Genomic DNA, 144179 nt, shown 5'->3' with positions numbered 1-144179 from the left:
TACATTAGATAACTAGAACAGGATTCTAATATAAGATATCACAGGCTGCAAGTACAGAAGGAATCTCAACTCTACACCAGCATTAAAAAAAAGAAAGAACTCTCTAGCTGATACTGGGCAGAATAATAAAATGGAGGAGATGAATTTTAGACTTCAGTTTTATTGTTTTTTTAACTTTAAATTGCAAGGACAAGATAATTTTAGATTTTAATTTTCTAGAATTTGATAAAAAGATTTTAATTCTCTAACTTGCAATAGATTTTGATTTTTGAACTCTACTTTTTTGAATGCATATCTGTATTGGGAAGCAGTTTATATTCAAACTGGAAACATCATAATATGGACATTTTTAAAACCTTAGCTGTGCTATGTCAGACAACATGGCTGGGCATAATTTGGGAAGAGAAACTATAGGAAATGAAACTTCAGCCATAACCCTAAATTACCTATTTCAGAATCATCTGGGAACAAAAATCTAAGCTGCCCACCACGGCTGGTTTTTTTTCTTTCTTTTTTTTTTTACAGAGTGTAAAATAACATTTTATTTATTTTTTTATTTTTTTTAATCTTCATTTTATTGAGATATATTCACATACCACGCAGTCATACAAAACAAATTGTACTTTCGATTGTTTACAGTACCATTACATAGTGGTACATTCATCACCCAAATCAATCACTGACACCTTCATTAGCACACACACAAAAATAACAAGAATAATAATTAGAGTGAAAAAGAGCAATTGAAGTAAAAAGGAACACTGGGTACCTTTGTCTGTTTGTTTCCTTCCCCTATTTTTCTACTCATCCATCCATAAACTAGACAAAGTGGAGTATGGTCCTTATGGCTTTCCCAATCCCCTTGTCACCCCTCATAAGCTACATTTTTATACAACTGTCTTCGAGATTCATGGGTTCTGGGTTGTAGTTTGATAGTTTCAGGTATCCACCACCAGCTACCCCAATTCTTTAGAACCTAAAAAGGGTTGTCTAAAGTGTGCATAAGAGTGCCCACCAGAGTGACCTCTCGGCTCCTTTTGGAATCTCTCTGCCACTGAAGCTTATTTCATTTCCTTTCACATCCCCCTTTTGGTCAAGAAGATGTTCTCCGTCCCACGATGCCGGGTCTACATTCCTCCCTGGGAGTCATATTCCACGTTGCCAGGGAGATTCACTCCCCTGGGTGTCTGATCCCACGTAGGGGGGAGTGCAGAGATTTCACCTTTCAAGTTGGCTTAGCTAAAGAGACAGGGCCACATCTGAGCAACAAAGAGGCATTCGGGAGGAGGCTCTTAGGCACAACCATAGGGAGGCCTAGCCTCTCCTTTGCAGCAACCATCTTCCCAAGGGTAAAACCTGTGGTAGAGGGCTCAACCCATCAAACCACCAGTCCCCTATGTCTGTGGTCATGTTAGCAACCATGGAGGTGGGGTAGGCCAATACCCCTGCATTCTCCACAGGCTCCTCAAGGGGGCACTACATCTTTTTTTTTTCCTTGTTTTTCTTTTCTTTTTTTTTTTTTTTAACTTTCCCTTCTTTTTTAAATCAACTGTATGAAAAAAAAAGTTAAAAAGAAAACAAACATACAATAAAAGAACATTTCAAAGAGACCATAACATGGGAGTAAGAAAAAGACAACTAACCTAAGATAACTGCTTAACTTCCAACATGTTCCTACTTTACCCCAAGAAAGTTACCTAATATAGCAACATTTCTGTGAACTTGCTCCTACTATATCCATCAGAAACTAATAGACCATAGTCATTCCTGGGCATCCCCAGAATGTTAAATAGCTTATCTGTTCTTCCTGGATTATTGTTCCCCCTTCCTTAATTGCTCTCTATTGCTAGTTCCCCTACATTCTACATTATAAACCATTTGTTTTACATTTTTCAAAGTTCACATTAGTGGTAGCATATAATATTTCTCTTTTTGTGCCTGGCTTATTTCGCTCAGCATTATGTCTTCAAGTTTCATCCATGTTGTCATATGTTTCACGAGATCGTTCCTTCTTACTGCCGCGTAGTATTCCATCGTGTGTATATACCACATTTTCTTTATCCACTCATCTGTTGAAGGACATTTGGGTTGTTTCCATCTCTTGGCAATTGTGAATAATGCTGCTATGAACACTGGCGTGCAGACATCTGTTCGTGTCACTGCTTTCCGATCTTCCGGGTATATACCGAGAAGTGCAATCGCTGGATCGAATGGTAACTCTATATCTAGTTTTCTAAGGAACTGCCAGACTGACTTCCAGAGTGGCTGAACCATTATACAGTCCCACCAACAATGAATAAGAGTTCCAATTTCCACATCCCCTCCAGCATTTGTAGTTTCCTGTTTGTTTAATGGCAGCCATTCTAACCGGTGTTAGATGGTATTTCATTGTGGTCTTAATTTGCATCTCTCTAATAGCTAGTGAAGCTGAACATTTTTTCATGTGCTTCTTGGCCATTTTTATTTCCTCTTCAGAGAACTGTCTTTTCATATCTTTTGCCCATTTTATAATTGGGCCGACTGTATTACTGTCATTGAGTTGTAGGATTTCTTTATATATGCAAGATATCAGTCTTTTGTCAGATACATGGTTTCCAAAAATTTTTTCCCATTGAGTTGGCTGCCTCTTTACCTTTTTGAGAAATTCCTTTGAGGTGCAGAAACTTCTAAGCTTGAGGAGTTCCCATTTATCTATTTTCTCTTTTGTTGCTTGTGCTTTGGGTGTAAAGTCTAGGAAGTGGCCTCCTAATACAAGGTCTTGAAGATGTTTTCCTACATTATCTTCTAGGAGTTTTATGGTACTTTCTTTTATATTGAGATCTTTGGTCCATTTTGAGTTAATTTTTGTGTAGGGGGTGAGGTAGGGGTCCTCTTTCATTCTTTTGGATATGGATATCCAACTCTCCCAGCCCCATTTGTTGAAAAGACCATTATGGCTCAGTTCAGTGACTTTGGGGGGCCTTATCAAAGATCAGTCGGCCATAGATCTGAGGGTCTATCTCCGAATTCTCAATTCGATTCCATTGATCTATATGTCTATCTTTGTGCCAGTACCATGCTGTTTTGGCAACTGTGGCTTTGTAATAAGCTTCAAAGTCAGGGAGTGTAAGTCCTCCCACTTTGTTTTTCTTTTTTAGAGTGTCTTTAGCAATTCGAGGCATCTTCCCTTTCCAAATAAATTTGATAACTAGCTTTTCCAAGTCTGCAAAGTAGGTTGTTGGAATTTTGATTGGGATTGCATTGAATCTGTAGATGAGTTTGGGTAGAATTGACATCTTAATGACATTTAGTCTTCCTATCCATGAACATGGAATATTTTTCCATCTTTTAAAGTCCCCTTCTATTTCTTTTAGTAGAGTTATGTAGTTTTCTTTGTATAGGTCTTTTACATCTTTGGTTAAGTTTATTCCTAGGTACTTGATTTTTTTAGTTGCTATTGAAAATGGTATCTTTTTCTTGAGTGTCTCTTCAGTTTGTTCATTTCTAGCATATAGAAACATTACTGACTTATGTGCATTAATCTTGTATCCCGCTACTTTGCTAAATTTGTTTATTAGCTCTAGTAGCTGTATCGTCGATTTCTCAGGGTTTTCTAGATATAAGATCATATCATCTGCAAACAATGACAGTTTTACTTCTTCTTTTCCAATTTGGACTGCCTTTTATTTCTTTGTCTTGCCGGATTGCCCTGGCTAGCACTTCCAGCACAATGTTGAATAACAGTGGTGACAGCGGGCATCCTTGTCTTGTTCCTGATCTTAGAGGGAAGGCTTTCAGTCTCTCACCATTGAGTACTATGCTGGCTGTGGGTTTTTCATATATGCTCTTTATCATGTTGAGGAAGTTTCCTTCAATTCCTACCTTTTGAAGTGTTTTTATCAAAAACGGATGTTGGATGTTGTCAAATGCTTTTTCAGCATCTATTGAGATGATCAATTGATTTTTCCCTTTTGACTTGTTAATGTGTTGTAATACATTGATTGATTTTCTTATGTTGAACCATCCTTGCATGCCTGGAATAAACCCCACTTGGTCATGGTGTATGATTTTTTTAATGTGTCTTTGGATTCGATTTGCAAGTATTTTGTTGAGGATTTTTGCATCTATATTCATTAGGGAGATTGGCCGGTAGTTTTCCTTTTTTATAGCATCTTTGACTGGTTTTGGTATTAGATTGATGTTAGCTTCATAAAATGAGTTAGGTAGTGTTCCATTTTCTTCAATGTTTTGAAAGAGTTTGAGTAAGACTGGTGTCAGTTCTTTCTGGAACGTTTGGTAGAATTCCCCTGTGAAGCCATCTGGCCCTGGGCATTTATTTGTGGGAAGATTTTTGATGACTGATTGGATCTCTTTGCTTGTGATGGGTTGGTTGAGGTCTTCTATTTCTTCTCTGGTCAGTCTAGGTTGTTCATATGTTTCCAGGAAATTGTCCATTTCCTCTACATTATCCAGTTTGTTGCCATACAGTTGTTCATAGTATCCTCTTACAATTTTTTTAATTTCTTCAGGATCTGCAGTTATGTCACCTTTCTCATTCATTATTTTGTTTATATGGGTCTTCTCTCTTTTTGATTTTGTCAGTCTACCTAGGGGCTTGTCAATCTGGTTGATCTTCTCAAAGAACCAACTTTTGGTGATATTTATCCTCTCTATTGTTTTTTTGTTCTCTATGTCATTTATTTCTGCTTTAATCCTTGTTATTTCTTTTCTTCTACTTGGTTTAGGATTGGTTTGCTGTTCATTTTCTAGCTTCTTCGGTTGATCCATTAGTTCTTTGATTTTGGCTCTTTCTTCCTTTTTAATATATGCGTTTAGTGCTATAAATTTCCCCCTTAGCACTGCTTTTGCTGCTTCCCATAGGTTTTGGTATGTTGTGTTCTTATTTTCATTCGTCTCTATATATTTAGCAATTTCTCTTGCTATTTCTTCTTTAACCCACTGATTGTTTAGGAGTGTGTTGTTTAACCTCCAGGTATTTGTGAATTTTCTAAGTCTCTGATGGTTATTGACTTCTAATTGTATTCCATTGTGGTCAGAGAATGTGCTTTGAATAATTTCAATCTTTTTAAATTTATTGAGGCTTGTTTTATGTCCCAGCATATGATCTATTCTGGAGAAAGTTCCATGAGCACTAGAAAAGTATGTGTATCCTGGTGATTTGGGATGTAATGTCCTGTATATGTCTGTTAAATCTAATTCATTTATCAGATTGTTTAGGTTTTCAATTTCCTTATTGGTCTTCTGTCTGGTTGATCTATCTATAGGAGAGAGTGATGTGTTGAAGTCTCCCACAATTATTGTGGAAACATCAATTGCTTCCTTTAGTTTTGCCAGTGTTTCTCTCATGTATTTTGTGGCACCTTGATTGGGTGCATAGACATTTACGATTGTTATTTCTTCTTGCTGAATTGCCCCTTTTATTAGTATGTAGTGGCCTTCTTTGTCTCTCAAAACATCCCTGCATTTGAAGTCTATTTTATCTGAGATTAATATTGCTACACCTGCTTTCTTTTGGCTGTAGCTTGCATGAAATATTTTTTTCCATCCTTTCACTTTCAGTTTCTTTGTGTCCCTGTGTCTAAGATGAGTCTCTTGTATGCAACATATTGATGGTTCATTTTTTTTCATCCATTCTGCAAATCTATATCTTTTAATTGGGGAGTTTAATCCATTTACATTCAACATTATAACCGTGAAGGCATTTCTTGAATCAGCCATCTTATCCTTTGGTTTATGTTTGTCATATTTTTCCCCTCTGTCTATTAATATCCTTTATTGTACCCATACCGAATCTCTTTAGTACTGAACCTTTCTCCAAGTCTCTCTGTCCTTTCTTTGTTTCTCTGTCTGTAGGGCTCCCTTGAGTATCTCCAGTAGGGCAGGTCTCTTGTTAGCAAATTCTCTCAGCATTTGTTTGTCTGTGAAAAATTTAAGCTCTCCCTCAAATTTGAAGGAGAGCTTTGCTGGATAAAGTATTCTTGGCTGGAAATTTTTCTCACTCAGAATTTTAAATATATCGTGCCACTGCCTTCTTGCCTCCATGGTGGCTGCTGAGTAGTCACTACTTAGTCTTATGCTGTTTCCTTTGTATGTGGTGAATTGCTTTTCTCTTGCTGCTTTCAGAACTTGCTCCTTCTCTTCTGTGTTTGACAGTGTGATCAGTATATGTCTCGGAGTGGGTTTATTTGGATTTATTCTATTTGGGGTTCGCTGAGCATTTCTGATTTGTGTATTTATGTTGTTTAGAAGATTTGGGAAGTTTTCCCCAACAATTTCTTTGAATACTCTTCCTAGACCTTTACCCTTTTCTTCCCCTTCTGGGACACCAATGAGTCTTATATTTGGACGTTTCATATTATCTATCATATCCCTGAGGTCCATTTCGATTTTTTCAATTTTTTTCCCCATTCTTTCTTTTATGCTTTCATTTTCCATTCTGTCATCTTCAAGGTTACTGATTCATTGTTCAACTTCCTCTAGTCTTGTACTATGAGTGTCCAGAATCTTTTTAATTTGGTCAACAGTTTCTTTAATTTCCATAAGATCATCCATTTTTTTATTTAGTCTTGCAATGTCTTCTTTATGCTCTTCTAGGGTCTTCTTGATTTCCTTTGTCTCCCGTACTATGGTCTCATTGTTCATCTTTAGTTCTTTGAGTAGCTGCTCTAGGTGCTGTGTCTCTTCTGGTCTTTTGATTTGGGTGCTTGGGCTTGGGTTATCCATATCGTCTGGTTTTTTCATATGCTTTATAATTTTCTGTTGTTTTTGGCCTCGTGGCATTTGCTGAACTTGATAGGGTTCTTTTAGGATTTGTAGACCAATTGAAGTCCTTATCTCTTATTTATCAGATCTGCAGCTTCGTGGAGTACACTTTCTCTAACTAACCAGCAGGTGGCGTCCACGAGCCACCTGTTCTCCACAAGCCAGTTCTCCCCTGCTTAGCCTTTTTGGTGAGTGGGGGAGTGAGTCTTGTGGGGTCCAATTGGTGTACCAAGCTTGCGTGTGTAGTTGGTGTTGCCTGCCCTGTATATGGGGCGTGTTTCTAGGCAGTCAGGGAGAGGGGGGTGGCTCTAACAATCAAATCTCCCTGGTGATCCTAGAGTTTTAAAGCTGCTGCAATAGTCTAATCCTTCAGTTCAGTCCTGCCACAGTTTGTCTCTGCCACTGACCCACAAGTCCTTGGTATTGGCGTATGGCTCCTGAGACTTGCAAGTGGGCCCCTCTTCCAGGCCGTGCACCCCGGGTCCTCTGTTGAGGGATGACTGTGCTATGTCACAGGTGAGTGCCGTCCCCCCAGGGCGGTTCTGGGCTGCTGGGCTGTGTAGGGAGGCTCCCAGTCTGCTGAAATGATGGCTGAATGGGGCTTTGTTAATTCACACTGCTCTGCCTTCTCAACTCTGGGACAATCAGCTGAGGTTGCAGGGAAGGTTAATGTCCACGCCCAGTTTTGTGGTGTGTGCCTGTTATTTGAAGCACTTCCGTCACACTGGGTTGTCTGGGGCAGTTCTGGGCTATGGGGCTGGCGATGGGCAGGAGTGTTTCCTGTCCACCAGGATGATGGCTGTGAGCGGACACCCCCCTTTTCTTGGGAAGTTGTGGTGTTTAGTGAATTTTCTCAGCCACTGGATTATTGCGTTTTGTCTCAGAGCTCTCCTAGTTCTGCTCTTGATTTGACCTGCCCAAATTGCAAGTCTTTGAAGCTTTCTTTATTGGGCTTCTTAGAGTAATTGTTTTAGAAAAAGAAAAAAGGATTAAAAAAAAAAAAAAAAAAAAAAAGGGCCCTCCTCAGAGACCTAATGGGTTATTGAAATGCTAAGAGACAAAGCAACCAGGGCCATTAAGGAAAGGTCCACAGGGCAGAGAGATCAGCGTTACTTCAGGATTTACATATGTGCCTCAGGGCCTGAGCTCCGGCCTGAGCTCTGCCCTTCCCCTTTCTATGTCCACCAGAACTCCAAAAATCCTCCGCTTTTATTTTGGAGTTTTTCGTGTTGTTTTTTTTCTATGCCTGTCTCCTCTCTGCTGGGCTGGCTGCTCTCAGATTCTCTGGTGTCTGGTCTCCGTCTATCTATGGTTGGAGTTTGGATCAGCAGAATGAGTTTCCGATAAGGGCTGCCACTGCAGTTCTTCCTTCTCCTTCCCGGAGCTGACAGCCCCTCCTCCCACGGGACTGAGCCTGGCAGGGAGGGGCGCGGGTCCCCTGGCCGCAAAAACTTACAGATTTCGCTGATCTCAGCAGTTCCACGTTTTCATGAGTGTTGTATGAAGTATGCCCAAAGTCAGATTGCTCTGTGGTGTCCAGTCCACGCAGTTCCTGGCTTTCTACCTACTTTCCTGGAGGAGTAACTAAAACATACAGCTCACCAGTCTGCCATCTTGCCCCACCTCCCGTGGCTGGTTTTTAGGGGGAGATACTATGAAGGTAGGAGTGTAAGTGTTCTGCTAGCCTAATGAGCTGTTTCCCTGATGGAGATAGAAACATCCCTGGTTGAACACAGGCTTAAAGACTAAGCCCAACTAGTTAAAAGAATAAGAGGTTGGGGAATATTAGTGGTGGGGGAAGCATCCTTCCCTCCCCTGATGGTTCTTTATGAGGGAAGACTCACTGGTGTGACTCCTTGGGCCTCTTTCTACCTCTTCTTTTGTTCTTTTCCCAAGGAGGAATGGATTACCAGATTTATTAATCTTGGATTGGGAAAGGATGAGACATGGATTGGAATGGGAATGTTCACAGCCCATATGGGGAAGAGAGTCTGGGCAATGAGGGATGACATGGTGTGTTTTTTAATGTAGTAACTGACTAAACAAAGATGAACACTTTAAGATTGTCCCTAATGGTCCAAGAGAACTAGTGAGGGAGAAGCTGTGAATGCAGGGAGTTGGGGTTTGGATGTAATGGAAAGAGTAGTGAATTTCTCATCTTGATCTCATGGAAATCTGGAGCCCTCTTTACCTCCTACTGATGGGAGAGAGGAGGCCAGAGAAGGGGATGTCTTCTTATCATCCAGCTGACCCTTTGGATGGGACCCCAGAATGATCCAGTTCATTGAGGGATTTGGAACTCTGATTAAACCTTCCAAAAATACAGATTTTTATTTAATGTTTTTAGAACATATTGGTGATCCTGATACCACTTAAATATTTGGAGTTAGAAAGCATGAGACTTACAGGCTAAATCTGAATGACAGTCATGACTGAGAATGTGAAGATGTGAAGGGACCATTTTGGTTTCGTAAATGAAATGTAAAGAAATGAAAGGTGTTTGGTGAAACAGCAGCTCTTTTGTAATCTTCCTTGACCTAAGAAGATTAAATTGGTCTTGAAGCATTTTAAGTTACATGGCTAGTGGTAGCTGGAGTATAGATATGTGGAAAGCAGTCCAGGATAGCAGTCTAGGAATACCTATTCAGATAGCCAGCTCAGAGAAAAAACCAAAGCCAATCATAAGCAGTCATGGCTGCACATTGGAGTTTGCTGAATACGCAAATTCTTAGAACAGCTTTAATGTAAATTCTTTACTAAAATGTTTTAAGACCAGGTTATAAACATATCTGTTTATGAATACAGCATATGAGTATATGGGATTTTTTATGGTTAAAATTAAATGAGGGATAAAAATTTTACAGATTATCTCTCAGGGTTAAAGCTCAGTAATTTTCTAGCCATGAGCAGGAAGAGGTGCCAGTGTAGATTTAAGCCTCCCAGCTAATAGATACATTGCAAAAGGACTGAAAAGCAGGTTGATTTGCACAAATGTGTTTAAATTGTTCAGTGAGCAAATGGAAAGATGTTTGAGTCGGTTAATGGAACATGGCAAATAGATCAGTTCTTTCCTCTCCATCTCACTGGGGAAAGGAACTATTTAAAAGCAAATAAAGCCAAACTGATTGCATTAACATTCTGAAAGTTGGGCTTAGGCAAAAATACTGCAGATTGATGAGGTTTGGAGGGGTATGAAAAAATAACCCTTTGCATCTCCACCTGAGTTCTGATGATATAAGACAAAAGAATGGCAGATGGAAGTCAAAACATAGCATTTATTGCCACCAACACTACTTGAGAACAGGATATTATAGCATATGAAATCCAAATGGTTCCCAATTATTGAGCACAAAAATTCAAAAATCTTACTAACCCAACAAGGGTGATGCTGATAAGTTTTATGGCATGGGGGAACAGAAAATACTTATGCCTTGTGGTCAGTTCACCCCCAAAGAGATCAAGGGGAAGGGCAGCACTGTGAATGAACTTTATGGACCTCACAGAAATCTGGAGCCCTCTTTACCTCCTACTGATGGGAGAGAGGAGGCCAGAGAAGGGGATGTCATCTCATCATCCAGCTGTCCCTTCAGATGGGACCCCAAAATGACCCAGTTCATTGAGGGATTTGAAACTCTGATTAAATCTCCTAAAAATATAGATTTTTATTCAATGTTTTTAGAACACATTGGTGATCCGGATACCACTTACATATTTGGAATTAGAGAGCATGAACCTTTCTCCTATGCATTCTAGAACTCACAATCATTTAAGAGCAAAATCCCCTATCCCCTTAATCTGTTTCCTTACCTTCCTGCTCTGACTGAAAACAGCTTCTTTCCAGAGGACTCTGCTTCTCTTTCAGCCCTCTCAAATGGTGGCTGTTTTCTCTTCCACCCCCTCACACTGCTCAGCTTGGAGGATGGGTAATTGTCTCTTTGCTCGACATTGCCACTTCCAGATAATTCTCCTTTCTTCCCCTCATAGGACTATATCACCTGGCATGCCTCCTTCTTACAGCATTTACAGTTCTCTAATTTATTGAAGGTCACTCCATGCTCACTGTCAGTCTTTTTCACTCTATTCCTGCCAAAATTCTTGGTGATTTCAGTGTAAACCTAGATAATCCTACCAAATCTCTGATCTCTTGCTCTCTTACCTTACTCACCTCATATACTCAACTCCCTTGATCATATCTTCGACCTTGCCATTACCCCCAAAAAATGCACCTTCTCCATATTTCTATGGCAAGATTTCCACTCTTGACTGACCATATCCTGGCTTTCCATTAGTGAGGTTGAGCAAGAAAAAAATAGAGATTATTAGAATGATATGAATACATTTTAAATCTTGAGCTAATGCAGGCTAAAGAAACACAAGTTTCATTGTATCACTTCTTTATTCTCTTGTTAGGAATTTGAATAGATTTTCACTATGTAGATAATGCTGTACTAGACATCTTTGTGAAAACTGCTGATTGCTAATGGATTATTCAATAATCTAAGTTTCTAGGAGTTAAGGATTCAGAAAGATGAGTTCTTTTAGTGCTCCTAGTATATTTGCTGAAAGTGGTTCACTTGGTTCAGAGAAGGTAAGATGAGGATTTTAGAGATATAAGAGACTTAGGTTTTCCTTCTATATACTTCTGTATTGTTTAAATTTTAAAATAAAAGCCAGCAATCATGTATCACTTATGTAACTAAAAGCTTTTAATTTTAAAAACAGCAAAAATCATTAGCCAATGATTCACAAGAGAGGAAATACAAATTGCCAATGAATATGTGGGGGAAAAACATCCTGGAAATGAAATCTGAGGTCAATATGTGTATTTGTTTTTTTTTCCTAAGCAACTTATTCTGCCTGGATATTTTTAGGATTTTTCTTCTTACCATTCTGACTAAAAAATATAAGAGTATATTCAAGGTGTGAATTTCTTCTCATTTATAGGATATTTAAGGTGTGAATTTCTTCTCATTGATTTTTGCCTGAAATATGCTCTACTTCTAATTTAACTTTTTTTCTCTCATTGGATACATAAAATCCCTCTTTTTCTCATCATTCTCCCGTTTTATTGCATATTATTCATTTTCATTCCAACTTGTTCTTTCTGGTCTTCCGCTTACATTTCATTACTATTGAAACATCTTGGGTGCTGAGGAAAATAACAAATATTCTCATTCTTCCTGTTTCTTAAAGTAATTTCTCAAATCTGCTCTTTCTCTTAAACTTCAGAATGTTTTCTTTTCTGCTACTTTTTTAATCCATTTTAGTATTCCCTCTTTTGAAAGTTTACTCATTCCTAAATGAGGAGAACTTCCGTCCCTGTATTTACCAAATTACATGTAATGAGGAAACAGTTTATGCCCATTGTCTGCCAACTTGGATGCAAAATTCCTTTCTTGAATCAGAATTCTGTCAGGTGCATATGTGAAGTTCCTGTGCTCTCTTGTTTCCTAGAAGGCTTTCATCTGTTTGGGTCTTGCAGAAATGAGATGATCCCTTTCCTACCATCACTGCCTGGGTTTTAAACATTCTGAACCACTAAAGCATGTGGATCTGTAAAACCCCCAGTGTGCATTGCGACCCCCAGAGGTCCTCCTGACCCCATCTCTGCTTATGATACTTTAATGATGCAAACTTTATCTTGATATAGTAGGCTACCATCACTAGTCTCACTTTCAGGTGTCACCTGGTTTCATCCCACTTGTATTACAAGAATTTGGGTTTCCAATTAAATGTAGAAAAAGTAGAGTTGGAATGTAGGTGTTGGCATCACAAAGTACCATCTGTTAGTGGAGGAATAGCTGTCAAGTCTTCTCATTGATAAAGACCTTCAAATTCTGAAGACAAAATCAATAGCAGAGGATGGAGATAGGATCTCCCTCTCTCCAGCAGCTGGCTTGCTGCTTCCCACAGCAAAGCTATTTGTTTTCTCACTTTGATCAGCCTGGAAATTTGTAGAAAATTTTACCAGATTCAGCAAGTTTACTACCATGGCTCTTGGAAGTCTTTATTTTCTTCTGCCTCTATCGTTGGTTATTTTAGTGGGAAGTTGAGTGAGGCTAATTAGTTATAGTTGTCTTCTTAAAAAGGTAAGAAGTCAGTAATAAATTCTTTTTACTCATGGGCTCTAAAAAGAAAACCATATCAAGCATTTGGAAAACTACCTTATACAAGATTGAAGTTTGTTTTCAAATTATTCTGAAAAAAAAGTTAAGCTATTGATAATTTCTGTAATTTATTTCATATTTTACTAGACAAAGTATTTAAATACATGCTAGGGGCACAATTAAAAAGAAATCATAAAAATCTCATTAATTGTGATGATTTGTATTAATGGCAGCCTTATGTCATGAAAACAAACTCACCTGTTCTGACACTATAGCTTCCAAGTAAGGTATGGATGGTAACTTTGAATCAAGTAGACAGGGTGCTGATTCCCCCTGGTTGAATCCAGGGGTAAAACTTTACCACTCACCTGAAGTGTCATTGCTAGTAATAATTAATGTTTAAATAAGACATGTGTATGATGATAAATAATTTGATTGCAAGGACATTATCTATTCAAATTGATTTGAACTGTTACTTAGAACCTTTTCAGAAAGTACCATGTTCTAATTGTACTAAATTCCATACATAACAGATTCTCTAACATTTCTTCACAAACGAGAATATCTGAAATCTATAACCAATTTATATCAAATACAGGATCATTGATCAGTGATACTTGTACCATTTTTATTCTCAGTTTTTCATATGCAAATTAAGATACAATGATGTATTTCACATGTTAGGGAGAAAGTACCTAAAATGTCCTAGACACCTTGAAAATACTTATTTGATATTATTTTTCCTCTGGATCATTCTAATATGCCACATTTATTTCAAGATTTCAGTTTGTAAATGTGAGAGGGTGCATGGAAATGTACTGATATTCCCTCAGTACAAACACTTAAAAACAAATCTCTGTTCCACAAGAATGTGAAAACTCTCAATACAGCAGCCAAGTTTAATAGCTTTCAATATTAACATAAGAATATGCTATAGCTATGTTCTGTACTCCGTATCTCTGTGCCTGTGTTATTCCACTGATTCAGATAATTGATAAAATTCTCCAATTCAAATTCTCTGTGCAATGATGAATTTTGATATTTTTCACTCTGTAGAAAACATGATTAGGAGAAAGAAAAATACTTCATTTTCTCAAATTGTTTACCTGTGATCTAGCTGGCTGACTGTTTCCCAGTGCTGCTGTAACAAAGTACCGCAAACTGGATAGTTTAAAACAACAGATATTTTTTCCTCATGGTTCTGGAAGCTAGAAGTCTGAAATCTGTGGGGAGAATCCTTCTTTGCCTCTTCCTACCTTATGGTGGTTTGTCAGCAATCCTTGGGCCTCAGTCTCTGCCCTGCCTCTAACACTGCATGGCATTCTCCCCTATGTCTGTTTGTGTCTGCGTCTAAATTTCCTCTTTTTATAAGGACACCCATCATATTGGTTTAAGGGCCCAACCTACAACCTCACTTTAACTTAATTCCATTTGCAATGACTCTATTTCTAAATAAGGTCATGTGCCAGTTTGAGACTGTTGTGTACCCCAGGAAAGACTATGTTCCTTTGATCCATTCTGGTGGGAGCAGACCTATTGTGGGTGGGATATTTTGATTGGGTTGTTTCTGTACGGATGTGACCCACCCCAATTGTGGGTGGGTGGGACCTTTTGACTGGATTATTTCCATGGAGTTGTGACCCCACCCATTCAAGGTGGGTCTTAATAAGTTTACTGGCATTCTTTATGAGAAGATAAAAGGCAGAGACATTTTGAAGAGAGCTCAGAGAGTCGCTTAGAGAGAAAACATCCAGAGACATTTTGGAGACAGCTGTTGAAACCAAAGGTTTGGAGTTGCTAAGCTAAGAGATCAAGCCTAGAGTTTGTCCCAGAGAAGCTGAGTGAAAACCTACAGATAATTAAAGAAAAGGCTACTAGAACCAGAAGCTGACAGCAACGCAACCCGGGAGCGAAGGACCAGCAGATGCCAGCCACGTGCCTTTCCAGTTAACAAAGGTGTTCCGGACACCATTGGCCTTTCCTCAGTGAAGGTATCCTCTTGTTGATACCTTAGTTTGGACACTTTTATGTCCTTAGAACTGTAAATTTGTGAGTCAATAAATCCCCTTTATAAAAGCCAATCCATTTCTGGTATTTTGCATTTCAGCAGCTTTGGCAAGCTGGAAGAGGTCATTTTCACAATTACCAGGGGTTAGGACTGCAACATATCTTTTTGTGGGACACAATTCAATCCATAACACTGGCTTATTTAGATTGTAATGGATAAATTTCTGCAATGTTCTCCAGCAGGGGCAATGAATTAAAATATTCTTAGCAAATTCACGGCAACTGTGTAGGTATCCCAAGGGCACTGACGATACACTAGATCATTGAAATGTTCAACAGAGAACCTTACTATATTCTATGGTTTTCTCTTCGCAAAGAAAACATTAATGTTTGGCTTATCACCATCCCCTCTGCTACTGTGGATATATGAATGTCTAATATACCTTACACAATAATTTTTGCAATGAGCCACAGAAGAAATGAAAGATTATACCCTACACCTGTTTGAGAGGTATACTATTCTAATCTTGCTGCTTTCTGGGAAGATGAATGGCTGTAATGCATATAGAATCATTATCCAAAATCATCATTCCTTCTTAGCCATCTGCTAATTCCAGCCTTAAGAATTATAAGGACATGCTAGAAACTACTTCCAGAGAATGGGTAGCCTCATCTTTAGTTTCAACTACAGGTACTTCCTTTGGTATGTTGTAAATAATATAAAAAATAAAGGATTTGGCCATTAATTCAGTTAATGCTGTGTGGAGGATTTTTTGTCTGAAGTATCAAATTCAGCAGAGAGTAACAACAATTTAACCACATAATAAGCAAAATCAAACTTCACTCTAAAGAAGCTTTAGGCATTGAGTTCCCTAAAAAAGTTACAAAGTCAATGGCACACAGAATCCCCTTGACCTTCTGCTCCTCTCTCATTATCTATTTGCCAAAAATATAGCCTCCATCCTTATCTATTACCTCTGTGAATCATGTCCATGTCCATATTTCTTCACTGAATTCTCTCCTGATTATCAGTCCATTATTCACAAGTGCCTTTTATGTGACTTAACTGCAGATATTTGATGTAATTGATGGTGTTGAGGAAGAGATGGGAAGAAGCCAAGGATATAGCACTGCTTTGAAATTCAAGGGCTCCTCCTTGGGTTTCTCATCAGGCAGGGAACCCCTCCGAGGTGGATGTCAGGTTGAACATGGATAACTTTTTTAAGAAAATGTTTAAGAAAATGTTTTTAATTGTACAAGTGCCTGTATTTGGCTAAGACTTGATCACTGAGAATTAAAGAGGTTATTTTGGCTCAGAGAATTTTATAGTGGATAGTAATAGTTGCCAGCAATATTAAACAAAACAAGACAAAACACACACAACAAAGGTTTCGGTGTGCATCCTTTAAACCTTCTAATTTTAATTACTTCTTCTGTTCCACAAATCAGTGAACAGAAATGTGGTCAGGTAATTGATTTATTGGAAGATATTTTTATTTAATATTGTTCATTGAGGGATCATTTCTTTTCACAGAAGCCATGTTTTGCAAACTATCTGGAAAAATACACAACATCCCTTAATTCCTCAAGAACTTAAATTTAAAAATTAATTTAACTAACAACTATTATGAAAACTGGCTTATGTTATTACATATGAAGTGTTATAAAAAATATAATTTAATCTTAACAGCTGTCAACAGTGTTCTTACTTGGTAGGGAAGTCTTTTTTTAGAAAAACCCCTTCAGCAGCCACTAGAGGGCAGTGATTAGCAGAGGACTAAGAAAATGAAATGCATTAGAGTTGCATAGAAACAAATAGGATTTGCGGTGTGCAAGAGCAAAAGGGGAGAAACTGAGGAAAGTAAAAAGAGGAGCAAGAGAGACTGGACTCTTTGTTGACAGAAAGCATCACAGGACAGTGTTTAATATTCAATTTCAAACCATTTATCTTGCAGCAATATCAACCTAGGTCATCCATCCAGAACCTCAGTTAAGAATGCCATGCCCACAAATGGCCTCTGGGGGTGGTGTGTGTGTGTGTGTGTGTGTGTGCATGTGTACACAGGTATGTGCAAGTATCTATGTGTGTCTTAAAATAAGGAAAGAACAGAGTTCAGTGTTTGAGTCAACGAGGATTGGAACAGGGTTGGTACTAACTCAGTGGAGGCAGGAGTTGGAAAATAAAGATGACTATCAGAATGAAGATGAGTCTGGCTATAGCTATTCTGTGTTTTCCCAGAAATCTTATGGAGTCCTCAAATCTTTCACAGGGCATGGATTTGGGTTTGCTTTTTTTTTTTTTTTAACTAATCCTGCAATATTATGTGACAGGATGACTTCAGCTACATGGAAGATGGTAGATTAAATGCACATACACCTGCACACACACACCCCTAAGTAGTTTAAAAAAAAAAAAAATAGCATAAGGCTTTGTTCTGGTTTGCTAATCCTGCCATTATGCAAAATACCAGAAATGGATTGGCTTTTATCAAGGGGGTTTACAAAGGAGCTACAAAGTTACAGTTCTAAGGCCATAAAAGTGTCCAAACTAAGGCATCAACAAGAAGATACCTACACTGAAGAATGGCTGATGGCATCTGGGTAGGTTCCTGACCCACAGAAACTATATTTGCTGTTTTTATAGCTAAGTTTGGGATTAATTTGTTATGCATAAATAGATAATTTAGGCACTGTCTTAACAAATGGTTTTTCCATCTTTCCAGTTCTCATAATCACATTACATTTACTCCATCTCTAGAGCAACTTCCCTTGCCTGGGCCATTATTATCCCTAACTATTCTCTCTGCTTTTGTCACTGCCTCTTTGCAATCTATTCTCTACATGGTGACCTGTGTGATCCCTCATCTTCTCTACCAAATATCTCAAATGTCACCTTCTAAATGAGGCTTACACTGACCATTCTATTTAATATTGTCACTCCTGCAACTCAGCTATTGCATTCTCTTACTCTGCCATTTTTTTTCACAGCAATCCTCAATTCTTACATATGAGAGTTTTATTTTATGTTATATTTATGATTATCATATTGTCTGTCATTCAAAATAATAATGTAAGCTCCATGAGGGCAGAGATTAATTTACCTGCTTTATTCACAGAAGTGTCCCAAGCTTCTAGATTATGGTCGCCCATAGTAGGAACTTAATATTTGTTGAATGAATAAATAAATGAATGAATGACTGTCAGTATAATTTTACATAGGTTTCTGGTATTGTTTTTCCTTTCATTTAAGATATGTTTATAAAGTTCATTGAGAGATTTAAGCAAGTATTGTCTTATACAATTCCTCTTTATAGAAAGTACTAGCTCCACTTTATGATAAAGAAAATCATAGTTCAGTGACTAAATTACTTATATAAGGTCATAAGTAAGTGGCAGAACAGAGAATCAAACCCAAATCTATTGAAATTTAAGGACCATTTCTTTTATTTCCCCCCTTTTATAATCTTGCTTAATGTTTATGGTATTTTAAGCATAATATATCATCATTGTATGGAATTTTTAAAATAAAGAAAACATGAATAAAAATTAATCCCCATGTGTGTGCATATGTGTGTGTGCATGTGTGTGTGTATGTTTTTATAAAAAGTGAGATAATGGACATAATGCTTTATGGCTTGCTTTTTTTTTTCACTTAACATATATTATAGATATTTTCCCATAATACATAAGCATTTCCATTAAATATTTTCTATACTATTATTCTGACTAGGTATCAAAGTGTTTTTAGGTTATGGCTCTATGAAAATTTACTTGATTAGACCTCTTTCTTTTGGTCGTTCCATAATCTTCCAAAGTTTCTCTGTCATAAATAATGAAAGCATCTTTGTTTACTTCACTGGTGATTTATTTTAAGATTTGTTCTAGCCTGCTGAAGAATGACTTTGATTATTTTTAAGAATTCCGTCACATATCCCTTGAGAAATTTCATACCAAACTACATTCTAAACAAGTTTACAAGACTGCCCATTGCCCCAAATCCTTGCAAAGAGTACTATTATTTTCTAAATTCTTTACTGATTTGCTAGTTGAAAACTATAATTTCATCTTCATTTATAGTTTTTGATTCTTTGTGAGGCTGAACATTATTTCTAATATTGAATGATCTCTCTGTATCTCCCTTTCTGAATAACCTGGTTAAGTCCTCTGCTAATATCTTACTGAATCTTTGACATTTTCTCTTTTAGAACACTCATTTATAAAATTAGAATATAGATAGAATTGGGCTTTATTGGATCAATATATGATAACTATATTCTTCCTCAATTAAAAAAAAAACAATTGAGAGAGACATTCAAGAGTCTGTAGTCAGAGATCAAAATATTAACTTCATGATTAATAAAACTGATGTAGGATGCATCTTATGGGTAAGGATCAAATGGGTTTGTGAACACTGCCTCCATCAAGTGTAGACCTTGGCACAACCAAGCAGAGGGAAAGTTTGGATTTGCAGAGCAGATATGCTTTTCCAGGACTATGGTGTCACTGGAACTCAGGGAAAATGCGGAAGAAGATACAGGCTGAATCCCCAGGACTTCCAACTTTTTATAATGTGTCCAAACAATCAGAAAATGTGGGCTAAAACTTTCTTCACCAGTCTCCTCTGTAGGGTCAAGTGAGTAAGAGGTAGGACAAGAGACAGTGAAGAGTTATTTTTGGAATGTTTGCGGGATGGAGACATGCAGAGAGAAAATAACATATTTCCCTATAACATTTCTAGGCTTTTTGTTCTGTAAACCCACTGAGCATAATCATTAGGTGAATGAGAAATGAGGAACAGGATTTCCTCCTTTGGGGAAGGAGACCAGCCTTCTATCAGAGCAAGCAGCTTCCATTTTTAAAAGCCAATTATCCCAACACCCACCACCACTCTTTTGGATTTCCTCCTAGGCTCCCCAGGAAGCCAGGGAATGGGTCGGAACACTAACGAACCCAAAGATCACTCTACATGTAAGCCAAAACCTCACTCCTTATTCTATTTCCCATTATGTTCAGCCATGATAGCTAATTTAGATCACAAGAAGTGATGTAATGAAGTCAAATAACATAAAAATACTCCAACATTAAAATACATAAATACTTCAGTATAAAATGCCAAAATAAGATACCCCATTTTAAATATAATCCCTTTTGATATCTCCAGGGAGAAAGTGACCAATGACGTTATTCTCCTAATAACCTAAGAAGTTAAAGGAAATTAAAGACCCATAGACTGAAATCAAATCATCTTGCCCTTGTGAGTTAAAATTCTAAAAACTCCCAGAAATGTTTACATTAGAGTCCAAAGAAGTTAAAATATTTCCTAGTTTTGTATTCAGCTCAGTATCAGCCCAAGCAGTTCTCCATGTCTGGGTAGAGTTGATTTTGAGGATTGAATTATGTCCCCCATAAAAGGCATGCTCAAGTCCCACCCCTGGTCCTCTGGGTATGAACTCATTTGTAAATAGAACCTTTGAAGATCTTATTAGTTAAGGTATGCCCAAACTAAGTGAAAGTGGAGCTCAATCCAAAACGGCTGAAATCCTTTTAAGCAAAAGAAATTGGACAAAGAAGAGAGAAACCACTGGGAGCAGCCAGTTCTTGGAAATCAGTGGAACACAGAAGGGAAGAAGAAGACACTGTCGTGCATTGCCATGTGACAGAAAAGCCAAGAAACTCCAAAGATTGTTTGGCCAGCCAGAAGATACTGACCTGGGAGGAAGCAAGCCTTCTAGCCTTGGAAACTGAGAGCTAATAAATTCCTATTGCTAAGCCAACCCGTTGTATGTTTGTTTCAGCCGCTAAGGAACTAAAACAGTTGAGTTTCCTTCAGTGGCTATATTCTAGGCACTGCCTCACAGTCTCTGTGAGTTTTCCATAGGCAATAAAAGCAACTGAAGAACACTCCTATCAAAAGGTCATGATGGCAATATGTTCTATTATATCTAGAAGGAAAAGTGCATCTAGCATCCCATTTCCTCTCTGAGATATAAATGAGATTGCTGCCTTCTTGTAAAATTTAAAGGAGTCCTGTAGTGATACTCCTTGACACCTGGTTTTTAGGGGTACCTTATTTATGAACCCAAAATATTCAGACCTTTATCATTTCAATTTCCCCTTTCAAGCCTGGTTTCTAGTCCTCTAAGTGCACTCTTTCTAGACATTTCATTATGTGTTCTTGTTCCTTGGATGCAGTAACTGCTTCCATTGCCTTTTGCTAGGAAAATGGTTGGGCTCATGCAAACTGCTTCCATGGAAATTCCCCAACTTGCCCCCAGTAGGTTGCTGAACTATAGCTGCTGGTAAGATTTCTGCCCTGGAGGCCTAGTGAAGACCAATGCCTCTGTCAGGTTCCCTGCAAGACAGGCTATCTCAACTTTCAATGTTCTAGATGGTGGGTACATATCTTGCTACTGCCTTTTTTTCTTGCCTATGTGAAATGTACTCAAACTTGTTTTGTTTTCCTAGGGGGAAATAAAAGACTTTGGGATAATGATGGAGTGCAGATAGATTATTTGGGAGGTGATCCCCAGAAGAACAAGTGAGGAAGTGGGGAAAGTATACAGGGATAAGAGACAAGCCAATAAAGTTTGCATTAATGAGGAAGTTACTGCTGTGAGCAACTGAAGTTCAATCCCATGGGGATCCATTAAAATCCAGTGTAGACCATACCTTCACGATCATCTCTCTGGAGAGTAAAGAGGGTAGTACCCTTTCCCTTAGATCTCATCTCCCATCAGCTGAGAGTTACCCTGGGTGAATTTATGACCCTGCTCCATATTTTCCAGGGCTCTGGAGAAGACTTCAGACAGAGAAGGGAGAGACAAGCAGGCCTGGAGGGAGAAAGCTGTGAGCATTCGGGGAATCATCTGCAACTGCTGGTGAACTCAGGTGATCCAAGGGCATATGGGCAGATGAATCCATGGCATGTGCTACATGCCCAAGCCTCGTATGTAATTTCCCTCTGCTATCCTCCTACTGCTTTAAGCTAGACTCAACAGTGGCTGGTGATTTCTAACTATTTAAGCTCCTCAGGATGATTCTTGTCCTTCTCTAACATTGGCTGGACCTCAGTCCTCCTTTTCTTTTAGTTCCTTTTACCTTCTAGCCACTTTTTTTTTTCTTTAAGAGGTCACCCATAGTGTGGTAGATTTTTGAAACATATACAATTAATGCTGCATCTGCTAAAAGCATCCCTTGCTCACACAAAGCTTTTCTACCTGCCCTCCTTGAATTGGATCATTTCACTCAGGAGTTACTCTCTTATCAGTGTAACAACTAATCCAGACCTGACTCTAGTCCAGTATTGTTCTATTCTGATCCTCTTTATGGTAGATTGAATTGTGTACCCCCTCATCAAAGAAATGTTCTTAATCTTAATCCCATTCCTGTGGATGTGAACCCATTATAAATAGGACCTTTTGAAGATGCTAATTTTGGTTAAAGTGTGGCTGATTGAATTAGAGTGGGCCTTCAGCTGTATTACTGGAGCCTTATATAGATATGTTAGAGAAGCCCACAGAAAAAATACAGAAGCTGGAATCCAGCAGAAACCAGAATAACAGTCACAAGGAGAAAGAGATCACTATGTGATGGGAGTCAGAGATGATGCAAGCCAAGAAATCCCAAGGATTGCAGCAAGCCAGGACCAGAACATGTACATTTCAAGGGAGAAAGCATGGCTTTGCCAATGTGTTGATTTTGCACTTATTGCTTCTGAAACCATGTGTACTGGTTTGAAGGAAAAATGTGTTTTTGAATTTAATCCATTCCTGTGGATATAAATGCATTGTAAATTGGAATTTTTGATGAGATTACTTTGGTTAAGGTGTGTCCCACCTCAATCAGGATGTGTCTTAATCCTATTATGGGAGGCATTTATGAGAGAATGAAATTCAGACAGACAGAAAGCCACAGAAGCAAGAAGCTGAAATCACCGAAACCAGCAGAGAAGGGAGAGACCAGCAATTGCTGCCATGTGCCTTTCCAAGAGACAGATGAGCCAAGGATCACCAGCAGCCGGTCTTCAGGGTGAAAGCAATGCCTTGATGATGCCTTGATTGGGACATTTTCATAGCCTCAAACTGTAAGCTGATAAATTCCTATTGTTCAAGCCAAACCATTTCATGGTATATGCTTTGGGCAACTTAGGAAACTAAGATAATTGGGACAATTTACAACTTTTTCCATGCTATAAATGTGCTCTATATATAACCCTTTTTCAAGAATGCTTTTGTTGGGGGAATGAATTGTTAAGAATTTCCCCCAACGTTTCCATAGTTATTGGTCTAGTCTAGCATTCCTTTTCTTCAAGTGTGTTTTAATTGTAATTTTTTTAATTCTACAAAGTTTCCTAAAAATATGTGTTTTTACATGAAATTTATTTATTGATTCAAGTAGAAATACACTTAAAATTTTGAGACATTGCAATATCTACTCATCAGAATATATATACTATTGCTTTACACTTTTGTGTCATAACATTACAATATTAAAATTGCTTTTCAAGTTGAAAAGTTCATGTGAGATTGCTATAATGTTGATAAAAAGTCCAAAATTGATATAACTATAGGTGGTATAGCCTAGGAAGCCTGATTTACTTCATAATTTCAGGGATTTGTGGAAAGATCTCTGATTAGGATTCTCTGGTCTATGCAGTGAAACTCTAAACTTGCTCCCAAGTTTCAAGAAAGAATTTTCTTCAAATTCCTAAAGTTTCTTTCAGAAAAGGGTCCAAAAATCTCATATGTGCTCAATTAAGCCCAATATATTGTTTATTCTCTTCTACTAACTATTTATACATTCAGCAGTGATCCTTGATATAAATTCTGGTACACAAGTAAGAATGGAGAACTACAAAATGGATAATAGGTTGTTAAAAAAATATTGACCGTATTAACAATAATAAATGCACCTTGTAGAGTTAAGGAAAAAATATAATTTTATATATGGCAAAATAATATATAAGTCTGGAGAGGAAACAACATTCTAAGTTCCTCATATTGTCCAGGAGAAGATAAAGGTCTTGATTAACTTCAGACCTCGATTAGTTAGGTATGCATGTTTAATTTCTAAGGTAAATGCCAAGAAAATAAAAACAGTATATAACTTCCAATGGAGTAAAGATGGAAAAAAACAGATGCTAAAAAGAAAGCTCATTCTAAAAGAAAGCAAGAAATGAGAGAAAAAGAAACATACAATAGAAGAAATAGAAAGCACAAAATAAGGTGGTGTATTTAAACCCAAATACAACAATAATAACAAAATATAAAAGCTCTAAATAAATGACATCTTCATACTGGATCAAAAAAAAAGGAGTCCAAATAAATGCTATTTATAAGAAACTAATTAATGGAAAGGGATACTGAAATGTTGAAAATAATAGAATGGAAAATCATATACCATGAAAACATAAAGCAAAAAACAAAAACAAAAAAAAAACCAAAAACCTGGTGTAACTATTAATATTAAGAAATAGAGATTTTAAAACAAACATTATTACATGTGATAAATAGGGGCACTTGAAAATAGTAAAAAATTCAATTCAGTAGTATGAAATAAATTTGAAGTTGTATGCACCTAATACTAAATCTTCAAAAACACAAATCAATCAAACTTCAGAACATGTCATTTTTTAAAGGACATTGAACAAATAGAAAAGCTGACCTTGTACTAATCATAAAGCAAGTTTGTTTTTTTATGTTTTTGTTTTTTGTTTTTAACAATTCAAAGATTTAACTCACATACAGTAGAGGGTGGCAAACTATGAGCCACAGGCCAAATCCAGCCTGCCATCTGCTTTTGTAAACAAAATTTTATTGGCGCACCACCGCAAGCAATCCTTTACTATTGTCCATGGCTGGTTTTGCACTGCAGTGATAGAGCTGAGTAGTTGTGACAGAGACTATACGGTCTTCACTATTTTAGGTTTTGCTAGTTTAGTGATCTTGGTTTTGAAAGACACACAGGGCACACAGTAATAAGATTTCATTAAACTGGAAGTTGAGACTACCACCTGGCCACATAAATCAACAGGCAAAGAAGGGGATAATGACCTGTCTTGGGTGATTAATCCTAACTAGCTAGTGGAAATGGGTTGCTACTACAAAAAGGGTGTAAGAAAAAGGATGTCCAGAAGGTGTGAGTTCCCTGGTTATCTCAGTATTCCATGTCCTATGTGATAAAACTTAATGAAAACCTCCTACATTCCAATACAGACAGGACACTGGTAAAGGCCCAGATGCTTCACAAATGAAGGTTGAGTTACCCACCCAGGCAAGGAATCATCATCCACTGATGTTCTTGCTGAGGACAAAGAAAATACAGAAATGGAAGAAGGAATTTACAAATACTTGTGATAGCCACATGACCAATTGCAGAAACAAGAAATATACTAGTTATGAATATTTTCCTTAGTATATATTAGTACATATAAGAAATTCTTATTTCTTCTCTCCCTGTACTCTATCATATAATGTTATATGTGTTAATAGTATCTAACCCTATATATTGGTATTTAAGGTTTTAAGATTTCAAAGAGGGTGTATGAGTTGCCAGCTAACATAAAAGTGAAACATCTCAAAATTGATGGTCATATGAGACTTCATATCCTATTTGGGGGAGAAGGCTAGCAGGTTTTCAGTTGTACAAAGGATAGTTTGACAAAATTAGGTAAAAGCATGGTTTTCTATTACTTTTAGAAGTCTAGGGATGTTAAAAGAGATGTGTAGGAATGCCAAGTTGTGAAAGGATGGACTGTGAGTGGTTTTGTATTTTTTAACTTAAACTGTCACTATACTCCTCAGAATTTCCTTCCCTTTGTGTTTCCAGGTTAAGATTGGTAACAAGATAATGTGTGAGATTTGGATGGCTGAAGTGAAGCACAGACGTCAGGCTCTGAAGGTTGGTAAAGTGCAACTCATGCATGTTGCTGCTGATCTCCTGGCTGACCTGGCTGGCATGGGCCAGGAGCTGGACCCACACTCGTCCAGCTCTTGCAGGACTCCCCCTGAATCTCTCTGAATCCTGAGCTAGACTCCTGTTCAACTCTATGATCAGAGCTCAAGAGTTTTGGGCAGGTAACTTGTGCTGTTGAGATTGGAGCCAGCATGAAAGGGGTGTGAATTCCAGGTAGCTCTTCAGGGTTCCAGTTTGTGCTTACAGATTCCAGTCTGTCTTCAGCTTTAAGGTCCAGCTTTTCTTCCCAACTATTGGACCTGCTGATCTGTAGTAACTTCAGATCCCCACTACTTATAAGGCAGAACCTTCCAAGATTTTTTTTTAGCACCTCCTGCAATTGCATTAAGTCATACCCCTATAATAAATCCTTTATTCTGTATCACTCAAAGTAGTTCTGCCTCCTGTAACTGATACAGTATAAACGATAGCTTTGTTCCATTAATTGCAGCTGCTTTCCATGAGAAGGAAACATCATCCCATGTTAGGATCTGTGGTTTTATGCTCCAGGTGTGGGATTTTTCCAGAGAATCTCCCATTTTATATATATATAAATATATATTTATATGTTTTGGTTTGCTAAAGCTGCTGAAATGCAGTATACCAGAAATGGGTTCATTTTTTCAATGGGGTTTTATTAGATTACAAATTTACAATTCTAAGGCCATGAAAATGTCCAGATTAAGGCATCAAGAAGAAGTTACCTTCTCTGAGGAAAGGCTGCTGGCATCTGGGGTTTCTCTGTCACATGGGAAGGCAAATGGTGATGTCTGCTGGTCCTTCTCTCCTGATCTGATTTCAATGGCTGTCTCCATATGTCTCTGGGCATTTCTCCCTCAGCTTTCTGGGCTTTTACTGTCTTTTATCCTCTTCAGAAAGGAGTCTAGTAAAGGATTAAGACTCACCTTGAGTGGGCTGGGTCACATCTCAATTGAAATAGCCTAACCAAAAGGTCCCACCCACAATAGGTCTGCACCCACAAGAATGGATTAAAAGAACACTATCGTTTCTGGGATATATAACAAATTCAAACCAGCACAGTACAAATAAATATTTATACATATTAGTTATACACACACACACACACACACACACACACACACACATATATACATGTATATATACACACATATATTTGTGACAAACAGTAAACATTCTCTGTCCCAACTCCACACCCAAGTGACAACCCTCATCACCATTTAGACAAACTATGGGTCATATTTATTTGGGGACAATAATGATAATGGCTAACATTATTGAATATTTACTCTGTACCTAGCCCTCATTTACAGATTTGAAATACTTATATTTTAATTTTCATAAAAATGGGATACCTATCCCATGTGCTCTGGTTTGCTAGAGCTGCCATTATGCAAAGTACCAGAAATGGATTGGCTATTATAAAGGGAGTTTAGTTGGTTACAAATTTACAGTCCTGTGGCCATAAAAATGTCCAAACTAAGGCATCAACAATAAGATACGTTCACTGAAGAACAGCCGATGGTGTCCAGAACACCTCTGTCAGCTGGGAAGGCAGGTGGCTGGTGTCTGCTGGTTCTCGGTTGTGTTTCAAAACAGTGTTCTCCAAAATGTCTCTGGGTTTCTCTTAGCTTAGTATCTCCGAGTATCTGTCTGCAACTCCAAGCATCTCTAAGCATCTCTAAGTGTCAATTCCCAATTGTCTCTCCGAAAGCCTCTCTCAGCTGCTCTAGGGGTGTTATGTCCTCTCTTAGCTTCTCTGGAGCAAACTCTGGGTGAGCATCTCAAAAGCATCAGCAAACAAAACGTCTGGGTCTGGTCCTTTTAAAGGACTCTGGTAAACTAATCAACACCCATACTGCATGGGTGGGGCCATGTCTCTATGGAAGCATTCAATCAAGAGGTCACACCCTAATCAAAAAGATTGATCTGCCCGCAAAAGATTGCACTAAAGAATTTGGCTTTTTCTGGGGACATAAAATATACAAACTGACACACCATGTTTGACTTTTCTACCATAATCATGTTTTCTCTTTATGAAGAGAAAAAAAAGAGACAAATCTTAAAGGAAATGTGTTTTAAAATAGTTTCTTTCCTTGTTATATACTGTAATCATCAATATTGCCAGAAGAGAGCAAAGTAACATATTTTCTCAACCATTATTGTTTGGACTCATTGGAATCAAATTGAGAAAGTAAAGTCACACTGATTGTGAAAGCATGTTTTTCAATACATATATTATATACGGTGCCTAGTGTACACTTTGTACATTCCAGGTATTGTAATATTTGAGAAATAAATAAAAAATTAGAAGGAAGGCAAAAAGAACCTAAAGACTAATATATATATAATTATTATGCAATAATTTTGTATAGTATTTAGTATTAAATATATACATGTCTTGTTTGTAGGTCAACTAATTTTCTTCTAAATTCTAACATGTTCTAATACAATTTCATACAGCATTACGGGAGGTAGTTAGAAGCCTGGGAGAGGGGAACATGGTGAGGGGGAAGCTATTACATAACACAGGTGCTTAAAATAGATAAATCTAGGTCTGAATCCCAAATTCCACTCCTTCCAAGCATGTGACTCCTTACAAGCTCTATGACATCTGGCAAGCTCTCCACGCTCTCATACTCTGCTTCAAAAACACGATTCTTCTCTCTGTACTGAAACTTGCTGTCCCTTCTGCCTGAATAGCATTACTGCAGATACCTTTAGGGATGTATTCCTCTCATCCTCATATGTCATTTCCAACAAGAGGCCTATCGTTACCACCTTTAGTAATATAGACCCTGTCCCTACCCCACTCTTCCAATTCCCCATCTTGTTTTCTGCACCACATGTTATTTATTTGCTTTTCACCTCATCCTGACCTCACAGCCCACCAGACTGCAAGCTTCATGAAAGCAGAGATCTTGTCCTTGGTACACGGATATGTAACTTGTAAGTAGCATATACACCAGGGATATTCAGTAAGTGAATGACTCAGTTATTCCAGTTATTAAAGAGATGATCCATTCATGAGTAGTTGGTCAATATTTGGAAGTAGTAATCATTGGAGAGGAAGTATTTATATTGACCAGGAGAACCTTCAGGAGGTGACAGAGTGGGAAAGTTGGGGAGGCAAAAGTAGAGAGCAGAAGGGAGGGAAGGTTCTTCTAGCTTTTGGCTTATATTACCTGGTCAAAGTACTGACAGCCTCAAGGATGATAGGAACAGAGACACGGAAAGCTACTTGCGCTTCTTACAGGCTTTTAAGTTAGAAGTGATGTAAGTGGCTTTTCTTCCTACATTGGTTTGCTGGAAGGAAGTTTTGCCTGCCCATTTGGTCACAGTGATGGCCAGGACTGGACTATGGGCTTGTCTTCAAATCCTCCATTGGGAATGAATGGCGAGGAGTCTACTCACTCAAGCCCCTTCACTCATGCTCTTTGTTCTGCCAGGCCCTACATTCACGAATGACATCTTAACTTCATACTTATGCTTATCATTGCTAAATCAGTGCCTTTTGTGTCCTTTTCTAGGCAGTTGACAGTGGTGAAATTGTTCTCTCCACATATATCTATTTTCTAACACGTATAATGGTAACGTTCATATATATAAATTCCTATCCCCCAAACAATATTCCTGTAGCAGTTCTGAACCAGGGTAAAAGTCATTATACAGTATTTTTAGTGGAAAATGAAGGCAGGTTTCCAAGGAATTGAGGATACTTTCAACAAATATCCTCTTTATCACAATGCTCATGTCCCAAATCAGAAACTATTTCTAGACTTTTGAACTCAGGTCTATCCACTTCAAAAAGGTTTAATCGCCATAATTTCAGACACACTAACAGTTAATAATATCCTTTTACTGGAAAACACTTACACTAGCAGAAAAGTGTCCTGTAAACACCCTTCTTTTTCCCTTAGCTGAGGAGGATAAACCGATGGTACCTGAGAATCTTTTTAGGTTGGTTTTTATTTTTTCAGTTTGGTTGTTACTTTTTTAGTTGGTTGTTATTTAAAAGTGTCCAGCAGATGGTGCCCAAGTAACATGTATAGTTACAGGCAGCTCCTGCAGGCTGGCCTGTGACTTCTCACTGCCAGCCATCCTTCACTTATAAAAGGGAAGGCTGCATTTGCACTTGTCTTTTAGTGTTGGATGGACAGCCCCCGCCTCTACATAGGAGCTAAATATTATTACTAGTCTTACTTTTGGTATATAGAGAATGAAAATCAAACCAACATTTTATAGCTTTTCAGACCTTTACTGATACAGTTTTTATGAAATCATAAAATAAATATATGCTTGAAATTAAATCAAAGGCGTGGGCATGAAGGCAATAATCTGTAACCATATATCATACTTTTAATTGAAAAGTCATCCTTGAAAAGTACACTCTATTTTTAATCCATACTGTACATCCTGTTTTGTTCTAGGGTTAGCCTTTAATCTTAAGAAAAATTAAGCCTCTTTTGATCTTTTATAGGGAATCCCCTATCAACTGAAATGAATAGTCAGATGTTGTAAAGTGTTTTAATTAAAACTTTCAAAGTTATAGATAATAAAAAAGCACTCGCTAAGCAAAGTTCAAGTAAGGTTTAATATTTAAAGGATTTAATTGTTTTCGGAAAAATGATTGAGAACATAACCTCCAGAGACAAACAACCTGGGTTCAAATACTTGCCCTGTATTTGGAACAAAGTTTTTAGACCTTTTTCCTGTGCTTCAGCTTCCTCAAGTATAAAATCGGAATAATAATACTTTCTACCTCACAGTTTTTCTCTGTAATAACATGAATACAAAAACAGCACCTAGAACTTGCCTGGCATATGGAAAGTGCTATATAAATGCTAATAATAATAATAATTGTCAGTATTATTTAACAAATGTTAAACTGTGAACACGTCTCAAATATTAAAATTTTAATGTGTAATTCGGATCATTCATTTAGGGTAAAATTACCTTTTTTCTTATTTAAATATTTTGTGCAAATCAACTTTCTATAAGCACAGTTATTATCTTCCACTTAAAAAGCATGACACTCAGGTTATATTCAATTAATTTAAATTGGTTTCAATTAAATCAGGACTTAATTCATTAGTCAGACTTAATTTGCTCATTATTTTCTATGAATGATACATTCTCATTCAACATATGAATATTTATATTCTTGATAATTAAAATATACTTGCAAATTTTGTATTTAAATGTAAAAAGTACTTTATAATTTGCACTTTATAGATTTCAAATATGGAATCCACATTAATATATTTCAGTTAGTTCTGTGGCTACAATCAGACACATTTTGTCCTAGTTATGTAAGTTTCAAGAAGACTTTAATAGAAATACTGAAAGGTAATCCTTTCTTAGCAAAGTCTCATTTATAGAAATTTCTTCACCTGTACCATATTGAGAACACTTTAATAAGCATTAAGTTTGACTTTGCTTATATAAAAAAAGATATTAATACCCCAGAAGTTAATATATAGATTTAACATAATCCAGCCAATGAACACTTACTTTGTAACCCAACAAAATGATTCTAAAATTTTCTGGTAAAAATATATTTGCAAGACTATGAAATAATAATGTCAAACAAACAAAAACATGAGTTTAGTTTGGAAAATAGAACCTATCAAACAATGAAACATATTTTGAAACAATAATCATTAAAATGTTATTGTATTGTCATTCAAGTATATAAATATAAACCAGACTAGAAAGTTCAAAAATAGATAAAATTGTATCTAATAATTTAGAATATAATGAAGTACATGTCACTAAATATTGGCAAAAGGGATATTAAACAAGCAATGTTGTGATAAATTATTAACTATTTAGGAAAAAACTAGATGTAAACACTTTGACATTTTCAAAAATAAATTCCAGATAGATTAAAGAGGTATATATTTTGAAAACCAAGTCTTAGGAAAATTAGTCCTCTCAAAAATCTTGCAGGGTTTTTAGTCCTATTTGCTTAATATACTGGGAAAGCTTATCTTAAAAGAGGTTAAGTAACCTGCCCAAGGTCTCAAGATAGTTAGTAGAAAAGCAAGTATCAAATACAAGTTCATTTGAATACAAAGTCTATACTTTTCCATTAAAAGTCTATTTAAAGTGAGTAGGATAATGTCTGGTACATTTGGACTAGATAAGATTAAGTTATTATTTTTGATGGAGTTGTCATCATCAAAATCATTATTATCAATAAAGCTACAGCAGGAGGGATACAGAATTAGGTGCAATCAATCAACCAGTTTTTAAATTGTACCATCCTGAGGGCAGTGCAATTTAATAGATTTAGTAGTATACTTTGGGATAATGTTGGCCAAAGTTAGCAAGAGCCATTAAAATATTTAAACCTTTTGTACTAGGTAATTCTTGATAATTCATTTCAAAGAAATAATAAAAAGAAGTGGGAAAAGAACACTCTCTGCATAAAGAGGTTTATTACTGGGTCTGGTGTGATAGTAAAAATTGGGAAATAATCTAAAATGTTGAAGAACTGATGTTACTTCATTAATAAAATTATACTGTAGTAGCACAATAGAATTTTAGGCACTCATTTTAAAAGGATAATTATGGAGAAAATGCAGTAAAGGGAAACCATTTAGGAAATATATAAAAGGCGGAATGGAAAATATAACTGTGGTAAAATTAGAATTAAATACAATCCTGATACTCACAGAGAAAAATGGAGCATAGAAAAATCACATAGGTAGTTGCCATTGTGGGAGGATGGGTTTAGATGATTTTTTTCTTTGCTCTTTTTGAAAATAACTTTTATTTTTGTTTGTGCTCCAGTTTGCTAATGCTGCTGGAATGCAAAACACCAGAAGTAGATTGGCTTTTATAAAGGGGGCTTATTTGGTTACACAATTACAGTCTTAAGGCCATAAAGTGTCCAAGGTAACACATCAGCAATTGGGTACCTTCACTGGAGGATGGCCAATGGCATCTGGAAAACCTGTTAGTTGGGAAGGCACGTGGCTGACGTCTACTCCAAGTTCTGGTTTCAAAATGGCTTTCTCCCAGGATGTTCCTCTCTAGGCTACAGCTCCTCTTCAAAATGCCACTCTCGGTTGCTCTTGGGGTATTTGTCCTCTCTTAGCTTCTACAGAGCAAGAGTCTGCTTTCAACAGCTGTCTTCAAACTATCTCTCATCTGCAGCTACTCTCTCAGCTTCTGTGCATTATTCAAAGTGTCCCTCTTGGCTGTAGCAAGCTCGCTCCTTCTGTCTGACCTTAAATAGTGCTCTAGTAAATAATCAAGGCCCATGCCAAATGAGCAGGGCCAACCTCCATAGAAATTATCCAATCAGAGTTCTCACCCACAGTTAGGTGGGGCACATCTCCATGGAAACAACCTAATCCAAATGTTCCAGCTTAATCAACACTAATATGTCTGCCCCCACAAGATTTCATCAAAGAACATGGCTTTTTCTGGGGGACATAATATATACAAACTGGTACGGTTTGATTCAGAAAATTAGGAGATAATACATTTATATAATTTGCTTAATTTATTCATGAGCATGATTATTATTTCCAATATGAGTGTAAGTATATTTAACTAGTTAAATTCAATGTAATTTGAGCTTTAATTAGATTGTTTTACCTATTTCAAGGAGAGAAATTTAACATATTAAATGTCTCTTTTTACAATTCTCTTCCTTTTGGTCCAAACATGGAAAACAATTATTTTGCTCTGTAATCATTAAATTAATTCCAAATTTTAACTAATCATTGGGGGGAGAAACTATGTCTATATTTTTTTAGGAATCTACAACAACTAAGACTAGATAATCACTTTGATGGTGTTTGAAGAATCTAAAATTCTCTTCTGACTTCTTTCTGTTCATTAACGTGCCATTTTAAAAGCTAAATTAATAAAACTCTTCCTTCCATAGCTCATCCTTATCCCATAAATCCGTATTAGTTAATGATAATGGAAAGATAAAGACTGCATTTTTATTTCATAACCACCGCCTTTTTCTTTACCAAATAAAGATTCATAGTGATTCTATGTATGAGAATATTAGCCAAGGAGGGCTGGGGAATGAGATAAAAACTATGCACAACACATTGTGACCTTTTTGAAGAGCTTTAAAATACACCTGATTTTATTGTTTTATTGTCTATGCACTTGAAAGATACTAGTCTTATTTTGTAATGTAATTTTAATGAGAAGACCATTTTGCAAATGTATATCCTTGGCTACATTCCACCCTGAGCTGTTCCTAATAATGTATTTTATTATTAAGTCACTTTGATTATAAGGCTTATCATTATTTCATAGGCCACTAGGTTATAAAAATACTGCCAAGCAAATATGCAACAGTATTTCCTTATCTGTTAGATGTGTTATTTTACCCTTATTTAGAAAGTTCTTTTGGATTTATCTAGATACAGGTTTTTTTTTCAGATCACTATTGTCCCTACATAAAAAAGATAAATACAAGCAGAATAAACCAATTAACGTATTTCTAAAACATTCAGATCCAACTTTTATGAATCTCTTAATCTGAGTTGAAGAGGACTGTCTTTGAAGTCCTCTTTGGCCACTCAAAATTATCGTCTGTGCATTCAAGAACCTTAGTGAGGCAGACTTCCTAGAAAGTGTGTTCCACTATTATGGGTTTCTTCCAAGCTGCTCACATCCATTCTGTAAGTTTTGATGCTAGGGTTTACTTAACGATTACCAGATAACCACATTCCCATCTCCATCTTTTCCCTCAGGTATTTGCGTAAAGGATGATTTCCAGTGTGACCATCCCTAACCACCCTATATAAATTGCAACATCACCCATGTTGCTATCACTCTTGCCCACATTTGTTTTCCCATAAAATTTATTACGATCTGACATCAATACACTTCATTATTCATGTGTTTATTGTCTGTTCCCAAAACACACTACACTGAAATTTCTTTGTGGGCAGGATTTTTCCTCCACTGTTTTCTTTCCCAGCACCTAGCACACTCCCTACCCCATAATACGCACATAATAAATACCTGATAAATAGATAAATGATTATTCATCTAAACTATGGAAAATTTATAAAAATATCCATAGTTTACAGGACTCTCCCTTCCTTTGAAAGACAGGGTGTACACAATGAGAAGTTTGTGTGAGTCTAAGAATTTGTCCAATTTATCTAAGTCATCATATATTGGCATACAGTTGTTCATGGTGTCCTCATAGAGTCCTTTTTATTTCAGCAGATTAGGTAGTAACATACCCTTTTTCATTTCTGATTTTCATTATTTGTATCCTATCTGTTTCTTTGTCAGTCTAGCTAAAAGTTGATCAATTTTGTTAATCTTTTCATAGAACCAGCTTTTGGTTTTGATGGTTCTCTCTGTTTTGTTGTTGTTGTTCTCTATTTAATTCATCTTTACTCTAATCTTTGTCATTTCCTTCCTTCTCCTTACTTTGGATTTATTTTGCTCTTCTTTTTCTTCCAGTCTTGAGGTTAGGTCTCTGATATGAAGTCTTTCATCTCTTCTTCATACACAGTTAGAGCTATAAATAGCCCTCTCAGCATTGCCTTGCTGCATCCCATAAGTTTTGATATGTTGTATGTTCATTTTCTTTCACCTCTAGATATTTCCTAATTTCCCTTGTGATTGCCTCTTTAAACCATTGGCTGTTTAAGAGTATGCTGTTTAATTTCCACATATTTGAGAATTTTCCATTTCTCCCTTTGTTACTGATTTCTAGCTCCATTCTGTTGTGATTGGGGAAGATCATTGTATGATTTCAATATTTTTGAATATATTGAGACTTCTTTTGTGACCTAATATGGGGTCTGTCCTGGAGAATGATCCATGTGCACTCAAGAAGATTATGTAATCTGTTATTGTTGGGTGAAGTGTTCTATATGTCTATTAGGTCTAGTTGATTCAAAGTATCGTTCAAGTCTTGTATTTTCTTATTGATATTCTGACTAGATGTTCTACCCATTATTGAAAGTGGTATATTAAAGTCTCCTACTATTAATGTAAAACTCTCAACTTCTCCCTTCAAATCTGTCAGTATTTGCTTCTATTTGGGGGCTTTGCTGTTAGGTGGATATATATTTATAATTGTCACATCTTGTTGAATTGACCCCTTTATCAGTATATAATGACTATCTTTGTGTCTTGCAACTTGTTTTTGACTTAAAGTCTATTTTATCTGATATTAGTATAGCTACCCCAGCTCTCTTTTGGTTTCTACTTGCATGCTATATATTTTTTTCATCCTTTTGCTTTCAACCTACTTGTATGTATCTTTGAATTTAAAATGAGTCTCTTGCAGACAGCATGTAGTTGGGCTGTCCTTTTTTTATCCATTCTGCCAGTCTCTGTCTTTGGACTGGAGAGTTTAACATTTACATTTGAAGTCACTAATAATGCAGGACTTTCTTCTGGCATTTTGCTATTTAGCCTTTGTAAGTCCTATACCTTTTTAGTCTCTCAGTTGTTCCATTAATGCCTACTTTAATATTTATTTGATTATTTTGTGCCATATTGTTCTGGTTTGCTAATGCTGCCATTTTGCAAAACACCAGAAATGGATTGGCTTTTATAAAGGAAACTTATTTTGTTACCAAGTTACAGTCTTAAGGCCATTAAGTGTCCAAGGTAAGACATCAATAATAGGGTGCCTTCACTGAAGAAGGCCATTGGCATCCAGAAAACCTCTGTTAGCTGGGAAGGCATGTGGCTGGCATCTGCTTGCTCCCAGGCTGCATTTCAAAATGGCATTCTCCAAAATATCAGCTTTCAATGGTCATCTTCAAAATGTGTGTTTCAGCTGCAGCTCTTCCAAAATGTCACTCTCAGTTGCGCTGAGGTCCCTCTGTTTGTGAGCTCTTTTTATAGGACTCCAGTGAACTAACTAAGACCCACTCTGAATGGGCAGGGCCACATTTCCATGGAAACATTCAATCAAGAGGTCACACCCTAATCAAAGGTGCCACTCACAGTTGGGTGGGTCACATCTCCATGGAAACACTCAATCAGAAGTTTCCAACCTAATCAACAATAATATGTGTGCCCCTGCAAGACTGTATCAAAGAACATGGCTTTTTCTGGGGGACACAATATAGCTAAACCAACACAGACATTGAGTGCCTTCTCTTTTCTGACTAGAAATGTATTTCATCCATTTTCTTTGTGGATTTCATGGGGTTAAAATTTAACATACTAAATATATAACATTCATATTTGGTTTGGTACTAACTTAAATATCATACACATGTACATTTCCTATACCCCTCTGTTCCCCCACTTTTTTGGGGGACTTGTCACCACTTATATCTTTGTACATTATATGTCCAAAAATATAGATTTATCATTAGTTTTTATGCATTTGCATTTTGGCACCTGTAGGAAGTAAAAAGTGGAGTTACATTCCAAGAAATATACTACAATAATAAAAAAAATTCTCTCATAACTCTATTCTATGTTAACAATCTCCAAAATTTTTGTTGACATGATCTTTCCATAGCTCTGTTAATATTAAAATGCACACACACTGCAACAACTCTTGGGCTTTGGTTGAACTGTCTCCTTCCACTCTGAATAGCTTGATGGTAAATCAATTTTTGTCAACTCTTGGTTTATTGGCCCTATGATTCTTTTGAAGTTATTTCATTTCTTAAAGTCATAGGGACATAATTAGATACTTAATGTTTATAGCTTACTATAGCATCCGATACATAATAAATGTACTATAAATGTTAACTATCATTAAGTTTGATCTCAAAGTACATGGGACCCTCTCTAGAATCCAACATTAGTTTAATAAAAAAAAAAAATCTATTCAAAATGCATCATACACAAAATGTACAGGGAGAGCACATACAGATGCATGGAATGGGGCTCAATAAATCTTCATTTAAATAAGATAAATGTGGACTTTACCCCTGACATGTCTCCTTGGAAACCAAATAATGATTCAGAAAATGGCCGAGAAAGTAAGTGGAGAACTAAATAATACAGGCTTAGCAGTAATGAGTCATGAGCAGTTTATGTTTTCAAGTAATTTACAGCATGAAAAGAATGAAAAAGCAAACAGGCAGAGAACGGTTGATGCTTCTCCCACTGCTTGGAATGGTTTGCCTCCAGCCATTCTTATGCTGGCCATGGTTTATTCATCATGCGACAACCTACTCAGCCAGGTTTCTCCAACAAATCTGGAAAAGTAGTGCCTGTTTTGATAGATTATTCTCTAATATTGCATTCTGTTCACTTTCTTCATAACACGGTGCATTTTGTAGTTATTATTTTGTGTGCTTGTTTCTTCTTGATTTCTCCCACTAATCTATGCTCCAATGAAAACAGAAATGATTCAATATATTTCCACTTCCCACAAGAATGCCTGGCCCACAGGAGGTGGTCAATTAAAACTCACTGAATAAATTAATTAGAGAACAGTATGTAGCAAAATTCAGTGGAGATTTGAGGAAATTCTTTGGAAAATATTTGGAAATTTCTTTTACTAAATTGCAGTCATAGAACTTTTGGGTTACAACAGAAATGATCACAAATAAATTGTATTGCCATTTGTTAACATAAAAATGAGCAAAAATGTAGCTTCTCTCTCACACTGGCAAATCAGTGGCTATTTGAGGCAAAAGGAGAGGGTATCAGCTTGGAAGAATAGAAAAACAAATGCAAAGAATCCTGGATTCAAGGAAATGATTTTCTCAGGCTTTTCTTCTACCTGTAATGTTGAACTCTCTTAGTCTAGTCTCTTCTTCTGTAACATGGTAGATTTGGAATAAATCTTGAGAATCCTGTGGTCTTGTCTTATTTTGTTTTGCTTTTAATTTCTTTGGTGTTGATTTCTAATTTTTGAAATGTATTCTAAAGCAGTGCAACACTTGGCTTCTAATAAATCAAATTAGCAAGGGACTTTGCTACTTGTACTAAGCTATTTCTAACTTCATTTTACTATCAGCCTTCATCTTTGGAAGAAAGGTGTAGTAAAAAGTTGATGATTTTCCCAATGTTGTCAAATCCTGAGATCTGCCCCAGACTAGAGAAGCCTGTGCAATTTAATACAACCAAACCCAAAAGTTCTAACTAAATAAACCGGAAACAGGTCTGATCCTCCTGTGGAAATCCACATCCGCCCTTTTGCTTCAAATATCATTATTGTGATTGGTTTCGAATTTCTAAAGAAATTCAACTGTGCTTACTATTGGGAGAATAAAAATGGTGGTCATGAGCAATAGAAAATAAAGCTGTCTACCCCAAATGACAGATTTGCACATGGATTTCCCGTAAGACCCTCTTTATGTTCAGTTAAAAAAAAAATCACCTTTAACAGGCAGCACTTTGTTGTCAGCAAGGGTGAACATTGCTTGGTCTGTCACTCCAAGGGCATATTTGAATTGTGATCTGATGACTGATTGTTTAAATGACTCATGAAGATTTATCCTCCTTGAAACATTCATTCTTTTGACTCCTAGGTCTCCACTTCCAGATCACTTTCCTAGCTGTACCTTCTTCCCTCTCCAAACTAGACTACTTCAGTGACACTCATGAGAACTCACAATTCTTGTTTCTTCTTGGCATTAAGTCCAATCATTCCTTGTGTTACTCCCCTTGCCATGATGATAAGCAGATCTGGAAAGACAACCTCATAATTAGTCACACTGGCTTTACTACAAATATGAGTTTCCAAACTTGGCTGGGCCCTAATCTTTAGAAATTTTAGATATGGCTTTAAATATTATAGTGAATACAACATATACTGAGCATCTACAATATGCCAGGTTCTGTGCCCAGAATTTTACATTCAGTATCAAATTCAGTACTTTCAATATTCAATGAGAAAAAATTATACTGAGGAGATTGAAGTTGAAAAACAGGATGTTAAGTAATTTGCCTAGTTTCACACTGCTAGCAAATGCAAACTGTCATTCTACCATTGGTCTCACTCGCACTCCAACCCATAATTTTAACCAAGCCCTCAATAACCTCCTCACTCCCCAAGACAAAATGTAGCATAGAGGGGACTGCCAAAGGATTTTAAAGTATGTTTTGAAGAATCACATTTATTTTAAAAACAGGTAAGCTTAGAAGAGAAAAATACCTCATTTAACATTTATCCTGTCTACTTTTTAAAACAAGGCACGTCAGTCATAGAAAATTTGAAAATACATAAATATGTAGAAAAAAATTAAAATCATTCATAATTACCTATTGTGTATGATCAAATATTTGTTTATTTGCTTGTACATTTCCTCTCTCTATATATATTTAGTTTTTTAATTATAAAAGTTATGGGTTTACAGAATAATTATGCATAAAATTCAGGATTCCATATACCTCCCTATTATTGACACCTTGCATTGATATGGAATATTTGTTACAATTGATGAAAGCATAATTTCATAATAGTGTTATTAACTGTAGTTCATGGTTTAATTTAGGGTTCACTGTGTAGTTCCATGGATTATTTTTAAAAATTTTATTAATTTACCATACATACAACCTAGTATTTCCCCTTTTAAACACATTCAGATATATATTTCACTGTGTTACTATGTTCACAATGTTGTGCTACCATCACCATCATCCATTACCAAAACATTTCCAACACTCCAAATAGGAACCCTGTACATTTTAAATCTTAACCTCCTATTCCTTATACCCACCCCATCCCCTGGTAACCCAAATTCTAGATTCTGACTCTATAAGTGTGCCTAATTTATTCATTTTAAATCATTAAGATGGTAAAATATTTATCCTTTTGCATTTGGCTTATTCCAATCAACATGATGTCTTTGAAGTTCATCCACGTTGTTGCATGTGTTAGGATTTCATTCCTTTTTTCAGCTGAATAAGATTCCATTGTATGTATATAACACCTTTTATTTATCCATTCATAGGTTGATGAACACTTGGGTTGCTTTCATCTTTAGGCAATTGAGAATAATGCTGAAATGAACATCAGCGAGCAAATATCTGTTGTAGTCCCTACTTTCAATTCTTTGGGATATATATCTTGTAGTGGGATTGCCAGGTCATATCACAGTTCTATACTTAGCTTTCTGAGGAACTGCCAAACTGTCTGCCACAGCAGCCACATCATTTAACATTGCCACCAGCAATGAATAAGCATTCCTATTTCTCTGTATCCTCTACAACATTTGTTATTTTCCATTTTTTTTTTTAAATAGAAGCCATTATATTGGATGTGAAATGATATCTCATTGTGGTTTTGATTTACATTTCCCTGATGGCTAATGATGTTGAGCATCTTTTCATATGCTTTCTAGTTATTTGTATATCTTCTATGGGGAGATGTCTATTAAAGATTTTTGCCCAATTTTGGTTAGGTTGTTTCTCTTTTTGTTGTAAAGTTTCTTTTATATATTCTGGGTTTCTTTATATATTCTGGATATTAAACTTCTATTGGATATGTGGTTTCCAAATATTTTCTCCCTTTGTGTAAGTTGTTACTTTACTTTCATGATGAAGTCTTTTGAGGCGAAAAAGTTTTTAATTTTAAGAAGGTCACACTTATCCATTTTTTCTTTTGTTGTTTGTGCTTTGGGTATAAAATCTAAGACCACTGACACAAGATCCTGAAGATGCTTCCCTATGTTTTCTTTGTAGTTTGATAGTTCTGGCACCTATTTTTAAGTCTTTAATCCATTTTGGGTTGATCTTTTAATAGGGTATACAGTAGAGGTCTTCCTTTTCTTTTTGCAAAATGGAGATCCAGTTGTCTCAGCACCATTTGTTGAAAAGACAGTTCTTTCCCAATTGAGTGGTCTTTGCCCACTTGTCAAAAATCAGTTGGCCATAAATGTGAGGGTTGATTTCTTAACTCTCAGTTTGATCAATATATATGTCTGTCCTTGTACTAGTACCATGCTATTCTAATTACTGTAGTTATGTAATAAGTTTTAAGATTGGGAAGTGTGAGTTGTTCAACATCATTCTTCTTTTCCAAGATGGCTTTGGCTATTCTAGTCCCCTTACACTTCCGTATAAACTTGGTGGATGGTTTTTCTATTTCTTTAAAGAAAGTCATTGGAATTTTGTTTGGGATTACACTGAATCTATAAATTGCTTTGTGTAGTATTGACATCTTAATGGTGTTGTTTAGCCTTCCAATCCATGGACATGGACTATTCTTCCATTTATTTAGGTTTCCATTTATTTCTTATGGCAATGTTTTGTAGTTTTCTGTGTACAAGTCCTTTACATCTTTGGTTAGATTTGTTCCCGGATATTTGATTCTTTAAGTTGTTATTGTAAATGGAATTTTTTTCTTGATTTCTTCTTCCAATTGTTCATTGCTTGTATATAGAAACAATAGTTATTTAGGGATGCTGATCTTGTGCCCTGTCATTTTGCTGAACTCATTTGTTAGCTATAGGAACTGTGTTGTGGATCTTTTTTGTATTTTTTGTATGTAGGATGATGTAATCTGCAATCAGGGAAGTTTTACATCTCCCTTCCCAATTTGAATGATTTTATTCCCTTTCCTTGCCTAATTGCCAGTGCAAGAACTTCCAGTACAATGTTGAATAACAATAGTGACCCTGGGCACATCCTTGTCTTTTTCTTGATCTTAGAAGGAAAGCTTTCAGTCTTTCACCATTAAGTAGAATGTTAGCTGTGGGATTTTCATCTATGCCCTTTATCATGTTGAAGAAGTTTCCTTCTGTTCCTAGTATTTTAACAGTTTTTACTAAGAAGAAGTGCTGGATTTTGTCAAATGCTTTTTCTCCAAGTGAGATAATCATGAGTCCCCCACACTTCATTCTGTTAATATGGTATATTTTCTTATGCTGCACCAACCTTTCATACCAGGAATAAATCCCACATGATCATGGTTTATAATTCTTTTAATATGCTGTTTGATAGGTTTGCTAATATTTTGTTGAGGATTTTTGCATCTATATTCATAAGAGATATTGGTCTGTAGTTTGCTTTTCTTGCGGTATCTTTATCTGACTTTGGTATGAGGGTAAGGTTTGCCTTGTGGAAAAAATTAGGAAGTGTTCTTTCCTTTTCAAATTTTGGAAGAGTCTGAGCACAACTGAAGGTAAGTCTTCTTGGAATGTTTGGTAGAATATCCCTGTGAAGTCTGTTTTTGGCTTAATGATTCAATCTCTTTATTGGTTTGTTGAGATCATCTATTTCTTCTTGGGTCAGGGTAGGTGGTTTTTGTGATTCTAAGAATTTGTACATTTCATCTAGGACATCTAATTTATTTGATTACAGTTGTTCATAGTATCCTCTTGTAGTCCTTTTCATTTCAGAGGGGTCAGTAGTAATGTCCTCCTTTTCATTTCTGGTTTTCATTATTTGTATTCTTACTCTTTCTTCTTTATCAGTATAGCTCAAGGTTTGCCAATTTTATTGATCTTTTCAAAGAAACAACTTTTGGTTTTATTGATTCTCTCTATTGTTTTTTTTTTGTTGTTGTTGTTCTCTATTTGATTTATCTCCCCTCTAAATCTTTGTTATTTCCTTCTTTCTGCTTGCTTTGGGTTTAGTTTGTTCTTCTTTTTCTAGTTCTTAGAGTCTTGAGGTTAGGTCTCTGATTTAAAGTCTATCTTTTCTTCTATGTATGCAGTTAGAACTATAAATAGCCCTCTCAGCATTGCCTTACTGCATCTCATAAGTTTTGATACGCTGTATGTTCATTTTCATTCACCTCAAGATATTTCCCAATTTCCTTTGTAACTACCTCTTTAACCCCTTGGTTCTTCAATTTCCATGTAGTTGAGAATTTCCCATTTCACCCCATTATTGATTTCTAGCTTGATTCTGTTGTGGCCGGAAAAGATACATCATAAAATTTCAATATTTTGAATTTATTGAGATTTATGTTTTGTGACCTAATGTGTGGCCTGTCCTGGAGAATGATCTATGTGCACTCCAGAGAATTGTGTAATCTGTTGTTATTGGGTGAAGTATTCTATATATGTCTGCTGGGTCTAGTTGGTTCAGAGTATTGTTCAAGTCTTATATTTCCTTATTGATCTTCTGACTAGATGTTCTACACATTATTGAGAGTGGTGTATTAAAATCTTCTACTATTAATGTAGAACTGTCAATTTCTCCCTTCAGATCTGTCAATATTTGCTTCTTACATATTTTGGGGATCTGCTGTTAAGAGAATATATATTTGTAATTGTGGCATCTTGTTGAATTGACCCCTTTATCAGTATAAAATGATTATTTTCACCTCTCATAACTGTTTTTGACTTAAAGTCTATCTTATCTGATATTTGCATAGCTACCCCAGCTCTCTTTTGGTTACTACTTGCATGGTATATTTTTTTCCATCCTTTCATGTTCAACCTACTGGTATTTTTGAATTTAAGATGAATCTCTGGCAGACAGCATGAAGTTAGGCCATGCTTTTTTTATCCATTCTGTCAATCTCTGGCTTTTGACTGGAGAGTTTAATCCATTTACATTTGAAGTCACTAATGATAACTCAGGACTTTCTTCTGCCATTTTGCTATATAGCCTTTGGAAGTCTTATACCTTTTTTATGCCTCAGTTATTCTGTTAATGCCTAATTTTATATTTATTTATTTTGTTTGTTTTTACCATATTGAGTGCCTTCTCTTTTCTATCCAGATATAAATTTTTCATCTATTTTCTTTGTGAATGCCATGTAGTTAAAATTTATCGTACTAAATATATAACACTCGTATTTAGTTTGATACCATCTTAACTTCAATAGTGTACACATATATACATATAATTTTCCTATACCCCGCCATCATCCCACCTTCTTTTTGTACTTGTCACATGTTTATCTCTGTACATTGTTATATTCAAAAACATAGTTTTATCATTACTTTTCATGTATTTGCACTTTAGCACTTGTAGGAACCTGAAAGAAGAAAGAAGTGTAGTTATAAAACAACACACTACAATAATAGTGGCATTTTTATTTACCCAAAGGTTACCATTACAGAGGTCTTTATTTCTTTATGCTGCTTTGAATGACTGTCTAATGTCCTTTCCTTTCAGTCTGAAGAACTCCCTTTAGCATTGTTTGTAGGGCAGGTTTAGTGGTGATGAACAACCTCTGCTTGTGTTTATCTGGCAATGTTTTAATCTCTCCCTCATTTATTTAAAAGACCTCACCAGAAATAAAATTTTTGGTAGGCAGTTGTTTTCTTTCAGTACTTTAAATAAGTATTTCAACCCATTTCCTTCTTGTCTCCAGGTTTCTCATAAGAAATCAGCACTCAGTCTAATTGAGACCCCCTTGTATATAACAGGCTGCTTTTCTCTTGCAGCTTTCAGAATGCTCTCTTTGCCCACTGATTTGATACAGTGATTGATAGATGATGGGGTACATTTTTCTTCTTATCTTTTCTGTTTATTGCTCTCTTGGCTTCTCATACGTGCATATCCACATCTTTTGCTAAGTTTGGAAAGTTCTATGTCATTATTTCTTTGAGTATTCCTTCCGCTCCTTTAATTCTTCTTTCTCATTCTGAGCCTCCCATAAAGCATAGTGCCCCAGAGGTGATTTAGGATATTTTTGCTTTTTATAATTCTTTTTTTTTCTTCTGCTTCTCAGCATGATACATTTCAAGTGTCTTTTCTTTGAGTTCACTATTTCTTCTGCCAGCTCCACTCTCCACTTGCAACCTTCCTGGGCATTTTTCATCAGTTATTATGGTTTTCAACTCCAGTAGTTCAGTTTGGTTCCTTTTTAAATTTCTATCTCTTTACTAAGATTCTCATTTTGCTCATTAATTGATTTCCTGATATCCTTTTGTTCTTTCTTAATATAGTCTCCTTGGGCATTTCTAAGATAACCTTTTAAAAGTTTTGTTTGGTATGTCCACACTCTCACCTTTCTCACTGGTGGTTTTCTGGATTTTTATCCTCTTCCTTTGCATGAGCCGTATTTTCCTGTTTCTTTGTCTTATACTCTTTGCAGCACACTTTTCATTTTAATATTTGAAAATACTAACTCTGGGATTTATTCACTGAGCTATTTCTTGATTTTGTAAACAGCTGGTCTTAAGACAGAATTTTCTTGAGCTTCAGCTCTCTTATCAGGAAGGCCTGCCCAAGGCAATGCAGTTTGCAATGTCCTCCCCGTCTTTCTGGGTCAGTGTCTTGTCCTTGGCTTGTGCTTCTTTGCTTTCGAGTTCCCCTGTTTATGGGAGTTTGAATATCCCTTCCATGTCCTGAGACAGACCTTCCTTTCCCAGATGTTTTAAGCAGGCAAGCCTGTGCCCTGTACTGTCCACCTCTATAGTTTCTTACACTTCTCTTGTTGTCACAAGCTGCTTTTGCTTGGAGGGCAAATACTTGAGTTGTCCCTTGCCCTAGAGGATTTTCCCAAGGCAGTCTTTCCCAGCTAAAATAGAGCTATGAATTGGGAGCAGACCAATTTCAAAGTACCCTGGGAAGGCAGATCAAGAGGGACACCAAGAGCTTGCATGGCTCCCCAAAGCTGGGCTCTCTTGGCCTGTCCAGAAAATGCAGCACCCCCTAACCAGTTATCTCCTGCAGGCCTGAGGAAGCAAAACATCTGCAAATCTCCTCTGTCACAGCCTTTCTCTGTGGCAGGTTGAAACAATGGCCACCCTCAGAGCCGGGCCCCCAGCAATCTAAAGTTGTGAATCAAAAGCCTTAATCAGTGATTGGCCATTCCCACCCCTGGTCCTGGGGAAGAGAATTTCTATGTACTAGTTAGCTAGCCAGGAACTGGACCCCACAGCAGCCTGCTGCAAGAGAGGGGGATGGGTGCTGGTAGCTGCCACATGGGGAGAGCAATTTACTGTTCTATTGACCAGCCTCTTCCTCCCACTCTTCCCTGGATACTCTACAGTGTTCTACTGGCCTCCAGAGTTTCAAAATAGTTGTTTCAGACAGTTCCTGCCTGTTTAATAGTTGTTCTGGTGGGAGGACTGAATCCTGGCACTCCCTACTCTGTCATCTCCCCACAATCCTGTATTTTATATTTTATATGAAAGCTAAATCCTTTAAAAAATTAAAACATTTATGTTAGTATTTTCAGATGTTATTAAGCTTCATTATTAAAATAATTTTTATCAAAACATAGTCCATCATATGGTGTATATATAACTAATTAAAAATTATCTATCTGATTGTTCTATTTTTTACTCCAAAAAATTATAATGACACAGTGAAAAGGTTTCTCAAATTATCTATCTGATTGCTATGATTTTTTATTCCAAAAATTATAATGACACAATGAAAATGTTTATCAAAAAAAAAAATTCACGTTTCTTTATTTCCTTCACTTAGAATAGAAATCATGATTAATTGTGCTATTTAAAACTGAATTTTCAATTTATATTTAATGAATATCAGTTTCTTGTCTCTATTTCCATTTGGCTTAGGATTTTTACAGTTCAATTAATTGAAAACCACTGAGAATTGTGTTTACTCTAATTTAATAATGTTACTTCAACTGTATTGATCTACAATATTAGTAAAAAATATAATGGTTTGTAAAAATATATAGAGTTCAGACGAAATAAATGGAGGATGCTGAGATCAACCTTTAGAGTTGCTATTTTCAAGCATGTCACCAATTTTATAAAATAATTTCTATTAATGTAATTCAAAGTCCAATGTATGCCTATTACCCAAGTTAGTCTTCCAGAAATCCAGAATGCATTTCTTCCTTTAAGTTAAAGAATTCATTCTGGCAGAACTCCTAGGGAGGTAATTGCTATTTTTAAATATCTTTATATCTACAAATTAATTTTAGCTGTAAATATAATTTCCTCCCTTGGTTTTATGACTTTACTTGTTTTTTAAGGACTAATTTCCTTAGGGACAATGTTAGTTCTGTTTGTTCTCCATCACCTCCATTTGAGTTCACAGGCAAATGGAAAAATAGCCACCAAACTTCCTTGGTCTCAAAAAAAAAAAAAAAAAACAAAAGCTATAGTATAGACCTTCTTCAGAAGTTTCTTAGATGTTGTTCTTTTTACTCACCATAGGCAAATATCTTACAGGAAATAGCTTACAGGAAATAGCTTACACTCTAGTCTTTTTTTTTTTCTCTTTCTCACTGTCAGTATTTATATTGATGGTACAAAGCAGTGAAGTGTCAAACTACTAGGTCCTTAGACTGAATTGATGCAGGGGCACCAAGTACTAGTTGTTATGTTATTTGTCACTATCATGTATTCATAGTAAATTGAAACCTGTAAGTGTGTGGTGTGTGTAAAAATTTTATTAAATCTTGACTCCTGTGTATGCTTTTTTAATATTCTGTTTAATGAAATGAGAAGTACACATAGAGCACTTTTGCATAATGAAGTATGATGGTTTTTTGAGGAAAAGGCTTTTATGATTGTTTGAGTTGCAAGCTGAATTAGCCACTTTCTTCACATAACACTATTTTTACATGAAAGAATGAAGACAAGCTATGGTTATTCACACTTGGATATGTGGCAGGCATATATTCTCAAAAATAAACAAAGTGATTCATTTCAAGGAACACAAATGAGTGTTGGCAATTCCATCTTTTTAGAGAAAATCAGAATTCTGGAATACTTTTACCTACCACCTTGGGCTTGTTGGTTTCCCAACACTTAAAGACTTTTTGATGAAATTAATGAATATCATTTTTTTGAAATTATACACTGAAATGTGTTAGCATTTGGACAATATTTATAATTCATGGAACCAATATTTCTCAAATAACCAATTCATGATGTTACGAAATCATACAAGGACAAAAGGTCCATTCACAATGCAGGACAGATCAATGGATTTTAATGTAGCAGGGTGCAAAGAGTTTTCTGATACAGTTTTGAGATTTCACATTGCAACCAACTTTTATGGGATTACCAGGATTTTAATGTTGTATCAGGGAAATATATCCACAATTTCATGAAAAGTAATTAAATTAATCCTATCTTTTCTAATCTGTGTGAGTACACATCTTCATATACTTCAATCAAAACAATATATTGTGATGAATTGAATGTAGAAGCAGGAATGTGATTCTAGCTATCTTCTAGATAACCAGACATTAAATAGACTTGCAAATATGTAGAACAATGCCAATATTCTCATAATTCTTTTATTTTGGAAAATATACATATTGAGTTCATTATTTCATATTAATTAATAAATCATTAAAATTTTTAACTCCTAATATGATAAATATCAGTAGCTATAAAGCACATTTAATAAAAAACTATTTGGGTCCTTAATAATCTTTAAGGACTAGCGAACTTTTTGGACTCGGTACCACTTTATAGTCTTGAAGACAATGAGACTCCCTATAAAATGTGGTATTTGCATAGGACAAAGTACCGTGCAGCAATAAGGAACAATTCATAAGGGCTTCATAGCCTAACATGGGTAGATCCACAACAAATAATGTTGAGATAAAAATAAATGAGGGGGAGAGAACTGTCTCCAAGTGACTTTATAGCAATAGCAAAATATCACCTGTATACATTTTTAAAACACATAAAGCAGTACCATATATTTTTCAAGGTTAAACAAATATCTCAAAAATGTATAAAAGTTGAATTGAAAAGATATAGCTTAATTACTACAGAAAAATGATTTATGATGGGGAAAAATGGACTGGGAAATAATTAGGTAGGGAAATTAAAATAAAATAAAGTAAAAATAAAAATAAAATAAAAAAACATAAAACAAAATAAAATAAAATAGTGGCCCTTTAAAAATGACAATGGTAGTCTACCATGAACTCAATTTTTTATACCAAGGTCAAAATCGAGAATAATAGAAGAACATTTCCCTCACCCCAATTCTCCCAAAAATCATAACTTGGAACATCGTGAAGAAAGAAACTCCCCCCTCTGCTATGGTGCCAAACTGTATGCTAAGCTAGCTATAGAAAACAGGCAGCTCTTCTTTCAGCCCTTATGTCTAATCAGCCTCAGGGATTCTGACCTTGTTCTGAACCTAAGTATCTGCCTAAAAAGAAAGGGTGAGCTGCGATGCTTGCAAAGCTTGTAAAGCGTCACACAATCCCTAGAAGAACAATAAGAACCATCATAAAAATTCACTTTTCCAAAAAGCTGAAAAATCTAATAATGTGGCATAAAATGTTCCATCCATTACTAAATCCCTATGCACTTTTAATCTTCCTCTTCATGATTTTCTTTGTGGTACAAAAGGAAGTACTTGTTTTACAATTCAGCACACATGAGAATTATGAGTCAGAATGCTTTGTGGTAAGGTTCTTTATGTTAGGTTAATTTTTATTTTATGTTTTTTATTCCCTAAGCAATTCTGAATATTTTGCCAAGTTTTCTTTAATCAAGAAAACTAATTTCTTTCTTACAGACTCTCATGCCTTCCTTCTCATTAGCAGGTCTTATCTTGCTAATCTTCAAAATGGAGAAATGACATTAAAATGTAACTTTGTGGGGCTTGCAGAGATTTCCCTCTTTTGTGTGACAGTTCCATCATTTTAGTTCCCCAACCCAAATTACAAACCTCTCGGACTTTTTCTACCTAATAACCTCAGGGATTCTGCCCACCTTCCTCCAGCCAAGGAGCTGAGTAACTAGAAATCTTTCTGCTTCTACTTGCTAGAACCAGCCTTTCACCAGGGTACTGATTCCAAGAGGAGGATGGTAGACAAATGTTGGGTTGCTAAACTGAGCTATTTTTAAGCCCATCTTCTTCAGGACTTCCTCATCTATGGCATACTTCCAGAATTCCTTCTTTCCTTGTAACTATACCAAAAAAGCAAGAGTCACTTTTCCTCTCAAGAAGACGTGGAATTTCCACTTGGAAGCCATACAGTTGGTGGTTTAAAAGTACAGGTAGGGAGAGGACCCCCCAATTGAGGCTGATGCAGATGGGATGTCACGAAATTGGCACTTGGGATTGTAGAATGTTCTAGAAGAAAATGAGACGAAGTTTCTAACTCCTGAGTCCCAACCTCAATTCCTCACAGACTCATTTATTTTTAAGTTAAATCTACTTCATCTTTGTATTGGGCCAATAAATATGGTCATAAAGATGGGAAGAAACACAAATGGTGTTCTAAATATTCCCCAGGAATTTAATTCCATGAGTACTGGCTGGTCTGACTGTCACACTGAAATTGTCAGGCTCCTCAGTTCGTCACTTTCTTTGTCCAGACCCAAGTTTTCATAGGTATTCATCTTTGGCCCCTTTCTGCAGGAAGCTGGCCTTCTCTTGTCATAAATCTCAATCGTTTCCATTTACCTCTAACATCAGTTCCAAGAAGCAGACAGAATGTTCCTTGGTCTTGGATCAGAATATCCATCCTTGTTAAATTTACCACATTTCCTTAACTTTATTCCCAGTATTCAGAATTCCTAAAATTATTCCCTATTCTGTTGCTTCTGGTTCTAAGTAAATTGAAACAAAGTGATTCATCAGACCCATAGCACATATCATGTGCCACCTGATCTGCATCAAAGTTACTGGTTGGATACACCAGTTTTTCTTTATACAAGGAATAGAGTTTCCTAATATTTATTAAAAACCAAAGTGCATCCTTTGTTTTTCACATCCCCCTTAAATATCATGTCACTATTAGTTGTTTGCTAATCCTAATTACTACGAAGTTTTTCATTTCTTACCTTGTTTTATAATTGACTAGAAGAGTAAAATTTAGATTCAAAGAACTGTTATGATTTCTAATACTAAGAGAAGAATTTCATTTATTTTTATTTTTAAAGCCATTACATTAAAATTCGCTTTGCAAAATTCTACTGAAATTTGTTGTCCTTACCACTTTTCTGTAAGGGACAGCTGTAACATTCTGCGTGGAAACATATGTCATCCCAGTGGGGAAGTTAACGATTTTTGTTCTTCTGGTCTAAAGATATACAGGTTTCCAAACTGAACAACCCGGGAAATCGAAGTCCAAAACCACTGAGCAGAGGGCAAACTCCTTGCAAGTCCCTTCTTAAACTCTACACGCTTTCTCTCCTCCTCCTCCCCCCACCTCCTTCTCTCTCCTCCCCTTTCCTTCTCCTCCTCCCTCCTCCCCCTTTCTCTCGCCCCGCCCCTACCCTCTCTCTCCTCCCCTTCCCCCTCCCCCTTCCTCTCTTTTACCGCCCCCCTTCAGTCTCGGTGGGGAGGACACGCTGCGGTCAGGACCTCAGCTGACACCGCCGGGGCTGAGCGCGCATCCTCCGGCCTCCAGGCGCAGGACTGAGTCCCCTGCGAGGGAGGTGACAGCGCGGCACCTCTCTCCGCCTCCAGTTTCAGGGCTCCTGGGCGGACCATGTTTTCCCGGCAGCGGTGGTGGAGCGGAAGTGGTGCCTATGAGCGGGTCCCTGGGGGGCTCGAGGCGCAGGTAAAGCTCATTGGTCCCGGCGGGAGAGGCAGGGCGGGTCTTTGGCTGCTCAAATGGAGGTGGGGAGAGGGACCTGTGACTCTGCAGACCCTGATACTTGAGCTGCTGGCTTAGAGCCTTGTTTTAATAGTAATCACGGGCACAGGCACACACAGACTCTCCCCCTCTGTCTCCCTCTCTCTTTCATTTTTTCTCTCTCTCCATCTGACTCTCTCCCTTTCTCCCCCTTTCTTCCTCTCTCCTTCTCTCACAGTCGTGAGAACAGAGATCAGTACCCAGGATGGTTTGAAACCTGAGCTATCACGATCATGGGTTGTGGCCGAGGGAGAGGAAGAGACATATTTATTTGAAGGAATAACTTCGTGTAAAAAGAAGCATCCGTTTGAGAGGAGAATGAATTGACCTGACATCGCTGAAGGGCTGGAAATGGGGGTGGAATTCTACAACTAGTGGGTGAGCCCATTCAAATCGCAGGTGCGATTGTGAGGTAAATAAATACTTTGGGTGTTAGCTGACACGGGTGTTGGGACACAGTTTGGGACTAATCCAGAAACAGCAGACACTTCACTGTGCCTCACTCTGCCCCATATTGGCACGTGCTTCTTCCACAAAAGGAGTCATGTGCTACAGGGAAAGTTCCTGTAGTTATTAGGAGAATTTTTCCTAACCATAGTGCCATTTGTTTCACCTACCACTATACAGAACATGGGCTTAGAAACAACCCTTAACACAAGTAGTTCTGTGGTTTTAACAAGGAAAAAAAATTCAGATTCAACGCATCTTGTTCTAATCCTGGCTTTTGCTATTTTGTTAGTAACTGTTAAATGACTATGACACCTATTCCTCTGATTACATAACAGGAAACTAAAAATTTCTTTGAAAAGTAAAATAGATTATATAGATAATGACAAGGTTTAGGAAACGTAAGTCTGTATTCTCTTCTGCAGTGGGCTTGGGGAAACGGGAAATGAGGAATTTGTTTGGGGTTAGTTAGGTCTACAGCCTAGAAGTGCTGTCAGAGTGACAACAGAGTGAGTTAAAAGGATTGGGGAATATTTAATGGAGAAGATGGAACTGAATTAGAACAGTGAAAGATGCTCTCAGAATTGTCACGTTCTATTTTTTTACATAGATGCTGCTATGCAGGAATAAATAAATAAAAAATTTATTGAGATCCAGGATATGAATTCAGAACTTACATATTTATTGAGAAGACCTTTATATGTTCTTGGTGCTTAATAAGGATTAGTTAACTTCTCCAGATTTTTTACTCTCCTGCTATTCCTCCTGGGAGGTAAAATATGCTTTGACTTTACTGTGATAAATTTAGTATAAGATGCCTGGCCTGCATCTAAGGAGCTATTTACCTTAGGACTCAAAAGGTCTCATGTAAGATGCCTTCATCTTGAAAACGGAGGTAAAGGAGATGTTAAATACTAAGTTCTTAGTCTACTAAAGTAACTGTATCTAGTAGCTCTTACTGTTTAACAATCCACTCCAAAACTTAAACAACTATTTTACTTAACTCTTGATTCTCTGGATCAGCTGGGTGGTCTTCCAGTTTGGATCAGCTTGGCAGATTCCCACTGGGCTCTTTCATGCACTCACCATTAGCTGATGTGTTGACTGGTAGCTGGATAATCTGGGACTGCCTGACTAATATGTCTGACGGTTTTTAAGCTGGTGACCAGGGTGACAGACTGTCAGATGGTTTTCCTCTGGCTCTCCTTGCAGCTTCATCCTCCCAGCTGGCTAGCTCAGGCTCATTCACCCAGCACACTCAGGGTTCCAAACACAGCAAGACTGGAAGTGACAAGGTTTAGGATTGGGGTATTCTCGGTGTCACTCTTGATGCATTTTCATGATCAAAGCAAGACACAAGGCTAACCCAAGTTTCAAGGGTGGAAAATAGGTTCTACGTCTTGATGGGAAGAACTGCAAAGAACTTGTGGCCATTTGAAGTCTACCACAAAAGATATGTCTTTTGGACTTAAGAGCCTTTCATTGGTGGCAAATTAAAATCTAGTACAATATCAAATTGGCAGCTCTCCCTGAAATTTGAACTGGTGATACAAAATATGCTCTCCTGGTTAATTAGAGAATTTTTGGGAAATTTCCCCCAATAATTTATGCATGTATTTTCCCAATATTTGGCAACAATAAAAGTGACAGTATCATAACTAACATATATAAGTGCTTGTTTTGTGCTAACAGTGTGATAAATGTTTTGCATTCATGGTTTGTTTAGTTCTCACAATAATCCTATGAGGATAGATATTATTTTGGTAAACTATGTATAGCCTATATGACATATATTATATTATTATTATATATTATACTATTGTATTATTTGCTGTCACTCAGAGAATAATTTTAGAGTGAATATCATGGTTTTTCCTCCACATTCAGGACATTTTGTTGATAGAATGGATTTTTTTTTCACTTGCTCCTTCTAGGTTCATAACAAAAATTGTGGTAAATACTTTTTATGTTTGAGTATGAAATTAGGACTGGGTTTGAGAAGGTCATTGAAAAAAGTTGTTAAATGTGGGACAATTTGTAAGAATCAAATTTAACTTGGTACTTAAGTTTTACCTTTTAAAGTACCAAGGGATTGATGCTGACTCTAAAAATGTAAAATAAGCATTTATTAAGGCCTTCCATTTTTTAATTCATTTTCACTTGATTGAAATGACCAAGTCAATGGGAAGAGCTTTATAACCTCCAGAAAACAAAATGTAATTGTAATGAATATGTAATTGTGTATGCAATTATACACTTATACAAAAATGTATAATTAGGTTCTTACATGGAAATAAACTAAATACCAATTATATTAACTTCTTTTCTCACTTTTTCAGAAAAAACAACAAAACGTCATTAGCATAACAATTAAATTTAAAAAGCTAAATTATGTATGTATATATGGATGCATCTCATATATATACTGTCATAATTTTATTAATTCAGTAAATAATCTTTTATGCTAATAAGTTTAAAGAACTTACTAAGTTATATATACTTTCATAGAGTAATAATAATTTCAAAAGTGATTTTCCTTCCCGTCATGGCTTAATGCTATGGAAACAGAGTCATAATGATCAAAGGAATCTTAAAATTCATCTAGTACAACCACCATCCAAGAATTTCTCCACCTGACTGTATTCCTTATGGATTATGATATCAATATTGCTTTAACTGTTAGAATAAATTCTTTCATATTTACTTTTCCACCTACTGACAAAGATATCTCAAATGTAAATTAATGGAATTTACTTCATACATGAATTGTTATATTTTTCTTTTTAGAAATGTAGTCCGGAGAAAAGTGCTTCATTCTTCATCAAGGTGACATATTCCTGGTTTAGCAGGTAGGAATTCTACTAATTTGTTTGTAGCACACCATGCTTAGGAAGATTATAAGGCAAGCAATACCTAAATGTCATTTTTTAAGTCTAAGTATGGATGTTTGCAAAATAACTTTGTAAAGAATTTTTCCTCATTATTTATTACACATAAATCACAAACAATAACATACTGAACAGTTCTATAGATAAAAGTATACTAATACTCCTCTATATGGCTGTGTCTTTGTTGTTTTTGTACCCCTGTTAACACTAGGAAGGGGCAGAACAATGAACATTTTTTTAGCCTGTTTGCTACCCACTGTTTTATATTTAATTTCATTTAATTCTCCCCCCACACCATGTGAGCTAGATATTATTTTGCCCATTTACAGATGAGAAAATTGAGGTTCACAGCAAGAAATAATTTGTTCATTAATACCTTTATAGGAACATACTGAGTTGGTGTTAGAAGCAAGTTCCTTTGGAGTTCATGGTTCATGTTTTTTTTCTCTATGTCATTCGACCTTTTACTAGGAATGCTCTCTTATATACCTATATATGCTATATCAAAAAAAAAAAAAGCAGGAGAAGAACGTTATTATGACTGATGTTTTTATAGGACATATATTCTGGATTATCCCACAGAATAATAATTTATCCATAATGTATAATGAGACTCAGAGATTCATTAGAAAACCAATGAAAGCCTTGACTTTAACATAGGAATTAAATCATATTAAACAAGAAGAGTTGAAGTTTTCTAATTTTATAAATTCAAAAGCTTTCTTTAGAATGTACTTTTTCCTCATAACAGAAAATTTTTGATATAAAACGAATTTATCTTAACTTTATGCCCTTATTCTGTACTTTGTAGAAACAAAATTGCCCAATTTGATCTACAGATACCTTCTCCAGAGTAGATGAATCCTTAAAAAAAGAGAAAAAACAAGGAAGGTTCATATTGTACTAGATGTCCTACACTGTGCTAATCTTTAAAAATGCAGAGATAAATGAACTCATCCTTGCCTCCCAGGAATTCATAGTAGAATTTGAAGATTAAAAAGTAAACCATCAATTACCCAAAAAGGCAAAAGGTGACATAAACACACTAGACATTTGAACAAAAATCTTCGGGAGTGTCATCCAACAAAGTTTGTTCAATTAGTGAACATTTCACAAGGGATTCATGCTCTAACACAGCATTTTAAGCTGTATAGAAGTGAGTCAGGTGGCCTGCCAAGCTAGGCAAACATCATTTGTAAAAAGAGATAAGAGAAAACTGACCTCGCCCATGCTGAGGAGTGTTGGAGTTGCAGGGAATTTAGCCAGAGAGAGAGAGATCTTGAAGAGTCCTCTAGGATATCCTGAAGGCAAGGAGAAGCCACTGAATAATTTTAAACTGATGAGTTTGCATTTCAGAAAATCACCTTTGCAGTCCTGTGGATATGGTATAGTAGGGGAAATGGAGGCAGGTAGAGTGATTAAGAAATTCTCCTGGTATTCTGGGAGAGATATCATCACAGTCTGAAAAAGGGTAACGATGAAGAAGAAGGGGACTTCACAGATTCAGTAGCCATTTAGGATATAGAGTTGGCTGGATGAGGAACTTGAGGAACTCAGAAAAATCTAGTATAACTCTCAGTTTCTATTTCATATAACTTTGAGGATCAAGTTTCGTGGAAGATTATGGGTTCACTTTGGGCTTGACTGAGTTTTAGATGCCTGTGAAGCATGTACATGAACAATATCTAACAGGTTTGGATATGTGAATCTCAGTTTAGGATTAAATCTGTGGTCTATGGATATGGATTGGAGAGGCATTAAATATAGTTCAGTAGTTAAAGCCACAGTATGAATGAGATGACCCAGAAAGAGAGCCTGTTGAATAAGATGAACACATGGAACATTGGGAATACCCAGTATTTAAAGGGCAAGAAGAGGAGGAATCTACAATGGAAGCTAAGAAAAGACATCCAGAATATAAGTGGGAAGTCAAGGCAGTAGTGGAGTTGAAAGCTAAGAAAAGGGAAATTTTCAGGAGGGGGAAAAACAAAATGGTCAGTAGGGCCAAATACTGAAAAAGGGGTAAATTAAAACAAGAAATGAATATTCTACATTTTGATTTGTTAATTTGAGAATCATTGGTGATTTTTATGAAAACAGTTGACGTACAGACAGCTTATATACTTTGGAAGCAAATACTTGAACAGAAGAAATTGAATTTTGGTAAGACTTCCAAGTTACATAAATGTGAGGTTTACTTACAATTTTCAGTGTCAGTTTTAAGTCACAGGATATCATACCATATAAATAATATAAATAAAATCAATTTTAAGTAAAATCAATTTTTAAATTATGATTATCTATAAAAACTACATATAGATATTATATATGCAACATATGCAATATTAAGTATTGCAAGCAACACTTTAGGAGACCTAAAATAAGAAGCTGAAATTAAATTAAATAAGAAAATAAGGCATAGAACATCTTTAAATATGGGAACTTAGTAACTTGAAGTCCGTATCTTAGGCAGTCAAACCAATAGACCATAATTGTTGAATATCACATGTATTTTCTCTTTTAATTTAACATCTCATAATGACACAGAAAATATTTTCATAGCATGTTGTCATCTGGAATGGATATAATTTGATTTCTTATCTGGTGATAAACAATTATAGTTGAAACGTATCTATTGTTTAAAATGAGAATGTCTCTTTGAAGACAATGGTTAATTGTACTTTCAGATGTGTTCTTCCAATTATGGAATAAAGTCAGAAATTATTTCCTACACCAAGTGTTCTTTGTTGCGTGAATAATTCAACTAAAATGTACTCAGATAATACAAATAATTAGGAAAATATGTGCTTATGAACCTTAATTCCTAAGGCAGTAGCTGTCTAGATCATTTTGATTATCAAATAGTTTCCAAGCATTTATTAGCAAATATAATCTGTCATCATTGTACAATAATCATGGTGTGGAATAATCCCCTTGATATGCATGGAAAAATCTCGTTAAATTTTTTGTAGGTCACAGTTGAGTCATTATCTTAACCAGAGATACACTGCTTAATATATCTTACCTTTTTCTTGTACATTAATACAACTCATATATTAACTGATGGTCCCATTCTAGGATTTTTGGACAGACTTACTTCATTACTTTTCCCATAACACAATCATCCCTTCCAGAAATGTTTACAAAGGCAATTAACAGTAACAAAATTGGTAATCCTACTATATATCCATACTTGCCAAGTGTTCAAATATTACTCATTTACAAAATTTATATTTGATCCCTTATATTTGTGTTGGCTTTTCTGGGGTCATCACCTAATCCTTCTAGCAAACTGCCACTGTTTTGCTCTTCTCTCCACATCTTTTTAATGAGATAGTTATGCACACTTACTAATGCTAAATATACTCAAAACTCTTTCTACGACAACAAGATTAAGAACAGAGTAAAAGTATGATGTGTGCCTTTGGTTAAGTTAGCATTGGTTTATATTATATTTACAAAAATGTGACCAGTCTCTGGAGTTACTGGTGTTTAATGACCTGTAAAAATAGAAAATTAAGATCTGCTCTGCCTACCTTACAGAGTAAAGAGTAAGGAGGATCAAATTAATGTAGTATAAGCAAATGCTTTTTATAGGGAAGTGCCATCTAAAATGTATAAGATGCATGTAGGAACCTTATTATTGCTTTAGGAATAAGGCCCAAAAGGGTTTGGGACTTGGTGCATGTTACATTTCACTCACTGGGAGAGTCAGCTATTGGTCCAAATTGCTTCCCCCAAAACTGCCTCAACTTTTGATTTAAAGAGACAAACCATCCTCTTCTTTCAGACACTCATATGGGAAAGTAAGACTAGTCAGTGTGATGGAGGTATTTACATCTGCCAGAAGAGAGCAAAAGGTGAGGAGGGAGCACACACAGTGGAAAAGAGAAGTCACAATAGTTAAATAACCAAGCCAAGTGAATCGTAATGAATTCAGCTTGTGTGACTTTTAGATGCTGCATTATTTGGAGACTCAGCATGAAAGCCAAGGGTCACTTATCCTTGTGAACCAAAACTGCTGAGTTTTGCACAGTTCTAGCTCAAAACACTGAGGCAGTAAATATTATTAAAAATGCTTTTGTGAAAATCAATGCAATCTTATTTTGAAAATGAATATTTATTTTATGGAATGGAATAGAAGGGCAATATGATGTGAAAATAGTTTATTGCTTCATATGTTTTTAAAAGTGCATTGCAGGAAAATGTCCCCCATATTTGAGCCAATGGAAACATGATTACTGAAAGTCCATTTTTTACTACATTTAAGCCTTTTTGTTAAACATGAATTGTGGTGTGGCATTATGTATTATAATAAAAGTAACATTGAATCCAGTGGAGACTCATGGTTTAAAGCCATTCCAGGCTCTATCAACTGAGATTATTCAGAACCAATGACAATGAAAGCAGCCCCAATTTGGAGTAGTATGATGCTATTATTTGGTCTCTTGGGCTGATGATGTACTTTGTAATGGAAAGACCTGAGACTATAGAGCCAGAAGGCCTGTGTTTAAATATGGATTTAATTTTCTACTGAACTAGCCATGTAACCAAGCCCATAAACTGAGCATATCTAAACTGTTTCACTTAGAATTGTGTTTGTCTTCACATAACAGAACAGCCAAATAATAATAATACCACAAATTTATTTTCTTATTACATAGGTAAGAAGGCTGGAAATAGGCTGGTGAATGGTCTCAAAAATTTTTATAAAGAACCCAGACTTTTTCTGTCTTTCCACGTCCCCATCCTTATTATTTAGGTTCTTGCCCATGGTGATAAAGATGGCTTCTTTATTTCAGAGCACCATGTCTTCTGTCCAGTTAGAAAGAAGAAGGAAGGGGAAGGAAGAGGCAGGCAAAACTTCTCCTCTTGAAGAGTTTTGCTCCTTCATTTGTTAAAGAAAGTTCTTTCCTGCAGGTTTATGTTCAGTTATCAGCCAGAACTGAGTTATATTATTATTACTATTATTATTATATTATTAATCCAAAGCAAAAGAGATTACCAGGACTGGCTTACACCAGTCATAATTCATATCTTCATAGCTGGGGTAAGGGCTTACCTTGATTAAAAGATTTTAAACTGAATAACTATTGGATTTTTGTTAGCAGGAAGAAAGTGGGGCAGAGGGATGGCTGTGGGATGAGTGCAATCCATTGCCTGCCACAACAGTCTACCTGGTATAAACTAGGATAACCATACATCTTAGCTTGTTTGGAACAGACCCAGTTTAGACCCATTGTTTTTGTGTAATTATTCAAAATGTCCCCTGGGGCAGGCAAACCTGGGTTCTTGGGTGGTTGGGTAAATACCTTACTGTTGGAGTTAGCTATTTAAATTTCAGTGAGGGAGGTAGGGAAGGTGAATGCTATGTGCCCCAAATAGAAGATGAGTAAATGAAGTTAGTGCTTCCCTGAATGATTGGATTTCTAAAGAGCTACAAGAACTTCAAATGATTGTTTCTTATTATTGAACTCCAGGGTAAAGTTGTACAGTTTTTCAAATACAAAGTCTAATCATCATCTCTTGAGCAAGAAAATAAATCAAGGAATGAAATAAATGCTTGCAAACATTGTTATGTGATTATTGGTTTTGCTAAATTGTTTATCTCACTCTTTCATTTTTAGAGTAATTATTTTAGGCTATAAGAAGCCTTTGGAAAGAGAAGATCTTTTTGAGCTGAATGAAAGTGATTCTTCCTACACCGTGTGTCCCATTTTTGAAAAACAATGGAGGAAGGAAGTTTTAAGGAATCAAGAGAGGCAAAAAGTAAAGGTAATTAATTATTAAAACCTAAGTAGTTGATTACTACATAAAACTAGATAAAGCTTTTTTTTTTCCAAATATGAAATCCCATTATTATTTTTATTAATAGGGCATAGAGGTAATAGGGATATAGAAATTCCCTAAAATATGTGAAATAGCAAGTCATGTCCATAAACACAAGTGGTTGCTTATTGCAGCTATTTTCTGTTACCAGATTATCCAGCATCCCTTCCCTTTAATGTTCAGGAACAAATGTATTAACATTATATATATATGTGTGTGTGTGTGTGTGTGTGTGTGTGAATATGTATATACATTTATATGTGTGTATGTACATATGTAGCTATATGTACTCTTTACACTTCCCAAAAAGAAAATGAAATTTGAAAATATAAACTGTATGCTATTTCTTTTTATATTAATAACACAGCTTCAAAACTTACAAAAGTGATATAAAATATAAATATATCTCATCTCTTGCGCCATGTATGCCATGTGGTGTCAATAATAGCATATAGTTAGTTGGGAGACATATTGTACCAATGATGAGGGTCATGTTTTCAAGTTTAACTGAATTTATTCCTTTCTTCTTCTCTTATTGTCTTTGGAGTTCATTACTGATGTTATTGTTAGTATATACATGTTTTTTGTTCTTATTCCTCTTAGTCCAATTTTTTTTTGTTTTCATTTTCTTTTATTATATAGGCTTCCCTTGGTAAAGAGGGACATACCAGGAAACCATCGTTACTCTGTGCATTATGGAGCACCTTTAAGTTTGTCCTGATTCAAGTTGCTTTATTCAAAGTGTTCGCTGATATTTTGTCCTTTACTAGCCCACTCATAATGAAGTAAGTTGAAGTCTTGATAAGCAAATATTTCACTATAAAAGTTCTACTCAAAAAGAGTAGGTGATATCCTTATTGCAAGTTTTATTTAAGATATGGTTGTTCTATCAGATTTGCCTGCAATACTATTGCAAATTATGATAAATGCTCTCAATATTTACTCAAGCCTACCATGAACTAAGCACTGTTCTAAAATCTTTGTATTATAATCTCTATATTAATTGCATATATAAGGTGTAGTATAATTACATTAATGTATCTTTATATTAATTATCTAATTTAACATTTGCAACAATCCTATGAAGTCGGAGGTATTATTACACCCGTTATTATAATGCAGAAATGGAGACAGAAAGGTTAAATAATTTGCCCAAGTCCACACAGCTAGAAACTGGTAGAGTTATGATTCAAGCCCAGGTAGTCAGACTTGAATATGTATTTAAAACATGAAATGAAAGATACTGTTATTATTTTTCTTAGCTGTGACAGTTTGGGAATTGATTTTATCTGCCAACAAAATTAATATATATATATATTGCTAAAAGATTGGAAGCATTTCTATGATATCTATCTGCAAGAGTTTATGGCCAGACAATGAAATGAGCCCCCGACTGTGTGCCACCTTTTTGAAAGAAACATTGCCTTACCTCTGTTATTACATGAAGGAGACAAAAGAAAGCGTATTTTTTTAATTGACCTGTGATTATGTTTCCAGAATTGAATACATTTCTCAGTTAAGGGTTTCAAAGACTGTAAAATTAACCTTGAGGTACCTGAACTCCAGATAAGATTCAGGAATGTATTCATTCAATATTTATTGAGCCCCTTCTATGTGCAGTTCTAGGTGAACCATGGGAGATAGAGCAAAAATCAAAACAATGTCCTTGTTCTAGTAGCACCTGGAGGGTAGTAATAAATAATAAACAAATGAATAAATATAGAATATATTAAGAAACAATACTGATTATCTGATGGGAAAAAGTAAAGCAAGATCAGAGGGATAGGGAATGCTAGTGTGGGGGATGAAGAGTGATAAGGAAGCGTTTGAGCAAAGTCCTGTAGAAAGCTAGGGAAAAAGCCAAGAAGATATCTGTTTCAATTAGGGGAGCAAACAGGAAGGCAGAAAGCCATGAGGTAGGAGTGTGCTTGGTATTTTTGAAGAACCACAAGGAGACAAGGAGGCTGGAGCAAACAGACCGCGAGAATGAGTGATAAGATTAAGGTCAGAAAGGTGCAGTACTGAAGCAGATCTTGAAGGACCTCCTAGAAAATGCTGAGATATTGGCTTTTATTCTGCATTAGAAGGGAAACCTTTTGAGAATTTTGACCAGGGAATGATATAATCCCTCTGCTGTGTGGAGAATAAAGAGGAGCAAGAGAGGAAGGAACACCAGTTAGAAGACTGTTGCATTAATCCAGGTAAAAGTCAATGGTGGCTTCATCTAGGGTATAGCAGTGGAAGTGGTAAGTGGTCAGATTCTGGATCTATGTTAAAGGTGGAATCAACAGAATGTACTGTACAGATTGAATGTAGTTAAGTGAGGAAGAGAGAAATGTCAAGGATGCTTCAGAGATTTTTGCTTTGGTAACAAGGCAAATGAGTTGCCATTTACTGATGTAGAGAAGTCTCAGGAAAGAGTAGAGTAGGGAGTTGAGTTTGCTTTTGAGATTGCTAAATTTGAATTATCTGTTAGTCATTATGCCGAAAAGAGTTAAAATAGCAGGCCTGACTACTATCTTGTGATAGGTGTGCTTAAATGGTTGACCATTGGCTAGCATCTGGGAACTTGGATTTTGAGAGTGTTCCCATCATTCCCTAACTGATAACAAGGATTTACTGCACCTAAATGGTTTGTACAATCTGGTGAATGCTGAACATAACCCCAGGTCATGGCAATTCAGTGTCTCTATGTTCTCCTAAAATGTGCAGTCTCTGGGGTACCAGAGAATTGCCAAATTCTTAGTTATGGGTTAGAGAATAGTCTCCCCAGTTTTGTGGCTTGCTTTGCCATGCACTAGTTTGGTCATGCCTACAAAGTAATAATTTCCATATTGCAGTGAAATGAGTCTATTGCCTTGTTTTTCTCCTTAGCTAGACAACGAGCTGCTCCAGGTAAAGGATCCTGGGTTGTTCATTTTTGTTTCCTTGCTTTTAGCACAAAGCCTGGCGCATAGAACTCAAATACATTTCCTCAATATAATACTGAATAAATGGGCTTATGCAAATTTTCTCTTTTCCAAAAAGTTTCTGTTTCTGTTTGCTAAAGCTGCTATAATGCAATATATGAGAAATGGGTTGGTTTTTAACAATGGGGATTTATTAAGTTACAAGATACAGTTCTAAGACCATTAAAAATATCCAAATTAAGGACTCAGCAAGAGGATACCTTCTCTGAAGAAAGGTTGCTGGCACCTGGGGTTCCTCTGTCACATGGGAAGGCACGTGGTGACATCTGCTGGCCCTTATCTCCTGGGTTCTGGTTTCAGTGGTTCTCTCTCTCAGCTCCTGTGGGTACTTCTTGCTTTTCTAGGCATTTCTCATCTCTCTTTTCCTCATAAAAGACCCCAATAAAGGGATTAAGACCCACCCTGAATGGGCTTGGTCACATGTCAATTGAACCAAAAAATCCCACGCACAATAGGTCTGCCCCCACAAGGATAGATTAAAAGAGCATGGTCATTTGTAGGATACATAACAGCTCCAAACCAGCACAACCTCCTACAGTGGCTGAATAACCTTAAAATTTGCACATGGTGGAACAATTGAGCCATCAGAAAGAATTTTATTAGTTTGCATGTTCATAATTTGAACATGGGGGAGTGAATTTTGTAAGCTGATTTGCAGACATTCATATTTTCTTTTGATGAATAAGTTACTAGAGAGGACCATCTTTAAGAATAGGAACACATTGTTACAGTATTAATACTCCTATCAATTGTTTAAAAATAATGCTCTCATTAATTTGCTAGTGGAAGAGAGTCAAGTCTACCTGATATGCCTCTGTTGTTTGTTGTGCTTACTCTTTTTGTCCCCTTTATGGTTTTATTGTAAATAAAGCAGTGAAGCAGATCTTGAAGGACCTTGTAGAATATGCTGAGATATTGGCTTTTATTCTGCATTAGAAGGGAAACCTTTGGAAAATTAATTACCTGCAAATTACCTGTTGCATTAATCCAGGTAAAAGTCAGTGGTGAAAAAAAAAACAGTCAAAGAAGATAAATGAGTATTCATATCCAATACCACGAATATAGCCAGGCGGTCTTTAGCATGCCTTGATTATGGATTATTTTCAGTCTTTCCTGATTAATATTTGTAAATACTATGATACCTGTTGTTAGACATTTAGTTTTTGATTTTATGGGAAAGGAAAAAATCTAATTGGATAGATATGTCTACAATAAGGAAAACAGTGCTTCTCTTTCAGGAAATTTAATTCTGACACCAAGAAGGCACTTACTTAGAAAGTTACTTTCATAAAAATAATTTGGTGTTCAAATGGATGGCATCTGATAGAGAGCAACTAGAAATATAGAACCTCCTATTGTTGTTATCTCATTGTGGGATGTGTAATAATTTAATAGCATCATTGAGAATATATAGTACTCCAAATAATTTGCAGTTACTGGAAGTTTTGATTATGGTTTTAGAGACACTGGTATGTATTTTGTTCTAAAGCCCTGTTTTTCATAAGTTTAAACTTCTGAAGTATTTGATTTATAAAACAATTTGGCTACACAAATTGCTCTTCATTCTTCTCTCATTAGCTGTCCAAGTTTACCAATAAAATAGATCAATGCTTAGAAATTTATTTTTTAATTACTACTTTGAAAATGTAAACCTACATAAAGAATGAATTTTTAAATTCAGTACTGTTTGGGAAAAATTAGGTATATTCTTACCTGACTACCCATGCTTTCCTTCTGGCTCTCATATCCTGCAAGTCTATTCAAAATGACTATATTTAGTGACAAAGCACATTTTCCATCTGCAGAATTCAGAATGAAAAACCAAATTTCTAAAACATCTACTATTATACCTTTTGCTAACAAAATAGTCAGAACCATGTAAGTAAGCCAAGAATTAAGCCTGCAAAATTAATGACATTAATTTGTAGTCGCTCACCTAGAATATGTGTTCAAATTGTTTTCACCATGATACAGAGTATATCTGGTCTTTATTATTATTATTGTTGTTGTTGTTGTTATTGTCATCTCACATTAATGCAGTTTTAAAACCTATAATGTTATTAACAATGGTGTTATTAACACCAGGCACTCAATTTTAATCCTTGCTTATATTTGAGGAACGATAAGAAACTGAGATGGTCATAAGAACTATCTGCCTTGTCTTCGTGCATCTCAGCACCATGCTGATCATCATGACCATGCCGTCACCAAACTTAACAGGAAATAAGGAAAAGGGGAGGAGAGAGAAATCAGATATGGATAAAAGTAACAATAAACAGTGAGATATAATTTGAGCCTTTTAAAAACTGTCTGTTTGACAGTGTAAGAGATTTCCTAATCATGTTCTAGTTGTCGATGTTTCCGTATATTTAACAAAACATATGATTTTGAAAAAAAGAAAAAGAAACCTTGTTTTAAATGTTTCCATGTCTCAACTTTTCTGATGGAGTTAGATCAGAACAGAGTTTATTTGAAGAGATTATCATATGAAAGCTCTCACCCATAAACCTTTGAAAATGACAGGTTTTATTTACTTTCTTATCTAATACTTGAGTGAAAAAAAGAGGAGGATGACAATTGTGGAAGTAGAGAAAAAGAACAGGTAGGAACATGTGTGTCTGAGTGTGTGTGTTTGTGTGTGATATATTGACAACATTGAATTCTCATAAGCCTTTACCTCCTTCAGAAGTTTAGTATTTCTTTCCCTGTCTCTATTTTCATGTGATCTGCAGGCAAATGATAATTTTCTGTGAACACCACACTGATTTTGGCTGGAGTGGCTATGGTTATGCAATGGCACTTTTTATTGTAGTCTTTTTGCAAACCCTGATTCTTCAGCAATATCAACGTTTTAACATGCTTACCTCTGCAAAAATTAAGACAGCTGTAATTGGACTGGTCTACAAAAAGGTAAAAAAAAAAAAAAAAAAAAAAAAAGGGCTTCCCAGTTTTTAAATGGACTGTTCTTTAGTATGCTTTTAAAATAAGGGGACTTGAAAAATGTGAGTATATTTAAAAGTTCTTAGAGTGCTCTTTGGCTATACATTAGTTTCCTTTTGAAATAACTTTTACTCATGAGGGTTGGTTGCCAGATGGAATCATTTAATTTCTCAATAGGGTCCTCTCCTTATAATTTCTGCACTTTTTAGTTATCCCTAATTTGTGAAATTAAGTGATGATGTCTGTATACTCCTATGTCACTTAACTCTTTAGAAAGTAAAAGGAATTTAGTGTTTCCATGGTTTTCCAAATTTATGTATCAGTAAAATTTCTTATTTGCACAATCATTTTCATTTCACATATTGCTTTTTTCTTCCTCCTCTAATTATTCTACTTCATTTTTCCCATACAACAAATCCATCCTTCTCTGTGTCTTCATTGTCTGCTTCTCTTTCGTTCTAAGCCCTGCCCCCCAAACCTGGCTACTCACCATGCCTAGAATAAACCTAAAATTTAAGTTGTCCTTTATTGAAGGTTCAGTTCAAATCTCACCTCTTTACTATCCAGAGCCACATGGTAACCTTTAATTCACATCATAATCATAAACAATTGAAGATTTTTCACCTCCCCATATTTATCAATCAGTTATTCAACCAACAGATGTGTTGTACACTGTTACACAGTGTTCCCCTGTAAACTGTGAGCTCTTCAAAATTTGGAATAGAACTTTATATAGCTGCTGTATCCTGATGATCTAAGCCAGTAACTTTCCTATATTTGTATAGAGGCTGGATGACTGACTGAATGAATGAATGAGCCCCTGCCTTTAAGAAGTTGGGAAGAAGGATTAGCATATATTATAAATGTGTGGAGCTGAATAAATTTTATAAGAGATCAGATGATCAGGGAATCCAGAGGGTTGCAGGCAGTTATGGAAGGTTTCACATAGAAAGAAGGCTTGAAATGGTCTTTGAGAGAGCAGTAGAATTTGTATAAGTGGAAGGAAGTATTGTAGTTTAGACTGAACTGGGCCTGAAACAGCACAGGCTACTTTGCAAAACTGGGCCAAAATGGGGGCATGGTGTGATTTTAGGGATCCTGAAATGACCCAGGACCAATTGGTCCAGGAAATGGTAACTGATCTTGCAAAGGAGTCAAGAGCACAGCCCAAATACTGGGTCAGATAGCCTGTCTATGTCCTAATTCCAGAGGCAGTAAATTTGGAGGAATCTGAACATGCAGGCAATATTTCACAGTCTAGGGAGCAGTTTAACCCTTCTCTCTGATATATGGTCCATGTGGAACAGGATTTCATTTAATGTCTAGCGCCTAGATTTTGGATAGAGGATTTGGGTGGATTAACAGGCATAAAGAAGTGGACTACAGTAGAAAGGAGAGGAAGCTGTCAGAAATAAAAGGGCAAATCAAGTGTTGCTCAAGAGCCCATGGCAGGGGCAACGAGAACCTGGAGGTAATGTAAGAAAACAGTGACTACAGGGGTGAAAACAGATGGTCACTTGGAGATTGCTTAGCAACTAAGGGCACTCAGGGGTCAAACGAGTACAGCAATTCATCTAACTCATTGGGTCTTGTGGTAGCGATTATGGTTTAGTGATTGCAGCTTAATTCCAATCCCCATCACACAAGAAGCAGAAGACATTATAACCTGTGTGTTGGGATCAACTCACACACTGGGATGGGATCTGAAACTGGGTGGTGATATAGGGCAGGCCTTTCCTCTGAGTCTTTTATCCTCTATCTGCCTAACAGAGGGAGTCTTTCTCCATGGAGCTAACTGGAGTTGTTCCATTTCTCTTCTGCATCCTATATAAATTTTAACATCAGATTTTTTTGATATTTAGATACCTTCAAGGTCCTGAGTGGCTCTTGTAGCAGGTACTAGATGTCCCATATTATTATGAAATTGGGGCCTGACCTCACCAAGGGCTTATTATTAGAGGTGGTAAGCCTGGTCTAAGATTGACAGACTCTTTTCTTGGGGAGGAGGGAAGTCTTAGGAGTTACTTGTTCTGTATCTGTCTTGGAATGAATTGTGTTCCCCTTGTTGTTTGCAAATATGGTATTATAACGCACATGCTACTCCCTCCCTCCCCCCCATTTATCGGTTTACTACTTACCATGCATATCTTTCCAGCATGGCCTAGACTGCCTTACTTCATTCACGTTGCTCTGCTCACGTGTCACCTGTCAAAGAGGTCTGTTTTGACCCTGAACTAGGTTCTCCTATCACTTCCCTACTTTGCTTTATTTTTCTATATATGCCTCTGTTTTGTTTATATCACTTTGTGTGAGGTATGGTAAGGCTAGATGCAGATCAAGAGACAGAGACTGACATAGTGAAGAAAATTTTATTGTATTCACAGTTCATGCCATGCCACGTGGGGAAAACACCAGGGTTGGTCACCTGGCAGAGAGAGTGAGTGGGACTGAGAAAGAGTCTTTATTTTGGTTTTTGTGGGAAAGTACAAGGATTGTGCAGGAGCTCACCAAGGTGGGATTGGCTTGTCTATATTGAATTGGGGCTTGGCCACCTGGAGACACTTATAGATACTAAAGCATTATTTTACAGAAGCTAAAAATATGTGGGTTAATGCACCCTTAAAACAAGCTTAACAATAGGGTGCTGTGTATATTGTGATTTGCTTATGTTTAATTGTTTGGCTCCCCCATTAAGTAGGGTTTTTTGTTTCTTTGTTTGCTTGTTTTCTATCAGTTTGTCCCAGTACCTAGGAACAGTAGTGTCTGGCACTTACTAGTGTTCAGTAGCTATTTGTTGAGACAGTGACTAAATGGATCAGGTTTTCTCTATTCATGTGCTCTTCGTTTGGACTCATTCATCAGTGAATAGAATACCATGAGTAATTATGTTAGGAAAAGTACGTGTGTGATATACTTTAGTTCTGTAATTGCGTGATTCGTTGTTTTCCTTGTAATTAAACATACATAGCTGAATATAGAATTCTTAGATACGAAGTAAGTTTTTCCCTTTGTAACCATTCCAACACTGTTTTCTGATGTTAGTTGTGATGAGATAGCAGCTGCCAATTCCCACATCCAACCTCACCATTTTAGAATAATCTGTTTTGTTTTAATTTTCCCATGTCTGAGTACTTATAGGATTTCTTTGTTTTCCTTACAATTCACAACTTTCACCAGGATTAGAAAATATTCTGTTTTCAAATTAATTTGGCTGGTACTTCTGACTGCATCTTGGTTTGAAATCTTTCTTTCACCCAGATAAATTGTCTTCTATTTTTTTTCTTTAATTATTTATTTTCTTTCTGTCTTTGTAAAATAACACATGTGCATACATATATATAATGCTTTTATGCCCTGTTTTAGCACTATTATGTGCCTGGCTTATAGATACAGATATATGTTCACTTGTAGTTATAGAGGTAGATGTAGTGTATAATAATGTGAGGAAATGGAAACTCAGCAGTTGAGTAACTTCTCCATGGTCGTAAAGTTATTATTCTGTTCTAGAGACTGTTTTTTTAATTACTCGAAATGGATAAAGAAATTTATATGCAAACATATATATACATATGCTATATATGTGATTTCCTGTACCTTTTCTCCGTGCTTTAAATCTTTTCTTTCATCATTTCATTTTTTATAGTTTTTCTTTAATTTCTGGGAAAAGTTTTTCTCATAGTATCCATTTGGGATTTTGGTGCCTTCACTGAATTTACAAAAATTTTTACAATCATGTTTTCATTATCAAAATAACTTCCCCATTTTTCTTATTCATTTTTGTTGGATATCTTTTTCTCTGACTGTAAAGATGAAAAAGATATTCAATTATTTTCAGAAGTTTATTCTAATAACTTTTTCCCAAAGGAGAGCATTTGTTTGATTCTTTGGGTAATTCAGTTATTTTGAACTAAATTATCTAGTATTATAAATACTAAATATTAGTTATCTTGTCCTTCTAGAAGTGTGGTAGAAAAGAGTTTGTATTTGTTTATAATTATAAGTTGGGAGGTAGACACTTTTAGAAATCAATGGATCTCATTTAAAAATGCTATAGGCTTAATGAAATGAGAATTACAATGTGTGGATTTCTATTCTTTCACTTAGCCACAGCAGGTGGATAAAATCTTACTAGTGGGAGCTTAAAGAGCTGTACTTGGAGGAGAAATGGCTGGAAGTTTAACTGTTGTACTGAATAGTTTTGTTTTGTGTTTTTCTCTTCTGGAAGTTGTCATCCTATTTCATCACCAGCACAACTTCAGAAATGTAGCAGACATGTCTCCAATCTACTGTGCAGAAATGGAAACTGTTCTAGGGGGATGCTAGCACCTTGTGAACTTCCCAAGGCTGTGTCCTCCCCACGGTCAGCCCCACAGCCCTCCCTTCATTAACTGCCTCTTCTTTAAACCAGGCAGTATTATGGGTGTTCTACCGAGGACTCTGCCCGCTTATTTTCCAGATGGGCTTTTTCCTTGGCCTCTGCATTATTTTCTTATTGAATCAGTAGATTTTGAGTGCCTCCATATCTCATTTACTCTTGTTAGTTTAGCTCTCAATCCTGTCTCTCTTTTAGTCATTTTAGTGGAACTTTCTTTAAATTTTTGGCATATGGATAGACATTATACTTGGCTTTCAGTACAGGTACTAATTCTCCACTCTTTTTTGCAGTTATTTACACATTTCACTAGAAACTTTAGATGGGTGGGGAATCATTTAAATGGATTTTTACCAGTATTCTTCATAAGAGGTTGCCTATTACAATGCATGTGGGGATATTGGATTTGTTATGCAAATATTAGATAACATATACTGGTATAAGAGAATTGGGCCTTGGAAGTAAAGGTGTGTTCTAGTTTGCTAATGCTGCAGAATGCAAAACACCAGAGATGGATAGGCTTTTATAAAATGGGGGTTTATTTCACTACACAGTTACAGTCTTAAGGCCACAAAACGTCCAAGGTAACACATCAGTAATCGGGTACCTTCACTGGAGATGGCCAATGACGTCCGGAAAACCTCTGTTAGCTGGGAAGGCACATGGCTGGCGTCTGCTCCAAAGTTCTGGTTTCAAAATGGCTTTCTCCCGGGATGTTCCTCTCTAGCAAGCTTGCTCCTCTTAAAAACGTCACCCATAGCTGCACTCCTTCAGTCTCTTTGAGTCAGCATGTTTTATATGGCTCCACTGATCAAGGCCCACCCTGAATGGGTGGGGTCACACCTCCATGGGAGTATCCCACCAAAGTCACCACCCACAGCTGGGTGGGGCACATTCCAAGCAAATCTAACCAGCACCAAAACGTCTGTCCTACAAGACCACAAAGATAATGGCATTTGGGGGACACAGTACATTCAAACCGGCACAAGGTGTCTTTCCATCTGTTCTGTGAAGTCTTTGCAGTAGTCTTATGCCTCTAAATTTCCATGGCCCTTAGAAGCTGTTTTTGCACTTACAATGTGTGTATGAGGTGTGTTGTGTGTGTGTAGCCTGGCTCCACAACTCGACTGTAATTTCCTTGAGAATTGGGACTATGTCCTTTTTAAATTTTCCACTGTTTCTAGCAGCCTGATATTTGTCAGTATTCATTCAGTATTCATTGATTTATTTATGTGCTTTGTATTGATAAATTTAGATGTTTTAACATTATAGGAATGCTAATAAATGGAGGAGAGCCTCATTGCTTCTAGAGTAGATTTCTTTGCAATTAACAGGTTGTAAAGCATTCTTGGTAAACCTTTGTTTAGGAACCCAAATGTTACCCTCTACCAATACACATTGAATTCCAAAATATGTACTTTGATCAATAATTGCATTTTACTCATCTAAAAGTCATGCCCCTTGATGTTATAGGAATAACCCAAATGCAATTAAGTAACCCTGTGTATTTTCCTAAATATATTAAAAGTTACCATTTTTTAATATATGGATGCTTCATGATCTACAGAACACTTTAAAATTTTTTGCCTCTCTTTTTTCCAGGCCCTATTTTTATCTAGTGTTTCTCGAAAAAAGTTTTCCACTGGGGAAATTATCAACTTCATGTCAGCAGATGCCCAACAGCTCATGGACTTGACAGCAAACCTCAATCTCCTCTGGTCAGCACCTTTTCAAATCCTGATGGCCATATCACTCCTTTGGCAGGAGTTGGGTCCAGCAGTGTTAGCAGGGGTTGCAGTTCTTGTGCTTGTTATCCCAATAAATGCTTTGGTTGCTACTAGAATAAAACACCTGAAGGTAAGAAAATGATGACTGTTTGTTGCTTATGTCAAACAGAAGCTGAGGTTTCTGATTTGAGTTGACAATAACATATAGCTTTTTTTGTATACAGAGGAAATGGTACTTATAAATAGAAACAAACCAAATTTATCATCACTCATTCATTCAACCAATATTGATTAGGCGTCTATCCTGTGCCCATCACTGCACCAGGCACAGGAAATATAACAATGAGGAGAACTGAGAAGTCCCTGCTCTCATGGAACTAGTGGGGGAGACAGAGATCAGGCATGTAAATGCATTTACAAATTATGTTATATATAACATAATATCAGGTGATAATATGTGTATGAAGAAAAACAAATCAGGGTAAATGGATGGAGTAATGAAGAGCACCATTTTACCTACAGGGACAGGAATGTACTCTCCAAGGATGTGGTGTATGTACATGGTAGGGGAGCAATTCATGTGGGTAACTGATGGAAAGACTACATCAAGCAAAGGGGCAGTGTGTGCACAGGCTGGAGGTGGGGCCATGCTTGGCTTCTTTGAAGAGTGATGATGAGTCTAGTGGCTAAAGTGAGCAAGGAATGACTTTATGCAACATGTGGATAATAAATGCTTAACTGAATTAACTGGAATTCTCTTCCTTTTATTCAGTCATTCATATTACTGTCAATATATTTTTTGACACCATGCTATGCACACATGTTGTACTGTGGTATAGCTGTAGTAATAGAGAAACAAAGAATCATTCACTGCCTTGAAGGAAATCAAACTGTAGTGGGGGAGAAAGATGATTTCACAGGTTAAGTGAACACACAAAGCAGATGCATTGCTTATCAAATATTTTATTATTTTAAATGGATCAGCGATGAACAATATATATGAACTGACTTTGAAATGGGTCCATCATATATGTATTAGGGGAAAAAGCAAATTAAATAGATACACACTCACATAAATGCACACACTTAAAAATATATACCATGAGTCCAGTTTTAAAAATGTGAATATACCAATGTACAAATGTATGAGAGATGGATAGATAGAGAAATATATACATAGATAGATAAAGCTATAAATTTATTTGCATAAGCAGAGAAATAATCTGGAGGTAAAGCACCAGTCTTTTAAGAATAAGTACCTGTAGAATTGAAATTACATAGAGGGAGGGGAGATTTTTCACTTATTTTAATACTTTTTAAATAATGGTAATTTTTACCTTCTTTTATATTTTTCTGAATTTACCAAATAATTACTAAAAAGATGACTAGTCTTTAGGGATGAGAGCTAGCATATAGCAGGTAATTCTAAAACAGAAATATTAAACACACTAGGATTTAGGATTACAAGTTTGTTTATAATTATAATAACCTTTAAAAACTTTTTTTAAGATTATTTTGTTTTTTAAATAATGACATTTAAAATCAAATTATTTGGAATAAAAATACATTGTTGGAACCTTAATCTGAAGTCCTAGAAACTTCAAAGAGACTGCAATATTATAAACACATATACTAAACAGAAAATGCACCTTTAAATTGTGGAAACATAATATCATGAGTATTAACTTGTAAACATATTCTTTATAAGATGTAAAAACGTTTATCAGTACATACAACGCAAAAGTGGCGATGATATTGGAGGAAATCCTTAATAAGCAATATTCAGACAATGTTAAATATAAACTATTATGATTATTAAATATTTGAATTCATATACAAAATTACTTTGTATTTGTAAAAGGAAAATTCCAGTATTTGAAAATATAAATTTTAGTTACTCTAATTACTAAAGTACTAATAGCACTCAGGATAATGTGCTTATGATATAGAAAGCTTTATTTTCATTCCTGTCATACTTACATTTTCAATAGTTAAGAGAGTTTTTAAATTGTACCCCATTTTAATAGAATATGGGTATTTCTTATTTTAATTTTTCAATTTTAATCAAGTCATATTTAAATGAATATATTTTGTACAATTTTGAAAAGTACACATCCTGCTTTTATTCCATTATTTATTACTCTTAAATTTTTAAACATCTACTTATAATTACTTTCCAACATTATCAATAGAATCATATTGTATGAATACTCTAAGAGGATCTTCCTTAACTAAATCTTATATTAAAATGAGGAAGTAGACTGTATCTTTTAAAAATAATAGCTGTGGCCATGCAAGTAAATATATTACAAACTTTTGTCAAATGTGCTTTCATTTTTTTCCTATTAAATAGAAAAGTCAAACGAAGACCAAAGATAAACAGTTAAAACTACGCAATGAAATCTTACATGGAATTAAGGTAATATAAAAGAGATATGCCTTTTATTTAATTATTTGAGTGTGGCTATAAATTTGTCAACAAATAATTTTTTTGCTATTCTCAGTATCTCAAAGTAAATATATATGTGCAACTTGGGGGAGGAGATTTCAGATTTCAGATATATTAGAATTCTTATTGTTAAAGTAGCATTTACATGCCAAACCAAGTAAAAAAACTTGACATTTTCTTTTTGTTTTTCACCCATAGTAACCACAAATATCCCCAAAGACACAAAGTATTACTTAAGGGTTTAGGTAGAAGAGATGGGATTAAGCAGGCAAGAGTGAGAAGGCAGATTTATACAGGGGAATTGATCAGATGTCATTTAGGTTGTTTTATGTAGGACAGAAATGATCATACAAATGCTGTTCTACAAAAGATGTATGCTCTAAATTATTTGTCCCATAGGAAAGTTACATCCTCATGCCACTAATATTTTTTTCTGTGATAAAACGGGTGAAATCATGGACTTTTATATACAAAATTTCAAATCCTATTGCACCTTGATTATGTTTCACCAGATTTTTCTAAGAGGCAACATTTGCAAAGCCCATATCGAATTTCCTCTGGCACTGACAATTGCATAGGAAATTTCCTCTATCTGTTGCATCTATTATTATATGCGGAGGATATACCCACTGCATGTACACATTGATTCACCTTGGATTCAGTAAATGCTCTGCTGCACTGTACTGCATAGAACTTTCACAAATTTGTACATTACTGAAGTGAAAGAAATTGTTAGATTAAAGATACTTTGAAAAGGGGGCAGATTTCCACTTACGTCTACTCTGAAATTAAGAGTAGCCTTAAGTAAAATGTAGAGTGCACCTTTTCAATGCTCTGAAATTGAACTCATTATTTAATAAGACCACACAGCCAAAAGTAATATTCACATGTATCTTGAAGCTCTCTGGCCCCTGCATCCAAAACAGTACAGCAATGTACGTTCATAGGTCTTAAATATTGGTATTCTCAAAAGGAATTTTGTTTTTTCAGTAGGACTAGGACAGTTTAGGTAAAATTAGAGAACATTTCCTCAGTGTCTGAGCAAAGTCCAAATAGCAGTCCAGGCAGAGATTAGGCTGGAATAATGTAGAGGTCCAAATGACAGGATAGTTTAAAGAGATTGGACCCTCAGCATCCTGGGGGTCTGATAACACCTGCATAAGGTCTCTCTCTGATAATAATGATAATTATGACCACTTATTGAACGTTTTCTATCTGTCACAGGCTCTCCTTTTCCCTATGCATCTGTTTTCTTGTAGAATTCTTATAAACCTCAGGGAAAAGATTCCTATTGCCCATTTTACAAATAAGGAAACAAAGGTTCTGAGTAGTTAAATGTCATGTCTAAATTCACAGAGCCTGTAGGAGATGGAGCTGGAATTTGCAGTTTTATCTCACTCTAAAATGAGATAAATGTGGTGATCCTGCCTTTCAGCATTTTTCATCTCAGCAAATAGTTTAAAATCTCAAAACTCCAGTCACCTTTCAGAGAATGGCTTTATGTACCAAGGTATCAGTCTTGAAGAAATTGGGAGGCTGGTCAGAGGGGCTATGTTATTAAGAAATGAGGAGTGGACAAGGAAGAGTTGAACCAGCTGGAGGAGTGACTGGACTGAGCTAGACAGAAACTGAGGTGGAGTCTGTACTGAGAGATGGGATGTTGCCACAGTCTGGCTCAGGAATAAGTATTGATGGTAGGACGGATTTGAAACTGGGGAAATGGTGATTCTCTCCCCCCACCCCCTCCACCTCCCAGAAAAACCACAACTCCAGGAAATATTTTTCAGTTGAAAACAGAAATAATTCACTTTTCTTTGTAAGCACAGCTTTTTTTTTTATGTCCACAATTATATATATGTGTGGGTGGGTGAGTATTTGTTATGTGTGCGTGTTTACAATTTTTCAATGAAATTGATTGCCAAAGAGTCATTATCTAACTCCTTTACAGATCCTTAAACTTTATGCATGGGACCTTCATATAAAAAGAAGATTATTGAAATTCGAGAACAGGAATTGAAAGTTCAAAAATCAGCTGGGTATCTTGCTGTATTTTCTATGCTGACACTAACTTGCTTCCCATTCTTGGTGAGTGTGTGTATTTCCTGTTTTGATTTCCAAATTTGATTCACAGACTCATCTCCAAATTACCTAGAGTTTAGATGCCTCAAGTGAAATCATCCATTTCTGAATGAAAAGAAATACAAGAAATGCAGTCATTAATTTATGTAGATTAGAAGACAAGATTTTTAAAGAAGGGAAAATATTTGTATTCTCATTGATTTGTGTGCATGTGAATGTGTATATACATTATTAGCTTTTACTTTATACATTTCTCACAGATTGAACATATGCCTTCATAATTCTTAAAAAATATAACCTACATTTCCAAGTTTCATTCCAGCTCTAAAATTTCTTAATTTTTATGATTAACCCTTTTTAAGCAGGACCCAAAGTCACAATATACGGAGGAGGAAAGGGAAGTAACATTTATTGTGTATTTCTTCTGTAAACCAGGCAAGTTATAAACCTTGCATTATTTCATTCTCATACTAATGAGGCATTAGTTTTTTTCATTTCTTAAGAGGAAATGGAAGTTCATAATATTTTGGAAACATCTTCAAAGCCATAAAGTTAGTATTTGAAAGCAAAGTGAAATGAACCAAAGTCGTTCTCTTTCTATCCCACCATGTATGCAGCAGTCGTCCCATGTTATTTAATTAAACTAGAGTGTAAATTGCCTTGAGGTATGTAGCAATGGGTGGAAAGCTAAAGGATAAGCAAACCACATACAATTGGAGCACCAATTTAATCAGTTACCACTGCAGGTGATAGTAAAGGACAGGAAAAGTTCTGTATTTTTCTCTGTTGATAATTTAAAATATTTTTCTCATTTAAACAAACATGTTGGTATTATGGAAGTGAAAGCAATATTTGCATTTGAAATACTCTTGATAGAAAAGTATAAGAGGCTTTTGCTTAAGCCAATACTATGCACATGATAACAAGTCAATACATTTCCATGCATAAATGAACTTTTCGATGTTTTCTAAAGGAAATTTATAAGAAAACATATAAATCTTACTAGCCATGATTTATTTACTCTTTATTCAGATAATTTTATGAAACATGGAAAACATAATTAGTACATATAAGTTTGAGTGTATGCACACACCACTGGAAAATAAGTTTATGTCAAAAGTCACTACTTTGAAAAAAGATTAACTGGTATTCATTTCAAATGGGAAAAAAAGAAAACCTCTAGTAAGAATACATCATATCTTAAAAAAGGGAGCTGGACTATATGGTTTCCAGGGTGTAATTGTCTAAGATGTGCAATTGTATGATCTGTACTAAACCTGTATTTTCTATTTTTCTGCAATACTACTGAGTTTCTGTATCCCCCCTCCCCCCCAAAAAAAGGACACTAAAATTTTCTGTCCTAATTTTTGAGACTGCACCTCATAATGTTGTTAGTAGTGAATATTTGAAGAAAATGATGTATCTATTTTCTAGGTATCTCTGGCCACCTTCAGTGTCTATTTCTTACTGGATGAAGGAAATATTTTAACAGCTACTAAAGTGTTCACGTCTATGTCTTTGTTTAATATCTTGAGGCTCCCTTTGTTTGATTTACCAACGGTGATCTCAACAGTGGTCCAGGTACATCCAGAGTACTCTTAATTTAAGAATCATTATGTTCTGAAATCTATGGTTTTGATCATTTTATTTCTTTGTCCTATTTTCTGTATGTCATTTAACCCTTCATGCTTAACAGTGCTTTTAAGGTTAGTCTTCCTGATAATGAGTAATAGAGGTAATTACAGAATGAAAGGAATCCTGTTTTCCTTACTTATACTTTTCCTCTGCCAAAGTGACATTTTAAATATTTCATGATATGATGTTGTTTTATTTAAGTATTAGTTTCTTTTACTTAGTTTTTTTCTTTTTAAAGCTGGTTTTAGACACTGTGGCATCAGACAATTCATTTTGTGTTTTCAGTTGAAAATTTACAATCAGGTGCATGTACAAAACTGGATCTGAATGTTTATATACGGCTCAGCAGCATTTCATATGTATGGGATGAATAAGCAGCGAGAAAGTGTATTGATAGTAGCAGTCTGCCATCAAACTATGTATGAGATATCAGAATCCACCTGCCTAAAAATCTCCAAACCCTGAAGGCCATTTAGATCCCACAATCAGTAGAAAACTGCTAACAATCAGAAGAGAGTCCAAAGAAGTGGGTTCCTTGCTCCCTGTGTCCAAGATTTGATCAGTTAAATTTTTTCTTTCTGGGTTTCTGGTCGTTCCCCCATCATATCCTTTTCATCAAGTCTAGGTTCATACGAAAGTGAACCATTGCTTAGTGAAATCAGCCCTTTAATCTAAGAACTACTCCTTTAAATTTTTTTTTTATATTGGAATAAAGAGAAACATATTTGATTAATAAGTACCATTAAGCCATTTTTGTCCCATCATACTTTTTTTACTTTATTTTATATATATTCACCAGCAGAGGGCACAGAAGTATCTTTGCTGGGACGCTTCTGACACTTGTTTTAGCAGCACACTTTTTTTTTTTTTTAAGGAAAATATCAATTCTTAGAGTAACAAGTTTTGATTTGCTTTTGAAATAAGAATCTAGCTAAAGGTATGGTATGCCAAAGTATTCTCCAACTCCCTGTGATATACTGCTGCCTTCACTAAATAAATAAGAACACCTGAAATTGCTTATGAAAACTAATCTTTCTATGTTTTGATTAATTAGTCATGGATATTTTAGAATTATGAGGAGGACTTTTTCTTTCCTCTTCTCTTGCTTTCCTGCTTGGATGATGGTGTTTGTTTTGATCTTTGATCCTTGAAACTGTTCTTTCTCCTTAGAGATGAATTCATCTATAACAGTAAAATAATACAAACTATGTTTGCTAAATATTTATAGCAATATCTTCAATTTGCATCTAAAATTTTCATCATACTATACATCTTACAAACAGTTTTTAGTTTCAGTTCTACTTCAAACAAAATAAATTCCATCTGTGTTTATTTTTATAGACAAAGATATCATTGGGTCGTTTGGAAGACTTTCTCAACACTGAGGAAATTCTTCCTCAAAACATTGAAACAAACTACATAGGAGGTCAGCATTCCTCTTTGCATTCAATATTTATTTGACTCCTAAGTTGGAAGTAATTGGTTCTAAAATGCATCATGTATTTGTTTTTATTCCTAGATCACGCCATTGGATTTACAAATGCTTCCTTTTCCTGGAATAAAACAGGGATTCCGATTCTAAAAGAGTAAGTCATGATTTGTGAAAAACTTTAAATACTTTTTTTTTTGAAGCATTGAATTCTGTAAGAGGTAGGTGAATTTGTTGAAATTAACTTGGCTTTTTTTTTTAAACTTTATCTTTTATTTTCATAGCTGTTTTACTCTCAGCTATTTACTTTTTCTGTTGCCTCAGCAGCACTGGTTGTTCATTTTTTAGTTTGCATTTTGGAAGGTTGGGTGTTTGTAGACTAATGTGACTAGCCCTGAACAAGATGGCCAGTGTGCTGATAAAGTGGCCTGTCTAGGAATGTACATTAAAAACAACTGTAACAAGACATTCTTGTATCAACTCTCCTTTTCTTATCATTCAGCTTGAACATAATGATTCCAGAAGGAGCTTTAGTGGCTGTTGTGGGGCAGGTTGGGTCTGGAAAATCATCTGTGCTTTCTGCCATTCTGGGGGAAATGGAGAAACTCACAGGAGTAGTCCAAAGGAAGGTAATGTCAACAATATATTCTTCCACAACTCCTAGTGTAATAGACTGCAGCCAGCACATTATGAGTGTCAATAAGAATTTATCAAATTGAATTGAAGATGCAGATATTTAATGGGCATTTCTAGTTTGTAACAAACATTTAAATTTTTGTAGAAATTAACCATGGGTGAATTAATAACAGCATTCTGTCCCCCAAATACTTCAGCAAATCATATATGAATGCTTATGGTAATTGTTTGATGATTTTAACTGAATTGTAACCAATTATACAGAAATAAATGTGATTTGTTTGGTTTTCTAATTATCATTCATTGTAAGATTGCCTGAGTAATTGAGGTCATTCCATTTCTAAGAAGTCTTGTAGCAGCTCAGGGGTAGGCTCTTTTATTGAAATGAAACCTCAAAATCTGCAACTTCATTTCAGATGCAGCCTTTGGATTGGATTGTGGGAGAGGTCTACTCCCAAACACTCGTTCTATTTTTTGGGGGGTGGGGGGGGTGGGAGGGCCTTTTTTTATTTTTATACACATGTCAAAATTTTACACCAAGAGTAGTCGGTTTAATGGTACAAATTTGCATTCATGAGGAATGTTAAACAATGTTCAATGAAAATACCCACTTCTTCCTGTGACCCACAATCCCAACAGTTTACAGTGCAGGGGAGAAAGGGCAGGAGGGAGCATCCTATTTTTAAAGGTTGATAGGAAAAGAGTTCAACAAATTCTTAGCAGTTTCTTTCTTGAAATACTAGATTAGCCATATATTTCTTCCTTAGGCAGAAGTAACTCAGTTAAAATGATAGCTCAATCCTTCCTTCTCACCTCTGAAAAGAGAAGAGAAGCTCTAAGGATTTGAAACCAGTTTCTTCACCCTTGTCTTCTCTTCTCTGGGAATTAAATTCTAACTCCAGTCCTTTAATGATTAATTTTGTGTTATTCCTCTTCCAGCATTACTAACTGTTACTCAGCTTAGGATCAAGTGTGATCACTAGTACTTCTTCTGATAAAATTATACTTAATGAACACCACAACTTGCTAAGTTTGACTATCTTTGTATCCCTGTGTTCTTCACAATGATTGCAATCAGCCATTTTTTTGTACCGTCAAGATGATTATAACTTTTCATAGACCAGGGAGTGTCCTTTTCAAACATAACAGCTATCATATTAATTTTGTTTTCCTTTCATTCAGCTGTTTTCACCAAGCGAACATTAACAGAGTACACAACTATGTGCCTGCACTTAGTACCAGGGAAACAAGCATGAATAAAATATGTCCCTCTTCTTATAGAGTTCCTAGTGTAGCAAGAGATATACCAAGATCAGTTATGATAAATGTCTAAATCATATATAAAAAATGATACAAAGTATAAAAATGACAAATTCTGCATAGGAAACTTAGGAAAAAGAATCAGAGAGAAGGCAGCCTTTTATTTGGACTTTAAAAATAATTAGCAGTTGATAAAGATAAAATCTAGTCCGTATCTCACAACAATAGAATTTAGTTTTTTTGATATTGTATGTTATGTTTTTCAGTCTTCTCTCCTTTTTCTTCAGTTCTTTATTCTCTGTTCCCATTAAGTTTCCTAATGTGCAGCAGGTATTCAAAATATTTACCAACTGTGAACTGATTTTATATGCTATTCTAATCAAAGGCAATTCAAAGCTTCACAAGGCAATTCAAGAGCTATTATTTTTGTGTTTAAGATCAGGTCAGATCAAAATTATATTGTTTCTGATCAAAAGCCATTATATGTCTTAATGTCTGACATGCTCAACAAAGAACAATTAAAATTTAAACTTTAAAGTAGTTAAAAAGTAGTTACTAGAAATCAAAAGGCTAATGTTTACATGCATATCTACGTCAGAAAGTACTTTAAATGGCTGATATTGTTACAGAGTGTGCAGTAGTCAAAATAACACCAACATTAGTGTTTGGATAGAGTTCATGGGACAGATTGAGAAGTAGGACTCTAGTTCAAATACTCCATATGTGTAGATTTCTTTTCAAGAAGAGTAAGATTAGTTAAGAGGATATTTTTTGCAGCAGATTGTCATATACTTAAAAATTATTTCAAGCCATAAAGTCACCAAAAAATGAAAATAGAAGCAGTGATTATGTGCAAGGCATAGAGATGGGCTGCACAGATCTCTCTTAGGAAGAGCTTGTCATCCAGCTGTGGGGAATGCATCAGCTCCTTCAGGGTTGGCCTGGGCTGCAGAGAGCTGCATGGCCTGAGGCTCTGCCCTTAAAGGCCAGGCTATTTCGGCCTAACATGGGACAAGTCCTCCATACCAGTCTGAAGGGTTGGGCAAAGCTTTATCAGGTCCATATCACACTGTGACTTTTCCCTCTACCCGAACCGCCTTTCCTTGCACAGTGGTTGATTCCAAATAAACAGTTTCCTACCCAAACATTGTTTCAACATCTGCTTCTGGAGAATCCCACCAGAGAAAGATAACTTTGGTAGAAGCTATGGTGAAAGTAAATAAGAAAAACAAATCAACTCATTAGAGGGGTACTTTGAATTTTTAATTGAAAAATACAGGAAGCAAAAAACATGGACTAAATATGTTCTTTTAACATGATGATGTAACTTCTCCTTTTCCCTCTTTAATTTTTTTAGGGTTCTGTGGCTTATGTTTCCCAGCAGGCCTGGATTCAGAATTGCATTTTGCAAGAAAACATTCTCTTTGGCTCCGTCATGCAGAAGCAGTTTTATGAGCAAGTATTGGAAGCCTGTGCTCTCCTTCCAGATTTGGAGCAGTTACCCAACGGAGATCAAACTGAGATTGGAGAAAGAATGAGGAAATATAATTTATCATATACAGAAATAAAATTCTATTTAGCTGTGCTAATGAAATGTTTATAGCCTTTTTGCTGACATCTTAAAGAACTATACAACTATAATTCTAGAAAAATCATTATACAATTGCCATAAAAGAGACAACAGTATTAAGGACAAATAATTGAATATCTGGAAAACAGATTAAAAATCAGTAGGAAATTCTGTGGTTATTATCCACATGGGATAATAAACGGAGTAAGATTTGATCATCAGCATTTGCTTTAAATGCACTACGCTGTTCATTTTCTAATGAGTGAATAATAGTTTTGTTTTCTTCCTGTCTCTTGAATACAAAGCCATGCCTAGGTCAGTAGCAGCAGAGCCTCAGTACCAGTCTCCAGTGGTTGGCACCCAAGGCTGGGTTTGAGATGATGCTGTTATTAATGTGCTTAATCCATGTTTGCTTATTCTCACTTAAAGAATTCATTTTCCAGTCATCTAATTTTTTGCTCTGCTTAATTTTTATCTTTGTAATGAATGGTTATTACTCTGTCCAGTATTTCAGAATTAAAAAAAAGGCAGATACCGTGAGCCAAAGTGTGATCCCAAGAGATTATCCCCAACCTGTGACTAAAATATCCATTAATCAAATATGAATGCAAAAGCAGTCTCTGCCTACCATTCATGTGTGTTATGAAGATGAACAAATAATCCTCATCGAGTGCTTTGAATTTTGAAAAGAGAGTTGGCATAACATTGTGAGGCACTTTTACCCCTGACCTCATATTGTCTATTAGTTCTGCTACATAAAATGATAAATAAAATATATTATGTAACAAAATTGTACAAAGTAGAAATATTTAATCTAGGGTTAACCAAAATTCACCCCTTAACCAGACTGATTCTGCCTTTGCTTTGCAGGTATATTTTCTCTATAGTATTAAATAGGAATAATTTCTTTCTGTTCTAGTTTGCTAATGCTGCGGAATGCAAAACACCAGAGATGGATTGGCTTTTATAAAAAGGGGGTTTATTTGGCTACACAGTTACAGTCCAAGGTAACACATCAGTAATCGGGTACCTTCACTGGAGGATGGCCAATGGTGTCTGGAAAACCTCTGTTAGCTGGGAAGGCACATGGCTGGCATCTGCTCCAAAGTTCTGGTTTCAAAATGGCTTTCTCCCGGGACGTTCCTCTCTAGCAAGCTTGCTCCTCTTCAAAACGTCACTCACAGCTGCACTCCGTTCAGTCTCTTTGAGTCAGCACATTTATATGGCTCCCCAGATCAAAGCCCACCCTGAATGGGCAGGGCCACGCCTCCATGGGAGTATCCCACCAGAGTCACCACCCACAGCTGGGTGGGGCACATTCCAAGCATATCTAATCAGCACCAAAAGTCTGTCCCACAAGACCACAAAGATAATGGCATTTGGGGGACACAATACATTCAAACCGGCACACTTTCCAACATCTGTTTTTTTTTCTGGCGTCTTATTGTCTTTAGGCTAAATGGCACCATAAGTACAGAAGCATGACTTCTTTTAACTTGTTAATACATATTAAATATGCTGATAAAATAGAATCCCTAATAATATGAAATATCTACTAGCATGTAACTAGAAAGAATTTAAAAAGGAAAAAACAAAAACCCAAAGAATAAGTATAGATTGGATATAGGCATGAAATACTATTGCCATTTATAAAATCTGCTTTTTATAGTTAAATTTCTCCCATTCTGATGATCTTTAAAATAAACATATAAATGAACATTCCAGAAGAAATTTGTTTTTTTGCTATTTGTGAGACAGCCAAGATTACTGTAGAATTTCCTTCACTTTTATTCATCTTCACCTTTGGAATTCTTCAGTTGACCACAAACATTAATTAATTTATTATATTCTCATATTTTACCTTTGGGCAAATAATGGTGAGTGAGAGCTATCATTGCTGCCTTTAGGGGATTTATGGTCTAGGGGACCTCTGCCAATGATTGTTAATTATTTGTTGATACTGTTTATTGTCAGGCACTACCTAAATGCTGGGAATACAAGGATGAACTAGGAGTTTATAGGCTGGTAAGAGGGACTGATGTGGGTATCACCCGTCCCAGTGGTGGGACCTGTAAATAAGGCACTGGACAATGGAAAGGGAGGAAATGGTTCACTGCACTTGGGGCCCTGGGGAGAAGATTGGTTGTAAGAGGTCTTCTCAGAATGGGCAGTATTTGGGTTGAAAGGGCAGGGGTGTGGGCTCCCAGGCAGAGTGAACAGCCTCTGCCTTGTTTTGAAAGGGCAAGTTAGTCTGGTTGGCAGGGCCATTGTCACTTTAGGGGAGGATTGGGAGAGTGGCTGAAAAGGTGAGTAAATGCCATAATAAAAGTGTCTTAAATATATCCTAAGGAATTTGCCATTGCTCATAGGTGATAGAAGAGTGGAGATGTAGTCATCCTAGGTTTTTAAGCAAGGTGATGACACAATTACAGGATAAGTGATATCAAGGCAGATGATGGATTGAAAAGAGGAGTGATTGGATGAAAAAGATAGTAGCTAACAGTGACTGTGTCCATCTCAGTGTTGTATTTGTCTTAAGTGTTTTACACTCATTCAGTGCCCTCTGCACCCCATGAGGCAGTTATTGCGATAATCCCATTTTCAGGCTAGTTAAGTGAATGTCAGAAAACTTATCTAATTTTCCCAAGGTCATACAGTTGGAAGTGCTGAAAAACAAGATTCAGGCATCACAGTCACAATAGTTGGCTTCTGAACTCTTAACCTTTTCCACTCACGGTACAGAAGACTTGGTGAACTAATGAAGAAGGGGATAAAGAATCCTGAGGTGTCAAAAATGCCTTGGTAGATAATGAACAAAGGAGAAGCAGTTTGGGGAGGGAAGAATGGGAAAAAGTCATCTTAAACTTAATGAGTTTGAGGCATTTAAGCTGTGTTTAGAGGATGAAAATACAGAAAACAGTTGCAGATACGGTCCTAAAGCACTTCGTAAACTCAAACTCTCAGTTTCCTCTTCTATAAGATAGAAATGATAATGATATACCTGTTTTGTTGTGTTCTTGTGACAGTTAAAAGTGTTAATACCTGTAAAACATTTAGAATCTTGGCAAATACATATTAGACATTATTACCAAAAGCTGAGTGATACTTGATGATGTAGAAATTGATTATATCACTTAGAATGAGGGGGAAAATATGCAGGGTAGAAACTTAGAGGATTCTACCATTTAAGGAGTCAAGAAGAAAAGACAGTTGAGAAAGAGCATGGTATTGGAATCTTCAACCCACAGTAAAATTATAAAGAAATGCTTCAAGGAGTCAGCAAATGATAAAAACCAAGAAAAATGTTGTCATAGAACCAAGCAAGGAAAGGATTTCAAGAGGAGGGCTGGGGTCAGTAGTCCAGAGAGGAATGCCTTTTTCCATCTTACCCTATTCCTTTGGTGAACCGGCTAGTCTTTCAAATCAATTAAGTATTTCATGCCGTATCATCCACTCTCTCTTCTACCCCACCCCTAAGAACTGATTCCTCCTTCATCAGGGTTTTTATACACATCACACACACACATCATATAGATAGTATATGTTTTTTCATACCTGTCTCCCTCCTAAACTATTCCTCTTCATGACAGAAGCCCTGATTCATTTATCTTTGAATTTGAAGTGCTAGCATAGGAACCAGAATATAGTCATATAAAGGAGATGTTTGTTAAGTAGGAAGAGGATGAGAAATGCAAAGAAGCAATGACATTTTGTAATTATTGGTAATTGGCTAAGTTCTGTGATGCACTGAGAGCTTTCAAACCAGACCTGTAAACACTAAATATGAAATAAATCAAGTAAATTGGGCTTGCCCACGTAATTCTCCATACATGGTTGTACATGTCACCTTTAATTCTTACATGGAGTGATGTATATTCCATATTCTTGCTTCTTAGAGTTGTATTTTTGCCAACAGGATCTTGTACTAATCTTTCTATGGGAGAAAATAGGACATATTGATTACTGCTTTGGTAATTTAGCAATTATTCTCAATTTCCTCTGTGTCAATTAAAAATGATCAGTAGTGTCAGTATATGGTTAGCAGCCCAAAGTTTTGTTTAATAGTCTACAGGTACAACTTTTCAGAGTTGGGAATTGGGTATCCTTTTCTCTTTGTCAGAATCTCCCTTTGAGGGTAAGCAGGTAAGAGAAAGTAGATTTATTGGTTAATATTCTCCTACATTAGGAAAATAGGGTAGGAATAGGCCACTGGAAATCCTGGATAAATTAAGTTTTAGTGTTAATCTTGGGTGGTTACCTCTTCTTGCTTCCTAGAACATTTGGATATAACTACATGTGCTTTGAGATTTACACATTTTATCTCAGGTCTTGATTTTCTCTCCTATTCCATTTCCAGGGTGTGAATATAAGTGGGGGTCAGAAGCAGCGAGTAAGTTTGGCCAGAACTGTCTATAGTGGGGCAGACGTCTACCTCTTGGATGATCCATTGTCCGCAGTTGATGTTCACGTTGGAAAGCAGCTTTTTGAAAAAGTGATGGGGTCCTCGGGCCTTTTAAAAAACAAGGTAGTAATAGTGTCACTTATGCTTTTATTTTTTTTTACTTTTAATTTGTGGGAGTGAAGGAGAGTGGTGATTATCTGCAAAGGACTGTGCCTAAAATTCCACTTATCTTGTGTTGTTTAAGCAAAGTAGTCAAAATTTCACATGGAAAAATTGGAAGGTTTATATTGCTATTTTACAGACAAATTTTAGTGACTAATTTTTAAAGTTTTGCTTGCAAGTTTACTTACTCTGATCTCAATTTATGTGATTGTTACCTCATAGACCAATGCCATCTTCTAAGAGGATTAATTGTGTCAAAATGAGTTGGTTTGGGTTTGGTAGATTTATTTATGTATTTATTTATTTTTGGCTTTTATAAAGGGGATTTATTTGGTTACAAAGTTGCAATCTTTTTTTTTTGATTTTTTTAATTAAATTCAGTTTTATTGAAATACATTCACACACCATACAATCATCCATGATATACAATCCACTGTCCACAGTATGATAACATAGTTATGCGTTCATCACCACAATCTATCTCTGAACATTTTCCTTACATCAGAAAGAACCAGAACAAGAATAAAAAATAAAAGTGACAAAAGAACACCCAAATCATCCCCCATCCCACCCCATTTGTCCTTTAGTTTTTATCCCCATTCCTCCACTCATCCATACACTAGATAAAGGGGGTGTGATCCACAAGGTCTTCACAATCACACTGTCACCCCTTGTAATCTACATTATTATATAATTGTCTTCAGGAGTCCAGACTGCTGGGTTGGAGTTTGGTAGTTTCAGGTATTTACTTCTAGCTATTCCAATACGTTAAACCCTAAGAGGTGTTATCTATATAGTGCATAAGAATGTCCACCAGAGTGACCTCTCGACTCCATTTGGAATCTCTCAGCCACTGAAACCATTTCGTCTCATTTTGCATCCCCCTTTTGGTCAAGAAGATACTCTCAGTCCCACGATGCCGGGTCCACATTCATCTCCGGGAGTCATACTCTGCGTTGCCAGGGAGATTTACACCCCTGGGAGTCGGGTCCCACGTAGAGGGGAGGGCAGCGAGTTCACCTGTCGAGATGGCTCAGTTAGAGAGAGAGAGGGCCACATCTGAGCAACAAAGAGGTACTCAGGGGGAGACTCTTAGGCACCATTACATACAACTTTAGACTCTCCTTTGTGGTAATGAGCTTCATAAGGGCAAGTCCCATGCTCGAGGGCTCAGCACATGGTAGATTTATTTTTACAAAGTGGTATTTTGATGTATAAAACTTTTATAAAAATACAGTTTTTATATTGATTATTTATTACTTAAAATTTGGAATTATTACACAGTGTCTTAGTTTTTGCCAGGCTGCTATGACAAATACCACACAGTGGGTTGGCTTCAACAACAAGACTTTATTGGCTTACAGTTTGGGAAAACAGAAATCCAGAATCACGGCATCAGTGAGGCCATGCTTTCTCTCTGAAGTCTGTAGTGTTCTGGCGCTTGCTTGCCGCAATTCCTGGGGTTCCTTGACTTGCATCTCTGCCTTCAGTCACATGGCCATCTCTCTCTCTCCTTGTGTCTGCTCTTCCAGTTTCCACTGACCACCTGCTTTTTTCTTCATGGCCTCAGACTGTATGAATTCCTACTGCTTATAAAAGACTTTAGTAATACGGATTGAGGCCCACACTGCTTCAGTTGGACCACACATTAACTAAAAATAGCATCTTCAAAAGGTCCTATTTACAGTGGGTTCACACCCATTGTATGGGATGCAGATTAAGATTGAGAAATTCTTTTGTGGGGATTCATGATTCAGTCTGTCACACATGACTAATTTTTAACAGCAATACTAATAATTCAGCTATTTGATGAAAGGACCTGAGAAGCAGGGAATTCGTCACTAAATCCATGCCATGTTTGATACTTTTTTGGGGATTAGCTTGTTTAGTTCTTAGAGCAAGTCTCTGAGAGGGGTGTTAATCATAATTTGTATTTTAGATATGAAAAACTCCGGGCTCAAAGTGACCCGATAGAGGTTGCTTAACCTGACAACAGCAAAAATTTTAAACCAAGTCTGTCTGACCACAAAGCCATACACTTTTCTCTATAATATATGTTTATATATTTATTAATATACAGCATTCTGGAAGAAAAAGTTAAATAAATGTATATTAGGAAATAATGTATTTAAGCAAATAAAATACAAATGTCTTTACTTATCTAGGTGAATCAAGCTAAAACTTCTTGTTTAGACATAGTTTATGTGTAAAATAATAAGGAAAGATTCTTTCTTTCTTAGAGAAGTTGTAGGTTTACCTTCCATATACCACCCTGTTACTAACACCTTGCATTACTGTGGTATATTTTGTTAGGATTGACAAAGGAACATTTTTATAATCGTACTGTTAACTATAGTACATGGTTAATATTAGGTTCACTGTTGGCGTTATACAGACTTATGGATTTGAAAGATTCTTAAGTAAAGACAATAAATTATGATTTGAATTAAACACTTTTTGTAATGCTGTAGTACATAAAAAAATTGTAAGCAAGGACAACAGATATCTTTGTTATGAAACTGATTCATTTCTAACAGATGAAGAACACCTGAACCAAAGGGATAAAGTCTCATTTGCAAACTATTTCTTAGTCTAGCAGCATTGTGGAATATTGTGAAATATTGTGAAATACCTGCCTTAGGCTGACATCTACCAAGAATTACCAAAAATTGCCCCTTGAAATAGTAAATACAACAAAAAAGTGATTGTAGCTTTTAAAAAATAGATCATTTATGGCATTAAAAATAGATCATTTATGCCATTTTGTGTAATCTAAGAACTGAAACACTTTCTTTTTCAGACTCGTATTTTAGTGACACACAACCTCACACTTCTGCCAAAGATGGATCTGATTGTTGTAATGGAGAGTGGCAGAGTAGCACACATGGGAACATACCAGGAGCTTCTGTCTAAAACCAAAAATTTCACTAATTTGCTTCAAGCCTTCAGTGAAGAAGGAAAAGGTAAGGACACAATGAAAAATAAATCTAAGATACAGAATGCCTGCCCTTTTAGAAAGCACATTAATTGCCTGATTTCTTAGTACATATTTTTCTTTCATCCTGCTTAAGACAGAGCTGGGCACCTTCACTTCTGTAGGGATTACTGGCTCACAGAAACAAATACATTGGGACATAACGGTTAAAAATCAACCTCATTTATGATATCTTAGCAAAATTTTAAGTGCCCCAGGGTCTGTTTGTCTTGAAATAAGAGATCAGATGATTTATAAGCTCTGTTTCAGGTCTAGAATATAATGGGGTTAAGCATTCTGCTTACTGTTAAATTAAGAACTAGGAACATAAATCCATGTCAAATAAATAATAAATATTTTAAACATCTGAGGTATAATGCAGCATCTTGAGGGAGAGAAACAAAAGAAAAAGAATCTAGGGAAAGGCATTGGAGAAAGATATTTCTCTAACTTTTAAGAGTCAGCAATTGGTTTTATTTACTATTTTTTTTTACAGTCGTCCTAGTATTTTAAATTATGTTTCATAGCTATTTATGTAAATGAATTGGTTTGATCTTTACCTTATGGTTAGGACATAGAGATGTCTGAAATGCACCATTATCTTAATACTCCACAAGATCAGTTTTCCCCTGCTGTGAAAGTTGTTTGTGCAGTCATCTCTACTTACAGCTATAGATGGTTTCTCATGTAGCGCATCATTGTGATCCTCATTCTATAACTTTCCAGAAAGCTACTGTAAAATAATTGTCAAGCCAGTTAATTATTTTTTAATTTCAGGGTAAAAGAAAAAATATAAAATTGTTTATCAACATTTTCTACATATTTTTACCATTAATTCATGTTACACTTTATCTAAGTATTTAAGGATCATGATAATATAAAGTAAGTTGGTAAGATCAGTGAAATGTATTAATTTAAGGCATAAAGTCAAAACATAAAGTCATTGTGTTGATGTGTTTCTCTTTTGGACCTAACCTAAAATACATTATTTATGTACTACTAAATTTTTACTCCTTGTTTTTACTCCTTTCTCGTAACACAGATAGTTTATGTAGAGCCATTCAAAAATATTTGAACATCATTCTTAATAAAACGAGCACTTCTTTTCTTCTTAATGGTTTAGTGGAAATAGTCTCTTGCCTACTCAATCAGACTAAGTAATAATTTATGCTTGTGTTTAGGAAAGAGATGTTTGTTAGTGTTTCCTAGGACTAGACTGAGGATGAGGTCTTTCATTTCTCTTTCTCCAGTGTGGAGTAAATTGCTACAATGGTGCATTGTAGGAACTCAAGTTCAGGGCACAAAAGAAATTTTTGCCAAATGATCCCTTTTATTACTTGCACAGAACAAAGAGTCCGAAAGAGCAGGGGAAGGAGTCCCATCACATCAAGTCTCTCAGGATGGCTGAAAACTTCTCTGGGTTGGGGTTGGTAGATGCCAGCTTAGCACAAGAGAATAGAGAGAAATCTATACTGTTTGAGTATGGTATTTATCCACTTCAAGGCGAGGGGGCCTTCCTGCCACTGAAAATTCCAGTTCTGATAAGCATATAGGGCTGCTTGTTCCCAGTTTCCAGGTTTAAGGTCTTGCTGGGCGTTTTCATTAGACTGAACATCTCCCCCTGGTTATGGAATGACCCACAATACAAAAGGAGGTGGGAGGAGTGGAAGGTCAGGGGATAGCCACTTGGTGTGGGGGTAGGTGAGGTCAGAGCAATGGCTGTTTAACAGGTATCTGTCATTTTCTCAATGCCTGGCACTTGGGTAATCTTGAGCATGCTCAGCAGTTGTTAAAACAGGTGAATCTGGCTCCATTGATTCTGCCGGAAGTGTGTCTTTTCAGGAGATCAAGGGATGGTTTGAAATATGGTGACCCAATGTCTTTTTTGTGTGTGTGGCCTTTTAGGCTGCATGAAATGTATTGTTTTGGAAAACACAGCTCTATGCAGACTATGTGTAAATTTTAAGTTTAATACTGAATTTACTTTAAAATTTGAAAACTGTATCTTCTGAAAGTTATGGAATTTGCTATTGTTTACATCCCCAGTTTTGGAAACAAACATCCCACTGTACCTGCATTTATACACCTTACTAAGTATTCATGTCCTCTACCGTAACATGTTAAAGGCAATATTATTCTTGATGTCTTGAATAGTGGGTTGACATTAGTAGATGTTGACACCTCACCTCAGAAAGATGACATTAATAGATGTTGGCACTTAACTTCAGAAATATTGTGACAGTCTGAAAAATGTAAATTGAACCTTTTTTCTAATTACCTCAGTATTTGTGTCCTTTCTGTTAATATTAAAGAAGCTGGAAAGTAGAAATATTTTGTGTACTAGAAATAGAAAATGTTTAAAAAATTTATATTCCTGAGATTTTTATTTTTTAATGCTAAATAGTAAATATAAAGTCTTTTAAAAAGCAGCCATAAAAATACTTTACTCATAATAGAAACAAAGTAAATAGAAAAATATCTCTAGAAGGTCAGCTGCCTATAGTGTGACTTCATTAAGCAGCCATAGAGGGCAAGACTAAACTACATTTTGATGACCTTAAACACCCCCCAAACAACAACTTCAAACCCGATTACATTCAGTGTGATTTCCCTGCAGCACTGCTCTTAGACCTGGGCCAACATGACCTAGTCTTGTGCTTTAGAGAGTCCCTACTCTGGCCTCTTCTGGCTGGCTCCCTGGCCAACAGTCTATGGGGTTGTGTCCGGCGCTTTCTCCGCCCCGCCTCGAGTCCTCGGTCGGCCGGCGATGGGGACCAGAGAGATAAGGGGAGAGAGGGTGCGGACAACGTCTTACCCGGAGCACTTGTGATCACTCAGGACTCGCGGTGGTAAAGCAGATAAACTTTTAATGGGACTAGGCAATCATCATCTTTACAGGTTCCACCCGGGGCGAGACACCTCGGGGGAGAACAACCTCGATGCGGCCGTCAGGTACGGCTCCTTGTGGGCTGTCTCCCCGAGCTTTGCCCGGGAACTTTCTTATAAACCTTGCGTGTATCCAATGGGCTAACGCCACGCACACAAGCATGATTGGTGAATACAGCGGGTGGTTACATACATCAGAAGCCGGAAGCAGGATGTGGGCGCCATCTTGGCACCACTCGATGGGCGGGGGGACTTTGGAGCAGGTTTACAGCGCATGCGCTATGCCCGTCCCGGGAGACAGCTCTCCACATCTCCCCCTTTATTATTTATATCGACCCAGTGTCCCCAGTGATGAGTGTGCTCCCGTGAACCCAGATGGCTCACAATTTGTTCCGGTGCTTTGGGGAGTCTGGACTAGGTCTCAGCCATTTAGCGGCGGAGCCTCTAGCACCGACCAGAATGCTCACCTCATATGGAGACAGGAGAGTCCGTGAGCTGGAAACAACATGACTCTCCCTGCAGTGCTTTGCCTTGCAACTGGGGGACAAAGGCGGGGGCAGGGATAGCATTAACCAGAGTCGGAGGCGTCACTAGGCGTCCCTATGCATTGGCTAGAGTCAAGTCTGGCCACAACTATGACTCTGCCTTAGGGACCTACCTGAGACAAAAATTATGACTGCTGGCGTCGCCCGTTATACCCGGGACACAGCTGCGCGCTTAGCTACAAACCTCGCTCCCGAGTGCCCCGCCCGAGGCGGCCAGGATGGGGTATGGCCATCAGAATGGTCGCTGTTGGGGGTATCAAAGGTGGAGGACATAGCCATCATAGTGGTAACACGGTACTGCCGCGCTTGAAACAGGCGTTCTAGCAAAGATTTAACAATGACTAATCCCACCAATAGTCCCACCATCAAGAGAATCCAATTAGTCAAATTGGGCCAAGAGAACCAAGAGGTGACTTGGTCCCACAGATTTTTTACAGTCTCGCCCAGTGTGGAAAGGTCGAAACTAACAGGCTTCAATTTCCTAATGTTCTCAAGTCCCTGAAGGCCGGAGGCTTGGTCCAATGGCCCAGGCCGTATATTCGTTGGCGTTTCTGACAGCTGCTCCCCGGCCTCCCCAGGTGATGCCACGGTTCCCACCAGTCTTTCCGGAACCCACACTGGTTGACGTCCTGGTTCCTGGGGAAAAACACAAACAGAGCCTCCGGCCCAGCCGAGCACCGGGTCAGGGCCTTTCCACTGTGACGTGGAGGGAGCGATATGGCCCTTAACAGTCTCCCATATAAGGACTAGAATCGGGTCCAAACAGACACCCGTTTGGCGCGCTCGGTCTATATCACGACCAAGTTTCATCCAAGAGGGCAGATTAAAGCTGCCAGAACAAGGAAACCAGGGGGCAAAAGTGGCCACATCATCAAGAAATCGCTGGAGAGAACTTCTCTTAACTGAGATACCCCGCTGCTTCAAAAGGGTCTTTAAGGGGGTTAATAGGGGTGAGCTTTCAGACTGCCCCATGCTTGCAGTCGGCACTATCTCTTAATCACTCGGAGAGCTCTTCCGAGTCCCCGGGGCTACCTGAACGCCCACGGGCCCTAGTCCTCGCACGAAAAAAGGGGGTGCTTACCTTCTCGCGGTGATCAGTCGCGGAAGTCAAGCCACGGATCCCGGGAGCACGTCTCCGTCGGGTCGAGGGGAACGCGAATGAGGGTCCCCGTACGGGCCACCACTTGTCCGGCGCTTTCTCCGCCCCGCCTCGAGTCCTCGGTCGGCCGGCGATGGGGACCAGAGAGATAAGGGGAGAGAGGGTGCGGACAACGTCTTACCCGGAGCACTTGTGATCACTCAGGACTCGCGGTGGTAAAGCAGATAAACTTTTAATGGGACTAGGCAATCATCATCTTTACAGGTTCCACCCGGGGCGAGACACCTCGGGGGAGAACAACCTCGATGCGGCCGTCAGGTACGGCTCCTTGTGGGCTGTCTCCCCGAGCTTTGCCCGGGAACTTTCTTATAAACCTTGCGTGTATCCAATGGGCTAACGCCACGCACACAAGCATGATTGGTGAATACAGCGGGTGGTTACATACATCAGAAGCCGGAAGCAGGATGTGGGCGCCATCTTGGCACCACTCGATGGGCGGGGGGACTTTGGAGCAGGTTTACAGCGCATGCGCTATGCCCGTCCCGGGAGACGGCTCTCCACAGGGTTGTGCTCACCAGGATTCCCATCCCTGCCCTCCACTATTTGACCATTCTTCTGGCTCTTGGGATTCTAGAATGCTCTGCCCAAATGACATAAGCCCACGTTGAGAACCTGGGCTACTGTTCTTCAAGTCTCCCCTTCTGTTCTGTTCGCTAATGCTGCCGAAATGCAAAACACCAGAAATGGATTGACTTTTATAAAGGGGGTTTATTTGGTTACACAGTTACAGTCTTAAGGCCATAAAGTGTCCAAGGTAACACATCAACAATTGGGTACCTTCACTGGAGGATGGCCAATGGTGTCTGGAAAACCTCTGTTAGCTGGGAAGGCACATGGCTGGTGTCTGCTCCAGGGTTCGGGGTTCAAAATGGTTTTCTCCCAGGACGTTCCTCTCTAGGCCACAGCTCCTCTTCAGAATGTCGCTCTCAGTTGCTCTTGAGGCATTTGTCCTCTCTTAGCTTCTCTGGAGCAAGAGTCTGCTTTCAATGGCCATCTTCAACTGTCTCTCATCTGCAGCTCCTCTCTCAGCTCATGTGTGTTCTTCAAAGTGTTCCTCTTGGCTGTAGATCTTCTTCAAAATGTCACTCTCAGCTGCACTGATTTCCTTCTCTTTGTGAGTTCATTTATACGGCTCCAGTGATTTAATTTAGACCCACCCTGAATGGGTAGGGTAACACCTCCATGGAAATTATCCAATCGGAGTCATCACCCACAGCTGGGTGGGGCACATCTCCACTGAAACACTTAAATAATTACAATCTAATCAACACTAAAACATCTGTCCACGCAAGATTACATCAAAGATAGTGGCATTTGGGGGGACATAATGCATTCAAACTGGCACACCTTCCAAGGACTGAAGACTCTGCTGGGATGCACAATTCCTAGGTCTAAAGGGTGCTGAGAGGAGTTTGTTTGGCTATTTTTGGAGGAGTGGGTAGAGCCTGAGCATGAGAGCTGGTATGTCCATAGATGGACAAGGACTTTTGTGGTACAGAATGGATTGGGGGTGTGAAAGAAGAGGGATGAGGGACTGACTGGGATCTACCTCACTTAGTACTGCCACATTCCCCTGAGGAACTCTGAGGAGTCCCAAAATTCTCATAGTTCATTCTGTATAGTCCTGTTGAATGTTTTAAGAATTCCTTTGAAAGTTAAACAAACCTTACATTACAAAGAAAAAAAATAATTCTCATCAAATTAGGTGACACTACAATGGGAGTAGAAGTCAGTGTAACATTATGGAACAAATAATGGACCAAATGTCAATAACCCTAGGTTCCAGTGTTCACACTGAATAAGGATGTGAATAATTTATGTGAATGACTTTGTGAGTCTTCAGAGAAATGACCTAACTCCTCTGGTTCTTGAAATTTTTGAAATAATAGGATTTAAACTAGACCTGTTTTCCAAGTGGCTGATATGAAGTTGAAAAATACATATTATGACCAATACTCTTCTTCCCCCAGTTACTTTTGACCAAGCCCCTATTTCTATTTCCCGTATCATTCTCACTCACTATAGGAATTGGTAACAGACAATATAGAAAATAAACAGCAAAAAGTAGAATTTGCAATATAATTTGGGTTGGTCTCTCTAAGATTCTTTCTAGCTCTGAAAAAATCTATGAGCCTCACCTTATGGGAACGTCACAAAAGATAATCTACAGGGGATGGGATATAGGTTGAGAAAGAAAGATGTGAGAGCAGTAAAGATAAATTTTACTTATTTACAACTTTTGTCTAGGCTGACTCGTGCACACTAATAATCCTGATGATAGCTAACATGTCTCAGTATATTCATGTGTTTTACACCTATTTCAAGTTCCCCTAAACCTTCTAAGGCTACCTCATATGGTTCTGATTTTACAAAGAGATTAGTTGTCCTTGCATAGGTTAAGTCAGATTGTAAGTGGCAGAGTTTGAATCCACTGCTGCCTCCATTACATGTTATGTGTAGGAAAATGTGTAGGAAAGTACACAGGCTTTGTGTGAAACGACAGGGGTTCATGACTTAGCTTACTCTGTGTCTTTCTCTCTCTCTCTCTCTGACAACTTTCAAATAAGTCATGTATCTTCTTTGACTTTTGTTGTTGTTTTTTCATTTTTTACCCGTTGCAATATACAGGGAAGTCTACCTGTTCTCTTTATCTCGTCAGCTCATTTTGGGGCTCAAATGATAGGATGCATGTGAAAGCACCCTATAAATTGTAAATAAGTATACAAATTTAAACATTATGATTGGAAGCCATAAAGGTGAGAGTGTGCTTTAGATCAGAGAGAATGAAACATCTCCAAACTGCGTTTTCATCCTGTGAGCCGTGGAATCCCCAGGTTGCATAGAGGTGGTAAAGGTAAACCAGAGTCTATCATTAAAGGCTAGATGTTTACTTCTAGAAATAAGGTATCACTGAATTCATAGTAGGGACATTAGGAATCTTCAAGTCCAATTCCTTTCTTTTAGAGATAGAAAGTCTGAAGTTCACAGAGTGTTAGGTATCATACAGTGGAGAAGAAAATCTGCCTAGCCCTGAGGTGTTTGCCATTAAACACACTAATATCGACTTTTATCCTCAGTCACTTGTGGTTTTCGGTGTGTGACTTGGTTTGCATGACCTGCTTAACCTCTCTTTGTACCTCAGTTTTCTTAACCGTAAAATAAGGATAACTATAGTTCTTTCCTTATGGGGACAGTTTGGAGATTTATAAGAGTTATGTAAAACCCCTAGAATAGGGCCTACCCACATAGGAAGCTATTTTTAGTTATTAGTATTAGTGGTATTAGAAAATATATGACAGAGATTGGGGGAATTTACTACTATGTTTTCTTACTGATTTTCATAATACTCACATTCATCTATGAAGCTTGGTGAAATAACATTCTTTTAAATTTAGAGTTGGGTTCCTCTTAACCAGATAATTAGCCCTTTGAGTGGAAAGTCTAGAACAAGTTTGCGCTCCTCTCTAACATTTAAAAGAGAGTTTCTCTGTCAGCTTTTTATTATGTAATCTTAGTTTTACCACCATTTTAGTTGACGGGGATACAGTGGGCAAAAGAGAAGTGCTCCCCTTGTACCTTTGGTTCCGGCATACCCAAATCTCTCCAAATTTGTGAATTCTTTCATGATATTTCTCTCTAGTTTGTGAATTGTTTACCTTTGTGGATATAAAAGCACTCACTGTCTTCCTCTCCAGCTCATGCTTTAAAGAGAGTCAGTGTAATGAACCCCAGAACTCTACTGAAAGACCAGTTCCTGGAGGAAAAAGATAGGTGAGTATTAGGATAATACCTGGCTCACTCAGTTGATGGATTAATTAATTTTTTAACATTTAAAATGCATAATATAAAAAGGATCTGTTCATTAAACTGAATGAATATGAAAATGAATATGAAATGTGCTTAGTGGTTTCCAATTTTAAGCTGTAAGTTAGATCAATGTTGTCTAAATTGTTAAGTGAGATGGGTATGACTTAGTTTTGGAAACATACTCATTAGATTATCAAGCAATTTCTAGCCAAATTTTGGCAGTAGAAATCTATTCTGACTTTTTTGTGCCAAAAATATCCCCATTTCATTTCATTTGTGTATTACTCTCTTGCCACTCTACAGATGTGAATGTGGAAATAGGCTTTAGACATGAAAATTCCACAACAGATTAAGATGGATATGTGATATAGAAATTTGTACTTGGTATAGAAGCTGAAAAACTTGCTTAGGAAAACAAAAGAAAAGAAATAAGAAAGGAAGGAAGGTGGGAGAAGGAGAGGAAGGGAGAGGGAGGCAGGAAAGGGAGGGAAGAAATGGGGGGCAGGAAGGGAGGGAGAGGAGAAAGAGAGAAGAAAAAAATGGAAACTCCTACTTTGGTTGGATTTTGTTGATTTGTGCTTCAATTTTTTTTTTTTTTTTGGTAGGTGACAACATGAGTACCAATTGAAGCAAATTAGCCTATTCAGTTATTTTACCAAAGAATTTCCCCTACAATTGCTCCAATAGGAGGCTGAAAGAGAGAAGTAATAGGAATGAGGGTATTAAAAAGTGAGAGGCTAGAGATATTGGGAACTGCCACTGGTTAAAACTGCTATAATGAAGAATTGGGATGGATTATAGGGAAACAAACTTTCAGAGTCCAATAGCTCAGAATTTTATAGTTTTGACTTTGAATAAAAGAATGGACCTTGAATTTTTTTAAAAGTATTGACTATTGTGAAGGATGTATGGATGACAGGGATGTTGTACATTGGGAGCTTTGTGTAGATACCAGAGTTGGTTGACTCAATAAGTCAACTAAATCATTTCTCATTGATGATAAAGATCTTGGACTGCTTCTCTTCTTTGTTTATATCTGATGTTGTCATCTGGTCTCATTGCTTCAAATGCCATCTCTACCCTAATAACTCCCCAGTTTATGTCCCCAGTCCAGAACTCTCCCCTTATCTCCAGTCGTAGATAGCCACACTACCCTCTTGACACCTTCTCTTTAATATCTAAATGACACTTCACACTTACATGTGCAAAACAGAACTCCTGATTTTCCCACACTGCATACAAACCGTCTCCACCAGCAATCTTCCCCATATCAGCTATGGATGAGTCCCTCCCTCCAGCTGCAAAAATATCTTGTAGTCATCCTTGACCTCTCTCTTATTTCATATCCAATCCATCATCAAATTACATTGGTTGTACCTTCAAAATATATCCAGAAACCCAGGATTCTTCCACTACTCATCACCTTCACAGCTTCCACCTTTGTTCAAATCACTATCATTTCTCTTCTAGATTATTGTAATTGCCTCTTTACAGGTCTGCCTGCTGTCATCCTTGCCTACTACAGTCTATTCATAACACAGCACCCAGAGTGATTCTTTCACAAATATAAGTCAGATCATATCAGTTCTCTGCTCAAACCTTCCAAAGTATTTACGTCTCAGAGTAAAATCCCAAGTATTTACAGTGACCAGCAAAGCCACACAGGACCTGAACTTGTTTACTTTTCTGATTTCTTCTTCTTCCACTACCCTTCATTACTCTGCTCCAGAAACACTGACCTCTTGCTATCCCTGAAAGCCAGGCATTATCCTATCTCAGGGCCTTTGCACTTTCTGTTCTCTCTGCTAAGTACATACCTGTCCCAGATATCCATGTCGCTCTCTTGCTTGCTTTCTCAGATCTTTGCTAAACTGTCACTTCATCAGTTGCTTAGCCACCCTATTTCATATTGCAGCACTTCCTACTGCCTTCCTACTTTATTTTTCTCCATAATAATTATTAATTTCCAGCATCTTGGAAAAGTTACTTATTTACTTTTATTTTGTCTTTCTCCCACTACTAGGTTATAAGCATTATAAGGGCAGGGATTTTTGTCATCTGTTTGCTCACTGTTCTTTCACCCATCAACTAGAGCACTGTCTGGTACATAAATTGGTGTTCAATAAATATTTATTGAATGGATGAATAAATAATGAGATGGAATGAACTCTCAAAGCTGTTCTAATTCACCATTTATTTTGTTGGTCATATTACTTAATGCCTTCCATTTAAATGAGTATTTTATTTTTAGGCTCTCCAAGAAAAGCACATCCAGAAGCACTGAAACAGACTTTGACAGTCATGTGCTGTAGTGTCTTACACATCTCTAAATTATAGAGAGAGTTTCCTGTGTGTAGTTTCACCATGGACTAAATAAGTAGTTTATTTAGAAGCCTATAACATGCAAACCAAGAAGTATTTTCATAAACTTAATGATACCCTTCACCATACAATAAATCAGTTTCCTTATTTATAACATCATTGTTAGTCATCATATCTACATTGAACACTTTGAAGTTTCTGTGACTTATTTTTTGGAAACCATTACCCCTTTCTTCCTTGGAAAAAGAGTCTTAATCCCTAAGGAATTTTGTTAGGAGAATTGATTTCTATATATTTTTTTTCAAGTTGTAGATGCTCAAACTAGAATCAGCTTCTTAAATTTACTTTTTCAATGAAGAATGCATTGGGAAGGTCATCTCACAATTCCAATATCATCTTCTTGTCAATAGAAACTCATGTCAATCTTTTTAACCATTGTCATAAAAACCAATTTACTCTAACTTCATTCGAGGTCCACAATCCCCCACCCCACCTGATCTTTTTAATTTTTTATCCATAGAAGTTAAATCATTTTTACTTCATGTTTGTTTGCAAAACCTATTTTTGTATTTCCAAAGTACATGCATGTTCAGCTATCCTGGTTTGTTACTTTCTATGCTATTTCCCATTCTACTGTTCATCATTTATCTGCTTTACTATTTGGTAAGATGATATTAAATGAAGAAGATTTTCCTGATTTTTCAACCTAATTTTTCTCTTTCTTATATTTACCCAATTATTTCCAACAAATGCAGCATAAGATAGACCAGGGATTGGAAGATAGAAGAAAGCAAGAATTTTCAACCCTTAGAACCTCTCTACAATAGGATGTCCTTATAAAATACAATAAGTCCTCCTCTCTGAAGGGTTCATGGGAACACTGGCTAATGGCCTATCAGGAATGAGGTGGAAAGGAAGAGGGTTGGAAGGAATAATGGCTGAGAATTCCTCCCTTCAAAATTTAATAACTAGTTACTTTAATGGCATTAGTCTGATCTTCTAATAAGGACTAAAATATTTTGAGCTATTTACACCCTTGACTTTCCATTTTTTGTCTAAATTTATATGGTGCATATTAATTATTCTATTTCCTTATGTATCTATTACTGTTTTCCATGAATAAGATAGATTGGGAATGTTATTTTAGTAGCTAGACTGCCCCCTTCTGGCTTTCATATCAGCCACTAGTAGTCACTTTAATCATCTCATGCATATGCTGTGCCCAAATATTTTGTCACTAGGTGCTCAGTTCAGGAATAAAGGTTTCAGCATGTTAGTTTTATTTCTTTAATACAGAAACATGCAGGTGGATGTTGTGCTACTTTTCCTGAGGCTTTCTGACAGACAGAGCAAAACTCATTTTTAAAACTTCTCTCCCAGCAAAAAAAGAAAAAAAAGAAAAGAAAAATTGCTCTTTTAAGATATTTAAATAAAACCTGTTATTCACAACAAAGTGCCCAGAACAAAATGAAATATTTTTCTAGCAAAAGAATAAATAACATTTTAGTTTGGGAAAGCAATACCTTTCTGTATAGTGTCCAATAAATTATTAGTCTTTGTTAGTTATGTCTAATTTGGAAGCTGTAATTCCCTTTTAATAGTTGGATTTCATAGCATTTTATGTCCAGCTACATTAAGAATTAATTTTTTGGCTTAACACCAATGCTAAATTTGCTTATCTAAACAGTAGCCATGCCAAGGTCTTGAAGGATGACGATGGTAATTAACCCAGATCGTATACTAGGAGCTATTCCAAAGAAAGTGTCTGTTGAGTGTATCTTTCTCTTATGGTGATGTTGATCCCTACAAAGGTCATGTACTGTGATCTCCCACAGAATGTTCCTTGAATCTAGTGCCAGAGACTGGAAAGGAAGAGCGGATCAATGAGGCATTTCTTATTCTGATAAATAAGATGGGAAATATGGAAAAATGGGGATTAACATGGTCTGCGGAGGAGAGTGTACATCTATTCAGTATTTCTAGAGGTCAGTTTGATAGTAGATATATCAAAAGACTTAGAATTTAGCATACCCCAAACTTCTATATTTGGAAATTTATTACAAGGGACAATGGGAGATATGTAAAAGGAATGATCATCACAACAGTAATTAAAATAGGAGAAAGACTAACCAGCATAAGTATCAATTTTCTTAGTAAATTGAAATGTCATGTTGCCATATGATCAAATATAATGCTTTATAGAAGAATATTTGGTTTTCATTATATATTTCTATAAAGGCTCTCCATAAAACTTAAAAATGTTTTTAAAGATTGGTTATAGATCAACATTTGTATTGTGATACCAAACATGTATAGAGAGAAAAAAACCGAAGCAATATTTGCAAGCATGTTAGCAGGAATTGTCCCTGGAAAATAAAGTTATGAATTGTTTCTTTTTCCTTTTTTTCCCCTTCTTCTCCTCCTCCTCTTTGTCCTCTACCTTTCCATGTCCTCTTTCCTCCTTCTTTATCTTCTTACTCTTCTTCAGGCTGTTAAATATTTTCTGTTATTTCTCCAATAATATAACTCCAGGGATATTTATAAGGTAGAGTTGACAAGTATTTGGTGATTGGTTGGAAATGTGCCATGATTGAGACAGAGGAAGTGCTGAGGCCCTTTAGAAAGCCAGAGAAAACTTTAGAAGTGGGAGGGAAATAACTGTTTCAGTTTAGAGTACACATGAAACAAACAAACAAAGAGATGAAGTAGAAGGCAAGTAGAGAGTTGATTATGGATCTGGAGGTCAGGGAAGAGATCTGTATTAGAAATATCAGCTTAAGAATCATCAACATGTAAGAGAGTTATTGAAACTATGGAGTGGGTGAGATTGCCCAGGGAGTGTGAGGGGCATTTAAAGAAATAATGACTAGAACTGGGCCCCAGAGAACACAGGCATTAAAGGCAAGTAGGAAGGAGCCTAAAGAGAAGCTAAAGGAGGGCCTGGGAGGTGGAAGGACAATAATGAAAGTATGGTGCTGGCAAAGTCAAAGGAAGAGTCCCTTAAGCAAAAAGAATAGTCAACAATGTCAAATGTTGTGGTGAGGTTAAGTGAAATAATTTTCCAAGTATTCGATGGATACAACAATGGATACTGGTGTATCAGTTTCAGCCAGGTTTCAGCACATTTGAAGAGGAGAAAGTGCTTAGGCAGAAAAATATTGGGCTACAAAAGGAAGGCAAAAAGTAGGATGGTAATGGAGGAGCAACATCAAGTTGAGAGTGAGATTGTTTTTGCAGTGGTATTGTTGGTTTTAAGATAAGAGGAATGTTTTGTAATGTGTGGTCTGATGGAAAGCTGTTGGTGGAAAAGAAGGTGGAAAAGAAGGTTCAAGTTTTACATTGGGTAACTTCCATGTAGTTATGAGGTGGCTACTATTATTACTCCAGTTTACAGCTGAATACCCTGAAGGTTAGAGAAATGAGTAACTTGACCAAGATCGCAAAACTTAGGAAATTTCAGAGTAAGACTTGAATCTGGTTTCTCTGACTATATAGTACAGCTTTGAAGTCTCATATCAAGCTGTTTATTTAATTGATGCTAATTCAGAAATTTTCAGTAATTCAACTTATTCAAAACTGGCAGAGCACATTGTAGTGTTTTTCAGTAACACCATTTTATATTAATCTCCCCTGTAGGTGAAGTTCTCAATCATCCTGAACTACCTCAAAGCCTTTGGCTGGGTCTGGGTGTGGCTGGGTATGGCCACTTTCCTTGGGCAGAATTTGGTGGGCATTGGACGGAATCTATGGCTAAGTGCCTGGGTAAAAGAAGCAAAGTATATGAATGAATTCACAGAATGGAAGCAATTAAGAAGCAATAAACTTAATATCTACGGATTATTGGGATTATTGCAAGGTAAAAACAAAAAGTCTAAATGCTTTACGTTTCTCTTTTTGACCCATTTGATTCAAGAGCAAGCATATGGCATCCTGTTTTGAATAAAATGAATGTCTTAGTTTTAAAATATTTTGGTATATTTCAAATGCATAGGCTTTCAATTGGCCGTATTTGGCAGAGTAAACACAATCTTGAAATGTCTGCTACATGGCCTACACCAAATAATTTGCGTGTTTGTCTCATATAATCTGGGCAATAATTCTTTAAAAAGGTGGTATTATCCCCATTTTATAGCAGAGGAAACTGAGCTAAGTCACATGGAATTTGCACAACTTGACCATTCACCGTATATCCAAGGGTTTTGAGTGATGCAGAGATCAATAAGTGAGTCCCTTCAAGAGTTTAAAGCCTATTGATGGCTAAGTCAGGTACATAATCAATCTACAAGGTAAACAATAAATACTGTAAAAGAAGCAAAAGAAAGCACTATGAGGATTCAGAGCAGGGGGAGACCACATGTGTTTGGGAGATTAAGGTGATTTCCAAGGAATAACTGGCATTTGAGGTGACATTAGAGGGATGGATAGAGTATTGCCAGATTGAGATCATGGAGAAGGAGAAAAGTTGTTAGAGACATAATAGTGTGAACAAATATAGGATGGGGAAGGTAAGGAATTTTGGCAAGAGTGAGAATGTCAGTTTGAGCGGTCCTCAGCCACAAGGAAACTAGAAGTGGAAAGGTAGTTTGGAGGTGATAGTTGAGGAAGCAATTGGAAAATACTGGGAATTTGAGGAAAAAAGTGATATAGTTGGAGTTTACATTTCAGACCAAGAATAATTTGGCAGTTATGAAAAAAAGGTGGATTTTTAATGGAAGTAACTAAAATCAGGGAGACCAAGGAGAAGTTGGGGTTGTTACGGAAGGAATAATTAATTGTCTAGGTCACAGTCTGGGTGGGAGGTAATTTAGTATAGAAAAATCTCTTACCTGGTCTGTCTTCATATCACACAAAGAATCTAGTCCAATACTAACCAATGGATGAGGCACAGAATAGTATTGAATAACTAAATGAAGAACAAATGGATGTACGAGTGAACAAATGATCAGATAACTGCAATGGATAAGATAGACATTGTAATAAAGAAATATATAAGAAATTGGTGACTTGAGGGTGATTAAATGCATGCCTGGAAGGGAAAGCAGTTTTCTTTATATGTAAAATTTGGGACTTGGACTAATAATACTTAAATTTCCCATAAACTCTTAACATTCTGTAGTTCTTCTGTTCTGTTTAGATTTGACATCTTTTTATAGAGATAATACATGAAGCCATTAGAGTAGATGTGATCACTGTGAATGAGCCACAAGGGTAAAGGACAGTCTTGGGGAATACCCTCCTGCAGAGGATTAGGGATTGGCTTCTGAGAAGGTGAGCTGAGATGGTGCCTGGTCAGAAAGTAGGAAGAGATAAGGCAACAAATACAATAATGTGAATACTTGCCCTGCCTGGAAGCCCAAAGTCCTTAGTTAAAAAAGTTGAACCAAATGAAATTGCCTGTATTTGACCTTTTCTGACTCCCCAAAATGGCAATTTCATATGGTTTAAACTGATATAGCAACTCATTAAACCCACATTCCAATAAGGGTTTCCTTAAACTTGGATATTTACTTACTCTTTCAGTTTTATCATTTGTAAAATATAAATAATTCCTACCAAAATATGGTTTTTGTTATGAAATATGTGTTGAGCACATAGAAAAGAGTTGAGCACCTAAAAAGAGTGTAATAAATTTTAGCTTTTATTTAACAATAGAGAAGATAAGTAATATACCCCAAGTCCTATGGCTGGTAAGTTTCGTAACTAGATCTGAATTTATGTCTACCTGATGCCAAAGCCTATGTTCTTAACCGCTAAATTAACATTTCTAAAAGCGTTTTTAAAATGTATCAGTAATGAGAGGCTCTACAGACACAAGACTACATTCCAATGGATTTGGGAATCTTAGAACTATATTCTTCTATGAATCTGAAATCTTTCTCCCTTCCTTAAAGGTTTGAGATATCCTACAATAAACTAGTTGGTTTAATACTGTTTATCCCAATGTTTCTCAAATCCATTTAACCATGGAAATTTTTTTCTTATATTGCCTGTTAACATCTTGAGCAACTTGTGTTCCGCAAAATATACTTTAGGAAATTCCAAGTGAGCCGGAAGGGTATGATGAACAAAATCCAGAAAAATGATGTTTCAAGGAAGTTCTCAATGGTTCTGAAATGTTGCTGAAATGTTGAGAAAGAAAATTCAGAAAAGACTCCTGATTAGAGTTGAGAAAACTGTCAGAGAGAGGTGGGGAAAGAATATATTGTAGGTAGTTAAATAACTGTTTGAAAGTTAAGGAGTAGAAACATTATATATGTATTATCCTTCAAAGAAGTTAGGTAACCTGAAAGAGTAAGAAGAGGGACATTCAAAAGTATAGTACAATTAAAGGGAATAATTTTGAAAGAGAGAAAGTTCGTTATGTTTGTAACAAGAAAGTGAGGCAACTTGAGAGTGATGGCAAGTTCAAATTTGAAAATAATAGAGGAATCTATGTGAAAATTGAGATAGCTGAAGATACTTGTAAGGGAAAACAGAGAGATGCATGCTTTTGGGAGTATAAAGTGAAAACAAAAGAGAAACTATGGAACTTTTTTAAGGTCTGTCTTCTTTTTTCTCCTCACCCATTTTATTTTTATTATGTGGCCATAATACTGCATAGAAGCTTTTTCATCAAAAAAATAAGCAAATATAGTGAGACAGTGTTCTCTCATTCTTTTAGCAACATTCTCTGGGAAAAGAGATGCTATTGCAGTAACTAAATTAGCATATTAGATTATCTATAGAATGAAAGAATAGTGCTTCACAATGTATCTGGGCTTGAAGCAGCAAAAGTCATGTTTGCAAATCAATGAGAAAAAAAAATAGATATAGGAATCTAGATTTCTGAGCAGGAAGAAAAATATGTATATTTTTTGCATGAGTCTCCATAGCTGTGTCTATCACACATACACATGAAGGGTTAAATTCATGCCAATCCAGTGAGTTAATGTTACAGCTTTAGGGTAGGTTCAATATCCTTTAAAGATCATTTTAAAACTTTAAGTGAGACCAAAGGAAGAGATTCTTATTTGGTGCAAAATCTGTATTTTTTGTAGCACACTATCTAATTTAACTTGTATAGACACTTCCTTCAAACACTATAATTACCTGGAACTTTGAATAGGGAGTGAGATCTGGTTGGTTTGTACAGGTTAGTGTGAAGCCTTGATACATCCCAAAATAATTTGGGCAAAGAATAAAAACATGTTTGCAAAGCCCCCTTGAGGGACTGGGGAAAAATGTTGAAATATTAAACTTCCCCATCTGGAGAACTGCTGATATTCTCACAGGCATTGGGGGCTACCTATTTGGAGGGCTGAACCCTTGATTTTGGGGCTTGCCCTTGGGAGAGGCTAAGCCTACTTATAGTTGTGCCTAAGAGTCACCCCCAGAAGACCTCTTTTGTTGCTCAGATGTGGCCTCTCTCTCTAAGCCAACTCAGCTGTTAAACTCACTACCCTCCCCCCTACATGGGACATGACACCTTGGGGTGTAAATCTCCCTCGCAGCATGGGACATGACTCCTGGGGATGAGCCTGGACCTGGTATCATGGGATTGACCAAAAGGGGGAAGTGAAATGAAACAAAATAACGTTTCAGTGGCTGAGAGATTTCAAATAGAGTCGAGAGGTCATTCTGGAAGTTATTCTTATGTGTTATATAGAGATCCCTTTTAAGTTTTCAGTGTATTGGAATAGCTAGAAGGAAATACTTGCAACCCATTAGCCTTGATTCTTGAAGATGATTGTATACCATATATACCATATATAGCTTACACAGTTTGTGTGACTGTGAAAACCTTGTGGCTCACGCTCTCTTTATCTGGTATAAGGACAAATGAGTAGAAAAATGGGGAAAAAATTATATGAATAATAGGGGAGGATGGAGGAGATGGGATGTTTTGGGTGTTCTTTTTTACATGTTTTATTCTTATTTTTATTTTTTTGGAGTATTGAAAATGTTCAAAAATTGTGATGAATGCACAACTGTGTGATGATAACTGTGAACAATTGATTGTACAATGTGGGTGATTGTATGGTATGTGAGTATATCTCAATAAAACTGAATTAAAACAAAGTTTGCATCAGTAAAAAAACTTTAAGTGAACAAATACCAGTTCCTATAATAGAAAAAGTATGCAAGTTTAATGTTCACAATCATATTTGTGTAAATTCTTGTTTTTAATTATCTGTGAATACCAGAAGTATTTTGTAACTAAGACAGCAGATTTTGCACAAATTAATCATAAGATTTTTCCTGCTGGGCTTTTTGTTTTAGTGCTCTGTAATCAGTAGAATATAAATCTGCTCTTTTCCCTTCTTCATTTTTATTTTATATTTAAAATTTTTATATGGCTTATTAATGCAATTATGAATTATATTTCCATAAGTAAGGTGAGCCCAAGTAATATAAACCTGTAATTTCTGGTTTTTTAGTATACCAAAACTGTATCTTATAGAACCTGGTCCAATCAAGAGTAGGCTGTGTACCTTGACATCATCATAGCTCAGGGTTTTTTTTTTTTGTTTTTTTTTTTTTGAGCTTTTAGCATAAGCAACACTCTCACATGTTCTTAGAGACATGATATGAATAATATAAAAGGTGACATTCAATCATAGCTAGAGTACTGAAGCACATCTGTTACATGTATTTTTATAATAATTTTAGAGATCTTACCTTATTTTCTAAAAACAAACAAACAAACAAAAAATGATAGTCCTGCGCATTTTTTCCTTGGCCCCAGTCATTTGCTTTAGAGTATCTCTAGGACAGCCTGAATGTCCCTAATCTATTATTTTATACCTCACTTTTAGGAACTTCCTTTCTCCAGTCCAATGTATAAAGTATAGGCACGTTATTTTCAAAGTATAATGTTTAAATAGGACGTTGCTGCTTGCAATTGAAGATGACTGAGTGGATCGTGTACTTTCCTTACCTCACAAAATTCCACTGAATCCACAGTGAATAAATATAAAAGGAAAGGCTTCAGGGGATTTAAGAGTGATAAATTTCTATATAAGCGATTATACTGATAGATGATCAAGGGAGGAGGACCCTGTAGCCAGGAACAAATACTGGAAAAGTTGTAAAAGAAGGGCACTGGAGATGTTCACAGTCAAGCCCTGGAGAGACCCTGAATTTGGAGTCCCAGGTACCGAGTAAGATTGAATTGTATGGAAGTAATTAAAGCAATTCATTAGAGGATTGTTCTGCTGGCTTTTGAGCCTGTCTTCCAACATTCCCCCTCCCTCACCCCACCACCACCACCAATGTGTTCAGCAACTGGCAGTGTAGCAGCACAATGACAACTAGAAAGATGATCCCCAAAGAGGAAATTAGGGTTTCTAGGGCAGGTGGCATGCATAAAAGAAAGCCTCCTTGTTGTGGCTTTTGGGGAAGCTCCTGGCTGTACGTCTGGATCCCAATGTGAAAACTTCCAGTGTCCTACCCACCCACTCAAGCATAACTTGAGGCAAACCCTTTCATTTAGGGGAGAGAAATGTTGGGAAAATAAATGTATGTAATAGCAGAAGAATGCCAAACCAGATGCCTGTATTAACTAACCATGTTTTTCCTCATATGTTTAACTGATAATGATGGCTGGTTATGCATTTTAATCAGACCAACAGTACAAACCAGAGCCAATGCTCAGAAGCTTAAAGATATCTAATTAGTATCTTCTGTGATTAAAAATATGGCATTCATAAATTAAGTACAGAATGCATTGAAATAAATTCAATCTGAGGACAAAAACATTCTTGAAAAATTTAAAGAATTTAAAAATATTGTACAAGTATGAGAAGATAAATTAGAATAAATTATCCCATGAACATCAAAAAACAGAAATGGAAAATATATAAAAGAAAATTACAGTAATAGTCCAGGGAGTTCAACATTCATGTAAAAAAGAATTTCAGTAAATGGAGGGGAAAATTATCAAATACATAACATTTAAAAACATTTCCCATAACTGAAGAATGTTAAGTAGATGCTTGCTCTGGCAAACCTTCCATTTTAGACCAGAAAGACAGAGGGTAAGAATAAGAAGAGGGACATTAAAAAGTGTAGTACAATTAAAGGAAAGATTTTTAAAATAGAGGAAGTTTGTTGTGGGTAGTTGATGTTGGAGTGAGGAGGAAGATAAACATTATAAAAGAAAATAATAGAATATCTGATGAGTTTGAATATATTGAGAAGAGATTTGCTGACTATTAAAGTGCTTGGGAATAAATTAGTGCTAGTTGCATAGAAATCTACACATATAAAAAAAAAACACCGGTTGTATAAGCACTATTTAGTGAATTTTGTGAATAATATATGTATAGTAGAAATGTAAACTCTAAATATTTATTTAAGGATAAAAGGTAACCTGTTTTTGGAAGGAGAAGAAAGAAAATATAAGGAAACTAGGAAAATAATAGAAACTACTTAAAATTGAGAAATCAGTTAATAGCTATATGAGATATTATTTAAAAATATAAAGGAACTAGCCAAAGGAATTTAAAATGATCAGAGTTAACTATATTTCTGTTGTTATAAACAACATAGTGGCAACACATTTTTAATAGCAATTTCATGTATTAGAGTGTAGTGGAGCAACTGTGTATCAGTTAAGACTTAAGAGCAATCTCGCTTAAGTAACCTGGAAATTTATTGACTCCCAGAGCTGAAAAGTCCAGGCATAGGACCTTAAAAACAACCTGATCAAGGGGCTTAAGTAGATGCCCAGTAGTCTTAATTTATCAGTTCTGTTCTTTTCCTTGTTGGCTTAATTGCCAAGCTTCACATCGTGATGGAAATATAAGAATTCTTTCAAGGAAGTTCCATAGAAGTCCATGTGAATTACTTTGCTTGTAACAATGTGGATCACATATCCATCCCTAACCAAACATTGTAACAAAGCATTTTTTCTTCCAACCCTACACATTCCCAAATTTCTGGATCCTTTTTCCTTTCATTCCTTCTTACAAACTGGATATTTCTCTGAGGTTGTATCTTTCTTATCATTCTTTGTCAAATGTAGATAACTACAGTCAGAATATGCTTATAACAACCATTTTCCAACCTCTTCCACCAAAGCTACAAAGTTATTTTATGTATTATCTGCAATCTTAGTTATTGCAAGAGCAACCTCCTACCCTCCACAAAATCTTATTAGCTTAACACAAAAAAAGTTTATTTCTCACTTGTACAGTATGTCCAATCTGGGTCAGGAAAGGAGCTCTGTTCATCCTAGTCCCTTAGGGATGCAAGTTGAAGGAGCAGTCCAACCACCATTTTAATGTTGGCAGGTCCTGTGCATAGGGTATGGGAGCTATGGCCCATCTGTCACTGGCAAGTAAATGCTCTAACTTGGAAATGGCATGTGTCATTTCTTTCAAAACTCATTGTCCAGAAGTATGCATATGCCACCACCAACCATGCGGGAACCAGATAGTGCAACTCTACCATGTACCCAGAAGCCAGGAGAACTGGAACTATTTGACTGATAGCATAGTGACTATTGCAGTGTTCCACAGGATAGCATGGAGTGAATAGGTTGCTAAAATTCTGTGAACCAGAATTTTCTTCTGGCCATTTCACCAGAACCTATGGCCAAGAATGGGGAGAGCTTGTTCTGGTACTATGGCAACCGATCAGAAGTGCTATTTATTTCCAATGCACCATACACATTTATGCTTAGTTTGGTCCACAACTATACCTTCTAAGTATAATATTTGGGTTTTCAATTTTAAAAAAATGGTAATATGAGCCACTCTTTGAGAGTTAAAATAGAAAAATTCCCTTAAGAAGTTATCATGAATTTGATGGCAGTTTGCGTTTAGGTCTCTTTGTCTGCTGTGGAGCCTACGTGCTCACCAGAGGATCCCTGGCTGCTTCCCGAACATTGTATGCTCAGCTGTTGAATAATGTGCTGCATCTCCCACTGCAGTTTTTTGAGACCAATCCCATAGGCCAGATTATCAACCGATTCACCAAGGTAAGTAAAAACGTGCCTTATAATATAGCATATCCAAGAATAATGACACGTTTACTACCTTGTAATGCCTTAGAAATCTCATTTATAAAAAAGTATCATCCTAAAAATATGAGATGATGTTAAATATGGATTTAATTGTTATATTCATTTCTAATTCTTGGGACATTTATAACTGATATGTAATAGAGTCACATTTTACAAATATAATCAACATAACCCCTGAAAATTGCTTTAAGAGTTCAAGAAGTACATATGCTTTGGTGCATACAACTCCGATTCTTACACACATTGAGTTAAAGAAACAGTGGTTTAGGCTAAGAGAAGGAAGAAAATGAAAGTCTGTATGGACTTTTCTGGACTATATGGATATCTGGACTCTGAAAATATTCTGCCTTTAAGAAAATCATCAAATTTCTTATGATGAACGGGGGATGGGTAGAGATATCCATAGTATCTCTGCTTACCTATAGGATAAGTACTATTGTTATTTACTATTAAACATTTATAATTGCTTTCTCCATTTTTTTCTAAACCACTAATTATTTACAGTGGCATTGTCCAATAGAAATATAATGCAAGGCACATATGTAATTTTTATACAATGTAATTTTATTGAGCTATATTCACATACCATATAATCCATCCACAGTATACAATCAGTGGCTCACAGTATCATCATATAGTTGTGCATTCCACATATGTAATTTTAAATTTTTCTACTAGTCACGATAAAAAACTAAAAAGAAACAGTTTAAATTAATTATAATATATGATAAAATATATGTAATAGAATACATTTTATCCCAAGCATTATCATTTCAAACTCTATTCAAAATAAAAATTATTAATGAAATATTTTACATTCCTTTTTTTCATACGAAGTCTTTGAAATCTGGCTTGTATTTTATATATATGTCACATCTCAATTTGCAGTAGCCCCACCATAGTGCTGATAGGTGATTCCTGAATTAGTGCAGGTATATAACCTTAAAATACGTGAATATGTTATGCATGTATGCAAAAATTCATTTGTGTGTTTGTGTGTATGTGAGTATGTGTGTGCAAAGTGATGATAAAACCTGAAAATGTAAATGAAGTACCTAACATAGTAAATACTTGATGGATTATTAAACCTTGCTTAATCATGCCAGTATACAAGCTGTTCTTTAAGAATTGAGAGAAGAACTTGGTCACCAGCATTCTCTTTCTCGCGGTGGACATTTCCTACTGTGGCCCTATTGATTCACATAGCAAAATTTCAAATTATTGGGTCTTGAGCAGATGAGAGTGTGGGTTGGTAAGTTCTAAAGATAGTCAGGAAGTTGCATATGAACATGATGTTCTTTCACTGTATATGAGGTAACCATGGAAATCCCAAAGCAAAACTGAGAATCAATAAAATCCCATCTCTACTTTTTATATTAGTTTTGTTTTGAATTAAGTAGTTCCATCCTTTCAAGATTAAAATGTCTTCTTAATCCCTGGGAACTCATGTGTTATACCTTGTACCACAAACATAGATTTGATTTCATTATTTACAACAAGGTATGAATTAAGGCATGGCTTTTCTGTTGTCCTTGTAGCCTTCCCATTGTCTACCTCCATCTTTCAGTTTCTAATTTTGTAAATAAAGATTATTCTGTTTTTCTGCCACTTCTGATACAGGTAGGATCCAGCTACCCACTGGACATGTTTTCAGTGGATAACCATGCTACAGGAGTATTTTATAATTTACGAGTGGTGAATAGTGGTAGCTCAGTGCCCCTCAAAACCCAAGTACTGTACTGGCTTTGCATTCTCAGAATATTTTCAACAGTATTTGACTTTGGTGTTATAACTTAAGTGTCCTGCAGTTGTCACTGTGTAATACAATTGCTTGATCATAGGCATCTCCTTACTATAAAACCCTTTTAATTGATACAATTGGCCATGAAACAAATCTATATGGTGGCAGGGTAGAATGGGCAAAAACCATAAAGTTATACTTATTTAATCATCAGAATGCTGCATCTGGGTAAACCTGTCTTCTCACTGGATGATATATTTTCCTTTCCCTCATTATAAATGATGAAGAGTGAAAAGTAAAGTGGCCCATATCACCTTTTTCAGGACATGTTTATAATTGATTTGCGTTTCCATTACTACTTACGGACCTGGGTGAACTGTACGTTGGATGTTATTGGGACAGTTTTGATCATTGTGGGAGCTTTACCACTCTTCATTCTGGGAGTGATTCCTTTGATTTTCCTCTATTTTACTATACAGGTAAGTACATGGGTTTTTATCTGTATTAATAACTTTTAAGTCCATAGTCAAACTAAATATAGTTTCAGACCCACTTAAACCTCATGTTAGTCCATATTCTCTAAGAAGCAGACTCTAAGAAAGGATTAGATGTGCTAGAAATGCATTGTGGGAAATGCCTGTGAAGGATAAAGAGAAGAAAACAGGAGAAGATGGAGAAAGCCCTCAGATGGCAATGTGGGTCTGACCCCCATGAGGAAGAGGAGGAAGGAAGGAGGATTGGGTAGGAAGAATCTTGGACTGAAAAACAGTTCCAGAAATGGTTCTGCCAATTGAAAGGGAAGTCCTCAACCAAAGTCACCCAGTAGAGGTTTCCGTGTGTCCCTGGAATGGGCCTGCTTTAGCACCATTGCCATGTTGTCATTGGCTGGGAGCAACCCTCGGGAAAAGAGGCCGCCATGCTGGTACAGAAGGGCAGCAGCTGAGACTGGCAGTCATTTATGCTTCAGCAGGACAGCTGGATTGTACATTTTTATGGCCATCCATCTCCTATCTATTGTTTACATTCTAAAAGAAAATTAATTTTCCTGAGCATCCAAGAGAGAAACAGTTACTGCCTTTTTGTCCCTTTAATTACCCCAGATTGGAGCACATTATTGATGGAAGAACTAGAAATGTCTTTCATGATGCTTAAGTAATATCTTTACATTCCAATTAAGATTGGTCAACCAACTGAACTCCAAAATGGTGTCACTCTGGGGCTGCAGTGTAAAATGAAATTTCTAATATATACTGTAAATATCAGTCTTCTGAGGCTCTTTTCACAGAAATATGCAGTTATTGTAGTTTTAATGTTTTCCCAAAACCTAAGTTTTAAAATTCATATTGTAGTTGAGTATGCTCAAGTTGTAATCATTTGCTCATTTCTGCACCTTTACTGCCGTCACTGTGCCTCCTACTTTTTATGTTTTTCTGTTATTTCTGCCTTCCTGGATCTTATTCACCCTTCATGGCCTGGCTCAGATTCCAGTTTCTGTTTGAAGATTTCTCTATGACACTAGTACACAGAGATCTGACTCACCCATGTACTTTGGACTTATTTATTCTATTAGTATTTTAGCTATTTTTTTTCAGAGACCACAGTTGTCTTCTGAAAGAGATTATAAATTCTCTGGAGGCAGAGACTATGTCTTATATTTAAAAGGTCTAGATATTGAGGGATACTATTGAAGATTAATTATATCTGCTTTAAAGAAAAACACAAAAAAATCCCTCATGTCATAAAAGAAATAATATAATTATATTTGATAGACTGCTGGCTGATAAACTATAACAAGGTGATGAGGACTGGAAAAGTATCTAGAAACTCTGTCTTGTTGGGGGAGGTGAATGGAGTCAGTCCTGAGTTTGGATTAAAAAGCCTCAGATTCTAGCCACCTTGCTTGGCACATCACTTTCTCTTTCCAGGCTTCATTTCCTTCCCCTGTAAAATAAGTTTTTATTTGGATAAGTGCTACTCAGAGCATGCTGCATGGACAGATGGTCCATAGCCCAGATCTACTGAATCAGAACTTCTTGGGGTGGGACTCAGAAATCTGTGTTTTAACAAACCCACCCATTGATTTTTGCTAAAGTGTGAGAAGCATTGATCTAGATTAGAGGTTCTTAAACTAGATTCTCTGGACAGTTGCATGGATGGACTCCATAACTTCTAAAATTCACTGAAATTTTATGAAAAGTTCCAGGTGCATATGCATGTGTACATTGATCTAGAGGAAAGGTTCCTAGCCTTTACAACTCAAAGGGATTGTGTCTCCCAGAATGTAATCTCTGATTGAGACAATTTCCAAGTCCCCTTGCATCCCTATCATGTCAGGATTCTTTGTATATTCTCCAGAGCATTTAGCATAGAGCAGAAGTTGTAAACTACATGCTAACTGACCATATGTGGCCTGAGACATGTTTTGTTTAGTTTGCTCAGTTTTTGTTTTTTGTTTTTTTTACAAAAATAAAGACATTTTAAAGTAAGGGATTTTGCATAAAATTCCCAATTTGAAGATTATCCTGAAAAAATTTTCAAGATCTGACAACCACCAATTTTCATTTCCAATTTGTAGCAAATATAGGGCTGATTAGTTAATTCAAGGCTTGTTCCCTATAGCTTGCCACAGTCCCCACCATTCCCTGTTGTACTCAACCTGAGATTGGGGTAAATAGTCACTTGTAATTGTGGCTACACTGGTATTTTTCTTACAGAAAAGAAGTATTTTTCTATTATTATGTTTAGGTATGAATATTTGTATATTGGTCTTTTTCCATCATTTAAGTCACATTTTAAACATATGGCCTAGAGCTTTTAACATAGGCACTCAGTAATTGTTGTTTGAGAGTGCTATCAAAGTGAGATTCTGTCTGGTTATGTTCTAGTTGTGTTGTCCAGAATTTGGGCCTTTTACTGTTACGAGGGTGTCTTAATTTCCTCGAGTCACTGTAAGAAAGTATCACAAACTTGGTGGCTTAAAACAACAGAAATTCTTTCTCTCAAAGTTCTGGAGGGCAGAAGTACAAAATCAAAGTTCCAGTAGGTTTTGTTCTTTCTGGCAGCTCTCAGGAAGAATCCGTTCCATGCCTTTATCCTAACTTCTGGTGGCTGTGGGCAATCGTTGGCATTCCTTGGCTTGTAGATACTTCACTCCAATCTCGGTCTGTCTTTGCATAGCCTTCCCTTCTGTGTTGTGTCTTCTCCTTTTCTGTCTCTTATAAGGACATTTGTCATTGAATTCAGGGCCCGTCCTAATCCAGGATGGTCTCACCTAGAGATTTTAATTACATCTACAAGGATCCTGTTTCCAAATAAGATCACATTCACAGGTACTGGGGGTTAGGACTTGGACATTTCTTTTGGGGGCCACTATTAAACCCGCAGCACAAGGGTTTTGCAGTTTTCAAATAATTGCCTCATTGTCTCTTTCTGTCTTCTGACTAGAGATACTACGTGGCAAGCTCTCGGCAGATTCGGCGGTTAGCAGGAGCATCCCGCTCTCCTGTCATTTCCCACTTTGGTGAGACCTTATCGGGGGTATCCACTATCAGAGCATTTGAACATGAGCAGAGGTTCATCCAGCAAAACAAAGAGGTGGTGAATGAATACTTGGTCTGTTTCTACAATAATGTAATTTCAAACAGGTAAGGCAGACAGTGACGTCAACACATCTGGCTCAGGAAAAGTCTCTTAGGTATCTTTGTCCACTGATTTCTAAACAGAAAGAGTGTTTGGAAATGACATTTCATCAAACAACAAAAAAACTTAAAGCTTTAATTATCTTTTAGTAGTTAATATGTGCAAGTTTAATTTTATCTATTTATATTCATATAAAAATAAATACTTCAGAAAAAAGGTCCCAAGTTTGTTGAAAGTTAAATGGGATGCTATTAGAATTACTAATATTATGTTTACTGATATGACTTTCTACATTGTATTTTTATATTTGTATAAGATATTTGCTCACAATATTTTATATTTTGACTTTGAAATACTGATTCCACAGAAAGGAGAAAAATGAACTATTAAATTCAATAGTAGTTTAGCACATCTTAATTTTTAGAGACCAATTTCATTATTTTAGAAAGTGTATGCAATTGGAGAGGTAATTGATTTTCCATTAGGATTTTTAATTTTTTGCCTTTTAATTATGTTTGAGTTCTAAGGCTAAATTCTGCAGAATTAAAATGTATTTTTATGCAGAGAAATTCTTTAAGCCAGCCTCATTAAGACAATCCTATGTTTGGTTGAGCTTCAAGTAAGGGAGATAAAAAGAAAACAGCTGATGATGTTTACTTGGCAAATCCCCAGAGGAAAGTTTACCAAAACTTTTACATCTCAGTTACTTAGGAGTATATTCCATTTATTACAGGTGGCTGTCTGTTAGACTTGAATTTCTTGGCAACTTAATGGTATTCTTTGCTGCACTGCTTGCTGTACTGGCTGGCAATTCCATAGATTCAGCAATAGTTGGCTTGTCCATATCCTATTCCCTAAATGTAAGTAATAATGATTTTGTGGTACATGGTTGTTTAAAATCCAATTAAATAAACTCTCTTCTCCTTTGCCTGTCTGAATTATAGATCATATTAACTAAGCAAAGAAAGACAAATCTGGATTATCCTGGAGGCTCATTGCTTTCTTTCTGGCAGTAGCAGGAAACTGGCTCAGCAGTTCAAAGTTACCTCAGAGGAATAATAGGCCACAATCCAAGGTTGAGCTCTGGACAACCAGGAAACTCCTGCTATTTCATAGTTACCTGGAAGTTTCTTATTCATCTATCCTTATATACAGACAGACTGTTACAGGGGCAGGGTCCTTCTGCACTGTGGCACGTCCATTCAACCTTGCCCAACGTTGCCCAGCCTAAGCACAGAGATAATGGGAACTCTGGGAAGAATCTATGCTGTCCTTCTGTGTTTTTAAGTTTTCCCCCAATAATCCCTATTTTATGTTTACTCTGCAGAGTATGAGTGAGTCCATGCCTCCTTTGCACAATAACAAATTCTTTAAACTGCTTAATACAATTCTTCATGACCTTCATGACAATTGTTTTACAAAATACCTCACGGTGATTTGGGCACAGGCTCTTAGTCCCTTATCCAAAACCTTGGAGGCCAATTGCATTTCATAATTCTGAACTTGGGCTTCTAGTAAGAGAATATTGTTATGTATTGTTATATATAACACCCCTAGCAGGGCCTGGGGAAACATCCCATAATCAAATATGTCTATTTTTTGCAGTGAAATGTGAATATGCACCCGAAGTGGATTAAATAAACACTTCAAAGAGCCCCACGGCAGTTTAAATCAGGTTGGCCACCAAATGGGTTGGCACCAAGCTCACAAAAAATCTTTGAATTGTTACACTATTTTCTTTCAGAATTAGGTTTGAAGTTACAATCTCTGAGTACCTACATTTGGAGGTAGGGAGAGAAGAAAGTAGAGTTAAAAATTTTTAGAAAGGAGGCAAGACTAGTCAGGAGATTAGGAGAATTTTCCTTCTGATGTAGGTAATGGAGAATGCCAAAGATAACATTGTATACCTTAATTTTTTCTCACTTAGGATGCAGATTTCTTGAGGCATATCTCATCAATCTTAGTATTCACCATTCCTTACACTAAGTTGTTCTATATTCTGCCAAATAATTCCATTTTTTATGATATTAATGAGTTTAATATACATAAATACTTACATGTATGTATATGTATAAAATGCTTACTTTTAAGGTTGTCAAATCAGAAGAGATAAAGTATATAAAAAACTCTGACAAAAAGAACCCTATAAAAATAAAGTTTTATTCACATAATGTGTAAGACTAAAGAATATGCATTAAACTTTTTTTTTCTCCAGATTACTCAGACTCTGAATTTTTGGGTAAGGAAAGCATGTGAAATTGAAACCAATGCAGTTTCCATTGAAAGAGTTTGTGAATATGAAAATATGGATAAAGAGGTAAGCATTCCCAAGTAACTAATAAATGGATGCAACATTAAAATAGTTGAACACACCTTGAATTGACATTTAAAAAATGATTTTCAAACAAAAGCTGCATTTCCAAATTCACATTGCAACATTCAGCATTTCAATGAAATTAAAACTCAACTTACTGTAAAATGCACCATTATTTTATGTATCACTGAGATAGGAAAAAAAAAAACCACTGGCAATTAAATTAGGACAACTCGTAAGTTGTAAAATGCAGTCCTAATTCAGTGATGTTGTAAAAATGAAATAAAATAGCCTGTTTTTAATTTAAAAGGCCCTGTGATTTGCCCTTTACCAATGTAGGGTAAAAATATGCAACCTATGATTATAACTTCATGGAGATTTTACATCAAGGGAAGTGTCTCATTACAGTTGTGCCATGATTATTTAGTGTCTAATTTTTAAATTAACTACAGCCTCTCTGCTTATACTTTCTGTTCCATTTACTCATCATTAGCATCTCTGTGGATGGGAAAGGGGAGGAGAATAAATCAGTCTGTTTTGTTCCCTTTAATTAACTATAATTTGGGAGGGAGAAGAATTAGGCTGTTGATAGAGTATAATGTTTGAGTTATTTGTGTATTTTATGCATCTGTCTATGAATTAACAGGGCAGATGGTAAAGGTGACTTGACCTTCACTTTGTGTAGCTTCTTAATTTACCTAGTAAGGTATCTAAATCTTCATGAAGCTTTTCCCTTTTGCTCATATCTCTGAGGTATCAACATTTCCACTTGTATTAATGGTATCATCTCTTCATATCTTCTCTAAGACGTTAGTTCATTTATCACCTACTCTAATCCCTACATCATTGCACACACACATCTTTCTTCTCCAGTCTATTAATATAATAAAATATTTCCTGTATCCCAAGAATACTACCTGGACTTTAAATCCTCTTCTAGATTCTGTACTAGTTCTTGCCTTCACTTTTCATACAGACTTCATAAAAGATTAGTCTACCTTTACAATCTCCAGTTTCCAATATTCAATTTGCTCAGTTCAGTCTATAGCCATCGGATGACTAATATAAAACATTATCATTTTCTAAATTTATTTGTAATTAATGTGTATTTGTTTCATATTGGAAAAAGACAATGTATTCATATTTATGTATGTATATGTATAATCATAATTTTTTTAAAATTTAAATTTAAAAAACTCTGTGTAAAGGTTGTATTTAAATACTGTTCCAAAACCTCTTGATGTGAAAGACGTAAATTTGTCCAGAAAACCTTACTCACTCCTCCACCACCCCATTTCTCTGCTCCTTTTTTACAGCAGAATTTCTTGAAAGACTTTCCTGTGCTTCTTGTCTCTAATCCCTCTCTTCTCATTCTTTTGTGGGCCCTCTGCAAACAGGCTTTCCATTCCACAATGCCACTGAAATGGCCTTTGTCAAGGCGTCCAGTGGTCAATCCTCAGTCTTCACTTCAGCTGATCTATCATTTGTCACTGGTAATTACTCTCTCTCCCATAAAAACACTGTCCCTCACTGCCAAGCACCATACTTCTCCAGAGGTTTCTTCTATCTCCTATTGTTTCTCAAATATGCCAGACAGAGCCCTGTCTTAGGTCTTCAGCACACGCACTTAGTTCTCTTTGCCTAGAATTTTCTTCCACCCATATCCATGTGGCTTGCTTCCTCACCACATCCAGGCAAGTCTTTCTTAACCCAAGAGTCCTTCATGTTTCTTGCCCTCCAAAGCTTTATCACCATCTAACATTCTTCATATGCTGTGTGATTCTTTTTGTCTTTCCCCACCAGTGTGTATGCATCACAAGGACAAGTATTTTTATCTGATTTGCTCACTGCTGAATCTCCAGCAACTAAAGCAATGACTGACATAGTAAGCATCCAGTATTGGGAGAGTGAATGAATGAATGAATGAATGAACTGTCCTCATCTCAGCTAAAATTTCAGGTTACTTTCAGCACATTTATAGGTTTTACAAGGTTTTGCTTAATAACTGGATAGGAAATGGGACACCTTGTAACCTCTAAAAAATATGCCTAAGATTTTTTTATAACTAAATGAGAAGCTTTATGTTGGTAATGTTTAAAACTGTTTTCAGAAAATCATAATATCTACCCTTTACTATCATTTTTGTTTACATACATGAAGATTAGTGTTTTGATGGGAGAGATTTTTGTAATTATAGATTAAAGAATATTTCTTTGTTTTAAGGCACCCTGGATACTGTCTAGAAGGCCTCCATCACAATGGCCCAGCAAAGGGATAGTGGAATTTATTAATTATCAGGTTCGATACCGAGAGGGTCTTGCTTTAGCATTACAAGACATTACTTTCCAGACTCATGGGGAAGAGAAGGTACCATATATTTTTTATATGTTTTTACCTTCCCTTTTATCTGAGTACATTTATTGTTAAGGCAAAAGTATAATGCAGTATTGAATATAAAATAGTCTTTTGTGTCAAATTTCATAAAAAATGAATGTGGTTGGTGAGTCAAAAATGTATTTTCCCTCTAAACAGAAAAAATACATTTTTTAGATTGCTCATTCACTATTGTGAAACATTTTAGTAAACTTTACTTTTTACTAGCTCTATAAAATGAATTACAGTAGTAAGATGGATAAGATAAAATATTTGCGTGGTCAGTAACATCATTTTTTTCAAGACTGTTTAATGAGATGGGGAAATGCTTGAAATATAATTTAGTATTAAAAGATATATACAAAACTTTTGATGATATCAGTTTTGTGTTTTAAAAAGCAAGCAAAAAAAAACATTAGCTAAAATAATAGGAGAATATTATAAAACATTAAAACCTAAAAAGGTTTTAATGTATTGGAATAGCTAGAAGTAAATACCTGAAACTATCAAACTCCAACCCAGTAACCTTGACTCTTAAAGACGATTGTATAACTACGTAGCTTACAATGGGTGACAATGTGATTGTGAAAACCTTGTGGATTGTACTTCCTTTATCCAGTGTATGGATGGATGAGTAGAAAAATGGGGACAAAAACTAAATGAAAAATAAGGTGGAATGTGGGGATGATTTGGGTGTTCTTTTTTACTTTTATTTTTTATTCTTATTCTGATTCTTTCTGGTGTAAGGAAAATGTGCAAAAAATGGATTGGGGTGATAAATGCATAACTATAGGATGGTACTATGAACAGTTGATTGTACACCATGGATGATTGTGTGTTATGTGAATGTATCTCAATAAAACTGAATTTAATTTAAAAAATAATAAGAGAATATTATAAAACATAAATAGGGATTCTCTCCAGGTGATGGGATTTCAGGTGATTTTTACTTTTTTTATATTTTCCTACTTTTTCCAAATGTTTTACGAAAACATATTTCAGAAAGATATTTTTGAAATAACTAAAAAGTAAAAAACTAATTAATAGCAATGTCCTACTTTTCCCTTTTTCAGAGACTTGGCTTTTATAACCCAAAACACCCATTTTTCTAACCCTCTAAACCAGGTTCACTGCTGTGATCTCAAGGACAGAGATCTTTTTTTTTTTGGAACAAATGAAATCATTCTGGAATTATGATTACTCAATTCCTCTAGCAGTCTCCTGGTTTATCTGCTGCATTTTGGCAGGCTTAAGATTTAAGATCTTTTATTAGGGCAAACCAATCACATAATGTTCTCCCTGCCTGATGTTCCTATTAACAAGACATGAATCAGAGACCAGAATAGATTGCTTTTATTCTCATGGCCAAAGGAACACGTTCAGTTGCTGGGATGTTGATAACAAGCTGATTATTTTGGCCAGGATTCCAAGAGCCTGAAACATTATCTCTGGCTACCCCCGATAGTTTTAATGCAATAGTTGTTTTGATATGTCAGGAAAATTTGCAGGCATTCTCACTGACCTTGTACCTAACAGATTTGTTGTCAGTGCAGAGGTCCCATTTTCTTACAAAAAGCACTGTGCAAACTACTTATAATCATTTCATTACAGATTGGAATTGTGGGAAGGACTGGAGCAGGCAAATCAACGCTATCAGATTGCTTATTTAGAATTGTGGAGAGATCAGGAGGCAAAATTATTATCGATGGAATTGATATATCAACTGTCGGGCTGCATGACCTTCGTAGCAGACTTAATATTATTCCACAGGTAAGGCCAGTCTTGCTTGTAGTCTTTCTTTTATCTCACCCCAGAGGAACTTCTTTTTCTCTTTCTTTTTTTAAATTTGTTCCTTCCAAGAATATAAATCCATTTTGGAAGCCAAGTCATTTTAAATGTATTATGAAAAAATCACTATGTAATTGAATCCTATTAAAGACTTTTACTCTAAAGTACTCTTCCTAATGGCATTTATCTATTTGCAAAACTAGTACACCTCTTTGAAAGTTTCCATCATAATAATAAATGCACGTAAAATTCAAATGAAAAGATTAGACTGAAAATGTTTTGGTACCTTTCCAGAAGAAAAAATATAAAATAGCTGAGGCCTTTGCTTAGTTGATGGTTTGAATATAGGATTTTGACTCTTCTATACATGAAGTTAAGGAACATAAATTTTAAAAAGGACAGTAATTCAGTTAGGTTTCTTTTCTGAAGTCCTTTTATTTGTCCATCTGTGAAATCCAAGGAAATTGAGCATTAGCAAGTATACAAATTGGCTCAAGAATAGTCTCTGTAGTCGAAAATGACTTATTCAGTTGAGTTTGAGAGACCAGTTATTTTCTGATCATTTATGCGACATCTGTATATTATCTTCTAAAAATATCTCACAGTACTAAAATCTCTTTGTCATGTTGCTTAGATATATACTTGTAATAGTTTATTTATTTTGAAACAACTTTGAGTAAAATCTAGAATTTTGGTAGGGCAAAAGTTTAGTGGAGAAAAGAGACATTGTCATTCCTCACTTATAAATAAATACAGGTGAAGTAAAATAAAGGAGACATTAATCATTCCTTGCTTATAAATACAGATGTAGTAAAATATGGTTTCACCAGGCCTCTTGGTGGAGTGGAAAGAGCATGAAGTTAACCATCTTTGAATTCTTTTCCACTATTTATCTTCATTGTGCTGTGGATGATAGCTCTTTGAAACCTCCAGTTCACTGACTGTAAAATAAGGATATTAATGTCTGTCTTTCTAGGTTGGTGTGCTGGATTGATAATATATAGTGTTGTGTTGTATTTTATTGTATTATACTGTAGTATATTTATCTTACTATATCCCTGGCTATCATCATTATTATTGTTGTTGTTTTGATAATGATAAGAATAGGAGGGAAAGAGAATCAGCATGCTTATAGCGATTTAGCCTTAATTTATTCTGATTCTCTTCTGTGTTTGCTTTAAATATAAAATGAATTTGATAATTATTTTAGGTTTGATCATTTTGCCTTTTCTTTACTTATTTTCTTAGTCCAATTTTTTAAAAAATGTATGCATGCCTCATGTGACAGTAACACTGCAGGTGACTATTTTATTCTCTAGGACCCTGTTTTATTTTCTGGAACCCTTCAAATGAACTTGGATCCCCTGGAAAAGTATTCTGATAGCAAGCTGTGGGAGGTACTCGAGTTGTGTCACTTGAAAGAGTTTGTGCAGACTCTTCCCAGGAAGCTGCAGCATGAGATTTTAGAGGGTGGTGAAAACCTCAGGTAAGCTGCTAAGAACAGAGCTTGCCCCAGTTATCCACTGCATGCTCTTTAGAAACTTGGATTGGCCTCAAAGGGAAATCGTTCCAGAGCCACCAAGGAGTTTGATCTGATCAAAGCACATCATTGCTCATTCCCTCTAGGGAAGAGGGGCAACGAATAAAATGGTAGCTGCAGGATGGGAAACTGCTGGTGAGAGGAAAGAGTTAAAAAAAAAAAAAAAGGTTCTTGTAGTGCATCACTATTTAGTTTAATCTTATTGTAAAGACTTTTCTTCTAATAGCCGTCTTCCTAACTTTACTTACAACAATTTTTTTTTGCAGGGGGCTACTTTTTCTTCATCACTGCTTGATGTCTTGTGCTAGCCCCCTTCAAGTGATCAGAAACATAAAGTGACCTAGACCTCCTTAAGAAGACTGCACTGTGTGACCCCAACCTCTTTGAGTACTGGCATCCCTCCTCTCTTTCTTCTGCCACATGGCCTCCTTGCTGTTTCATGAGGATGCCAGGCCAGTTCCTGCCAGCCTAACAATTTTTCATCTGCTATTCCCTTTGTTTGGAACACTTTTCCCTTAGAAATCTGCATGGCTCATTCCCCACTCTCTTCAGATTCTGACTCAAAATCTCAGAGCCAGCTTCACACTCACACTTTACATCCTCTTTTCCTGTTTAAATTCTTCTTAGCTCTTATTATATACATATCATATATAAAATATATCATTATATGCTTATTATATATTCTTGTACTATACTCTTATTTTCTTCTTACTAGGCATTTCACTCAATTATCTTGTTAATTTTTTTCTGTCTCACACATTAGAATGTAAGTTTTCCATGGACAGAGATTTTTGTCCGTTTTGTTCCTTGCTCTGTTCCCAGGACCTAGATGAGTGTCTGGCACATAGTAATCATTTGATAAATATGTGTTGAGAAAGAATGAATGTGTGGCTAGAACTAGAATGAATAACAGTCCAATCAGAATTTTAGAACAGGAGGATGTGACCATAAAAGTAAGCTGTTGAAATTATTTTACCATTCTTTAAACAGTGTTGGACAACGGCAGCTTGTCTGCCTTGCTCGTGCTTTGCTTCGGAAAACAAAAATTCTCATCTTGGATGAGGCAACAGCCTCCATCGATTTTGAGACTGATAACTTGGTGCAGACCACAATAAGGAAGGAGTTTTCTGATTGTACCATCCTGACGATTGCTCACAGGCTGAATTCTATCATTGATTCAGACAGGTATGTTTAAATAATTTTTCAGAAATAAAACAATTTCCATGTAGATAGATATTGAGCATACAAAACACATTTAATTATGTTCTGCTAATAAACAATCTTATCTGTGCTGATCTATACACATTTTTTTCCCTAATGTTATGGAGAATATATTCCAAAATAATTAGAAGAAAATGTTAATGTTAAAGCAATTACATTAGAAAACTTAATTTATTTCCTAAGCTAAATAAATAGTACCTATATTTTATACTGAAGTGACTTACTCACACAGTGATTTAAACCTTACATTCACAATGCGCAGAAGAAAGATGAGGTGGAAAATTGATTATAGATTGTTACCTGACTGGTTTCTCTTCGTGTTGCAGAGTGCTTGTTCTAGACTCTGGAAGGATTCTGGAATTTGAAACACCACAGCATTTAATGCGTGACAAAGGACTTTTCTTTAAAATGGTAACAGAAGCTGGAATAACACTACTCAGGGACAAAGAATAAATAATTTTAGCTGTATGTTGATTATACAGAATAAAAGAGATATAATATATTGACATTTAAAGAATAATAATGGGGGAGAAATGCACAGAGGCAGCCCCCTAGCTACAAGTTGTCACAGATACCTATAGGCACCATAACTACACCTTACCTTGTCTTCCATTCAAGCCTTCTGGAATGCGTACTTTTTCCACATTTCCCAGAGTGCTAAATACCACTTAACCTGTAAGCCTCTATGACTTTATGCAGCGACCCCTGCTCCCTGGTCTGCTTTATGCCCTTTTTCTGTGTTCTCACCAGATTCATGTGCATACCTTTATTATGTTAGGTACTGTAGTCTGCCTCCCTCCCCACCCCCACACACATACACTAGATAAAGCTACTGGAAGACAAGGACCCAGTTTTAATTGACTTTGCACATTAGGTTCCTAGCAAAGGACCTGTCATGTAGTTGATACCCAACAAATGTTTGTAGAATGAATAAGTATTTATGAATGGCAGTAATATGATGTAGGTGCTTATATATAATATATGTTTGTTACAGTACAGTTTATGAAATCACAGGAACAACATTGAATCATTCAGCTGCCTTTGGGAAAGTATAATTATATATTAACTGAATTTCATGATCTGCTTTATTTAAAAATAACGTTTTATAATATTTTACATTTACTTTTTTGAGTAAAAACACCATTATTTTCTATGGAACATCATATTTGACTGGATCAACCTCATTGTGTTATGTACCAGATTGTATTTGTTCAGGTAAAGATGGTTGATTGTAATATTAATCATATTTTAGGGGCTTTTTAATTTAGTGATTTTATGTAATAAAAGTAACATTATTTCTCTGAATTGCCATTCAGATTTGAAGTGTTCAAACTTCAATGGTACTTTCCTTTCAAAGTGGTTTTAATAAAGTATTTTAACATTTCAGTTTATTTTATCCTCTATTTTATCTATTTCTTATATCCTCCTGTTCTCCTTTCTATTCACTTGTACAACTTGGTTCATTCCTTGAGGATACTTATGAAAAGTGGCCTTAAACTACAAAATCCTATATTATCTAAAGACCTGACCCATTAGAATATAAGCTACTTGAAGTGTTGTCCTTCCTTTACAATCCCTGAAGTGCCCGCCACTATGCTTTTTTATTCAGTTAAACTTGAATAAGTATCTGTTGATTTCTGTTAAAAACAAGATCTAAATATTTCACTAATATCAGTTAACAGATACGCTAGCCTTTTTACTCTTATATTTTTAGTGCATTAATCAGAACAATTGCATAATTTAAAAATCTAATAATAAATCAACAGTAGAATGAATGAATTGTGGTATATTCCTACAACGGAACCTTATAAAAGCTATGAGAATGAATATACAACAGTCAACCCAATAACATGGATGACTCTCACAAACAGAATGCTGAGGGAAAGAAGTCGGAAACTAAAGAGTATTATATGATTCCTTGATTCCATATATATAAAAGTAAAATAATTTAAAAAGGAAAATCTAATCTATACAATTAAGAAGTCAGGATACCATATCTTGGTGGGGAGGGGTAATGATTTAAGGGCACACAAGCTTGGCTTCTGGGATAATAGTAATGTTTTGTTTCTTGATCTGGATGTTGATTTAATTAGTGAAGACTCATCAAGTTATATACTTAGGATATGTGCACACACTCACATATGTAAAACCCTTTAAGAGTAAAAACAAAGCAGTAATAAAATAAACATAAAAATGACTAATGGCCAAAATTACTCAGGTAATTTTATTGTGCTTTGACTCATATTTTATTCTAATTTCAATTATTCATGTAATGCTTGCTCATTCAATGAAGTACAACAGAGGTAAGGGCAGCAGCATACTCAAAATGACTGGATTATAGAAAGGTAGTACATTTGAATTAAAAAAAACAAAATGTTTATTTAATGATTGTCTCATTTGTGTAAAAAAAGTAACTTTAAAATAGATTAAGAAAATAATTAATGATTATGACTTCATTTTACAAAAATATTTACCTTAAGTGATAGAAGCAACATCCAACATATCCAACATAGCATTAAGTTAACTTCTTTCAGAATAATGAGAATATTTCATATAGAATGCCCTGCATGTGCCAGGTACTGGGCAAGGCACTGGAATCATTTAACACTTTCAGTCTTCACTAAAGAATATAAGGAAAGTGTTATTATCAACCCTATTTTACTGAAAATTATGCTAAAGTTCTGAGAAGATCTTAACCAATAAGATATAAAGTTCAGGTCCATGTGACTACAAAATTGATGACACTCTTCGGTTTGCCACCGAGATGTTTCTTTCTTAGCAGAGCCACTTAAAAAGAGTGTGTAGTTCAGGAACAGGAGAGAAGGTTTTTAAACCAATGACTTTGTAGGCATAGTAAATGGAATTAAAGCCAGGGTATGGGAGGGAAGAGCTTCTTCAAAAATAGTTTTGAACCATATGAAATAGTCATTTTTCTAGGTCAAAAAATGGTTGAATAATGGAAACTTCTTATATTTCTGAATACAGCTTTGATATCAGACTTAGTGTTAAGATTTGGTGTTTTATTTTAATAAACACGCAATTAATAGTTCCACCAGATCTAGAGGAATTTTCTCTTAGGAAGAATAATCAAGAAAATTACAATAAGAAAGTATTATAGTGTGTTTTAGTTTCCTTGGCTGCTCAAGTGAATACCATGCAATAGGTTGGCTTAAGCAGTGGGAATTTATTAGCTCACAGTTTTGTGACCAGGAAAATGCCTAAATCATGGCAACATCAAGTTGATGCTTTCTCCCCTAAGACAGTGATGTTCTGGGGCTGGCTGCCAGCAGTGCTTGGCATTTAGCTCCTCTGTCACATGGCAATGCACATAGAGGCCTCTAATGGCCTCTCAGTTCTCTTCCAGTTCCATTGAATTTCTGCTCCTTACTTCCTGTGGCTTTCTCTCTCTCTGTCTGAAGTTTATTCTGCCTATCAAGGACTCCAGTGTTAGGATAAAGACCCATCCTGACTGAGGTGGGCCCCACACCTTAATGGAAGTAACCTCACCAAAATATGCTACTTATGATAGATTCATACCCACAGAATAGATTAACTTTTATCAAAACATGTTTTTCTGGGGTACATACAGCTCCAAACCATCACAAGTAGTTAAGTGTTCAAGCTCTCAAGACAGTGTGCCTGTTAAATCTCAGCCACCTAGCAGTGTAAACTTGGGCAAGCTAACTTACTTCTCTGTGCTTATTGGGAGGTGATAATTGTATCTACCTTGTAATGTTGTTTTGAGAATTAAATTATATAATACACTTAATCCCTTAAAATAGTGCCAGGCATATAGAAAACATCCAATAACATATTAGCTATTATTTAAATGCCAACAGTCATAGTTCTTTGTAATCACAGTCTCATGTTTACAAAATCACATCATGGGACACACTTTTAAGTTAATAAAAAGGGTAAAACTAAGTCAATGTTTATGAAAGTCTACGCACAATAACATTGGGATACTGGAGGTTAAAGTAAAACGTGATCCTCAACGGTGCATGATACTATCTATGTGAGGACAAGCAAACAGGGAAGCTCTCCTTCCAGTTCTTTCTATTTCTCTTTCTAGTTCCCTCTTTTCTAGCTACCCTTTTCCCTGCAGGTGGACCATCAGCAGAATACAAGAAGTTAGGACTGCTGGCTGTATCATAAGACACATTTTTCTAAATCTTCTTGTGGAAAGGAAGACACTTTTGGTAGTTCATATGTCTGCTATGCCACTGGGTTAATGAGGCTATAGTATTAGGCGTGGGTCCTACAAACGCCAACTGTCTTCTCTTGTTGACAGTTAACTAGGTAACCAGGGTTGCTCACTTGTTGTTTTCTAAAGGATCAGTCTGAGCACATTCTTAGTTATCATAGCAACCCAAAAATAGTAATCTCCCTTTACCTCATGAGTGCAGCAGAAAAAGCCAAATAACAATGAATAGGCATACGAATAAAAAGCCAAAATCAATAATAAATTGAAAAATATTTGTGGATACAAATTTGCTACAAAATGCTTAGGAGAAAAATGATGCATTATTTAGGAACAATCTTATTATGGACAGTCAGGTGCACCAAGGAGGGAGACACAGGAGATGCTTGAAAGAAATTCTGCTATACTCATAGTTCCTAGAGATAAAGTCACAGGACACCTGGTAGGGCCACAAAGGGAACAAGTCAGGAGCCTGAAGCTCTACCAGGTAGGTTTGAGACCCAACAATGATCCTGTGGACCTGAGGACTATGTCTTTCATAGCATTATAGGGATAGGATTTTAGCAGTTTATCACTTGTATGATGGGGGAGTACTTATTTGAATTTGGCGCCCCTGAGAAACCGGAAATGGCTCCAGGCTAGTGGGGAGGGGATTCTTGGGGTATGTTATCTGTCAGGGACAGCTTGGGGAAAGACTGTTAGTAGCCGGTAGGTGTGTGAAAAACAGTTGGGGATGTGTGAGGCATCATTAACCAAGAGTGGGCTCTTAGTTTTGTTTCTTATTACATTTTTGAGTGTCAAGGAAAGTAATATAGGATAAACTTTTGAATTTGTTTTTCTAAACCTCAGGGCATTCTTAATGTATTTATAAGTGATTATTGTTTTATTGCCATTTTCAGCTGTGATATACCTGGTAGAAAATACAATGTGATGATCAGAGAGGAAAACTAAAATGAATGATTTGGGATGACATACCGTGGAATACAATGGGAAGTAGGCATACATATTAACAGGACTTTGATCACCACTAATTCCCTCTGAACATCTGACTTTCTGTTCCGAGCATTTGTATAACGGTTTCCAGGTATTGCAGAACAGCCTATGGCTTTGCCCATATTGCAATACCTGTCTATGATTTTATAGGGTTACCAGATAAGAATTAATGTTGATCATGGCTTCTAATCTCTTGAAAACTGTTGTTTCATATATTTTGTCTGGTCTTTTAATTGATACAGGCAGCAAGAGTAAATTTGTTCCCTTTAATTCCATCGTAAGTGGAAGCAGAAGTTCAACAGGTGACAGTTTGACAAAATGTTTAACCACATAATAACCATAAATTTAAAAGTATAAGGAATAAAGTAAACGAAAACAAAGAAAGAAGTGTAAACAACCAAGGATATGTTCTTAGGTAGAAAAGAGTCTTAGCGTGGAGAGGGCAAACTTGGTTAGGATGGCTCTACACCACCACTGAGCGTCTTCCATCTTTTGCCTAACCATCAGCAGCGTATCTGTCATTGAGCACCTATAAACTATCGCTTTATCTCCTGCCTCATGTCTTCATTCCAAGCAGGAAAAAAGAATGGTGAGGAGCAAAACATTTATGTAAACCAATTGTGTAACTTAAAAAAAATAAAAATAAAAAAGTTGTTTACATCTCATTGGTCAGAATTATGTCACATAATTCTAGATGCGAGGGAAGCTGGGAAAGGTAGTTTTTATAGTAGGGGATGTTGATTCTCCAAATAAAACTGGGTTTGGAAGTGAGCATGAATGGGAGAATATATATTGAGACAGCATTTAGGTTTATTAGGGTTTGCCACAGTTCTCAAAGTATTTTTCAACCATGTCAAAATCACCTTAGTTTAGCAATTTGGGAGATGTAAGAAGGATAGTGATTACAACCAGCAGCTGGGTCACATTTCCAATTTCTAATACCATGTGGACCATGATAATCAATTTAAGGTGAATGGATGCACTGTAACAGGAGAAATGTGTGTGCGTGCATGTATGTGTGTTTATCATATACATAAACATCCACGTTTTGTTCCATTTTCCCATTAACTTTTATGTAGCTTATACTTACAAAAATAAAGTATAACATTACAAGTGTTATTCCATTAAATATTTTAAAAGGTTCTTAGGATAGGTCATTTAATAGTTAATTCAATAAGGTATAAAACAAACAGCATTTGTTCCTGCTTTAACATTCAAATAACTTAATGTAAAGCAAATTGTTTATTAATTCTTTCCAAAACTAAGTAAACGTTTCATCAAATCAACTGTATTTCCTTCATATTTCGTCTTAATAATTTATGGAAACTTTAGACCTGTAGGACTAGGCTCTCGAGGATATTAGAGAAAATACCTATTTTGTTGTGGCATCTTCTTATAACCTGACATAAAATTGACAAGTTACTGAAATTTCTAGCTCATTTCCCTCTTTCTATCATGTCCCTTCATAACAACAATTATTTGTTGAGCACTTTCTATGTGCTGGACACTCACAAAAACTCAATGAAGTAGGGACTATTATCTTTACTTTGTACTTAAGAATTCTGTAAATTCTAAACTTGCTTGTCAGAAATGGAAAGGATTAAATAGCACCATCTAAATCTTTAATTTTAAATGCGGTCTTTCATGGATACTATCCAGCAGTTTAGTAACTGTACAAAAAAGATACTAGGGGATTGTAGTGTTATGGGTAAGGCAGTGCAGCACTGGGGTTAAGACGTGGAATGTATTCTAATCCTGACTCTGCCACTTACTAGCTGTATAATCCTGGGACAGCTATATAACATCTTTGTGCCTTAATTTCCCTAGCTGAAAATGGGGATAACAGTGAGAAGTTTGATTCCTTGCCCAAATTCTAATGTGATTTTTCAGCCCCGACCTTAGGCAATTGACTACAAAGGCTTTACCTGACAGGCCTCATGGAGGGAAAGCTGAATGCCCCACATCGGACTTGGTGCACAACCAATGAAATGTAGTCTCTGAAAGGAGTTGCAGTCGAAGAAATAAGCCCTCCTGGCTGGCCATGCTCTTACACGTATCTGCTTTCCTAGCCCAGGCGTCTCCATTGGGAGACCTTCCCTAGGCACCTCTTCTGGGGACTCCTTATGGGGAGGGAAGGATAAAGACCTCTGTCCACTCTAACTCATTACTCAGTCCTTTTCCCACTCCGAGACCTTTCCCTTCTCCCTTCCCATGACCCCTGAGTCCATAGATGGGAGCCTTTGGTTCAGTTTTATCAGTGAGATGATCCCCATGTTTGCATTGAGCCATGACTTTTTCTAGCACTGTTCTAGGAGAAAAATAGAACATTGGAGGGCCAGCACGTTCTGTTTGCCTCGTTTATATTAAAGGCATGACGGTTCCTTTCGTTTTAGCTTGTTTTATTAATTGACCATTCCAATACCTTGCAGCTCAGCTCTTTCAGCTCTTGACAAGTATCTACTTATAAATTTCCGAGACCTAAACTGAATTGGTTAATATTTGTAAACCATTTAGAGGACTGTCTGGTACACGGTAAGCATTTGATTAGTAAATTAACCCAAAATTTAGTGTCTTAAAATGGCAAAAATGTATTCTCATAGTTTCTGTGGTTGGGAATCTGGAAGTCTCTTAGCTGGATCATTCTGGTTTAGGGTGTCTCATGAGGTTGCCTTCAAGCTGTCTACTATGGCCACATCATCTCAAGGCTTGACTACGGCTGGAAGGTCCACTTTCAGGAAGGCTTACTCCACGTGGCTAGAAGTTGCATGGCTATTTGCCTCCATGGGGCTTCTTATCTTCCAGGGCCTGTCTTCTTCACCTGTGTATGTCAGCAGAATAGCCTGGTTCTCTTTACATGGCAGCTGAGTTCCACGAGTGAGTGAACCAGCAAGCAAGAGTGTGTGCATCAAGACAGAAGCTGCAGTCTTTTTATAACTTAATCTCAGAAGTGAAATCCAAAACTTCCACTGGATTCTATTCATTAGCAATGGGTGATTCACTAACTCTAGCCCAAACTCAAGGAAAGGATTACCCAAGGACATGAATACCAGGAGTTAGGGATATTAGCGGTTGCCTACCACAATGGGGCTCTGTACATTTGTTTCTTAAATAAAATAAAACAGATATGAAAGTGCCATTATATTTTCTTACATATTTGACTTCATTAGCCATGGTAGTTGAGTTAGCTTTGGTGAAATCACAGGAACTAGTATTGCAGAGGGTCAGGTCTACCATCTTTATTTAAGGGCTCATTTTAAAAGGTGACATTAATCATAAGTTTATTTTTTAAAAAATTGAAGTTTTTATGCCCAAAGTGTAATACACACTTTATTAGAAAGTTATAAAGTATTACCTACCAACCAAAAGATTACAGTAATCTTCTATGCAGGATTATTTATGAACTATATAGATTTGGTTAGCTCTTGGCTCCCTATTTAGAAGCCATGAATTAGTACTCAAAAATCTGGAGATACTTTTAAAAATTAGGGATATAAGTAGAAAAAGCAATCCCAAAGACAGTAAGGATACAGGATAAAACGTAAGTTTTTGGAACGAGGCAGAAGCTACAGAGGTCAAGTGTACCAGATCAGCTTTATCCCCACTTTCTTATTGATATACCTCAAAAATGTACTCCAGCCTAATCCTGAATGGGAAGTAGAGTACACGGTTTAGAAAACAAACTGCAAATGGTATTTATTTACATTAAATCATGAATTACACACATACATTTAAGAGGCACAATACCTGTAATATTCAATACATGTCACACACAGTAGTATCTGCTGATAAGTTAGTGGTTTGAGAGAAAACACAGTACCAAAACATTCCTGATACAAAATAAATTACTCATACACACATTCTAATTATACAAGACGCTTAACATTTAAAAAGTTACGCATACCAAAAAACATTAGTTTGATGTACAACCAAAGTATATTAAGTTTTGTTTTATGAAAAAAATGTTTTCACTGTTATGCATAAATGATCCTTTTCAGGATGCATTCTTATCTTTTAAATAAATAAATGACATTGATTTCAAGACTATTTATACATAGTACCCTAAAATGTGATTGAAAACAAACATTTCTTCTTCATTTTTAAAAGGTGTTAACTATATTAGAGAATATGCTAAACCATTGCCCTCAAATTCCAACACTGCCATTCTATTTTTTAGACACAGTAAAATTATTTAAATTTCAATTTTAGTATATGAGATTAGCTACACTGGTTTTCAATTGTGTCCTCAAAAAAAATGTTAAGAGACTAACAGATTGTCTTGAACTATCTTGAATATCCAAGAAATTCAAGCTTTTTTTGTTTAATCTTCAAATGTTTCAGGTTAAACCTGACACTACATGTGGAGATTTTGAGATAAATTGAACACTTTTCTCTTAAAGATCTTTATAAAAAGACCTTATTCAATTCTAAAATCTATTAAAGATTTAAATAAAGTTCAAGAGAACACTTGAATATTTTCAATGCAGTAAAGGATTCATCTTTGGCATTTATTATTTCTAAAATAAAACATATCAACAAACATTTTATGTTTCTACCTACTATAGACATTTCCTATACAAAAAAGTATTCAATTGAAATTTGTTTCAACAACAATTTCATTACTAAGAAACTTTTTTTTAGATCTGCAAAAAAATACTAAGAATATTCAGATTTTTAATTTGAAAAGCTGAAGGGTGTGATGCTGTTGAAAGGAATTTTCTTAGTTCTCTTTTTCAGTAATTTGAAATTCAACATCCTTTAAAATTCAACAATGGATAAAGCAGAAATTATGTTAATAAAAATGTTGACCAGAGGATAATTTTTGATTATTAAAATGAAGCATGCTTCTATTAAGGAAAAAATATGTATCTTCAAACATCATGGGCATCACAGAGACAGAATTATTAAATATATTTTTTCTTGGTTCATGCGGAGTTTCTAAAGAAAACAAACGATAACAACACAATACAAAAAAACTGCTACAAAGGCTCAAACTTCAGTTATTTCCACATTACTGCTGGTATTGACAAAGTTTTTGCCCTAATCCCATGCTGAAAATCATCCAAATGTAATTATTTTCAAATAACTGGAAAAATAACAGGGTTTTTACAACTTTTCTCCATTCAAAAATACATAAGGAGAAAAATCTCAGAAAAACAAATCAAATACCATTTGATAACTCATACAAGAAGCTAAACTCTCCATGGCTTACTGAAAATAAACAAAAGCAAAGCAAAGAAAGAAAAACAAGTGTAGGTAAAAGTACTGGATAACAAAAATACAGATGGTAATGACGGCTTTTATTACATTAACACATTTTAAAAATGCAATTAATAATTCCCTATTGTTTTCTAACCAGTCAGAATCATGGAAATCCAAGCAGAGAATTAGAACTAGAAAACAAATTGGGTATTTCTACTACCTGGTACTGAAATATTTGAATAAACCTGCAGCTATTCTAAAAAGAAAATAAATTGCTTGATGTATTAAATATATCCAAAAATTTGTAGAAGAGAATATTGAATTTGTGAAAGTAATTTGTCATATAATATGGCAATTACTGAATATTATATATGCAGCTTATACTAATAATACTGCTCTTTCCCACCTACTACAAATACCTGGGTTGATCCATCTGGCATAAATACTGTTCTTCCATTTTAGTTCAAATTAATAGTTACATCTGATAACCAAGTAAATTACCAGAACCTGCTAATACAATTTAACAAGATCTGGGAATCTTATAATTGGCACTATTCAATTTTTACAGAATACAATTTTAAGTGCTTATGGTTATTTACTTCCAGAATCTAGAATATATAGCCACCCAAGTTCCTATAGTAGTTTTACCTCAATTCTATCATTTTAGAAGTACCTGTTGGAATCGGATCTCTCCAAAATCAAATAAGGATCAATCTGGTCATATATAATCCGAAAACAAAATGCTATGTAAACTTTTCATATATCTAAATGTTGCCCTCCAGGTAAATTTTAAGATACTTTAGATACAGACTTTCTTTTTTTGGAGGAGGTGGTCTGCAGAAGGGGAAGAGATCATCGAGTAAGATCACAAATAATTACTCCTCCTTAATTCAGTTGAAGTTGGTTTTTTGTAAATGCTTATTGGGAATTTCTAAAGCACTGACTTGGAGAGGCCAAGAACCTCCATCAATTCCTGCTTGGATAGCCACCCCAGTCACCACTGCTAGGTCAGGGTCTACAGACGTGTTAGGATCCTTTCCAAAGAACTTTTGAATGACTTGGCGGATTCGAGGAATACGAGTAGAGCCCCCAACTAAAACCACCTCATCAATCTCAGTCTTTTCCAGGTGGCCTTCTTTTAATACTTGCTGAATGGGTACAAGTATTTTCTGGAAGAGATCTTCATTAAGGGTGTCAAAGAGCTTCCGTGATATTTCTGTTTCAAATAAAACCTGACTTTCTCCACTTTCCTTTTCAGAACGGCTAGCTCCAAGCACATGGTTCACATGGCGGCCATGTACTGGAAAAAGTTTGTCCTTTGGCAGTTCAGTGTCACTACTGTGAGGATCCTTCCTGTTCTTTTCCTCCACTGTTAGTAATACTGACAACTGAGCAGAATGATGAAGAGTCAGATTTAATTTGGCCATTTCCACAGCTTGCCTTAATCTGTGGATTTCCTCTTTCCTAGACGGGAGAAAGCCATATGTTTGATAGATCTGTTTATATAAGTACTGAAGCAATCTCTGATTGAAGTCTTGTCCTCCAAGTTTATTGTTCCCTAAATTAAAAATTTAAAAAAAAGACATATTTATGCATATATTTGTGAGCATATGTATACATGTGTATAATATATATGCGTATAATATAATATTCTTGGAATAACAAACCCCTTGTTTAATGCATTATTAAAGTTTATTCATACAAAGACAAAATAATTGGGTTAAAAATTTTTAAATGATATAAAAGAAAGTATCTCAATGATATCAAATAATTTTTCAAAAAATAGAACTTGAGAGAAGATTGATTTTTAAGTAGCAATTTAAAAACATTAAATGTCATTATTCTCAACAGAAAAAGGTTTTCAATGTAAATAAAAAGGATGAGTAGGCATTTCAACATTTTGTTGTTATTCTTTTTCTTACATGATTAAGAATTGAAAAGTAGAACAAATGTTTCAAAGAAGAGTAATGTAATGTCAATGCCCAGCACTGAGCTTGGTTCTAAAGAGTTCAGTTAAGAAAAAGAAAAGTCCAGAGGTTAGACTACCTATAACTTACAGCCCAACATTTCAAACAGGATTAATTCCTTAGACAAAACAAAACAACACAACAGAAGAAGCCTATTAAAAAGATTTAGAATGCAAAGTCCTATTGTTTCCTAGGAGACAACATTAATAACTTTTTAAAAGATATCCATTTTCTAAGACCAATAATGAAATGAGATAAATCGATCAGTCTTCACTTTAAAGGAAGTTTTCTTTTCTTTTGTCCCCTTCACAATACCCAGGAAAAGTTATATTGGCTCAGTGAGCTGTAACTGGTAGTAAATTTATTTTATTTATAGGATGTCCAGTCATTATTTCAGACTTAATTTTTTTATATAAATACACATTTATGGTGTTATAAAATTGCATATAGAGATGATTCCCAAGTGTAATCAAAGGATTCTGGAAAAAAACAAACAAAACAGAACACTTATTTATGTTAAGAAAAACACTGCCTGAACCTCTTTAACTCTTCCTATATTTTCCTTACCAGACATTGCTCGGGTTAGAAACATTCCTCCTTGTTTATTCAGTAATGACACATCTAGAGTTCCTCCGCCCAAATCTATCACCAAGACATGAAAGACGTCTGCCTTGTGGAGACCGTAAGCCATAGCTGCCGCTGTGGGTTCATTGATTACCCTCAAAATCTTCAGTCCTGTAAGATTAGTTGGAGAGAAGAACTACTCACGAGAGGAAACTTAAGAAACTCCTTTCCATTCAAACGCATAGGATATTGTGTCTTCTGTAGCATGAACTCAGTAATAATGTCAGAAACCCAATAAAAATAACGAAATGGGAAAGATTTACTTTTACTAAATGGTATCACTAAAATTATTCAGAAGACTACAACATAAAGAAAAAAAGGCCTAAACAGCCTCTTTAAGATCAACAATTAGATGTAGCCCCCTACCCCATACTGTCGACACACCCTTTAATATGAACAAGTTAGGGTGCTCACTACCTAGACACCCCTGAAGATGAAGACATTACGTGAGAGGAAGGGATAGCAACAAACAAGCTAAGATTTAGCAAAGGTCTATGAATGCTGAAAATTTATATAATTATATATATTTTTTGATGCTGGGGTGTTAGAAGGGCTGGAAGGAGGTAAATGACATGGTAAAAATGTAGTCTGTAGCATCCTTTGGGATTTGCTCTATAGCTGCTTGTTGAATTGTGCCTTGAAGGTCATCACCTTTCTGTATATATCTTGTATTGCATAACAGAGAAGGGACTGGGACTGTGGAACTGTAACCCATAACAATTTTTGAAATTACCTATACAACTGCTTGTTGAGCTCTAAATTGAGAGTTGACACCTTTCTCTATGTATATTTGACAATAATGGAAATTGCTGAAATTGTGGAACTGTGACCCATGACATTCTTTGAAATTTGCTCTCTAGCAACTTGTGGAATCATACATTGAAAGTTATCACTGTTATGTATGTATGTTAAAGTTCACAATAAAAAAAAAAGTATGAATAAAATTAAAAAAAAAAAAGGCAGGCCTAGGTTCATTGAAATAAGTTATTTATTAACAATATTTAACTTTAACCCTCTCAGCCTTTTCTAATTTTCATATTCTACTTGGGAATATATAAGCAATAAAGCTTTAATCACTCTGCACTATATTTAATACCTGCAGAAAAAAGATAAACTTGTTATGCTCTTTTTCTTTACAAAAAGAACAAACAAATGAATAAATGGGGAAAAAATGATTATAAAAGAAAAATCCAGATGACATTCTCCAATAGTTGCAATGATACTCTTAAAAAGTTCCTAGAATGCAAGACACTCAAATGCAAATCTGAAATATACAGTAAATCTGATTTTATAATGTTAAACAGTAAATGTGTAAGCCAAAAATTAGTTTTTTTTTTTTGTTCATTTGTTTTCCCCAAACACATCTCTGATAGCATTCATTCAAGAATGTCAACTAAAGAGGAAGAAGGTAGATTCATAAAGGACCACAGGTTTTTGGACCCATGTGATCTAAATAAATATTCAAATATATAATTAAGTGACGCCTCATAATACTTTACAAAATAGAATTTCACCAGTCCTCAAAAAATCAAATTGTATTAAAATTAAGCAGGGGATGACAAATACGCCACCCTAATAGCAAATGACTACATTTACTGGAAAAATCACAACTAAGACTGCCATCAATAATGCGCCACTGAAGATTTTTTTTGAAAAGAAGCAGGAAACATCAAAACATCCGGTTGTATGCTGTATGTCTAATGCTCTATTTTCCAGACAAGGTTTTACATTGTATATAGAAATCATCTACAGATGATTTCTGGAAGCATAGGTTCCTTGATTAGTTCCTTGAGCAAAATTCCTGCTTTATGAGAACGAAGCACACACTTAATGAGTGGTCTGAAAAATAACGTGACATTATGTATCAGGAGCCATAAAAACGGTTCAAACTCTGAGGAAT

The 144179-nt window shown here is 36.1% G+C and overlaps 2 protein-coding genes across 2 annotated transcripts in view; one reads left to right on the top strand and one right to left on the bottom strand.

The window, feature by feature from the left end:
• Positions 1–51884: 51884 nt before the first annotated feature.
• Positions 51885–130649, top strand: LOC119531831 (multidrug resistance-associated protein 1-like). Its single transcript, XM_037833544.1, is given in 26 exon segments — positions 51885–52110; positions 55420–55481; positions 61148–61295; positions 61992–62134; positions 67051–67228; positions 73233–73487; positions 75711–75776; positions 77755–77779; positions 77782–77891; positions 79320–79466; positions 80862–80946; positions 81040–81106; positions 81452–81578; positions 84203–84379; positions 88773–88940; positions 91780–91942; positions 114480–114634; positions 116744–116899; positions 119865–120064; positions 120793–120919; positions 122275–122376; positions 124597–124740; positions 126358–126516; positions 127854–128020; positions 129065–129259; positions 129622–130649. Coding segments are annotated over 26 exon segments (3525 nt in total). The 5' UTR covers positions 51885–52038; the 3' UTR covers positions 129749–130649.
• A 7507-nt stretch (positions 130650–138156) lies between these two features.
• The window catches only part of HSPA13 (heat shock protein family A (Hsp70) member 13), an 11684-nt gene continuing 5661 nt past the window's right edge, over positions 138157–144179 (bottom strand). The window contains exons 4-5 of the mRNA XM_037833533.1: positions 142223–142390; positions 138157–141246 (exon numbers count right to left, since the gene is read on the bottom strand). Of these exons, the coding sequence (XP_037689461.1) occupies positions 140579–141246; positions 142223–142390 (836 nt within the window). The 3' untranslated portion in view covers positions 138157–140578. The remainder of the gene's footprint in view (positions 141247–142222; positions 142391–144179) is intronic.

This window comes from Choloepus didactylus, chromosome 1 (assembly GCF_015220235.1).
Source record: "Choloepus didactylus isolate mChoDid1 chromosome 1, mChoDid1.pri, whole genome shotgun sequence".
Lineage (NCBI taxonomy): Eukaryota > Metazoa > Chordata > Mammalia > Pilosa > Megalonychidae > Choloepus > Choloepus didactylus.
This window is presented reverse-complemented; position numbering and strand designations above follow the sequence as displayed.